This window comes from Pithys albifrons, chromosome Z (assembly GCF_047495875.1).
Source record: "Pithys albifrons albifrons isolate INPA30051 chromosome Z, PitAlb_v1, whole genome shotgun sequence".
In the NCBI taxonomy this organism is placed as follows: domain Eukaryota; kingdom Metazoa; phylum Chordata; class Aves; order Passeriformes; family Thamnophilidae; genus Pithys; species Pithys albifrons.
In genome coordinates this window covers 80,166,149-80,308,047 of record NC_092497.1, presented here as the reverse complement: position 1 = coordinate 80,308,047, position 141,899 = coordinate 80,166,149, and the positions used below count along the sequence as shown (strand labels likewise).

The 141,899-nt window shown below is 39.5% G+C and overlaps 4 protein-coding genes and 1 long non-coding RNA gene across 8 annotated transcripts in view; 3 read left to right on the top strand and 2 right to left on the bottom strand.

The window, feature by feature from the left end:
* The first annotated feature begins 7,514 nt into the window (after window positions 1-7,514).
* Window positions 7,515-12,544, top strand: CTSL (cathepsin L). The gene is made up of 8 exons (XM_071580322.1): window positions 7,515-7,603; window positions 7,854-7,988; window positions 8,342-8,464; window positions 8,547-8,702; window positions 9,051-9,275; window positions 10,870-11,038; window positions 11,242-11,359; window positions 12,136-12,544. The coding sequence occupies exons 2-8, from the start codon at window positions 7,863-7,865 to the stop codon at window positions 12,233-12,235; spliced, it is 1,017 nt and encodes a 338-aa protein (XP_071436423.1). The 5' UTR covers window positions 7,515-7,603; window positions 7,854-7,862; the 3' UTR covers window positions 12,236-12,544.
* Window positions 12,545-26,303: 13,759 nt separating this feature from the next.
* LOC139684496 (fructose-1,6-bisphosphatase isozyme 2) lies at window positions 26,304-48,162 on the bottom strand. The gene is made up of 7 exons (XM_071580501.1): window positions 47,909-48,162; window positions 44,976-45,138; window positions 43,954-44,046; window positions 37,685-37,825; window positions 35,939-36,076; window positions 30,355-30,474; window positions 26,304-27,143 (listed from the first exon to the last, which is right to left on the bottom strand). Exons 1-7 carry the CDS (start codon window positions 48,079-48,081, stop codon window positions 26,952-26,954), a joined length of 1,020 nt encoding a protein of 339 aa, XP_071436602.1. The 5' UTR covers window positions 48,082-48,162; the 3' UTR covers window positions 26,304-26,951.
* Window positions 48,163-52,645: 4,483 nt separating this feature from the next.
* On the bottom strand, window positions 52,646-63,772 carry LOC139684687 (fructose-1,6-bisphosphatase 1). The gene is made up of 7 exons (XM_071580860.1): window positions 63,568-63,772; window positions 60,957-61,119; window positions 59,243-59,335; window positions 58,083-58,226; window positions 56,716-56,853; window positions 54,036-54,155; window positions 52,646-53,068 (listed from the first exon to the last, which is right to left on the bottom strand). Exons 1-7 carry the CDS (start codon window positions 63,735-63,737, stop codon window positions 52,877-52,879), a joined length of 1,020 nt encoding a protein of 339 aa, XP_071436961.1. The 5' UTR covers window positions 63,738-63,772; the 3' UTR covers window positions 52,646-52,876.
* A 5-nt stretch (window positions 63,773-63,777) lies between these two features.
* On the top strand, window positions 63,778-87,337 carry LOC139684688 (uncharacterized). The gene is made up of 3 exons (XR_011699956.1): window positions 63,778-63,948; window positions 68,933-69,031; window positions 87,210-87,337. It is a non-coding gene; the product is annotated as an uncharacterized lncRNA (long non-coding RNA).
* Window positions 87,338-90,428: 3,091 nt separating this feature from the next.
* AOPEP (aminopeptidase O (putative)) overlaps window positions 90,429-141,899 on the top strand; it is a 195,084-nt gene continuing 143,613 nt past the window's right edge. For all 4 annotated transcript variants that reach the window (XM_071579980.1, XM_071579979.1, XM_071579982.1 and 1 more), the window contains exons 1-5: window positions 90,429-90,497; window positions 102,372-103,329; window positions 109,112-109,278; window positions 115,413-115,569; window positions 118,893-119,141. In XM_071579980.1, the coding sequence (XP_071436081.1) occupies window positions 102,524-103,329; window positions 109,112-109,278; window positions 115,413-115,569; window positions 118,893-119,141 (1,379 nt within the window). In that variant the 5' untranslated portion in view covers window positions 90,429-90,497; window positions 102,372-102,523. The remainder of the gene's footprint in view (window positions 90,498-102,371; window positions 103,330-109,111; window positions 109,279-115,412; window positions 115,570-118,892; window positions 119,142-141,899) is intronic.

Below are 141,899 nucleotides of genomic sequence, written 5' to 3'. Positions count from 1 at the left end.
TGTGTTGATTATCTTGTATATTTCTTCCTTTCTTCCTCTCTTTCTTTCTTTCTCTCTTTCTTCATCACAGTGTTTGGAGATTAACCTTTTGCAGCCAGACTGTGAATGTATGTAGCTCCTGATCCCAGTGTCACGACTGAGGGCCTCTGAAAATTTGAACTGAAACACGTATCAAGGAAAGCCTCTGTCAGCAGACACGACAGCTGGAGCAGTCTGTGTTCACCCTGGCAAACTAATTCTCATAATCCATAAGAAGGACACATCTACAAGTGGCTCCTGTGTCCCCTTGCCACCCCAGCAGGGTTGCTCTAGCTTTCACCAAATAAAGAGTGCTGAAAGGAAGCTAAACTGTTCTGCCTTAAACACAGCCTCTGTTTTAAACACTTGTGAGTTTAGTCAAACACAAAATCCTAAAAAAAAAAAAATAACTTGGGGGAGAGGAAACAGCCAATGCTGTATTTGGATTGCAGTGTGTGCTTAATTGTCTGCCTCTCATGCTAATGGCAGGGTCTGGGATGACTATCAGGAGGCAGAAGAGCTGAAGGCAATCTGGGTACACAGCATCAGGACAGCCTCTGAACAAAGTGGTTTTATCACCACAGTTCCAGCCGCGGGCAAAGATCAAATTTTTGCATTAAATCATGGATATTGTAGTAATGAGTTAGTTAGAAGCCAGTGTGTAAAATAGATTACTTGGCTGATATCCAAGTCTGATTTTGAGTTATAGAGTTCAAGGATGGAGGAACCTGCAAGTAAAGGACATAAACATGTGAATAGTGAGGCTTGGCTTCAGCAGGTCCAAATATCAGGCAACTGAGCCACAGTTCAGCACAGCTGTACAGTACTGTAGACACCACAGTGACCACTCCATGCCAGCCCACTTTTCTAGTAATGCGCAACCACACACTTAGTGATGGGCTGCTAAGAACAGAGGAAGAGTCTGGTGACAAGGATGAGAAGTGACTGCGATGAATATTGTGTCAGTCACTCACTGTGCTCTTCTGCAAGCCCAAGAGCAAGGTCTAGGGAAATCCCTATAGATGTTTCCCTACGGAGTAAGAGGAAATTGCAAAAGCTTATGTATAGCTACTCATGAGACAAGTCAGAGAAGCAATGTTCAGCTCTTTGCTCTGCAGCTGCTGCATTATGTATGGCCTTGCCATGGAGTCATCAAAACACTGCTGAGAAGTGAAACAGTTTCCTAAGATATCTTGTTTCATGCTGGCCACTAAGTAAAACAGCTTCATCTCACATCCAGATGAATGTCCTCCTGCACACATTCACTTTCAGTAGCCCATGGAGAACAAGCACAGAAGTCCTTTGCCTTCTGTTGTACTGTCCTGGAGCTTGGGGTGTACATTTAGGATGTCTCACAGGTTGAGAATGATCAAAGGAGGAGAGATCAAAAGAAATTTTGCTCTATTGATGGTGAGAAGATTCAAATCAAGCAGGTCCTATGTGGCCAGAAAGGTCCTATAAATGATCTGGTGTAGTGTGTCTGCCACAGTGATTAAGCAGTTATTAAAATATTTGAAATTATAATGTAAATCTGACAGCAACTGCTGGGGGAAAGGGCGTTCGGGGTGGGGGGTGGTCAATGAGCTGAGAATGCTTCAACTGAATCTCAGAAACAGACAAGACAATACCCTTTTCACTGATTTACATCACATCTATGTTCTTATTCCCCAAACCAGGTAACCCTTGCATCTATCTTGATTAGCAGAAAAGGGGAAAAAGATTCATTATGATTTACCGTGCAAATCTCGGTATGTAAGAGCCTAGAGTTACCTGTCCATAGGTCATTCATTTGATTTCAGTGGCCACAACAGCATGGTAATGCTGCTTTTTTCTCAGTCCTGCTGTTTGTAAAGCAGGAATAACAGCAGTTGCGAGTCACCACTGCTCTTAACCCAAAAGCACATGCACTAGTTTTCCTCTCACCTGGTTTTCAGGAAAACAAACTTCTTAAGACACATATTTGATTGTTTCAATTGCCTCTCTCCTCTTCCCCAAGCACTTTTTGTTTAACTTTCTCTCACATGATCTGTTAATGAAGTACAGCCTGTAACACTAAAGTTTAAAAATAATTCCTCACCTCATTCACAGTCTCTAACCTTATCATAGGAAATGTTTTCCAGTATGTCAGCTTGCCCTTTAGACACTACTGCTCCAAGAACAGGAGACAGACAGATTTGTCTTTCATGCTCTGCAACTGTTTACAATGGCTTGCAAAAGCACAAACATATTACTCAAGCGCTTAAAGGTTTACACTTCTCTAACTTTATTATTGCTTCCGTTTCAAAACAGAAATGTGGGATCATCAAAATATTACTGCAGATATTAAATAGTGTATTAAATCCTCCACAAACCTTTGAAATCTGCTAAAATGTCTTCACTCTGAGCTCTAGAGTACAATTGGGCAGGGAAAAAATGGTCTTGGTCAGAGAAATTTTACAATACAGGCAAGATTTGCAATTTCCAACTTGTTACAATAAAATTTTAAATTAAGAGAGTCAGGAAATGGTAGCTGCTTTGGAGTAAATTTTTTTTAAAAAATATCCTTCTTAGTACAGGAAGGAAAAAAAAACTAGCAATGTCCTTTAAATTGTAGAGAAACATCAATACAGTGTGAATTTTTTTCTATTTGTGAGCTGCTACATCAGCAATTCAAAAAAATACTTCCCCCCATCCTCCCACTGTTTCCCCCACTTAGCTTTCAAAATCACAACTCTCCCAAAACACAGAAATTACTACCTGCCAGAAGGAGACACTGAGTAATGAATGAAGAATCAATCAAATTGAAGCTTAAAATTTTAAGTAAGTGAGTTACACCGTGGTCAAAGCTTCAAAGTTGACTTTATGACTCAGTATTTAACCTCTATTGGAAAAAAAAAGACGAATTAAGGTGAAAGAAAAAAAGAAACCAAAAGAACTCAATTTTTCCCCATGCGTACAAAAATACCTTAATGAGAAAACTTCTCGGGAAAATAATACTGTTTCTGAGAAACCCTAACCCTGGTGGTACTAGGATCCCCACCCGGTCTTTCTTGCAAGGCAAGAAATTCCTTGCATCATTCCCCAACTCCTGTGACCAGGTAAGACATTGAGATGCAAACGAAGTCGTCTTTGCCTTGTGGGCTAGCAAAGAAGCTGGAATGCAGTTTCTTATCTAGCACTTGGGTGAGGAAATGGTTATTGAGGGAGATCACAAGACGGCTGAAAACAAAGAGGTGTTTCAGAAAGATTACATCACTGCTCCCCAGCCATGTCCCAGGTTTTTAGAACACTCACAGAACCCTATCTGTGCTCCCTCGAAGCAAATGTTGCTTCCTCTTCTAACCTAATCATGATGCCACTAACTTCATTACAGGTGTTCCAGCTGAAATACAGTTTGAATCTAATATTTTACTAGGGACAATCCAAAACAAAAATTCTTAAGTGACTAATTATGAACAAACCTTCTTAATGTCAGAGGGGCATTATAAACTCCAGAGCCACCTCAGATCTCTGATGAGGAATGCCTAGGTTGTGGAGGAAGGCTGGTTATTTTCATGGTACTGCAAGGAAGAAGAGAAACCCCTTTGGTTTTTTGGTAGCCTTTTTATCAGACATGTTCACAACGATTTAGGTAAAAAAATGTCTGCAGTTTCTAAAATTTTCTGAATATGCCACTGAAAATAAGTACTAAAGTGAGCAGCATTTCTTCTAGAAATTGAAGTTGGCCAGTGAAAGCCTGCTATGCAGTACAGTAATTTGCATTTGAAGCTAGATAACACTTTAGGATGTATCTTGACTAGACCATGCTGTTGCAGAAGTCCATTCTTAAGCTATACTATAGTAAGGTGAAATTACCAGATTTAAGGCAGATAGCTTTAACCTGGTATAAACAAACATGTTCACAGTCATAGCTTTTTCATAGATCTATTGTTCCACAGAATACTCTGAGTTGGAAGGGACCCACAAGGATCACCAAGTCCAACATGAATGGGCTGTATGGGATCAAACCCATGACCTTGGCATTATAAGCAACATGATTTTCTAGCCAACTGAGCTAATCTCTTGTTATCTCTTGTTTTAAGTAAGGCAGTTCCATGAATAAAGATCCTCAATTTTGTCTTTATGGTAACGCAAAAATCCATGTTTGACTAAATAAAATGTTCTTCCTTTGCTGTTTAGATAAAATCGCATACAAACAAACCACTTGCTTTTACTTCATTAAGGATCATGGCTCATAAGTTACATTGAGATTGCCGGTCTGTGGCAGATGCTTGTGCACACAGACTTGTCACAGTTGAGTGCAACATAGCTTATTCTGTTTACATTGCTCAGACGTTTTTCACATATTGTCAGCCTTCTGTAGCTTTGCCAGTCAACTGCCATTGCAAAGGAGCTTAACTTCTCTGATTTCTGGGTCATTTTCTGGCATACAGATTGGCCTTTTCCTCTGTGAACTTGTACCAGGAGGAAAAAGAAAGACAAGGGTTTAAAAGCACAAAAGTATTTTGAAATACTGGATTCTAACAAGTAGAGTGGTTCCAAATGGGGAGGATTGTGCTGTACACCTCATGTTGACGAGATGTGCCCTGGAGGTCTGAATGCTGAAGTTACTCCTCCAACTGCAGAGGCAACACACGACTATGCAAGTTCTTGGGACTATTTAGAAATGCACAGCCTCTGTTACCTGCTGACTTGTAAGCCTTGATAGCTACACGGCAGTGGGCAAACTTTTGACTGTTACAATGGTGACATGACCAGTTATTAAACGGTGGTGTTCCTATGTTTTAGGAGAGAGTTATGCCTTTGGAAAAATAGCTAGAGATTTGCATATATAGAGTTCCTCAAAAGCTGTTTTTTAAAAAGCAATTCAAAAACCAACCCTCCAAAAGGGAGAGATTTAAAGCAATGGGCAAGTGTTTTCTTGCTTCAAAGTTTTGATCTTTAGATTACTGCAGACAGAACTCTGACTACTGTGATTAGCATGGCTACCTAGGTCTCCGCTGGGCTGAATGGCACAGCTTCAGCTGAGCTTTTAAGCAGACAAACAGAAGGAGCCCTTGATTACAACCCTTCTCTCTGCTAACCTGGAAAGTGTGCATTGCACAGTTCCCACAGAGATATTTTCAATAGAGCAAAGGCCACTATGACTGATGTGACTGCAGCATGCTGTCACAAGGTCGCACAGTTTGACAGAAAATTATTTCTAGCAGCATCTGCCCAGTTACCTGTAACTGCTGCTACTGACCTGTTGACTCCAGCAAACTACCACCACACTGCGATTGCAGTTTGGCTTGTGAACCCATCATGGTGCACAGGCAGGAGCAGTAGGGACAGTGACAGAGTGTTATCTAGTAGCTGTGCAATATGGTGTTTTTACCTTGGCTGAAATAATGAATAGCCGCTGCAAGATGAGTGGCAGTCTTCATGCTGATGACAATATAATAAAATTCTCTGAGAGGAAATGTGCATCCAGGAGCTGGAGATAGTCCTAGGCCAGCTTCTTATCACAGGTTTCTAAATGGTACTCTTGTGATGGCCGAGTTCTCACCATGGTTTCCTTAGCAAAATACATGGGGAATTGATATATCCACATAACAGTTATGACTCAGTACATGCCTAGATGAACATGCTGAAGGTGACAGTATTCCTGCCTCTTTCAAGTATTTCAACAAATTCTCAGCTAAGATTTCCCTACATACAGTTGTTAAATAAAGCTGTAGAGTGAACATACCTTCAGAGTAAAGATGGACTCCTGTGTGTCTCTGTGTGTGTGTGTGTGTGTGTGTGTGTGTGTGTGTGTGTGTGTGTACATGCACTAAGAGCATTCATGAGGAGAGGTAGTACAGTGGTATCACATGCTAGCTGACTGCATGGTAACTTCCCCAAGGAGACAGGACCTCATACAATCCAGAAAAGCATCAGTTTGTCTTGGTGCATCTCAGGCTGGATTACAGAGCAGCGGATATATAGTTTATGATGCACAACTTTCTGTCATTTAGACCTTACCTTCTGTCATACCAGTTAATCATCTTGTCCTATTAGAAAGGTGTTTGTCTATACCGCCTTCATAACTTACTTGTAACTTGTTACTAGTTACCAATGTGCTTGTCCATAGCTCATTCGTAACTTACTTTCAATGCTCGGTTGATACTAGATACAATTGTAGAAACAAAGCAGACCTAAATAGGACTGAGAAATCTGCACAAAAAATGTCAGCCAAAAGCTGTTAAGTAAAAACTTTTCAAATGCCACACATCTCAAGAAACCAAACCAAAACAAGAAACCAAAAACCCAAACCCAAACCTACTAAATATGAGTTAATCAAACTACACGCAGTTCATCTAACTCTCCTGAAGTATTTAAATGCGTGCTGATTATGCAGTAAAAGGTATCATGGTGGAAAGATAAAAACAAATAGGAGACTTGCACAAGTACTTTGAAAAGACAAGACAAGCTCTTCAACATATAATTATGTATTTGGCTCTGTGGGGTTTTCTTGGGTCAAAGACTGTTCCTGAGATAATCTGGGTAAGGAAACATGTATTGCTTGTTTTAGTGGCACACTGTGTGTATTGAGACATCAGAAAAGGGAGAAGTACATATCATATGATTTCTTCCTTTTTGCTATTGTGCAACAGTCTACAAACCCTGTTTTTTACTCTAAATACATGCTCTCAAGTTTGTAAGCTAAAGCCATCAGCAATGCTGGCTTTACAAAACTTTAGGGATGAACCTCGCGTAATTTTGTCAGTCATTCTACTACTACAAACCGTTAAAAAATCTAAGTTTGTCTACTCCTACTTATTGCGATACCGCGTATTGCTACCACAAGTCCACATGTAAGCCTTTTAATATATCATCTGTCCTGTGACTCTTGGTGTCGCAAACAGTGTTTCCAGTAGTCACTACTGGACACTACGCACACAAACACTGGCCACATGGTGGTAAAATACCTCTTGGTGGGCTTGGGTCCAGAGGCAGGGGTAAAAATACAGCAGTTTTCAGATATTAAATCATGGGGGAATAAATGACTTTCCTGGAAATGTTCCTGGCACGAGTATCACCGCCAAGCCGCTGGGACCCTGGCCAGTGGGAGATGCTCCCTCGCACCTGCCTGGAGTGACCTGGGGGGCCCTGCCCTGTGTCCGCAGCCCCGCCCGCCTGCCCCGGGCAGGAGCCGTCCCGGGAGCCCGGACAGGGCCGGGGCTGCCCGCACCCGCCACTCGCGGCTCTTTGCCTACAGACTTTGTTTTTCCTTCGCTCTGACAGGTGCCCGCTTTAAGTTCCCCCGGGTTAAAATTCCAGCAAGCTTAGCGTGCTGCCAATATCTCCGGTCAGCCAGCGCTCGGAGTAAACACACAAACGTTGCCCAACGTAGCGGCCCGGCCGGGCGGTGTGTCCCCGCTGTGCTCCCGGCCGGCCCCGCACCGCCCCCGGCCCGCGGCCATACGGGGACCCCCGCAAACCCCGCCCCGCCCGGCCCTGCGGGAAGCGCGGCCGCCAATGGGCGCGGCGGGGCGGGCAGGGCCCGGCCCGGCCGGGATAAGAAGGGCCGCGGAGGCGCCGGCTTCTCGGTTCGGGAGAGCAACGGGTGCTGTTGGGCGAGGTGAGTGGGGGCTGCGAGGCGGGGAACGCGGAGGGGGCTGGTCTCGGCTGCGCCCTTGCCCCTGTCCTTGTGCCGCAGTGGGCCGCTCCTGCCGGGAAGGGGTCGCCATTCCGGCCGCTGCCTCGGGAGACTCCTGGCTGCCCGCGCCGCATCCCGGCCCCGCCGCCTGCGCTTGTTCACCGCGGCGAGGCGGGCGCTGAGTGCAGCCGTGTCTGTTCCCTGCCTGACCGTGTGCCTCCGTCCCCGGCAGGTCGGCAGCATGAGCGTATTCCTGACCGCGCTCTGCCTCTGCTTGGGCCTGGCGCTCGGTGCGCCGCGACTGGACCCCGATTTGGATGGGCACTGGCAGCTGTGGAAGTCGTGGCACAACAAAGACTACCATGAGGTGAGCCCTGCGGTATGTGCTCGGCTGGGCAGGCAATGGGCGCACTCAGCTGGGCCCCGCCAGCTGAGTCATGTCTGCTTTGTTAGCACGCTGGCTATGGGCTGCGCTTGGGAAGGATAATCCCCCTCTTCCCAAGTCCCCTTCCTGTGCTTGTGCGGCGACTCAGCTGCGCTATGCGCCTTGTTTTTGTTAAAAGGAAGGCAAAAAGACCACCTCTTAAACAGCATTCAGTCTTGGCATTCGAGTAACTCTCCATTTGTCTGAGTTATGCGAGTTTTAACAAATCTCGTTGTTGTAGACGTGAACTTTATTTGAACTGCCTCTTTGAAGTATGCTGGTTTTTTGCCCCTCAGAGAGAAGAAAGCTGGAGGAGAGTGGTGTGGGAGAAGAATCTGAAAATGATTGAACTCCATAATCTGGATCACACCTTAGGAAAACACAGCTACAAGTTGGGAATGAATCAGTTTGGTGACATGGTATGTATAGAGGCTTGAAATATGTGGTTCTAAATAGTGATGTGTAATGGATGGTGACTACATGTACTGAATTGTTTTTCAGACAACTGATGAGTTCAGACAGCTCATGAATGGTTACGTACACAAGAAGTCAGAAAGAAAGTATAGAGGTTCCCAGTTTCTTGAGCCCAGCTTCCTGGAAGTGCCACGATCAGTAGACTGGCGAGAGAAAGGATATGTAACTCCAGTTAAAGACCAGGTACAATATTATGGTGGATTTCTAATCAGTTACAGGTCCAGTTTCCTGAATGCTACATCCAATTCCATAGAAGAAAAATACTGTGTACCTGTTTAATGAAGCCTAGTACAAGCTTACAAAATCAAGCACCATTTTGGTAAAACTGCTGTACCTCTTAACACTTTTTAGGAGTGCTCTGCTAAATGTCTCAGAACTGGAGTCTGTAGTGTCTTCGTTTGTACATGCTAGGACTGTGAAAGCAATGTTGGTCTTGTGACTTTTGTCTTTACGGCTTAGACAAGTCATAAGGGAAATATAAATGCCTAGTTTGTCTAGGTGTGTAACTTGTAATTTCATTTTATGCTTCAGGGTCAATGTGGCTCTTGCTGGGCTTTCAGCACAACAGGAGCTCTTGAAGGACAGCACTTCAGAAAAACTGGCAGGCTTGTTTCGCTGAGTGAACAGAATCTGGTGGACTGTTCTCGCCCTGAAGGGAATCAAGGCTGCAATGGTGGACTCATGGACCAGGCTTTCCAGTATGTGCAGGATAATGGGGGCATTGATTCTGAGGAATCCTACCCATACACTGCAAAGGTAAGTGAAATAGCTGGACTTGTATTGCAGGTGTCATGTCTTTCCTGTGGAAAAATTGTGTTGAGAAACTCATATCTAGAAAAGAATGTCTTTGTAGTGATCAGTACATCTGTTCTTCCTGTTGCATCTTTGCTAAGAGAACTAGCAAGACTGCTAGCCCCAGTAGGAATAACATACTGCACTGGTCTTTGAGGTCAAAATCTAGCCAGACCAGTTAGAAAAACTGGAGCAAATATTTTTATTCCTCCCCCTCCTTGTTGCCCTCCTCTCAGATGTGCCTTATCATGGTTGCCACACCAAACCAGCAACCCAGCCCTAGTCAATGGTGCTACTTAATAGTAGGGAAGCAATTCATCCTCCCATAACTGACCTATTACAGAGTTGCTACCCACAGACCACCTAATTCTTGTTGCTTGTGTCATCTGTTTTTTTAACACCTTTTGTCTATGCCTTAAGGTCTATTTCTGGACTAAATGTGCATAAATGGAGGTAATGGACAGATTTTTAAAATATCTCTAATGATCCATCACATGTTAAACAGACACAAAAGAATGAAAAAGTAGTAAATTGTGATACCACTTGGGAACTCATGGTTTGGGTTTTTCACCTCTTAGGAGTTCTGTTTGCTGTGGAGGATGTTTTCCTGCAGCTTGTTTTGTGCTCTCTGAATGGGCAATGGCATTGCCATTTGTTGTGAACAACATAGAAGCTTTTGGATTGGGGTTCCTGTTCACCTATGTCCCTGAAATCTGTTTTTTCTAATCTTGGCTGTTCTAGAGAATGCAGTTGATTATAGAAAGTGCCTAACTTGCTTAGTACAAAAAGTAAGCAACTGAGCTGTACTGTGTTCCTTCAATTGGGGAAACAATTTTAGTGCTAATTTAAAATGCACATAGGGGAGGGATGGGCTTGCTTGAATCTATTTCAGTTTCACAAGACCTGACTTCCAAACCAGGCCTCGCCTCTCTTGTGAGGCATGTGGACCCAACAGTTCAGGCTTACTGTTAAAAAAAAGGTAATATGAAAAAGCACAAAATATACAAGTATGTAAGGTCGTGTAATAGAAGTTACTAACTTTTGAATCATTCTATACATCTTCAAATTATGGCAGTCCAAAATTCTGGATTTTAGTGCTTGCCCAACAAGCAGTTTCTGGATTACTTTGTAATTATTGAATACTTGGCTCTCCTCCATTGGCCATTAGTACATTCTGGGCTTCTTTCCTCTCTGGAAAGATATGTCCTGCCTCCAAAGAGGGCAGGGTTATGATTCTTTGCATCCAGAAAAGCTGGTTTGTGGGGGGGTTTCGTGTTGGTTTTTTTTATTTTTGTTTTGTTGTTTTTTGGATTTTTTTGTTTGTTTTTTGCTTAAGTCCTTTACTTTCACTGTATTTTTGAGGAGCTCATACCTTTGAGGAACTCAGGAGCACCTTCATGTTCCCCCTCTGTTCTCCTTTCAAAGCAATGCTGAAGCACTGGGATACTTTTCAGTCCCTTGTTTTCAAGGCAGTGAAGTCTCAGAATATCTGGTAGTTCTATGCTCACCTGTGTATTAAATGGAGAACTGAGTAATAACTACAGCTTTTTCTATTTAGGATGATGAAGACTGTCGCTACAAGGCAGAATACAATGCTGCTAATGACACTGGCTTCGTTGACATCCCTCAAGGACATGAAAGAGCTCTCATGAAAGCAGTTGCAGCTGTGGGTCCAGTGTCTGTTGCTATTGATGCAGGCCATACTTCATTCCAATTCTATCAGTCAGGTGGGGATTTGTTAAAAACTTGCATTTCTTTTATCTGTGCGCATACTTGTCCCTCAATGTCTGTCATGATAGACTTTTATGACTCCATCCTCTAACTTTCAAGAGACTATGCAACATTTAATTAGAAATGTACAAAGCTTCTAGTGTGGGAGAAGGTTTTTCTGTGGATAAGCTTGTTCACATGTGAACTTATGCCTTCACAGGTATCTACTATGAACCAGATTGCAGCAGTGAAGACTTGGACCATGGTGTTCTGGTTGTAGGTTATGGCTTTGAAGGGGAAGATGTAGATGGGAAGAAATACTGGATTGTTAAGAACAGGTAAGATCTTTGTCATGTACGCAGGAGAGAAGGGAAGGTAGTTTGTCACTTGGAAGAGAGGGAGGTAGGGAAACTACAGTAATTAAAAATCTGTGTGTGGAAAATCTGGACACTGTATTCTATAACAAAGGCTAAACCCAGCACATGCTGATGGCAGCCTAATAAATTAGGCCCAAAGCAGCAAATGTGAGTCTTCTGCTTTTTCAGTTAATCTAAGGGGGCTTAGTAGTGAAAAAACTTGTGAAGCTAGTAGATGTTAAAGAAGTGAAGCAGAGGGGAGCAGGAGGAAACAGTGTTGTGCAGGCATCATGGATTTTTCTGGAAGCAGTGCTCTTCACTTGTGTGAAATAGGATAACATTTGAACTTAATTATCTCCTAAGCTGGAGAAAACCAATGAAGTAATGTCAAAGGGCACATCACATAAGCTTGTCTCAGTTTCTCAGTATTACTGAGGCACACCGTCAAACTCTGCTTTCAATTTCTGATTTCCCTTAAGGTTTGCTGGGAGCAGTGTCTGAGCTTCAGACACCTGTAATCAAAGTTTGCACATCAATGTGACTACCTAGTGAAAGGATGGCTGCCTCCTTCATTTCTGTGAGCTTGAGGTGCCTCTTCTGTAATGTACATTTAATTGCTGGAAAGCACTTTAGGTTTTGGCTGCATCTATCTTGATTTTTTCTTTAAATGTGGAAGGCAGCAGTTTTCAGTTTAAACACTGGGACAGTAAATAAGTATTTTCTGAATATGTAAACAAACCCTTTGCTTCTGTTTTCAGCTGGGGTGAGAAGTGGGGTGATAAAGGATATATCTACATGGCCAAGGACAGAAAGAACCACTGTGGAATAGCAACAGCTGCTAGCTATCCACTTGTATAATTTTGAAGACTGAACATTTCAGTACAAGAGGGGATTTAAACTGAATGACCAAACCCATGTTTACACATGTGGTATACTTGTGTCTTTCAACACTCAACTTGATTTTTTTCAACCTTTTAAAGTATATTTTACATGTTGGTGACATGCAACTTCTTTTAAATTAATGTAAATGTTAGTATGTAAACAGCTTGTAATATTGCTGGCTTTTAACTGCTTAATCCAATAGATTCTTTGTGTTTTTCCTTTTTGTAAAATTGCAGTGTGCCCCAAGGTTTACTTTTTCAATAAATACTTAAAATTTACTGTGTACAGATGACTTGGTTCTTTGGTCTGTTGCTTTCCCACTTGAGACTTTTATCAGACAGACATCCTAAATCATACTCTGAGTTTAAGCCTATGCACGTGGCTCCATTAATCACTAAAATGCGGTGCTATCTGGGAATGGCTAAGAGGTGTTAGAAAAGGGAGTGTAGTATTTATGACATATTTTTAAATAGGAAGTGGAAAAATAATAGTATCATCTCTGGTTCTTTGTGTCGTATAACAAAGATCTTCGGTCTTGTCATCTTCTGCCGGCAGCATCTGGTCTTCACTTGGCTTTTACTTCTGACAGTGTTTCCTTAGTGGCACCTCGAAGTAGCAGTATATACTGTTACATTAGTACTGTTGCAGTTTCAGCAGCTGTGTCCTTTTGAGCATTATAGGATAGAGCAGACCCAAAGCACACCTGGACTGTTCAAAGAGCTTGGTTCTTGCGATGTGTAGGATGCTAAATACTGACCTTCTCCCTGTATTAGCTTCAACTGGAGAAAGAAGGGATGGGGGGAGAAATGATGTCCCTGTGAAAGTGAAGATGGGCCCCTCTGCTTCATACCTGTGTAAGTGCTGGTTGACTTAACTGGGAAGACTTAACACTGTGACTGCAGAGGAGTACAGGAGTTATCTCTGCTGCTCAAATATGATTACTAGCTGTTATATGTGTTTTGCATACCAGTAGTTTCTGCAAAGGATGGTTTTTGGTAATACCAAAAACAGCAGAGAGGAGAAGACTTGCCTTTGGTTTTGCGTGCTGACATTCCTCCCCTCTTGATTTTGGGCTGCTAAGTGAAGGAGACTAGTTCTGCAATGTAACTAGCACCACTTCTGATTTAGGGCCTGTGGGTTTTTATGCACAGTATCTTTGCAGGCTCTGATAGCTGTGCACACAAGGGAACACTTAGACCACAACTTGTGGTGGAAGAATTTCCTTATTGTAGATAATGTAAGTTGCAAGGCTGCATTTTATAAATTTTTTTTAAAGAGAAAAAATGAGATGAGTTATCCATAATATTTGTGGGGTTTTCATATGCTGCTTACAGATGCATTCTTTCAACCTGAATTTCTCTACAAGTTTGGCTTTTTTTTTTTTGGCTTTTTTTGAGGAACAGAGCCTCACTCCAGCCTATGGCTATTAAACAAGCCACAGAGCAGAAATACTGGTTAGAATGTAGCTATTAAGTTGACTTGCTAAGCCTGTTATGGAAAGCATTCACACTGCTTGGGAAAGCTATGGAGCAAATTCATATGGAGCTCAACAGGTGATCCTGCAAAGGTTGATATTCAGAAGGATATGGCAATGGTCTGTATGGTCAAAATAGGAGGCAGGTGCAAAATGCTTCCAGAGAAGTGACTGCATAAGCTCCCTTCTTGCTCTCCTAGAACTAGAGGTGGACTGAGGCCAATTTCTCTGAACAGTTTTTAATTCTGGAACTTGATGTTTTTGTGACTGTAGTAGCACTTGGTGCTATGAGTTTTCAATGTTGACTGAAACAAGGGTGAGACCAGTACAAATCCTGCATGGACTTGAACTCCTGAAAAATGGGCAGCAGGAAAGGTATTTGGTTACAAAAGCCAAGGTTAAAAAATCTGGTGGGAAAACATGATATTTTTACGAACAGATGACGAGTGAAAAGGAAATAACTCCAAAGCATGTGCACGTGAATGGGCATGTAGCTCATAAAAGAGGCATCAGCCTCTGTCTTTTTTAGGAAAAAAAAGTGATAATGCAGCTATTTGTATGGATCAAAACTTGCTGACTGTTCTGGCAGAATATCCTCTCCTGAGTGGAATAATCAAGAAGCAGAGAGGGTAAGTCAGGTCATGTAGATAACTTAATATTTACACAGTCTGAAGTAACAGCTTCACCCAGAACTGCCTTACATGACACTGTAAACACTAAAATTTTGTATAAGTTGCAGTTAAGCACACTAGTAAAAATTTAAAACCTCTTACATTTCAAGAACCACCTTAAATCTGGTTTTGTCATTCCACTGCAGTGGTCCTATCTTCTGTAATCCTGTTTCAATTACTTCAGAAGAACTGTTATAAAATAGCAAATAATTCCATAGTGGTGTATGTCCTGCTGGGGAAAGTGTCCACTCTTCAAAGTTGTTCCTTTCTGAAGATACAGCAAATGCACGTTATGTGTGGACACAGAGTGTTCCTGAATTGCTCCCAGAAAGCTATGGGTAATTAAAGCTTTTGGTTACAGTTCCAGTGGTTTTTTTCCAATGCATTCTTTGGTTTCATATTCCTACTGGTACATGAAGTTGCATTTATTACAAGATGTATTATTTTTAAAGATACTAGTGCATAGGTATTATCAGTAAGAAGTCCTATCTATAGTGCCCTGTTTAGGCCCTGTGTAAATTAGAGCTACTGTTGTTAATGAGGTCTTAATGCATATCTAAATATGGGAGTTGGGCACTATATTACATTTATGGTAGATGTCAGTTCTGTACAGTGATAACCCTCTGTGGTCATTGCTTGCTTGCATTTTAATTGTGAAAACAGTTTTATTTAAAAGTGGGGGTAAAAAAGGTTTACATTTGGTTTCCATGTGGTGATGCTTCTTAGGTGAACTGTTTTTGTCCTAAAGGTCTCTCAGCAGTTTCTGTGATCTGCCTGTTGAATGTATTTATCAGTCACTGGTCCTGAGTTTTAGAGTGTGCTCTTGAGGCAAGGAAAGCCATGAAATGAAAGGATTTAACTTACACATGAAGTTCTTGTTCTTTGAAGTCAGTGAGAAATTAATTTAACTATCATGTAGGAACATATTTTCCTTTAAAAACAGTTGATTTCTCATCCTTTCTGTGACTGCTAAGTAGAATGGAATTCTAGTGGGGTTTTTTAGTGTGCATTGTTTTTTGTCTGCCAATGTTAAATCAATTTCCAAGAATTAAGAGTGGAACAAATAAGTTTATTATTCTGCTACACAATCATGCAGCAAAGTAATTTTCAAAATACTTCAAAGGACTATAGTGACAAAATATTTGTCATCTCAAGCTGTGGAAACCTTCCAAGGAAGGCAAATGTGATAAATTGTATCAGTGAAGTTTTACTATAGTGAATGATTAACTGGTGATCTGCATAACTGCACCCAGCAGTCCTAGTTCTGAGACAACCAGAGGCATAGGAAAATGGGAATACCCACTTCAAAAAAAACCAAGACAGAAACTAGCTTCTAAACATCAGTTATGGAGTATTTGCTCTTTAATTAACCTCCTTGATGAAATAAATCCTGTCATTTATCTCTTAAGCTTAATGCCAATTAATCAGTTTTTATATATTAGAGATTGACTGGTTTCTGGCTATTAGCCACAGAATTGAGCATATTTTAATTGCTGTCATGATGTAAGCTGATGCTTCTGCTTTCTGTCTCTCTTTGTATTTTATCAAGGTGTGTGGCAGACTGGGAGCCCATTTTTATTTACAGTCTGCCCCAATACCCTTCAGTCTTTTTTTTTAAATTCATAGCAGGAAATGCTGACTTAACTAATACACTGTTTTGAAGAAATAATTGTTTAAATCCCTGATGGGGATGATTTCTCTCATTCCTTATTTACAGCTTTATCGAATCACTAGTGAAATTTCAGGTAAGCGCAGGGGCATCTAAGGTGTTTGGAAGAACACAGACACAAAATTTCATCTACAATTCACAAAACCAAACCTAAGTAATAGTCAGTAAGGCTCATCTGAAAACAAAGAACCCAGTCTGAAACTTAACTTTGAAGAGGAGGAGGTTTGGCCACATGGTGGAGATCTGAACCATGGATTGATAAGTTTAAATAGATTAGAAGCCTCAGAAGAAGCCACCTTCATTTGTATTTCCAGCAAACTTGACTGCTTTATTTTTTTTCCAAGCTGGTTTTCATGAAGATTTATTTTCTAGTGGTCTTAAAATAGGATTTCTGCAAGAGTTTTTGTTTTCATCCTGTCTGTTGTCTATTGAAGAGCTGTTGCCAACCTCTGTGTGTAAAGGAGCGAAGAAACCATGAAGATGGGCATTTGTAAAATATTTACTGGGTTGTTTATTACCATGCTCTTTCCTTGCTTGGTTCACTGACCATCCTCATCATCTCTAGGACATCCAAAACCTATTTCTGAGTGAAGCCTGTTGCCTTACCCAATAAAATTATGCTGGGAAATGTAAAAATAACAATATGTGTTTTCAGGAGTGATGCAGCTCTGATACCTGGTACCTTTTGTAGTCCTGATTTGTGAAGAAGTGGTCAAAGATCAGGCAGGGTCAGAGGGTGAGCTATTCCTTTCCCCATCCACCTTCAGAAGACTGTTCTGGATAAGGATAGCTTTGTGAGGGCCTCCAGGGAAAGCTTGTTGCCTTGAAATCTGAGGAAGGAAGAGATGATTTTCCAGCCTGGTAAGAGTTGGTCATATGCTTAGTGATGCTTTGGACATTCATCTGGAATTAACTTTGTGTTTCAAAGTTCTTTGTCTATGTTAATGTGTGCTCCTCCAGAGTGAGAATGGTTTGGCTGTGCTCTCCTGGAGTGCCATTGAGGGCCCTCTCAAGCTGTTACAGCTACTACTGTATGCCTCTACTAGGGAAAATTGCAATTTCAGGAACCAACATGGAAATATTCCAAGTTCTAATAAGCAAGCTGATTGGTTATTTTAATTACTAGTGAAGGCTTTCTGCACAGCATGCATGCCATGACATAAGGCTGTGGAAAGTAAATTCTGGGTTGTGAGATGCTCAGGTTGGCTTAGGGTGTCTGAGAAGTTCATTCTGAAACAGGATATTGAGAACTTGAGGCTCTAGCACATTTTCGAACACTTTTGCTTCTGCTTAAAATCGAAGGGTCGAATGAGGTGGCTTCAGAGCTGCCAAGTCACAGGTGTTTTTTTCCCCACTTACTCTAAATGTATCTCTGTAATATGTCACTTTATGATCCGGGTGTAACAAGTCACAAAAAATCTTAGAGCTGCCCACAAAAATCTCATTGCTGTGTCTGCAGGTGTCCAGTTTTGCTAGATATATGTATGTTGTAGTTTGGGATTATTATGTAAATTCTCTCCCCTGCCACTTAACTGCCCAGGCCAGCGGTTAACAAAAGAAGCAGTTAACTGTTGATCGCTGGGGTGGGGGCAGGTTTGTCTCTTTTGGGTTTTTTGGATATTCTCCCCAGTCTTGGCTCGGCGGAACGGGGGAGTGGGGGCTCCAAGGAGGCAGCTGCCCTGCTGGTTACTGCTGGGGTTTTCCTGGCTGTCTCGGTGCTGCCTACCCCGGACTACTTTTCGTGCCGCGCTGCTGCTGCTGCTGCCTGCCTTGGATTTGCTGCTGGTTGCTCGTACCTTTCTGCTTCTTGGACGGGGAACACAGGGGGAAGAGACTGAGTCCATCTGAAAGCCCACTGCTCGTCTGTTTCGCTGGAGAGGGACTGAAACTCACTCTGCAGCCAGCTGGGCTGTGACATGGACACTTGAGTATAACCTTTCCTCCCAGAGGAAAACCTGCTGGGTTTTGTTGTTGTTTTGGTTTTTTTCTTTCTCTTGTGGTGTTGGGGAAGTGGGTTGCACTAGTCTGTTTACATATATATATATATATCAGTTATCCTTCTTGTATTAAAATTCCTTTTCTTAAATTTGATAAAGAGTGGTGTGATTATCGTGGAGGAGGCCCCTCCCCTGCTTGTGGGTAAAACATTTTGGTTTTTTTTCCCCTCAAACCGAGACAATGTATGATCAAACATATAGCATAATCTTTTACCATAATAGCACAGCAATGCAAGAACTGTGAATGCAAGTTCTTCTCAATAGCCGTCTTAACATTCTTTCTGCTCAGCCATGTTTAGCATTGCTTTCCTCATTCAAGTATAAAGCACTGGCTGATAGCAGGGTTTTTTGGAACAGGAAATATATACTGAAAAAATCAGCTTCATTGTGAAATTGCATTGGCTTTTGGAGATTTATAATAATACTCTAATAATATTATACGTATTATACATATAACATATTTAACAATACTCTCCTGTTGAAAGAAACCTCTCTCTGTTTATATTAAAATTCTAATGCCTTGTGCAAAGGTTAGGAATAAATCCTACTGTCTTTTTGCTATTTGTTGCTTGCTAGTCACAGGAAGGTTGGGGGGGCGGGGGGCGAATTCTGATTCAATGCTGTTTTGAGGCTTGATCACATTTCTCTTACAATATAATAAAGCATTTCAGAAGCAAACTTGTGGTCACAGGGTGCCAATCAGGAATAGTTATGAAGTGTTAATTTAGTTGCAGTATTTCCAGACATTTCAACAAACTTTATAGCCCCTTTTTTTAGGCACTCTGCAAACCAAGTGCAGAAGCAGTTCCCTCCCCCACTGAGTTTTTAATCTAAACTGACACAGAGCTGAAGAGGGGAGAGGAAGAAGGCCAAAGGCAGTGAGGCCATTGGCCAGAGGCCGTGCAGCTGATTAGCAGCTCTGTGTGTACATCTGAGAGAAGGCTAGCTTCCCTCTTTGGCTTTGTTTTCTCCCAGTGTGGCTTTAACTGAGCTAAAACGTAAACACTCCTGTTCTTGTTCTTCTACTGCCTTTAAATTTCAGATCTACATTTACCTGCATGGCCCTTTCCACTTATCTTCACTGTTTTTATTTGAGCAGTCTCCATTTCCTCTTCCTATGCTGCAATAATAAATCACACTGTGTTGTTAAAGGGGAGAAAATTGTCCATGTAGGAACAAAACAGGAACCTGGCAATCAAAAGGGCAAACCCCAGATGGTGCATCACCTGGTGCAGTGTCTCAGAGCTGTGCTCCTCCCAGCACGTGATGACAAGGCTGGTGCTGCAGCAGCTGGGCATGTAGAGAAGCTGACCTCTTTTGTTTCCGGGCATGTGCCAACAGTGCATTGGAGCATTGTGCTGAATAAGTGAGGCAGATGAGACATGGTGAATGGGCGTGCCCTGGGCTGGGATTAGCCTGGCCTTGCACATTCAGCTCGAGTACAGCTGATCGGGTAATTGAGCGGTGTATTATCTCCCTCATGGAGGTGTCTCTTCAAAAGTGAAAAATATTCACCAAGGAATCTGTTCAGCAGATGACAAGAATTCTTCAGCCAAACTCCTTGTATCAGCTTGGGATTGCATAGCTGTCTTGGCCAGTACTCTCTGCAAGTCTGCTCATCAAACTCCCTTCACTTACTGCAGTGGTCAGAACTACCAAAGCTGCTACCAGAAACCAGGTTGCTTGGCTCCTGATGAAGAGAATCCTGCAAAACCATGATGCAAATCATTGCATCAGGTGAGAGCAACCTCCTCAGGGAAGATCTCAATGGGAAATTGTATCTCCACAAAGTATTAAAATCAGTTAAGTGAAATTAGATCACATGCTTGGTTTGAGGTTTTTATTTTTCTGTTTTCTGGAACCACACCTGTATTTGCAGAAAGCTAGGAACAAAAACTGAAGGTGTTTTCAGTAGCTGTGCATGGTATTGTGTGAGCATTGTTCATGATGACACAAAGGCTGAATAGTAGGGATTGTCTCATCAAAACTTCAGGGGTTCTGTACTTCTGGGTAACTGTCAATCCTCTCTCACAGTGTTCATTTCGTTCCCTGCTGCACCCACTTTTGGGCCTTGGATATCTCTGGAAAATAGATACTTTTACCTTTGCAGGCTGACAGAAGTTAATTATTATATAATCTTTCTTCCTAGAAGCCTCCTCTTCTGCTCCACAGGCACTAACCACCCTTTTCTCACAGAGTCTGTGTAGTATAGTCCATGTAAGCTAAGAGCTCTTTCTTCTTCTGTGTCTAATTACCTTGGTTTTTATAAAGAAAAGTTTTGCCTGACTTTTCCAGAAACATCACTTGCTTTTATTAAAAAACTCGCAAAACTCCATGTGTGTATGTTTTATTGAAAACAGATTTAAGTACTGATTTTTTATACAAATGTTCAGAGACACAATAGATTCTACATTTCAGTGAGCACCTACATTTCAGTGAGCACCTGCATTTCACCTGTCTTGCTTTCTCAGGGAAGGGTGTGCTCCTGCTGCAGAGGGCCTGGGATCAGCTCCTTACAGCTCTGGGCTGGCAGGGCAGCAGCACAGGCAGTCTGGGTGCCACGAGGCTGTCAGGAAGCCTGCCAGCCCCAACCTTCTTCTCTGATCCCCCATCTTGTGATTGCAGTCACAAGGCCACCTCTGTGGCTGGCTGCTCAGTCCAACTTATTTCTCAGTCAAAGTAATTTGTGAACTGTTCATTTAAAGACTGGTGGGGTTTCTGTGTTTTCTTCTGTTATTGGACACCACCAGGTTTAGGTAGTTTGCCTTTGTTTTACTTCTGTAACATATGCAAACATATTCAGTAACTGGAAAGAATTCTGTTTGGCAACAAGTTTGGCAACCAGTGCTTTGACAACAGTCACATATGTTATATACCTAATACAATACAAAATAGTATGCATTCCACATTTTCCTCCAAAAATAATAGGAAATCAAATAGGCATTGTTTTATTTATACATAATTTAATGCCAAGAAGCTATTGAATTCTGATACAAAGGCATACATATGAACTAATATTTAGATGCATGTCTTACTTCATGTACTTGATGTTTGCATGTGTTTTCTATTTTGATCATGCTGATGAGTATCTGAGGAATAATATCAGGTATTGCTGACTTCTGTGTGTGAAGGAAGAGTCAGACTAACTTCATCATGAACATGGCCTGCTTCGCCTGACAGTGTTGATGGCAGCTTGTAGTGTGCTCCCTTTCACACCACTCCAATCACTAAGTAGACTCTGATTCTTTAAAAAGAATAAAAATCTTACGTCTTTGTGTTGTCAGCTGTCTGAATGGCCTCAGATACCCTGACAGCTGACCACAAAAGGAAGTCATGGCCCAATGTCATAAGCCTGGTAGGCATTGTCAGAGAGGTCTGGACAAACAGACTGAACTAGTATTGCCCTGTGAAATGCTCTGTGTAGTGATCTGGTTGTAGGGTTGTGCTACATGTAGCAGAATACGTACCAATACTTGGGCAGGTGATGTAGGTCAAAGCAGGACTCCAGCAAAGAAAATCCATGGTTCACACTGAATAAAACAGCTACTGCATTTGAGGTTTGTATGGGTTATTTATACAGGGAAGATATGAATCTCTTTGTAGATACCAGCCACTCAGCAGCCCACAACCTAGGAGAGTTGTCATTTAAACATCTACCGCCACCGAAAAAGGAACGGTTTGTCACAGCTCTGTTCCTGTGATAGCCCCTCCACTAGCAGTGCTCCTGGTGTAAACTGAGATAAAAAGCCTGTGGGAAGGCTAGCAGCTGGGATTGTATGCAGGTTTTGCTGTGAAGCCATACTAAAATGGAGGCAACTTGGGTACTGTTATGCAGACAGTAGGTGGGGCACTGAATGACTGACACATTGCAGTGTGCAGGTGTGTGTATCCTGTCAGCAGGAACAAAGATCTTAGTCACTAGACTGTGTATACCCAATGCAATACACACTTACTTTCAGCATTTCATAAAAAGTGGTGCATTTTAGAGGCCCTGTGGTTATGCTGAGGAATACTGAGTCTCTGTTCTTGCTATGCCCTTAATCATCTCTCTTGGCCACTTGGGAACAGGACCAAGTTACATGTGATCCTGCTGACATAGTACTGGTATTGTTAGTTTAATTGGACTGGCCTCAAGTGATGCTTGGTTTTATGTACCCAATTTTAAAAATGCAACAGAATTTCTCAATAAATTAGTGACAACATCTGTTTGTGTTCCTATGTAGAGACTCTGGGAGAGAGAATTACTATATATATATAAAATATGTATATAAACAGATGATAGATAGATAGATAGATAGATAGATAGATAGATAGATAGATAGATAGATAGATAGATAGATAGATAGATATACATACAATGTGCATTGTTTTTCAGGAAAACTGATTTAGTTTAGCGGTTTCATAGTCAAGACTGCACAGTTGCATCATACAGTAAAAAGCTTGCTGTTGCCTAAACCCTTGAGTGTTTTTCTGCTTCCTCTTCGATCTCCAGGGTTTATGTGTTGCCTGTGTTCTGCTGTTGATAGCAGAGTTTTGGGAAGCATGTGATGAGAAACAGAATAAACAAGTACATGCTGTACTTGCTGATCCTGGGCAGTTGTCACAGCTTTAAAAAGTGCCACATTAAGGCCTACAGAAAGAGGGCTTTGATACCTGAAGCAGAACTGAAATGACATCCTCACCATGGGATCACAATAACTAAGGGTAAATACTCATCCTGAATAATTTTATATCTGTATTTGTTCAGTCTGTCTTTTCTTTATAAATAATAGAACAGAGTTGTAAGTTAAAAAATAACTGTGGGAGTTTCTCAGCAAAAGTATTTTTAACTCCTCTCAGTGTCCTAATTTAATCAGAGTGTTCTTAATAGTCTTGTACCAGCATGGCTGATGGCATGGAGAAGGGGTAAAAATGAGCAGAGGGCACAAGATTTGCTTACATTAGGAGTGTCCCATAAACAAAGTTCATATAATGAGGCAGAAGGGTTATAAGGATGTCTAATACTTAAAGTGACCTAAAGCCCAATTTTTACACCCTTATCACTTAATGTAATCATGCATTTCTTTTAATTGCTAATTTTTGCTCTCATTGGTCAATGAATGCCTGCTAGTTTCAGAGCTGACTTCTGATTTCCTTAGGCAGTGACAAGTTTGAGACAGTAGCAGCAGAGCACCAAAAGGATGAGTTGCTGTAGGAGCCTAGAGGATGTCAGAATCACAGAATCATTAGGGTTGGAAGTGATATCATCTAGTCCAAGCCCCTTGCCAAGGCAGGATTACCTCGAGCAGGTTACACAAGAATATGTCCAGGTGGGTTTTGAATGTCTTCAGGGAGGGAGACTCCACAACCTCCCTGGGCAGCCTGTTCCAGTGCTCTGCCATCCTCAATATAAAGAAGTGTTTCCTTATGTTGAGGTGAAACTTCTTATTTCAGTTTATTGCCATTGCTCGTCATCCTGTCACAGTGCACCACTGAAAAGAGTCTGGGACCATCCTCTTGGCACCCACCTTTGAGATATTTATGTGCATTAATGAGATCCCATCTCAGACTTTTCTTTTCTAGACTTAACAGTCCCAGCTCTCACACTCTCTCCTCATAAGAGAGATGCTACAGACCCCAAACATCTTTATGCCCGTCTGCTGGACCCCCTGCAATAACTCCTTGTTTTTCTTGTACAGAGTAGGCCAGACCTGGACACAATACATGAGATATGGCCTCACTAGGGCCAAGAAGAGAGGCAGGATCACCTCCCTTAACCTTCTGGCCACACTCCTCCTGATACACCCCAGGATACCATTGGCCCTCTAGGACACAATGACACATTGCCAGCTCATGGACAATTTATCCACCAAGATTGCCAGGTCGTTCTCAGCAGGGCTGTTCTCCAGTAGGTCAGCCCCTAGTCTGTACTGGTACTTGGGGTTATTCTTCCCCAGGTGCAGGACCCTACACTTGTCCTTTTTGAACCTCGTTGGGTTTCTCTCTGCCCAATTCTTCAGACTATCAAGGTTCCACTAAATGGCAGCACAGCCTTCAGGTTTACCAGCCACTCTCCCCAGTTTCCTGTCATCAGTAAACTTGTGCATGGTACATTCCATCCCTTTATCCGCATCATTGACAAACAAGCTGAACAGTGCTGGAACCAGTGTTGATCCCTGGGGAATACCACAGACTGCAGGCCTCCAACTGGATTCTATTCCTCTGATCACAATACCCTGAGCTCTGCCATTCAGGCAGTTCTTGATCCACCTCACTGTGCGTTCATCTGCTCCATGCCCTGAACTTACCTGTGAGGATGTTATGGGAGACAGTGTCAAAAACCTGGCTGAAGTCAAGGTAGACAACATCCCTTCTTCAACCTGTCCTGCAATGCCATCACAGAAGGCTACCAGATTGGTCAAGCAGGATTTCCTCTTGGTGAATGAATCCATGGTGATTACTCCTGATGACCACCATTTCTTTTACATGCTTGATGACGACCTCCAGAATGATCTGTTCCATCACCTTTCCATAGATGGAGGTGAGGCTGACTGGACAATATCTTCCCAGGTCCTCCTTTTCGCCCTTTTTGAAGATGGGAGTAACACTGGCTTTGCTCCAGTCACTGGGCACCTCTCCTGGTCCCCATGATTTTTCAGAGATGCCAGAGGGTGGCTTGGCAACAAGATCTTCCAGCTCCATCACCACCCATGGTGCATCCCATTAGGCCCCATAGATTTATTGCTGTTAAGATTGTTTAACTGATCTCTAACCTAAACCTTTATGACCAAGAGGTAGTCTTCCTTTCTCCAGCCTACTGGTCTTTCCTTCAAGGTCTGGAAACCCTGAGGCTGTACTCAGAAGTAAAGACTGAGGCAGATAAGACATTCTGTAATTTCACCTTCTTTGTGTCTTTCATCATCAGGGCACCCATCTCATTCAGCAGCAGCCCTGCATTTTCCCTAATCTTCCTTTTGCTGTGATGTACATACTGAAGTCCTCATTGTCCTTGATATCCCTTTCCAGATTCAATTCCAAGTGTGCCTTGGCCTTTTTTGTTGCATCTTTGCATACTCCAACAATGTTCCCATAATCCTCTCATGTGGCCTGTCCTTTTTTTAACATCCCATACATTTCTCTGTGAAAGTTCCCTGTTCATCCATGCAGGTCTCCTTACCCCTTTGCTTAATTTCTTGCTTGTGGACATACACTGGTCTTGAGCTTGGAGGAAGTGATACTTTAATGTTTACCATCTTCTAGAGCCCTAACCCGTGGGATTCTTCTAAGTAGGTCTTTGAAGAGTTCTAAGATAGTTCTCAGACAGTTTAGGGTTCTTTTCTTGCTTACTGTTATGTGCCCTTCGTGCAGTATCCTGAGTCCCTAAGATAAGGGGCTAGTGTGTATGTCTCAAATGCTGATAACCAGAGGGCTGTGGAGCCAAACAAGGATTGTTGGTAATAACAGCCAAGGATTTTTTGTAATAGCATGCTGTGGGAAAGAACAGGATGTGACTGTAGAAAGGGGTCATGCAGACATGGAGGAGCACTTTCCCAGGGCAAACATCTTTGTAGCTCCTGGAGATAAGCATGACACAGTGCACTGCAAGCACAGGAGCAAGGCTGAGAAATGGGCATGGACTGTAGGGGGGGAACAAAGATCAACAGAAGCCTCCAAAGCCCTACCAGCCCTTTTCCAAAATGTCTAGATGAGCACATGATAGCCAATTTGCACAAAGGCAAGAAACTTACCTTTAGTGCAAGGAAAGCCTATCCATAAAATGGTATCCCCATAAAGCCCAGGCACATGTGCACCCCCAGGATCCTGGACTTCCCCTTAGCAGGATCGATGGACCAATCCAGGACTCTGTCTCTCTCTCCCTCCCTCTCCCCTTTCACCCTACCACTTTATCCAAAACCCATTGCTCTATGCTTATACTAGGAGATCAGGGACTAACTCGTACCAATTTCCATGCCAAGTGCGTAATTTACTAATAAAACTTTGTAAGCTTTTGTGAATCCTCTGACTTTGTTATTCCTTTTCACCATAAGCACCTACAAATCTTGGGTGCCCTCTTACTCTCAAGGGCAGGACACCGCAGTGGCTGGAAATGGCACTATAACTCCTGTAAAAGGATAAGCTCCAATCAAAACCAAGAACCCTTAAAAGTGAAAGAAAACAGAAATGTTAACAGTGGCTTTGTATCCTCCTCTGTTGCAGACAACAATGCATTAACAAGGAATAGGCATGATTTGAGTGTCACATCCATAGCAATGGTTTATTGTAATTTGTGCCGTTGAAAGTTTCCTCTCTGAAAATAACATGAGATCTTTTTTTGCTCTTATGAGAAATTAAATACCTTGGCAATATTGCAGCCTTTTCATCTCTATTAATTACCCAAGACCTATATAATTTGGAGCTTAAAAATGCTGTTTCAGACAGCATGAGACTTTTGCTCTTCCTATGGCTGTCAAGGTAAAAAACAATTACAAGAAGCCTCTGACCGTAAATCCAGACAACGGCATTGCAAATATTGATATGGAAATTCTGCCTCAAATAATACCATCCATGTAAGCTCAGACATGAAGCTTCAGATCAAATGGGGATACTGACATAATTCACTTCCTTTCATTATTTTATATAATCTAGTTCTGTTTGGAAATCAGGACTGTGTCTCTACATTTGCACTGCATAAATCAGACTTAAAGGGTTTGTACATTTGCCTGCAAGGAGAAATAGATTTTTTTCTTTTCTTCCCATCAGCTATTCTCACTACATTTCTTTTCTCATAAAGTGGGACTTTCCCTGAGAGATGACTGTTAATTGCTAGACTCCACCATCATGAAGTGTACAGCTTTTCCTTTAGACTGAAAACAGATGAGCAAGGTCTGATGTGGAAAAATGCTTAGCTGCTCTTGTGTTTCTGTACACAAGCAAGGTATTCTTGCACATCGTCTGGAGAGCCAAGTATAAGAGGAACTCTCTGGTGAATATTCTCAGGTTTCACATCCAACACTGCTTCAGTCCCTGTAGTTGCCATCCCACCTGCCTGCTCAATGATGAAAGCCATAGGGTTGCATTCATAGAGAAGTCGGAGCTAGAAAGAAAGAGGAAACATATTATTGCATTTGGGGGAAATTATACCAAAGAACTTACCAAAACCTGCCCTTCCTTCTGTGATTTTGGAGAATTTTGTACCAAACTTCAGTTGACCTAACTAGCAGTGGCTCTCAATCAGCCCCTCCTTCCCTCTCCTCTTCTTACCTTCCTTAACACAATTTGAGGATGGCACAGACCCTGTGTCCAAGCATCATCACTATTGTTTTGAAGCTGACATATAGATGTGCAGCACCAGTGAAGCTGTATCTTGCCAAAAATGTCAAAAGTGGCTGTCTGGCTCACAGATATCAGCAAAACCATTGAGCCAACTAAATTAGTAGTAGTGGGAAAAAACCCCAAAATCTCTTCTCATGTGGAGCCTTTATGAGTTACCTCAGAGCTTTGGGTACTCATATTATATTTGGTCAGGATATTTTGGAGTTTGAAACTTGATGCTCCCAGTTTCAAATGTCAGGATTTGATTGACTCTCTTGAGAAATGTGCATAGATCTTAGTGGCCTGAGCTCACACAGATAGTGGCTGTGTTTTCAGAAGCAAGTGCAGTTACTATTACATACAAATTTTCCCTTTTAGTTTGGATTCTGATATAAGTTCAAGTATTTTAAAATGTTACCTCTTGGGGTGACTCTTCTGGTGGAACACAAGCTTATTTTGGACATATACCAAAAGTTTCTGTGTTTAAATGGACATAGATTATAGCTGGTCATTTTTTAACAGACATTATTTCTGTAAGTTTATTTATAAAGTGCTCATGTATGGCAAAATTAGCACCTACTTTGTTTAAAGGGCTCTTCACATATGCAGAAGAGAGAACGTTTTCTGTTGAAAAGGAATCGTGACAGAATGCAATGGTATACAAAGAGAAATGGGTTGAACATAGGACTTCACTGCCCGGCATAGCTTTAGCACACAGTAATAAACCTATGATATATCACAAACTTAAATAGTGTCATATTACCTTCATTCATAACTTTAAAGCCCACTGAAGTACTACTTCTGGTACAAGGATGGAGATCTGACAGGCAAAACAGGACCAATAGCCTTCAGTGTTCTTCTTATAGCTTATTTTTGGAAGATCATTAGCCAGAAAATAGAAGTGGTATCACCATGGAACCACATATTGCATTTCTTGTTGCTTAACTGGGATTATGCAACTTAAAGAAAGCAGTTTTTCTTCAGGTAGCAGTGCAATTGCACTAAGAGATCTTCGGATAGGCTCTGTCTTCAGATAGGTTTAAAATTTCTCACCTAATAGAGAACTATAAGCCTTCAATTCATAAAAAATATTATTCAACACACCTGACTTGAAAAGAGGATCTATTTCTTGGCCAGTTCTGTACTGTTTATTGAGCATTTTGTTATCTTTCTTTAACTTCAAGAAGGAGCTGTGTATGTTAGGGCCTATATGAATGTCATTTACCTGTGCTCTAAAGACCTTTCAATTCCGAAGGCTTCACCAATTCCAGTGACATTTGATTCCTTTCATCTCTCTAACCAAGTGCATAGAATGTCTTTCAGGGGAATGATGATCAGGGCACCTGCCATAAAGGCATTATTTCTCCAACAAGAAAAGATTTATGTGAAAAGAGCTATATACAATTTTACTCAGAGAAGGAAAGAAAAAAGATTATTTCTAATGATAGCACAGTTTTGCTTCTTTCATTACATTCTCTATGATGACCGTGCATGCCAGACCAATCCAATAGAGAATGTAGGCTAACTTATCCAGAAATATTAATTTCTATAACATTATATAGGTCTTTTGTTTCATTGTTCTTTTGTTCTGTTCATCTTTTTTTTTTCTGACTTAAACAATTATTTAATGCAGATTTCAAAATAAAAATTTAATTCGAAGAGGTGAGTCAGGAAACCCACTTTTCTCACACACAGCAGATTCCTTTTCTATCTCTTGCTCTGATGCACAAACAGATCCACATCTTTTAATGAGGGCTTTTTCGGGGTCTGGTTTTTTTTGTTTTGTTTGTTTATTTTCCCCCAGGATGATGGTTCAAATATTTAAATTAATTTTGCCTGGACAAATGTGAAGACATTTTCAGTTGTATGTGCTGAAGAGAATTCTTTTCAAGTTTTTGCTTCAAAGACCATTTGGATCTCCTGGTATTATGTCAAACATAAGCTTACCATGATGGAACCGGTAGTCCTTTGTCCCTAAAGACTGTAGACAACAGGATGTTCTGGTACCAGTGTGGGAGATGGGGCAACTAAAATGATAGGGGCAAATTCCTCGAAATACCAGCCATGCATGCACAAAAACATTTGCATAGAAGGTTTTAAATATGGTAAAGATCAGGAAAAAAAGGTGGTCTTGCAGTCAGAACGTTATGGCCAGTCTGTTATGCACTGAACCAATAATTTTCTAAGGATTGCCTCTAGTTTACTGGTGGTCCACAGATCAGTTGTATGACTGAGGTTCTTCTAAAACATATTTGTTTAGAAATTTGATAATAAGAGTATCTGATGCTGCAGGAGAAAAGTTGAGGTGGACTATGATTCCTGGACCATCAGTTTCAGGGCTTCACTGCATTGCATTGGGCTGCATTAAGTCACAGTGTGTTTTGTACACGTGTCCAAGTGGGAAACCATCTTTTCCCAAAATACTCATCTCAGCATGCATGAAACTCGCCTCTCAATGACACAGTTTTTCTGATTAGATATTGGAAGCCTTCATTTGCAGAGCTCATGATAGGAAGCTCAGTGCCCTTTGGAAACACTAGGTAAGCAAACTTGGTTTTCTACCATTGGGCAACGCCCTCTTTGGAGTTCAGCATATCCCACCTGTTGGAGGGATAACTCTAGTTGCCAGTTTAAAGTGCAGAGTTCTTCCTTAGGTCTGTGTTGTATCTGCCAGCTATGCATAAGTATCTCAGTAAGTTTCTACAGTATTGAAACATTTATCTTTAGAAAAATTAATGATGTCCTAGGTAGCAGTGAAAAGCACTCAAGCAGTTTGTAATATAAAAAGCACACAGGAAGATTTCTGGCCTAAATTGACAATTGCCTTATTTTCTTGCCTAGGTTGGATTGCTGACCATTATATCCATTAATAATTTTTAAAGGGATGGAAAATTATTATCTGTTAATTTATCTAAACTATTCCTTTGCATTTCTGGTAATACCAGAGGTATTATGTTGGCTAAGTTCATTAGAAAGGAAGTGAAATTATATACCTTTCCTTTAGGACTCTTCTTATTAGCAGGATACATGAAGATCCCACCATACATTAGTGTACGGTGAACGTCAGCTACCATGGAGCCCACATACCTGGCACCATATGGGGAACTGCCATCCTGAAAAACATACAGCAAAGCATCACATTTACCAGGCTAGACAGCTAGTACCATGGGAAAAGGTAATTTTTTTATGAAACTGGAATCAAAGCTGCTTAAATCAATGGCTGCTTATGGATACTGTAAGTACCAAAACCAGCCTGAGGCTTGGCCTTTTGTAAGATATAGTGATTCTCTACAGGGTTCTCAGATAGATGCTATGAAGAGCCTCATTCACAGTGTGCAAACCAGGGTACTTGTAATTTGAGTGCACAATTTGGAAACAAACCCCAGCCTATGAAAAAATGAGGGAGTGAAAACTTCTTTACATTGTCAGAACAAGGAACATGTGTGAGTTTTGATTCCTGACTGGTTCCTAAGCCAGGGCATGAGGAGAGATGCCACTTTTTACTACACATCCAGATGACTCCTGGGGGACTCCAACTTTTACCTTCTATTTGTCAAGTGGTGAGATTGGTCACAGCAGCTTGGTTTGAAAGAGAGAAATTTATTCACAAACATAGTTTTTCTTGCTCTCAGCTTAGAAATTGGTGGGAGAAAAAACACCTTGAGGAAAACACACAAGTAGAGAAAAACATAGTTCCATTTTTGCTTTTTCAAACTGTTCAATTCAGTTATGATAATTATTCTATTTTAAAATAAGAAAAGATTCTCATGAAATCACACATTATAAGCAACAGAGCAGTATGAAGTTGAGTTCTAAAATGCTAAACATACGACTTGGATATTTGATATATCTGACAGTAAAACTGTGAGAGACACATCTTCCAGCCCATGTTCAACTGTTCCAGCCCTTGTTTGTTTAACTGCACATGTGTTGGTTTTCATAATTCTTTCTTTTGTACACATTAGGAGCACTATCAAAAATTCAGAAGAAAACAACAGAAACTGTGAAAGACATTATGGATGAGACACAGCCTGGAGCTTTTATATTTAGTTTGTTTAAATCTGGTGCTATTACTTCAAGGTGCAACTGAACAATACTTTCAAATATTTGTGGTCTTGTTTTTCATGTCTTATGCTCAAACAATTGAATATCTAGACTGCAAATGATAGTTTCTCCATCACACATGTGTTTGCACTTCTGACTTTACAATTGAAAATCTGACATCATAAAAAACAATGTCTTAGGAGGTGTCAAAGAAAGACCAAAACAAGTTTCCAGTGAAAGTCTGGGAAAGATGTGATTAACAAATTACTTTTAAAAATACTATCAAAGGAAGAACACTCTTTTACAGTTCCAAAAGGTAATGAATCAAGTCTTAAGAAAAGTTTGTTGAATATTGAGAAAAGTCATAATTTATCAAAAATAAGCAGCTCCTGAAACAGACTGCTGAGGATGGCTTCTATGGCGTTATCAAATAAAGATGCTGCAACCTACAGCTATAAAATTCAGAGAGCATGGGCTGCACAGCTGCTCCACCTGTGTACAAGCCACCAGACATGTTTGGAATGCACTGGATATCCTATTAACCTGCAGATTGGTTTCACAATTTATATGTGAACATGGGTAGTCTTATGTGAAGGATACTTTGTGAGTCCCCTTCCAACTCAGAATATTCTAAGGTAATGACATGCCAATGACAACATTAGTTGCTTCTTACCCTGATAGAAATTCAACTGCTAGAAACACAGTGGTGAGACTGCGCAAAGAAAAATACAGAAGAGAAATTTCTCCATTCTGATAAGGTTATCACTTGATTCATAGACAGAAATATAATTTTTAACTTCATTTATTGTCCAGCTACCTGCACAGGAGGAACAAATAGTTATTTTTTGTTTCTTCAGTTTTATTGCTCATGCATGTTTTTTTCAGATGAGACACTTTATAGGTACTGTTGGCATATTGCCCAGGCTTTGTCTCAAACAAAATAACAGAGCATGAATGCGAGGCAGGTTCTTCCCAAGTTTTCCGTAATGCCAAACTGTGTTTGCTCAATAAGAACTTCGGATTCATTCAGTTGATGCTAATGAAAGAGTTTGAGAACCTTCATGTTCCCTTGGTCAACAGCCATGATGTTTGAATAAACTTGTGGTTACTCTTAATTTTACCCTTTCTGCTTCTTTTTTTTTTCCTTGATGCAGAGGAATGACTCAGAACAGACAAGTTCTGTGATTTTTTTTCTTCACATTGTGATAGAAGTCAATTTCTCACTAATTTATTCTACTCATTTATGACAGCTTTCTTCCTCTACAGCATAACAAGATCAGGTTTTTCTTGTATTGCTACGATGACTAAGAGATGGGGAGCAAGAAATCGTTTCTACAGACTACAGCAGAAACACCCTGCATCCCTCAATGCCTAGACAGATGTGGTGAAAAAAGCACAGCAGTTTTGCTAGCTTTTTTGTATCACTTGGACACAGATGCCTGGCTGGCAGAAGAATGGAATGCTTTACACTGAAATGTGCTGTTGTTGGCACATTTTTAATGCACTGTTGACATATCCTTAACCAGGGAGTCTCCATTGCATAGCTCTCAATCAGCAAGCTGTGATTAGCCCAAACTTCTCTTGTGTCTGACTGCAGGAAGCAAATGATAAAAACAGATGGAATAGCCAACTCTGACAATGCCCACAGCATGTTTCCAAGTGCTACCATGAGTGAACCAATGCCAGATAGGAGCTAGCATTACAGGAGGAAGAACCCACTTTGGGAAGGAATTAATGTGAAATTTGGGTAGAAACAGTTTCTGGCCCAACAGATCCCACTAAACATTGCAGATTAGAGCAAATCTGTTGCATTACAGGCAACCTTGCAAACAGCAGCTTGGATTTCAGCCTGGTTAAGCAGCAGGATTATTATGCCATGCTTAACAAAAAATTAGCTTTAGTCTCATACCACAAGACATGTGGCTAGACAAATATTTCCTGCTAAGACCTGCGTGACAGTGGTAGGAGATGTACAACTGGCCTGCAGAACATTAGCACTTTTCTAGTGCTTTTTATTAAGAATTGATGCCTTAGATGAATGGCGATACACAAGAAACTTTGAGGGCCAGCGTGGCTTTGTAGACCAACTGTCTGATCTGGGACACCGTTCTTAGAATGAAATATCTACTCTCCTCAGAAATAGTTGAGTTATAATATTTGGTTTCCAAGGACAATATTAATATACAGAACACAGAGGATGTTGCGGACAACATTAGACTATTTTTACTTGTTTTATTTTTAACTTTTCAGTTTTCTGTGGCAATATTATAAAGTCACATGAAGTTTTGTTGACCAAAAACCCCAGTAAGGAGTTAATAGAGGAAAGATCAAATGAAAAAATATTAAAAAGTGACAAATAGCTGAAATAAATGCCTAATCTCTTGGCTTCCAGTGGCCAGAAGAACAGAGGGTGAGTGACTTGCCTGAACAAGATGTTGTCCTCCCATGCCCCTTCAAATCACAGGCAGGTGATTTGATTCAGCAGGTGCCCCCACTGGCCTCCGGCGTGGTAAAAAGAGGATTCAAAGACTAAAGCTGTGAAATGCCTCACCTGGCTGCACGGGAGGCAGGAACATCACCAATATAACTGTAGCTGGTTAGGCTTAAAGATGATGCCAGAAAGCAAGTTTCATGCTACATAGGAATGGCAACACTTTTTCTCTTTTGTCCTCCCACAATGGAAATCTCATGTACTTTTTTAATCAAGTCATTGAGTTATGCTGTTTTCAAAACTTAGGTTCATAGCAAGCTTTCAGGTGGGCAGGGCACTTCCTTAACATTGGTGACATAACATTTCACAACATTGGTGCCTCAGCCCTTCTCATGCAAACAACCATACAGCAGATAAACAATGTTCTTCTTCACTACACTTGAGAAGACATCCCCTGACCCAAATAATCCATGAGCCTCTGTGCTATTTGCTTTTAAGGAAGAAAAATACTTTCTGCCAACTTATGTTGCATTAGAGAAACAATTTCAATAATTTTTTCTCAAATGAAACACTGATTTAAGATAAAATAATGTTTGAAAACGAGTTTTTTCTAGCAAGTCCTAACTCAAGCATTTAGTGGGTCATGTGATAGAGCTGTCTTCACTGATCCTGTGATGAAATACCTCTGTCTGGTCTTTCCACTCCGTTTGAAATCTCCTCAGTCTTTTCATAGTTGCCTGGGGTTCATGCATTTGTTTAAGGCTCTATTTTGAACAACACTCAGGTACTTTTTAAAAAGACAAATTAATAAATCCAGTCTTAGTGCATTATACTGAATACATAGCCTAGCATAATGTGAGCAGAATGAGCAGCACAAGTGTCTTCAGTTTCCCAGCTGTATCAGGTTTCAGGAAGTATGAAAGTTGTGTTATGCACTTCTTCTCTCATAGCTGAACTGAATGCAGACTTTGAAGTTTCAAAATAATCAAAAATATTTTAAAATAATATATTTAGAATGCTGTGATGAGGTATTTGCTGTAACTACAATCTAAGTAATATGAAAAAGATGTTTTGTTGTGAGGTCAGCATTGCAGCTACAACCAATGTAATGAATTCAGATGTTCAGCTCAGAGGGAGGAGCTTATCCCAGAAATATAGTTTAAATGCTTACTCATTATGTTTCCCTCATACAGCACTCATGTTTTTTAACATGAATAATACGTAAGTATTATTGACAACCAATCACTTAAAGACTGATACGATGGAGTTTGGTGGGGTTTTTGTGGAATTTTTGAGGGTTCTTTTGTTGGATGGTTTGTTGGGTTTTTTAAACAGAAAAAGCAGTAAAACCACTTTCCTGATCAAATTAAGTCCTGAGTTCATCCACATCACGACAGATTATTATGAATTGCTGGTCACATAGCCACATTTTCTAGAGAGCTTCCAGCTTTCCACATTGAGTGCTTGTGCTCTGTCCTCCTAGCTTTGACCAGGGGCCATACAGAGCTGTGTGTGTCCATGTGTCAGACATTGGATGTATCTCTTTTAACAACTGAATTGTGCCTAACACCATTAGTGGGTTTTTTTCCAACCTATAGGTTGGTTCATGCTCCATGATCCAAGTTGACTGTGTAGGAGTGATACTGCACTTCTCAGCTGCAAGCATGTACAAGAAAGAGAAAGTTATGCCACCCAGACCTCTGCAAGCACCTTCTGGGCAGTATGTGGAATCTGACCCTAAATGCCCAGCTGCACATAGGACTGAGCTGTGTATTCATATAAAGACAGAAAACAAGAGTACCCCCTAATATAGCTGGCACAGTTTCAGGTCTTTGTGGAAAAATCTAGAACTTTTTCCTTCATGCAGTGATAATCAAGCTATGATTTTATTTCCTGAGATCTAAGCCATAAAAGATTTCAGGATACCAGAAAAAAAACCCCAAACATAAGATATATCCTCAAAGTGGACCTGATGGCATGAGAGGGTTAAATGGGTCTGAAGCCAGGGAGGCCTTCAAATCCTTTCCCATCAGACAGGACTGCATGGAATGCAGTGCTTGCCAGTGCAAAGTACCTTAGGTACAGTGCTAATATTTTCTTACCTCAGGAAATTTCTTCTTTTGTAAATATTCTGTCATTGCAGGATCAAAATACTTTGCATAACCTTCATTGAGACTGTATACCTTCCCCTTCTGCTTGATTTTAACATCTCTGTCCACCAAAATAAATTCACCAAGACCCTACAGGATAGAAAAGATGAGATATTAGCAAGCAGCAGAAAATTTTGTTGACTTTCTGTAACAGCTGTCACACTGGACATGGCAGAAATGCTAGCACAGCTTGGTCCTTCCAGCACCAGTCTGGTGTATAACCTCTCAGTATTTCAAAAAGAGCAGAAAACAAAGGAAGCTGAATGAAGTTAATAAAAACTTGGCACATTGGTGCTAAAATGAAAAGCAAATTTGTTGTATTTGTTAGTATGTCAAAGGAACACCAGTCAGCTTTAAAAGTAGATGGATCATGAATCTCTGTCTACAAATAATAAGTCTTCTAATTAAGAAATTAAAGTGTCTTCTGATTTTTTAACTCTTCTTGTATATCTTGTCCAAATATCTTAAAGTGAATGTGGTCAGCTATCTCCAGATATTGCTGCCTGCAGTTTTAGTTCAACTTCCATGTTCCCTTTCTCTAACCAGAGCACTTCAGCTCCCAGTTCTTTCCACTTGGAATGAGACTATTTATAAAGGTTAAAAGAGGTTTTGATAATAATGCATCCTTTTAATAAAAAAACCCCAACCCTCCTATGTTATTGCACACACCTAGTGATGGTTTTACAAATGAGTGGTCTTCCTAAATTCCCACAATAACGCTTGTTTGGCTCCTGAGTGGCACGTGTCCAATTATACAGGCATGGTTGTGCTTTTGCAAATTTTTGGGCATGCAGCTTAGGTGACAGCCATAAAACTAAACTGCCTTCAGGAAATCAAAGATCACTGTGCATGAACCGTATAAAGAAAAGTGGTCCTTGCCTAAATCTAAATAGTGAACATGCTGATGTTCTTCAGACAGAAAAATCAAGAAGAAAACCCAGAGTCCTTTAAGTGGAGGCAAAGACAGTGTTCAAAATAAATTCAATTTTCTTACATGTTCATTTTGAAGCACAAGTCCTATGGGGAGAGGCTGAGGGAGCTGGGGGTGTTCAGCCTGGAGAAGAGGAGGCTCAGAGGTGACCTCATCACTGTCTAGAACTGCCTGAAGGGAAGTTATAGCCAGGTGGGGGTTGGTCTCTTCTCCCAGGCACTCAGCAATAGGACAAGGGGGCACGATGGGCTCAAGCTCTGCCAGGGGAAATTTAAGTTGGATATCAGAAAAAAATTCTTTCCAGAGAGAGTGCTCAGGCATTGGAATGGGCTGCCCAGAGAGGTGGTGGATTCCCCATCCCTAGAGATTTTTAAACACAGATTGGACGTGGTGCTGGGTGCCATGATCTGGTAAAGGGACTGGAGTTGGACCAAGGGTTGGACTTGATGATCTTGGAGGTCTTTTCCAACCCAATCGATTCTATGATTCTATGATTCTATGAATGAAAAGTGTTGCAAATGCTTAACTAAGAATTTAACTTAATTTCTAATCTATTAAATAGAAAAAAACCAAACAGGTATTCCAGCCAACATGGTGATTCATGTACTATTAAATACTTGTAAAGAGGTGGTGGGATGCTCCAGGTCATGAAAACAGTATTGCATAGAGCGCCTAGATTACAGAGGCAAGGGCTAACAAAAATAAGTAAAGCCAAACACAGAAAGCTCTAGAAGATGGTGGCAATGTGATTAGCATCACGACTGTACCGGATCAAGCATGAAGCAGTCCACTCCTTGCCCTGTGGAGAGGGCAACCAGCGTAGCACTGCCATATAGGGCATAGCCGGCAGCAACAATATTGCGTCCGGGCTGTAAAGCATCTTTTTCAGAGGGTTCTTCATCTGTTTCCTGAGGAAAAATTACCATTGGACTGAAGGTTAAATTCTGATGATGAACAATAAAAACAGTACTTCAATAATAGTAAGATGGATTTCCTTTTTGTGTATGTGCAGGCCTATGGAACAACAAAACAGTTCGCACTAGTTCATGCCAAGTTTGGTGTGCATGTGCATGCTGAGACAGGACGCTGAGAGTTTGTTATTTTATAAATGTCACGCAATCAATATGATACCTGCAACAAAGATGACACCTTAGCATCACAGCCCAGGCTATTAATTCAAGATCATCACAAATCTGAGACAGAGCAGAGGTATAAATGTTCTGTAAATAAGTTATCATACTGACACCCTTCAGAGGAAATAACTGAGAGATAAATGTTGTAATTAACATTACAGACAAAATGCTTCAAGGAACACTGAATAAAAGGGTAGATGGTGCAACATGATGGAAACAAGTTTGTGCACTACTCTCTGCTAGTGGAGAGATGGGTAACTGAAAGGATATAAAAGTTCATATTACATATCAAAGAACAAATGCATTTAGTTATGTAAAGTGTGCATGTGTGCAGATATGCATATATAACTCTACACAGAACATTCAGGTGGCATTTTACTTCACACTTCACATTTTATTCAATTTCCAGCACTTATATTTTGATTTGGCACTTTGGTTATCTCTGAACAACAGTAGTCCAAGCAGATCTAGTGCAACTATTTCCAGCCACCCTCAGCTTACAAGAGTTGTCTGGAGGGGTAAGTAAGGAGACCAGCCAAGAGCACTTGGGAAGGCTGGTTCTAGCCTTCTTGTGTCTATAAAATGGGTATAATTTATATTAATGTTTATTTAAAAGCTTGCCAGTTGTGGTGGGTCTTGTGTGGATGTTTTGATGGTGGTCCATGAGGAATTAAAATGAGAGCCCCTCCTTTCTTAAGGACGTGGTTTACTATTTTATTATTCCCAACTCAGAAAGTTTCTTAGTGATTGCATAAGCTTGATTAGGTTGAGTACCAGCTAAATAGAAATGCCAGTCTAGCCCAGAAAATCTGATTGAAAAAAGTCAAAATCAGTTAAGACTGCCTTTTGTAGAAAATAAAATATTTGATGAATACTGAGTAAATTCTTTAAAAAAAATCAAGAGTGCCTTCCATAGATATTTTTCAAAGGAAAACAACTCTCCTTCTACAGAGAACTTCTCTGGTGTGCCCAACGACAAGGGGCTGTCAGGGTGCCCATCAGGGCAAGGTGATCCCATTCATCATTATGTGCCAACATCCAGAGGAAAACTGAGACGTTGAACACTAAAACTACATCTTTCTTGGGATATGAAGATAGTAATCTCATATCAAAATGTTTTAATTTTCAGATGAAAGATTTTGTTACTTTTGTTACTTTGCATATAGTTTTTAACTGGGTTTTGCTCAAATCTTTTTACAATTATTCTTATTATTATTTTGCCAAGTTCTTCCGTGGGAAAACAGAAATATCCTGTTGCCAAACAGTCCTTCATGGGAGCTGAAATACAGCTTGTACAAACACATGTGCACAGTCACTTGAAATTATATCAAGCTGCTTATTCAGACAGGTTGTAATGCATATAGTGAGGGAAGACTGTTAAAATTTTGTTTGTGTATTTCAGAGCTTTGAATATTGACTGATAGCAGCTAGTGTGTTACTAACAATCTTTACCGAACCAACTCGTATGCCCTACATCTCTTTCAAAAATGTATCCTCATGGCACATACATCTCAACATTAAAAGCAATGGCTGTCTCCAGTGGACTAATTATTTGCAACATAAAATGCAAAATGAAACATATATTTACAGAACTAGCTGCAAACATATTATGACTGTCATAGCTTTTGGTGTACTTTTCTCATTAAATAAAAAATAATTCTGTATAAACGCAGCAAAGAGGTTTGTTTTCTAGAACATAGTATATATACAGTATATGTAGCTTCTGTTTAGACATGATATCGATTTAAATTTTTTTTTTCTGAGATAAGCTTTTCCATCCTATTTCTTGTAACCATTTTCTGTATTTATATGGCTGAGAAAAAATATATTTGTTGACTATTCTGAAAAAAACAGAGGAACTCCTCCCTTAGGAGATAGGCAGTTGGTAAGAATTCACTTGTTTTTTTTTATCTTTATTCAGAACTGTGTTTCCAAGAGCTAGCTATCAACAAGAAGGAAAAAAGCTGAGTCTGAAACAAATGTTTTGCAGAGCTTGTCAATGTGAAAAAGCTACAGATCAGCTGATATTTCATTGTTAGGACTGTAGGAGTTTTGTCCTGCCAAGTACCATGTGCTGTGAAACAAACCAGGGGATTAAGCTGGCCAGTACACTCTGAGAGCTGCTGAGTATTTTCACTTCTTTCTGGTGCACAGATGGATTTCCTTTCTATTATATTTTGATTGTGGTGATGGTAGTGACATACCTTTAGAGGTCTTTATGCAAAGCACTGAAGTAGGCAAATGGACTGCAGAGAAGTTCTGACAAGCATTGACACGGTCACTTCCATTCATTATTGGTGTGAAGCAGATGAAACAAGGTCTGCAGAGTTTGCTATAGGGGCACCGTCAGGTGATAGCTAGAAATTTTTGAATGTATGTTTTGTCTAACGTCACGTGAGGGAGTTCTCATCAGCACTGGGAGCAGCTCTATGTCCTAGTTCAACTGGAGGGACCAGCTAACCCTGTGTGGGGGTGATCAAAGCTGTGTATTCTACCCCCTCTATTCATTCCCCAAGGACAATGGGCCATTAGCAGCAGCTGCCCAGGGAGCCATTATCACCTTCACACCCAGCCTGAGGGGGCGGAGCTGCCAATGGGCCATCAACAGTTCAACACCCCCTGGCTCCCAGAGTTAATCACCCACTGTGTGAGTCCCCGCCCAGGGGGAGGGACTGGGTGCTCCCTGAGGGTACATAAGTGGGGGGTAAGAAGACCTCGGGAACTTCTCGTCGGATCCAGAGGAGCAGCAGGACCTTGACAGGAGGAGATCACCGCTCTCTACCAGACCACAGCCCTCGCCTGCACCAACAGGTTTTTCATTTCCTTTTGCTCTGGACTTGGAGGAACCACAGGGGTCTCAGCACAAGGGCAAACAAACCCCCTTGGGTTTGTGCCCCAGGACACTGGGTTATACTGCTGGGTTTTGTGAGTTGAAAGCAATTTCCCTTGTGTGTCAGTGTTGTTATTGTAATGTTATTATTAAATTTTAGGTCTGACTTATAATCTCTCTCGTGGTGGGTTCATTTCCCTTGCCTGGTTCACCTTTAAACCAGCACACTCTAGAAGGACTCAGTTTCCAAGTCTCCATTCGTATCATGTGTTTCACAAGTATCCTTTACATTTGCACTGAATTCTTACATCTTCTCTGTGAGGGACCACATAAAGGGGAGGACATTGTCCTCATGACAATCAAGGGTAGCAAATAAAGTACATTAGAGGCGCTTAGCAAAGTTACAAATTAAAATCAGAATGAAATAAATCAATAGAGTTTCTACAGTATGAATCAGGAGTCAAAGATTCAGTAGCATGAAAAGCTGGGAAGAACCCAAGCCAAAGCTCACTTATTTTTCACCACATCCTGACATTCCAGCAACTAAGAGCCCCTCAGTGGCAATGACTGTCAAGGTCATATCCCTTGCTAATTCAGCAAGGCTCCTCCCTCAGCCCCACTTTTCTGATGTTTCTGGTCTATTTAACAAGACTATCCATGTTTCAGAAATCAAAAGCCAGGTGGAAAACTAAATAAACCTGAGATGGCATTTTTGCATGGTGTCTTTTTTTAAGGCACTGATGCAGTGCTTTTCTGACAGGAGGGAATGGTACCTTCCACCATCATGGAGACTCTGGACTGGGAGCAGTCAGAGACCTGTTTGCAGGTTTGAAATGTATTGGCCACATCTGGCTTTTGTATAAAAGTGCTTATTACCCTTTTTCCTCTTTTCCTTCTTTCTTTTTTTTTTTCCCCTACAATTAGCCCAGTGTTTCAGTTTTGAAGAGTGTGTGTTTGGAAATGAAATTAAGGTGAGACATGGTGAGAAAGTCAGTCATGCACTCATCTGAGAACTGGCAGGTGCCAAATATCAAACAGGAGCTAAGGTTCATCCTTTGGAATTACAATTGTTCTAGCTTTTCCCCTGTGTTGTTCATGAATCTTAAAGAGCCAGAAATTATGTTTTCTTTCTTAAGTGATTCTTATTCACTGGGATGAACACCTTGCTTTTTTATTTTCACACTACTCTTTAGTAACAATCAATAAAGCACTTGCTATTGTTTAATAATTTCAAAGAGTTTGACGTCACTAGTGTTTAAAGGTAAATAATGTTGCTATGACATTGTGTTGTCTGAGATGAAGGCACATTAATTAACAAGTACTTTATAATTAGCATTTTAATGGAAAGTGTTATGCAAGTGAAAGCCTGTAAATTCAAATTTGTTTCTAACTTTCCAGGGAAAAATGAAAATTTTCTTGGAGAGTTGTTCTTTTAATTGACAAACACTGTTTTATCCAAACAGCAGCATTTCGTTTGGATATGAACTATTTGAACAAACCAATGTAATTTCCTTTTTAGACAGCATTGAAAGGTATCCACCCACATGGAAGCCAGTAACTTAGAAACAGTATTTACAACACGTATGTTAATATACAGTACAAACATGAAAAATCAGAAAATTATTCAGAATCTTGAATTTGGCAAATATTCCTATCTGAAGCAGAATCCTAGGGTAAACCTGGCAGTTCATAGTCTTTACACACATTACAGGTGAGTTAAGGATGGCAGAGAAATCTAATCTGGATTTCAACCTTCTAAACCATCGTAATCACTGGGGATTTGCCTTTACAGTTACATAGAGTAAGTTAACACAATATTTCTAAAGAGAAAGATAATTTTTAGTATTTGTAAGATGGTTCTTAACCTCTTTTAAGAATACTGGACAATGCAGCTATTGCCTACTGTAAACACAGGGAGTTGCTGTTGTCATTCAGGCTGTCTTTTGAGAGATAAATGAAAAGGATGGGGGCACCTTTGCTTACCATAAGAGAATGTTTTGTGGATTGTATCCACACAGATAAGGTCATTTCCCCACAAAAAGCAAGATACTGAATGGTATCACAGGTAGTCCCTAGGCTGCTCTTTCCACAAACCTTACCCAGGCATCATCCCAGCTGTGGCAAATCCCATTTGCACTATTAAGTGTGGACAGCCACATGCCAGGACTTGGCCTGTGCCACTACTGTCTTGAGATTGTGCCTATTTGTTTCACTTTTAGATGCATACTCTCAACAGTGATGACTAGTGTATGGCCTACAAGAAATGTAAAATCCAAGGACTAGACAGTTGCAAATTACGAGTTAAAAGATGAAAGAGACTTTAAAAACATATCTTAATTTCTTTGAAGTGTAGCATCGAAGTTTGCAAAGACTTCTTTGAAGTCACAAGTGCTGTAAAATGTTAGTTTACAGCAATGGCTGAAGATCTCTCATAGTCATATGACAATGAGCTCAGGCTTTGAGAAAAACCCCAACTGCTGGGAGATTAGCAAACAAATGACAAGACTTGGCATGACTGTAACTGTTAGCATTTGTAATTGGCTGCACTGTTGATGTTCTGTGCAGCCTCACAGGCGCAGATGTGCTGGCAGGGCCCTGATGAATGTGGATGATTGCTTCCTTCAGCCTCCATCGCCACCGTGCTTATAAACTTATGAACTCCCATCCATAACAGGCACAGCAGTTCATGCTGGGAGGTCACACCCAGCTAACCATGATACAGTCCAGGGCCACCAGCCCTCCCCAGTCTGTGCCCAGGAGGACAAATGCTGTGATTCGTCGGCATCACAGCAGTGAGTCAGGGGCACTGAAGAAACTGACTAGCACCTGTGTGCCTACAGGAGGGAAGTGATGCCACCTAAAAACTTCGTGGGGCTGGGGGTCCCCTTCCTGGGAATTCAGGCAGCATTTTACCACTCCTGAATCTCAAGTGTTACTTCTGCTCCTTTTAAGGCTCTGTTTTTTCTAGAGACACTTAAAAAACCTAGGAAAGAAACTGGGTAAGGTGATAAACCCAAGACATTTTGCCTTCAGCATGTGAACTGTGCCATGTGTGCTTTGTCCATCCTCTTACCTTTTTGTAGATAGCAAATATTGTTCCTATTGGTGCCAAGCAGTCTATATTGGATGAACCATCAAGGGGGTCAAAGCACACGACATATTTACCCTAAAACAGAAGTGGCAAGGGAAGCATTAAATGATACATTGTTTTTCATTGTCATTTCCTTTTATTTGACAAATCCCATGTTTTTATGGCTGCATTTAGTCCTGCTACAGCTCATCAGAGAAGTCTGCACCACCAACCCAGCTGGCCCTGCAGCACAACTCCAACTCCCTGGGGGCCAGGCAGAGAAATAGAAGATGTGTTTCTGCTCAGACAGCACAAAATCAGTTGATAGAAAGGAGCAGTCTGCTGCTGCCAAGCAGTGCAAGAAATAATTTGAAAGCAAAAGGACTCGCTCATTCTGGAAGCAAGTATTTTCCTCAAATAAATGTATTTTGGTTTGTTACTTTTTGTTCCAAATGAAAAGATTTCCCTGTGTTGTGAGGTCTGAGGGTAAGAAGGCAGAACTAAAAAATATTCAGGAAAGGGCAGGTTACATCAGCATAAGCAGTATCCCACTGCAATAGGATCCCTTCCTAGGGAAAGCCTGATGATGCAGTTAGGTGTTTCCTTTGGACGTGTAACATAAAACCCAGTTCTGACAGCCACTCGTCTCATTTTATCTTGCTTGAGTACTAACGTAATCCAAAACCAGATCAGGAAATGTAATAATACACTTACATCTGGAATCTGGAATGTGTTAAAACAAGTTCAAAAATAATTATTCTTCTCCTTCACAAAACTTTTAATAATAATTTTACTCTCCATGTCTCTTTTAGCGGTTGAAACCGTGTGATCCACTAGAGTTATTAATCAAAAAACGCAGAAATGGTGCAAATATTCTGAATTCTCCCCGGGAAGGGTTGGGGAGGGGGTTGGGGTCGGGGTCGGGGAGGGGGAGGTGGGACCAGGCCCCGTTTCATACTTTAAGCAAGAGTGCCACCTGCTGCTGCCTAAGCCCATAACCCGCTGAATCCAGGAGCTGCACAGACCCGCTTGTCTTTTGGGGTGATGATGGCCTCCTTGTTCTCCTCTGTGACCAGGACGCAGGTGCTGTAGGAGGATTGGAGCATATTAATCACCAGGGAGTTGGATAATACATCCAGCTTCTTCACCTCATCACCGGTCACGTTCACAGTGCCAGCTATACCAAACCTACAGAATAGTAAAAATGTCAAAAAACCTGAGGGAGAACAACAGACATTGTAGGTTTTGAGGAAAAAAACTAACAAACAAGTCAGGGTGGCTTCTCCCTCTCATTTTCCCATACATTTTATCTAATCTTTGAATTAAACTGTTACGGTGCCTTATAAGACTATTGTTGCTGCTAGAAAATAAAAGTATGAATGAGAAAGGGCAATGGTATAATCTGGGGGCTTTACCTGGGTCCATTCAGACTATCACAGACTATCACAGACTATTCTGAGTTGGAAGGGACCCACAAGGATCATCAAATCCAACCCTTACGTCAATGGCCCACATCGGGGATTGAACCCATGACCTATTCACTTCTGCTTGGATGTTCTCCAGGCCAGAAGCAGAGACTCCACCCCAACAGGTAGGGGCCAGGCTTCCCCAGCAGCCTCACAGAGCAGCTGGCAGCAGCTTCGAGGAAACAGAAGGGACAGTTTGCATCTACATTACTTTCTGCCACTGGCTGTTCAGAGCTCCATGACAGTCTTTTAACCCACATTCACCCAGTCCCCAGCCAGCCCAAAATCAGAATCTGTAGAGACATCTGCAGGTAATTTGCCACACCGAACTGTATCTCAGAATCAAGGTGTGTTTTATTCAGTGATCCTCAGCTGAGTTAGGATGATGCTTCTTTTCCCTATCCTGATTTTAGCAATATGCTAATGACATAGTATAGTTTCTGAGATTTCCAGTTGGCAAAGCACTGCTTAGACATAATGTGTATAATGTGGGCACCTAAGAAACATAAAAACCATGCAGGAAATAGATAAAGCTTTTTTTTTTTCATTGCGGTGGGGTGGCAGGAAGAAAAAAAAGAAAGGTAAAAAAAAAGGAAGGAGAAAGGGGCAAGTGAATAGTCTCCAGGATGTGGTTGGTAAGTGGCATGCCATAGCTGGGAGCAAGGTAGCTCTTTTGTCTTACTCGAAGCTCAAAGCTGCTTGAGTTTTTCAGAAGTATTCAGTGTTTTGGACATTCTATTTTCAAGTGCTGAGTTTAGGATACTTGAAAGGACCATGATTTTCAAAAAGTGCTAAGTACCTATTCTCCAGTCATTGTGTTTTAAGGCACAATCCCAGCTCAGAACTATGACTTGGAAAAAGGCCTCCTTCACTTTTGAACTGAAAATTCGTTGAAAATCCATGATGAGCTCTTTAACATAAAAGAAGACACATCACAGGATCTTATTTGGAGGGGCTAGAAGAACCAGAGGTCTTTAACTGCACAAATGCAGACTGATGCAAGCCAGTCACCAATGTTGAAAGTTTTCAAAGGGAATTTCTGAAATGTCATATATAGTTTCAATAATTCAAACAGTGCAAGTAACTCATTTGTAGTTTGGATACTTTAGATATTTCTGATTAAACATCTGAAGCTTTTGTTCATAGAAAGAAATATTTGCTCCTCAACATAATGATTTTTTTTCTGAAGGGAAGGAAGCTATGTGGCTGTTCCACTTCTAGTCTATCAAATAGTTTCTCTGCACTTAATAAATACTTTAGAGATTGTATATTGAAAGACAAAAATGACATAAAAGCAACTGTTCTTTTAAGTCAGGGAGGCAAAATAGCACAGTTTCACCTAGTAAGGACAGAGACAAAGCACAGTCTAACAGTAAGGGCATAGGAGCCTGATGCTGCTGTAAACTTTCAGAATGTATCATGTCCTCTCTATATGTTATGATCTATGACTGTAAAGTGAGGGTGATAGTGCTGAGATATTGAATTCATGACTTGAAAATATCATAGAGGACTTGGACCAAAAAAAACCCCAAACAAACCAAACACCAAAATCTAGAGTGTCAGACATTTTGGTGTGTCCACTGGAAGGGAAAAAACTCCAAACCTCTGAAACAAATCACAAACATTGACTTTCTTTCGCAAATGTCTTCCCTGTTTTTTTCGTGTTTGCATGTATATGTCTGTACTCAGGCATGTCCAGAAACATCTCAGCACCTATCAAAAGCTTTCTATTTTGAATGCATAATTTTATTAGAACTTCCCATATGCCTCAACCGCTTCAGATCATCATGAAAAGACTTGGACTGATGTCCTCACCTGCCTGTGTGAGGAACAGCTCAGTACATTCCAGGCTTTTTTAAAGCAACTCTTTATTCCATTTGCTACAGCACTAGATGTTACATTTGCTTTTCAGAGGGCATTTTATGACTCCCCCCTTGTCCCCCCTGATTGAGGGACACTGTGTGAGGAAGGAAGGAGAAAAGCATGGCATTTCTCACAGGGCTGTTGCTTTAGACCATTACAAACACAGCAGAGAGGCAGGAAAACAGCTTCCCAAGATAAGCTGAGCTCTGATTTACTCAGTTATGCAGAGGGCTTGAATATTAGCAGAAAATACCACAGTGAGATACTCTGAATTAAAAATATCATGGTGAGATTTTCAGCAAATTCACAGTAGATTTAAAAATAGATAACTATCAGCAAGTACAAGAGATAACAAGGTGAGCAGAGCATTGAAGTTCTGACTTACATTCTTACAGTGAAATACTACAGATCAGCAGTTAGTTTAAATGTCTATCTTGTGCCCAATATTAAAATGCTCCAGAAAAAGAGATCTCCTTCTTTCCACTCTTGATAATCCAGTCTTGGACCTCACCCAGCTTAAAAAGCACATTTCCAAACTATTTAGGAATCCCTGCCCACTCCCCAGCCTTCCTGTGCAAGCAGCTGTCTCTCTACCTCTTCTCCTCCCTCTATCGCGAGGTAGGACTCACATGTGGGCAAGGCCTGCCTTTCTGACAGCAGAGGAAATGGCCTTTATGGCAGTCAGCATGGAGTTGAGCAGCTGTGTCAGCTCTCCTGTTGCTCCTTTGACGCGGCGTCCCTTCTCCATAACAAATCGCGTAAGAGTCAGCATATCCGTTTCAAAGGGGGTTTTGTCGGTCATTTTTGCCAGGTACCGGGGTTTCCTTCTGCCCAGTTGAACAAGATGCTCTCTTGCTGTGTTGAGATCCTGGGGAGCTGTTTTATTTTGAGGCAAAGCTGTTGGCTGCGTTGCTGGTCAGAATTTATTAAGATGTTTCTGAGGCCATGTGATTGAGTGCTCAAAATAACTGCACTCCAGGCTGGCTCCACAGCTCCACTGGGATGCAGGAAAGGAGCCTGAGATGGGACAACAGCTGAGCAACCACAGCTTGTGAGTCTCTGCATACACTGAAATTAGCTATATGTGCAGATCTAGTTACATATTCTGATGGTATGTTCGACTGATTATAATGCAAAACTCTTGCTGGCTGCCTAACTGGAAACAGCTTTCCTGAAAATGCTGCAGAGCAATGGGCCTGGCAAAGCCAAGGCAATGTGCACAATTTAAAAAGCACCAGAAACAAAGGCAGTGAAGTTCCCTTCACAAATTCCTGCTTGTTCACCCTATTTTTTGGCCTCCACTATAGAGGAGAGCTTAGAAGGGGTTTTGCACAGCCCAGGGGCATCAATGAGAAGTTCAGGGTGCATCTAGAATGCATTTATTAAAGATGTTTTATGTTGCTAGCTGGCCTGATGCAGTCCCAGTTGAATGATTTCATTCCGAGTCTGGGCTGCTTGTAAGATCAAAGGGCTTGAGTGAATGAGAATTACTGGTGAGCTGTGGCTTGATTAGTTACAAAGTAATTATGTCATCAGTAACATAAATTAAGCTTCTCTGATAAAAGTGTGTCAGTGTCATAAATCACAAAATGACATTTTATGTCAGCTTTTGTATTGCAGTTCACCGTGTAAATATAGATATGTCCAAATTTGCAATTATGCTGCCAGTAACTCCTTACAAGCAAAATACTTGGAGCACGTGAAGCTAATGTGAAATTAGACAGCAAGCCAGTGAACTAGATACGTGCTATCTGGAACACTGGAATTATGGGTTTTAATGACAGCACTGTCTTTGCACTCATATAAGGCAGTAAGAGTAACTGTATGCTGTAGCCTTCATTTTACCTGCTAGTAGCACTATTATTTTTTTGTGGGAGACCCGAAAAGCCCACAGGCAAACCAAGAAAATCTGGAATTACAGATGAAAAGTTCGAGTTTCATTGTTATCATTCCTTTAACCCAAATTATTGCACTAAAATCATGCCAGATAGATACAAAATTCAGTAGCAAAACATATACCAAGATTTGGTTTTGCTAATAGGAACTGCAGCTGAAGGCAAAGAGTATTGATTTCTCTTTGCATTCCTTTTTAAATCTTTAACATATCTTTGGATTTTCTCAGTGTCTGTTCACCTATGAACACTGCATTACTTGTACAGTTTTAAAGGGATTTGAAGGCTAAGGCTTTCTACTTTGAAATCAGCCTCAAACAAAGGTTTTAGAAACTGACAGCATCGAACACTAGCCACAAGGAGAAAGAAGCTGTTCAGTGCTGCTTCCTGTATGCTTAGTTTTGGGGATGTTTTTCCAATATCCTGTTTTAAGGTGGAGGAAGGACGGGTAAGTAGATCTGCTCAGGTGGAGCAACAGGCAGGTTTTGTCCTACATCCTCTAAGGCAATACTGGAAGAAGAAAATAGCAATGTTGAAGATTTCTCTCTTCTACCACCAAGATCTGGTTAAAAGTATATGACACCATTCACATTACAGGACAAATACTCCAGAGCACTTTTTGCCTGGTTGGGAGACTTTTTTTGAACCAGTTTTATAGAAAATCAAAAAATATCATATTTGGGGAGCTCTGGGATAGCATACGGTGCATTTAATAAAATAAAGGGACAGGCTTCATATTATATATGCAAAGAGATCTGCTGGCTTAAAATATCACCATTACGTTCTACGTATTATTTCATCATTGTGGCAGCTGTCAGCCTGACTAGTATTCCTGACTAGCAATAAAATGCTTTTAATGCAAAATCTCTCTGTAGTTAGAATGTCATAAGCATACTGAAACAGATTAGTAAATAAGAAATGGGGTGGGAGTTGGCTTGTGACTTCTCACATGTATCAAAACATCACATGCAGATCTTCTCTTGATTCCAAGTGATCTTTTACACTGGTCAAAAAGACAAAGTTCAGATCATCTTCTAACACGAGGTTTGTTTTGGAGTTAGTGGTTCAAAGGGTGTTTTCAGAGCTAATCAGTCCACTATTTGCTGATTTCTTTTTTTTTTCCTATTTTTAATTTTAACTGAAAAATCTCCAAATGCTTTTTACAGGTACTGGGTTTTATTTAGCATGTATAAAGAACAATGCTTTGAGTTGCTGCTCAAATAACATTCATGCAATAAGAAATTAACTTACTTACACTAATAAACAAAGAACACAGAGTTTACAACCCAGCTTTCTATAAATATTGCAGTAAACAGTGTAGCCAAATGAGAAATAAAAGAATAAAAATGTGGATAAAAGCACATGATTGGATTGCATGAAAACTTCACCCTGTTTTGATAAATACTGTGATCCCACTCATTGATAAAAACCCGAATTACTAGACTGAATGTTTAAGTTATATAATTGCCATTTGGGTGAGTGGGGAGAAAACAGTTTGTTTTAAAAATGTGTGATGATTCTCTATAAGCCTGAGAACCCCTTAGTATGATGGACTGAAACAGCATAGAGATGTTAAAAAAATAAACACCTCAATTCGACAGATCCATGGAAGATTTGCCCTCCAATATATATATATATATATTACACAAGAGATCTTGGGGATGATTCACACTTCCACTTGTGTATAGGCTAGTCCTGTTCCTTAAAGCTGATACCTTTCCTAACTGGTATGAAATGATAGTTGCTTGGGTGGCGCCAGCTGAAATTGGAGCCTGTGACCTTTCACCAAAGGCCACAGTGCAGCTCTCAAGCAGGGCCATAGGAAGTACTGCCATGGGGGCTGAGAGCAGACACTGTGACAAACCAACCCTCCTGCCTTGCGCTGATGGGCAGGGAGAGCTCTGGGGAGGGGGATGTGGAAGGAGACTAGCCTCCCCACTGTTGGCTAGGCAGGGATGTTCAAATGTGGGCTTACATATTACTGATTGACAGAAAAACCCATCTCACAATGTGAAAAATGCTAACTATAAAATGCCAGCCTCTGGGCAAAACCAAAACACTGGGAACTGACCTAGCAAACATGGGCAGTATTAACTTTCCTCCTATAACCTTTACCTTCTTGCAGTATGGTGTATTAAAAATAAATATATGCAGTCTAGGGATCGTTGTCAAGCTTGAGGGCAGAATACAGACAAGGAATTACTGTAACTAGACAAAAATGGTTGCTGCGGATACTGTCTGCCAGGACATGCTAAGAGACTATTGAGGTTCTGTAGTCCAAACTATTGCTAACACTGTCACAGTCCTTCAAGGGCTCAGGTTCCTGAAAGCTCTGTCTTCACTAGCAAAGCCTCATCACAAACAACATTTTCAGCAGAAACTCGGCCATTCAGTCCCTGTCAGAAACATATTGTCCCCCATCAATCTGGAGAACAGATGCATTTATTCAGCTGTCTAAGGTTTGCCAGTATGCCTCCAAATGCCCAACATGACCTGTCAGGACAAAGCTCTGCAGGTTTTTTACTGTGTGAGCCCTCATGGAGCATGCCTTTGCACCATGAACTCCAGGTTCCCCTATACTCCTTTCTTGTTTTACAAGCAGAACCACACTCAATCAGTCTATTTGCTCTGATGTATGCAATCCTCAGGCAGGCAGGCAGGTTTATAGCTCATGGCACCCATAGAGGTCTCACAGACCATGGATTGAGTCAATGTTTGGTGCCAGTCTATCCAAAGCACCATCCATATGTCCTTTAGTTTGAGTTTGGCAAAGGTAAATGGGCAGTGAGAAATGTCAAAGATTTGCAGATTTCAATTGATTTATAAAGCTTGTGAGTCACAGACATAAACTGTATCCAGACAGGTGACAGGCACCTGGCCCCTGAGCACTAGGGTTCTGTTCCCAGCTGCATGCTCTGAATCAGTGTATTAAATGTCAGTATGCTTTGTGGGGATTTTGCACCTTCCTTCTGCTTGCACAGCAGAATCCTTTCCCATGGTAATCCACAATCCCAAAATAACACAAAGAACACCTGGTGGGGGGTGCTAGCAACACACAGCCAAGTAAGCATGTTCATTGCTGACAAAGATAGCCAGCTCATCACAGCAAAATCTATGTACAAGCTGTCTACACATGCTCCTTAACCAATTAAAAACCCCCGACTCCAACCTGTCATTTTTCATCCTTGTGTAACTGGATTTGATAGAGTGACAACCATCAATATATTAATAGTATGTGTCAGCATTAGCATACACTAATGCATGTTTCACAAATCTTAATTCTTGGTCAGAGTAAACCCAGATTTAAGTACACTGAGCAACTTCTGGGGTCTGGAAAGGTCACTGACTGTCAAACATACAGTCTGTAACTTGTCTGAGAAAGCTGAGTCTTTCCCCCCTGGTTATTGAATGCAACACAGTATTTCCTTGCAAAAGAGTGGCTCTTGTGTAATCACAAATGATAAAGAAAACACGTTTTTCCATTGCTTTAACTTTTAATGCTTCATTTAATGCAATCATTTAATGCCTGTTATTGCACAATGCAATTATACAAGATTTCACTTTAAAAAATCTTATGAAAATAAGGGTCATTTGCTCTTTTACTATAGAGGTCAGACAGTTCAATCTCGCAGTATTGCAGTGTGTTCTTTGGTTCAGCTGTAAGACATTTCTTCCCCTCTGCACGGTGACTTCAGCAAGCTTTCTTTACTTGTTTGAATGCTTCTTGACTATCTCAAGGTACTCCTTCACATCATCAGGAGATCCCAAGACAATAGGCACTCTTTGGTGGATATCCTCAGGCACTATATCTAATATTGCTTGATGCCCAGTTGTTGCTATTCCCCCAGCCTTCTCAATAACAAAAGCCATAGGATTGCATTCATAGAGCAGTCTCAGCTGGAAGACAAAAGTCAAAATGGCAGTAGTCAGCTTAGGCAATGTTGAAAATAAGGAACTGTAAATGTATTTGGCATTTGATTTTAAACCAATTATTGTTACAAGTATTCTTTAATTCATATAAACTTTGATTCAAGAATGAAATTGTGTGGATTTTTATTTTAAACAAAAACCAGTGAATGCTGGATCTGCCCAGTCTGAGTGCTTTCTTCCTAGCTCATGTTTGCATTGTGCTATTTACACAGAGATAAAGCTTGCGTGTTAGACACAGCCATTAACAAGGCAGGAGACCACATAGGACTGTGTGAAAAGAAAGGAAAACTCTGACCCTGAGTGTGCCACTAGGCTTCTCTAATGAATAACTGCATCTTATCTGCAACCTGAAGCAATAATTTACGGACAATTACAAAACAGATGAAAGGTCTTTGCTGAATAAACAGTCCCCCTGTCAGCCTGTAAGCCTGTGATCTTCCCTGACTGACCGTCCTGGCAGAGGCAGCCAGGCACAGTTCCACACTGTTACCAAGTACAAGATGCAGATGGCTTTCTCTTTGGCAGAGCTTCTCCTAACAGGCCAACAACATTTAGGCTTCTTACAAACTATCTTGCAATAGGAATCTCAGGGTAATACAGATTGTTTGCTTTGTAATGTTTTTCTTGATTTGGGCCAGCACAGTTTCAGCTGAGATGGTACAGAAAAGCCTGTTTGAACAGCACATCTCCTGGTATGTTCCATAATCCAGATACATTTGCAGATAAAGAGAAGTTAGTGCAGTGGCCATAAAAAAGTTGTCTGACAATAGGTTGCTGTCACTTGTGACTGCATTCAAAGGGTGGCCATACCCACATGTGAGAAATGCAAGATACCAAGTGACAAAACACAGGTGCTGCAATAAAAATATTCATCTTGATGGTGAAATGTCTACATAATGTAACATTTTCTATAGCTGAGTTTACTCAGGTTTACCTTTCCTTTGGGACTCTTGGAGTTAGCAGGATACAGAAAGATTCCTCCATACACCAGTGTGCGATGCACATCAGCCACCATAGATCCTATGTACCTCCCACCATATGGTGAACTGCCATCCTACAGAAACACATTCAAAGAAAAGAAATTGAGCACACCATGTTAACTTCCTCCACACTCCCTTTATCAGTCCTAACACCTAAAATCTCCATACTGTGCCTCATGGATAATATCCAAAGTAGTTTTGGAGAATATGTCAGTATTGTCATGTTCTAACTAGAAAAATCCAAGGAAAAGGACTGACAGAAGAATTCAGCATAGGTGAGCCATAGTGCCAACAACAGAAAATGCATCTCAGCTCTCCATCAGATCCAACCCTTGGAAAACACTGTATTTATTTCTAGTAGCAAAAAAATCAAGTGCTAGGAATTTATGTTAATATTTTTGTCTTTTGTAGAGGAAAAAATCAAGGAGCAAACGATGTGATTTTTCCTACTTCTTCCACTAATTTTTACCAACTTCTACAACTCTTTGTTAAGAAAAAGTTGATAGCTGACTACTGATACTATTTCCTTGTTATATGCCAGAGAGTACATTTTAATTTCTAAATAAACAGAACTTAAGCCTGGAAAGATATCAGCTGAAAACACAAGTCTTTTTTCAAAGTAAGATCAGGAAGTCAGGAAGGGACACCAACACTCAACAATAGTAAGTGTCAAGGTAATAACTGCAGTGAGGACATGTGTTAGGCATGAGAGCAGACATGATTTTTACAAGCACACCTTGGAGCTTTGGGCCTCCTCACACCACGAAGCTGCACAGCCACAAAGCAGGCCTTGAAGACACACCAGATTTCCAAGTGAGAGGCACCCTTAGAACCCAGCTTGTGTCACCACTGAGCAATGATCCACTGCTGTCTCCACTTGGCTCTCTGTCTACTCGGATGTTGCAGTGAGGAAGCAGCGATCTAACACATGTCAACTAAATTTCTTCATCACCAGATGATACTTCCTCTCTACTTGATTACCAAATGCCCAATTTTGCCTCCAGTACCATTAACTGGGCCCCTTCCAGAAAGAAAGAGACAAAGGAAAAAGAAAAAAAAGAAAAAAGAAAAGAAAGAAGAGAAAAGAAAAGAAGAGAAAAGAAAAGAAAAGAAAAGAAAAGAAAAGAAAAGAAAAGAAAAGAAAAGAAAAGAAAAGAAAAGAAAAGAAAAGAAAAGAAAAGAAAAGAGGAAAAGAAAAGAAAAGAAAAGAAAAGAAAAGAAAAGAAAAGAAAAGAAAAGAAAAGAAAAGAAAAGAAAAGAAAAGAAAAGAAAAGAAAAGAGGAAAAGAAAAGAAAAGAAAAGAAAAGAAAAGAAAAGAAAAGAAAAGAAAAGAAAAGAAAAGAAAAGAAAAGAAAAGAAAAGAAAAGAAAAGAAAAGAAAAGAAAAGAAAAGAAAAGAAAAAAAAAGAAAAGAAAAGAAAAGAAAAGAAAAGAAAAGAAAAGAAAAGAAAAGAAAAGAAAAGAAAAGAAAAGAAAAGAAAAGAAAAGAAAAGAAAAGAAAAGAAAAGAAAAGAAAAGGGAAGGTAAGGTTTGGGAAGGTTTGGGAAGGGAAGGTTTGGGAAGGTTTGGGAAGGGAAGGTTTTGGGAAGGTTTGGGAAGGGAAGTTTTGGGAAGGGAAGGTTTTGGGAAGGTTTGGGAAGGTTTGGGGAGGTTTGGGAAGGAAGGTTTGGGAAAGTTTGGGAAGGTTTGGGAAGGGAAGGTTTGGGAAGGGAAGTTTTGGGAAGGGAGGAAGGGAGGGAGGAAGGAAGGAAAGGAAGGAAGGAAGGGAAGGAAGGAAGGGAAGGAAGGAAGGGAAGGAAGGAAGGAAGGGAAGGAAGGGAAGGAAGGGAAGGAAGGGGAGGAAGGGAGGGAAGGGAGGAAGGAAGGAGAAGGGAGGAAGGGAGGGAGGGAGGGAGGGAGGGAGGGAGGGAGGGAGGGAGGGAGGGAGGGAGGGAGGGAGGGAGGGAGGGAGGGGGAGGAGGAAGGGAGGAAGGGAGGAAGGAGGAAGGAAGGAAGGAAGGAAGGAAGGAAGGAAGGAAGGAAGGAAGGAAGGAAGGAAGGAAGGAAGGAAGGAAGGAAGGAAGGAAGGAAGGAAGGAAGGAAGGAAGGAAGGAAGGAAGGAAGGAAGGAAGGAAGGAAGGAAGGAAGGAAGGAAGGAAGGAAGGAAGGAAGGAAGGAAGGAAGGAAGGAAGGAAGGAAGGAAGGAAGGAAGGAAGGAAGGAAGGAAGGAAGGAAGGAAGGAAGGAAGGAAGGAAGGAAGGAAGGAAGGAAGGAAGAAGAAGGAAGAAAAGAAAGAAAGAAAGAAAGAAAGAAAGAAAGAAAGAAAGAAAGAAAGAAAGAAAGAAAGAAAGAAAGAAAGAAAGAAAGAAAGAAAGAAGAAGAAAGAAAGAAAGAAAGAAAGAAAGAAAGAAAGAAAGAAAGAAAGAAAGAAAGAAAGAAAGAAAGAAAGAAAATGTTAAAAATGTGCAGTGCAGTACTGAAAAATGGTGAAACATCTGGCCATATCAACTGCAGCTATCGTTATCAGGTTGTACTCTAAACAGACAGAAAAGGAAAACAAGCTCTCAACAGTGCATGAGAGAGTGACTGATCACAAAGTTGGAACCCATGAGAATTGCTTGTTATTAGAAAGTTTCTCTGAAACAGAATCTTTTACCTCAGGGAATTTTTTCTTTTTGAGATACTCTGTGACTGCAGGATCAAAATATTTAGCATAGCCTTCATTGAGGCTGTAGATGTTTCCCTTCTTTTTTATTTTCACATCCCTTTCCACCAAAATGAATTCTCCAATCGCCTAACAATAGGAAAGAAAAATTTTCTGTTAACATTAATTGCTCATTTATTTACAAACCAAGGCAAAACCCAATAAAGCACACAATTTAATAAAAATTTACTTAATAAAAATTTACTATCACTGACAATTTTTTAAAAATAATTTACTACCTACAAAAAAGTGGTTTTTACAAGTCTACATGCATAAAACAAAGACAGAGCACAAATCCTGGGATCATGCAAGCTGCTTCATTCTACCATTCCAAGCTCTCTTCTTTTTCTATGTCAAAAAACCCCTGTGGTCTGTAAATTTGCGAGTCTTTATTATAATAAATTCTGAGTAATATAACAAAGTTCTGAGGAGTTTGCAAACTGAGAGTGCTTGTTGAACCAAGGCACAACCATCTTCAAATAGTTGTGGATATTAATAAACTCCAGTTCATTTTAGCTTGGAAGCCTGTGGTCAAGAGAGCCAATCTCTGTCATTGAGAGCTGGTCTGTTTAGTTTTCACTAAAGTAAATTTCTAAGTCAGTGCTAAGAGTAAACAAAATAACATGCATGCATGCTCAAAGTTAAATCAGTTACCTGAATATAGACATAAATACATGCATCTAATTAAGCTGCTACTAAACAGAGATCACAAAGTTGTATTTCTTGTAGTTTGATCACTGCAGGTTATAAAAAATTAAGTCTGAGAGATGGCACAGCCTGACTGATTACAAAAAAACCCAGGTCACTAAAGCAAACTACTTTCTGCTACAGTCATCATGACTTTTATTTTAAAACTCATACGGCAAATGCATGCTAGAATGTCAAACCCACCTACACATGTCACTTACTCTTTTACACATCATGGTGGGATCTGAAAACACAGAAAAAGATTAAATATTTCTGCTCTGGTTTACTAATGTACTAGCATTAAGGAAAAGACAAATAAGACTTAAAAGGCATTCTGCACTGCAGAAAACAACTCATTTCCAGGATCACATGATGACACATATTTGCTTGGCAGACTTGGCTGTCTTCCTGGTGTTGAGTCACCCTTGCAGCAGCCCAGCAGAATGTAAGTCTCTTGACATTACTGCTGATGGGTTATAAATACAAGTGTAAGTCCAAGTACACTTATATTTCATTCCTTCACGTTAGCTTAAAAATTGCTCCTTTGTTTGATTTTGTTGGGGGCAAAAGGTTCTTATAGACAATATTTGCTATCCCTAATACATAAACAGAGAAACAGAATACATTCTCACCGGATCCAACATGAAACAGTTGACACCTCCAGCAGAAGTGGCCAGTACCAGCATTGTGGCACTCCCATAGAGAGCATAACCAGCTGCCACAAGATTACGCCCAGGCTGTAAAGCATCTTTCCCAGAAGGTTCATCAGGAGACACCTAGAATAAGAAGTAACATTCTCAATTTTACCTGATTTCTATTGCTGGTACATAACTGGACTCTCTGGGATAGGGATGGTCTTCTATTTCACATCCACACATGAGGTAGCACAAATGCTTCTATGATCTACACATGAGATTCCTACTGGATGGACTAATACAAACTATACAGAGGATACAAACACATTGATAGAGAAATGCTCTTGTATAAGCCAAGCTGGAATGCAGGAAGCAGGAAAGGATTAAGGAGATAATAAAGAGCTGCTTACCTTCTTGCAGGTGATGATGAACACAGCTCAGAGGAAAACTCTGAGGCACAGTTGACAAGCAAGAAATGAAACATGACTCACCGAGTTCAAAAGTACTCGGGATTTTTTGTTTTGTTTTGTTTTGCTTCATACAAATAGGAAGTTGAAAACAGCTACTTTGGGATGTATGACAATATACAAAGAAATGATTGAAATGGACAGTTGGGTGTGTTTTACCTGCCTTAATTTTTCTTCCATGTTGTGACCTGTAAATCTGGTATTTCAAGCTCCTTTAGACAGGGTTCTGCCTTTCAGACTGAATTAGACACTTCAAATGCACAAGACATGTTTCAGCTCTGGTTTGTGTTTGAAGCCCGTCCTCAGGCTAACAGGACTATTAGTACAGAGAAAAAGAAAACCTGAAAACACATTCCTCAAGTAGATGATAACTATGTGGTATTTTGTCTTAAGATGAACACTCATGAAACCTAAGATGTGATTTGTTTGCAAGGGACAATTGCTTTAGCTGGCTAATTAAATATCAGCTAGGCTTCCATGTACATATAGGTACTTCATCTTCTAAGAGACTAATGCTAATCCTTCACAAATGTTTTATTCAAGTGTCTGTGAAATAGCACATTTAACTTAAACCTGGCCCTGAAAGTCTCTTCCACAAACAAGTTTAGTTAGATTTTATTGTCTTCCCACACAATTTTATTTCACCAAAAGCTGTAGTAGTTTTTCCAATCTTATATAAAAGCATTTTACCTTTCTATAGACTGCAAAGATGGTCCCAATGGAAACAAGACAGTCAATGTTTGAAGAACCATCTAGAGGGTCTATGCAGACTATGTATTTACCCTAGAAAATACAAAAAAGGGAACGATATTAGTGACATTATTTACTCACTTCCCCCAGATAAAAACATTCCAGTAGGTAAATTTTCTCAGATACTTACAAAGCAATATAAGATAAAAGGCTTTTATAGATTAGGAAGGAACTGAATTCAACTGTTAGGAATTCTTTGGCCCAGATTCCATTCTTGATTACTACTGTGATTTGTGCCAAAGGAGAAGGTGAGACATTTATAAAGTACACACCAGATGATGACACAGGAGAAGTGAAGTCCTGCTCAATTTTTAATATAAAATTAAAAAAATGGGAATAGTTTTTAATTATTAGTTTAGCTTCATCTACACAATTAAAGCCGATCCATTTTGATAGACATTCTGCAATATCTACCATCTAAGCAAGGCAGCATTGCTCCTCGGTAACAACATGGCTCTATGAATTATAAGGAAAAAGACAAATGAAGAAGATCAGCCTTTTACAAGTACAGCTAAAAATTACAGATGTTAAAAAGGCCTTTAACAGCTGACTTGCCTAAACCATACACTGCACTTTATCTGTGTTCTGAAAGGACATGTGGTCAGAAATTACTTAGCCAGGCTGGTCTCATCCTGGGTTTTGGGGAGGAAAAAAAAAATGGTTCCTGCCTATTGTTGGACTAAGGATTCCTGTAGGAACTGCCAGTACAGGGGGAAAAGTTGAAGTAACTTTACCTTTCAAATATCTTGTTCCCCTCTTTATTTGATTCATAGTCATTTTACTAATAATGAGTAACTTTTCATTTGATTTTATCCTGCATGCCAGAAACTTAATTAAGTCCAGCAATGCTATACTCTCCAAGTAGGAATTCTAGGTAGGAATTGATAAAAACCATACTAGCTCACATTTAGTTTAGAAAAGCAATAATAATGAGACTCCTTCAATGATCTTTGGCAATCTTTGAGAATATTTGTTCAGATCTAAGGCATTCTGGGTTCATCCAATGCCTATAAAATCAACTTTGAAGACTTCTCATCAGGGACACAAAGAAAGAACTACTTCCTAAATTATGTTTGAAATTTTTAACTAAATTTTTACTCAGATTTTTACATTATCACACCAAAATATTAGCTAGGAAAGGGAACAATCCTTCAAGAAGTGCATGCAGACTTGTTAATATAAATAATAAATAAATATGTAAAAATCACTTTTGTTTCATTGCTGCTAAGTCTTTTGTGGGCCTCAAGGAGAATTTGCAAGAATTAAAGACCTTGAGATCTGACCTGCATAGAACGTCTTCTCAGCATCCTGCTGATAAAGCAACTTTACAAAAGGGTTTGACTGACTCAGATTATAATTCCAGAGATCAGATGGGGTAAAAAGAAATGTTTCCTCCACAATAAGTAAGGTGGGGAAAAAAGAAGGTGTGGAGGAACAACAGAGAAAAAAAAAGGAAGACCAACAAGCAGAAACGACAGAAAGGTCAAATGTAGACTGACACTTTCTCCACCCACCCACTCCACCTTCTTTTGCCTGTATGGCAAAGTACTCGTTTTTCAAAACTTTTACTTGGTTTTAATTTCTCAGATCTAAAGCAATACAGCTGAAAAGGCTGATCTGAAATCTAGCAGGGAGAACTTTTAAAGCTACTAACCTGTTTTTCAGTTTCCACTATCACAGCATCTTTGTTTTCTTCTGACACAATAACACATGTGCTGAAGGATGACTTGAGCATGTTAATCACCAGGTCATTGGAAAGAATATCCAACTTTTTTACTTGATCTCCTGTCACATTGGTAGACCCCGCGATTCCATAACTAGAGCAACAGTGAGAGAGAACATTAATGAGAACAGAGCACTGTGTGTTCCAAAGTGCTTTATTTCTGGCAAACATATGCTTGTAAAATCTCTTGTGAAACATACAGCATGGATGATATTTCAGCTCTCTAAGCCTTTTTTTCATTTACTGTCCAGTGAACTCTTAACATCAGCTGTTAACATCAGCTGTAGTGGCAAATCTTGAAGTTGCTGAACACGATGAATACAAAACAAAGAATTGCCTTTCAGTAGTTTGTAAACTACAGGCAAAAAAAAAAACAAAACAGAGCAGGCTGTGAAGGATGAATTACAACTGTGCTTTTTAATGAGCTCTTAAGACCTAAATACTGTGTTTTGAACCCTAGGCTCTGATATTATAGCTGCAAAAATTAAAAGCTAAGATTTCATTAGGAAACTTTAGAAGTACAAGAAAATATACTTTAAACATACATATATATATGAATATATATATGAATATATATGAATATATATATGTGACCCTGATGACAGAAGCTACACTATAACTTCTGTATGCAGTATACACAGACTCCTGATTAGCAATATAATTTCCAAACTGCAGGATAAAAATTTTATTCGCATAAAATCAACTTTTTTATAGTTCAATGTTTTCAGTTTTGATTTTAAGTAGTAAACATAACCTTGGGAAAAGAACTGAGAAATGCAAATAAAAAACCACAAATAAAATGCCATGAACTAATCACAATCAAACCATTTGGCATATGGAAATACCCAGAGTCTAAACGATAGATCATTTTGGAAGCATGTAAAACCAAGAAAGGGTAAGTTCAGTTCCTAGAAGAGATAAACAGCCAGCTCAGCACACATTCAGATGACTCTTAAGCACTTCAGCTGTGGTTCATTGATTAGGCTGTACACAAATATTTCAGGGTTTTTGTAGAAACACTGAAAACATTACTTAAGGAATGCATTGCATTTCTTCCATTTAATACATGAGACAAAGAAAAAGATCTGGCATAATTCTGCCTTTTTCCCTCTTTGCTACAGTGGCTTGAACATTTTCCTGCAACTATGAAAGTGCTTTTAGGAAAAAAGCGTACTTTGAACACCATGCTTTAGGAGCATGCAGCAGCTACAGCTCTCACATCTCATGTTAGGGACTCCTAGGTGGGTAGGGCAGAAGTCTGTCACAAAGTCTGAAGCTGGAAGTGTCTGTACATCTTTCCCAGCTGCTCTGCACCTTCCCTGCTGGGGAGCACTGAGCATATAGCTAAGTCTGAGGATGATCCAAAGGAATGGATTCCAGTGACTCCTACTTGTTCACATTCCCTGACAGCAAAGCAATATCCCACTACTGGCAATATCCCACAGTGCTGCTCAAGGAGGCTTACAAGTCTGAAGTCTGCTACCCCAGCACAGCTGGAGAGTCAAACACACTGGATCAGGGACTATAAGGCATGTCTTTCAGCATAGGTATCAAACCTGTGGGCAGCTGTCAACAGACACACATACAGGACACAAAAGGAATGGGACCTTAGACTTAGGAATCTCATTACATCTGGGAAACACTGGTCTTTACTGATAGACATTAGGAGGCACATGAAAGGGCTAGCACATGATGATTAAAAATTATCACAGTTACATGTAATCTGAAGTCAAAACAGAAAAATATTGCAAACACACGGTGAAGGAGTTTTGCCTTTTTCTCTTATTATAATTTCCACTGCACAGTTTGTAGAGGCAGAATCATTTTCTCTTTACATTTTCCATTAAATGATGAAGCAGCCCATGTCTAAAGCCCTGACAAGCATACACCTGGGCTTATGAACAATAGATAAAATACTTAGGAGGATTACTTACCTACAACCCAATTCAGTTATTTCACAGTTCTAATTCCTTAATGATGCATGTCCAGAGCAACTTCCCTCTGACTGGCTGACTATAGACTCTATTACTGTTCCTAACCACTGCACTTTTTGAAAGCCTTAGACACCCAAAGTTTCACTGAGAAACTCCGGTTGCTATGATGCAATATGAATAAAAACACACTGAATTTAACAGCTCAAAGCGTAAAATGGGGCTTTGATATTAAGCAATATGCAAGGAACAATACTTAGGCTGTATTTTCACAAGCTTTGTCTTTCAGTCTGTTAGGTCTTATGGTTTAAAGCACAGAAACCTGCTGAAGGTTTGCATGAAGTTCTATTGTAAGCAGTCATTACTCAAAGACTGCATGCCTGATACCACAAAAAAGTATCCTATAAAAAGGATCCGTGTTACTTCAGAAAATCAAGAAACCAAGATGCTAAAGGAGTTACAGCACTGTGCAAGGGGGTGAATGATGCAACCCTACTCACAGGCCTTTCTGGTGACACTCATCCCCATGCCCATCCTCAACCCCATCCCACCGGAGGCATTCCTGGACCCGCGGGGATGCGGGCAGGTGCGGCGTGCATCCCGGGACTCACAGGTTGGCAATGCCCGCTTTGCGGACGGCGGTGGAGATGGCTTTGATGGCCGTGCAGAGCGAGTTGAGTAGCTGCGTGAACTCCCCGGTGCCTTTCGCCCGCCTGCCCTCCTCCATCACGAAGCGGGTCATGGTGATGACATTGGTATCGAAGGCGGAGCGGTCCGTCATGGTGGCGGCTGGCGACACTGGGGACCCGGCTGCCGCCGCCGCCACTTGCCCCAGCGGGGCAGGGACATGGGCGGGGACATGGGAGGGAACATGGGCGGGGACAGGGCCCCGCACCACCACCCCTCACTCCGACGGGCTGGAGGAGGGCGCGGACGGGGCTCAGAATAAGGATAGCGCCTCACCATCGGCCCGGCACCCTAAAATACCTGCGGTGAGGAAAACACAAAGCCCGCAAGCAAAACTTTTCTTTTCTTTTCTTTTTTCTTTTCTTTTCTTTTCTTTTCTTTTCTTTTTTTCTTTTCTTTTCTTTTCTTTTCTTTTCTCTTCTTTTCTTTTCTTTTCTTTTCTTTTCTTTTCTTTTCTTTTCTTTTCTTTTCTTTTCTTTTCTTTTCTTTTCTTTCCTTTCCTTTTTTTCTTTTCTCTTTTCTTTTTTCTTTTTTCTTTTTTATCTTTTCTTTTCTTTTCTTTTCTTTTCTTTTCTTTTCTTTTCTTTTCTTTTCTTTTCTTTTTTTCTTTTCTTTTCTTTCTTTTTTTTTCTTTTCTTTTTTCTTTTTTTTTTTAACCACGTCTTGTCTTATTCTCATCCATTGTTGGGGGAGAGGCAGAAGAAGGATGCTTTGGGCATGTGTTACATGAATGGCAAAAAAAGTCAATCGAGACACAGGTTCTGGTAGCTCTTAGTGTTTGCACTGCTCACAGGTCAATGCTAACGCTCTTGAAAGTGTGCACAGAAATTCAGAAGTCTGCTTCATTTCACCACTGGATTGCAAAACCAAGTGCAGCATGTGGGTTATGGTGAACTGCACACAACCTAGAGAGTGAGGTTAGGTCTTCTGCTACACAGGAATGTTCTTATCCTGACCCATCAGTACAGGAAAAACACACATTTAGTAACTGATTCCATCAAGCATTAACTTATTCTGTGTACAGAGATTATGCTAACCCCATCTGCCCCAACATATCCAACACAATAAAAAAGCTACCAGGAAACAGCCATTGGCAGCTGGACCCAAAAAGATTTTTATAATAAGCTCTCTAAACTTGTTCAATAGAAAGATGTAGGTCAAGTCCCACTCTATAAGCTAGAAATTAATGCACCTCATACAAATACTGCTGCAAGTGATTCTAGGCCCTTCTGAATCTCTTTTGATTCCAGCCTTCCTGGTTTTGAAGCAAAATCAAGTAATATGTTTTGCTGCTAATGTTTGATCAGAAAAAGCCAAGCACTAGTGAGGGAAACAAAGTTCTCCCAACATCTGACCCTAGATACATCCTTTCACACAATAATTTGACAAATGCAAATCTGAACACAGGTGATTTACTCTATACAGTGCAGATTTGTTGTACTAGCCATTACTTTATATTTACATTATCTAAGGACAACAATTAAAAACCTCTACTACTTCTCAGTAGAATACATCCAGGAGTTGAACAAACACTGTCTTAATTCTGCACTGAAACTGCTGTCTGAAATCATTCCAGGCAGTGTCAAACACATGGCAAAAATCTTAAAAGGAGCACCTCTTTCCATATAGATACATTCTGTCTTCATGCAAAGCACATGACATATCTACACATTACATGTTTCAAAGGTATGCATAAATGTCTTCTCCTGAACTCATACACAACTTTGGCCTAATTTGGCCATGCCCAGAATCACAGAGAGTCCTAAAGATATTAGATACAAGTAGTTGTAATGCTCTTCTGAATGGGATATTTCAATCTTTGGCAAGGGGTTACCTGCCCAGCATGATAAAATTGTTCTTGGAGTGACAGGTGGATTTTGGAAAATTTACAAAACATCGATGTTAGCTCTTTCTTTAAAGGTAAACAATCCCTTACAACCATCTATACTAGCTACTTTGGTCTTAATAGCTGAGAACAACTAATAGCAGAGATGCCACTAAATTTTGGATGAGTGCCCTTAAACTGGGTAGAAGCAAGTAAACAGAACAGCCTGGGAATATATGGGTCATGGTAAAAAACCCCAGAATTTCTGATTAGGAACAATTTACCTTAAATGTAAAAAGTCTAACAAATACATCAGTAATCTGCAGGAATTGCTGTACTTCAGTATCAAATAGTTAAGATTGGTTCAAAATGGACGTAACCTAAGGTTTTGATACCCATGCCTGAGGATACCCTCTTTCATTTTACTCACAGGGCTATGCATACTCTTCTCGAGTTCTGAGATGAAGCCTCAGGTCAGAACTTTTTGAGTTTGTGAGATCAGTGGGGCAAGGGTTTTTACTCCTCTATTCTTACCATGGAAGCCAGGCAGAAACAAGAAAACTGAACAGAAATAGAAATAATTCAAAAGGAAGCTGGTTTTTTACAAGTCCATCCAGATGGGAATTTTCTACTGAGGAAGCAGAATAATTATTTTTAGCATATATAGCATGTTCTTAATCTTCTGTACTAGAGGCAACTCAATGTGCTATAAATAAACCCACTTCCACACCCCTCTCCTTAGAATATATGCATACACTGGTAATTTCTGGGATTCCACTATAATGTAGAAAGTTGACTTGCCATTAAGTAACTAATATCTTATGGTTGAGGGTAGACACGTTACGTAGCCTACAGCAACCACGCTGCCTAGTAACTATAAAATCAGTGTAAGATTAAAAGTAGGTTCTACATGTCCCCTTAGAGAACAATAGTTAAACATTTATTTAAAACGAATGTGTGGATTTGAGAAGGTCAGTACTGGTTGACTAAACATTGCTGAAACAGCTCAGTTCTGTATAGAAGAAATCACAGGCTTGTTTGCGCACTGATGACGTCAACCAGACAACACAGTTCACAGCAGTTTTAGAACTGTAAGCTTCCAAACCCATGTAGCTACTTTGGAACAAACTTTTCTGCCAGCTCACAAAATCCCAAATGTGTAATCACTTTGAAACTAAGAAAAATGCTGATGAGAAATCACCAGGTGTTTTATTATTAATGTTGCCCCCTGTAGGTTCAAATGACAGCCAAAAAGACAATGGGAGTGAAACTTCTTCACAGAGTTCTTTTTTTTTCCCCCTGAAGTAAAATGGCCTATGTGGTGGGAAAGGCAGCTTTAGATAACACTTTTTCTGAAGAAGAATTTTCTTTGTGCAAAAGTCTCACAACTGCTGAAGTTCTGTGCTGTCTGAGTGGACAGAGGGTAAGATCCAGCAAGTCGCACTGAGGTCATTTTCAAGGTCATGTCACTCCATCTGTCCAGATCCTCTCTGCCTTGCAAAGCCATGATGACTGGGGCTGGAGCAGTGTGAAGCAGATGGCTGAGCCTGATCCTGCCTGCTGTAGTAGCTGTATGAGGAGGAACTGCGGACAGAAAATTATCAGGCTGATTTCTAGATGGACAATCAATAGTCTTCTTTACTTCAGAAAGTGCTTAACTTCATCTCTGTGAATTTCTCTGACAGTATCTACACATAGGGAATAGAACCCAATATTTATTTATGATATGATGGTGAAACAGTTCACATCTCTGGACACAGATGAAAGATACCAGATGGCATAAATTGATATTTAAATTTTTGTAATTATCAGTACAAATTGGCTAAAAAAATGATTTATCCATGTAACATGGGCTTCATTTGATATTAAGCACTATATGACTCTGACTAAATAATAAATAGAATTTAACTATAAGGTTGATTTTTATTAACGTGAAGGGATGGTGTTTTCTTGCAGGAGGGGAAATACTGGCAGCATTTCAATGTGAGACCAGCTCTTGTGAGAGTACCCTTGCAGCTTTCTGAAGGGTAACAAAGCACTTAATGTGTAGCCAGTAGGTCCTGGAAAAGAAGTCATGCCTCTGAAATACAAATATGAGTATCAAACCATTTTTAAAAAAATCTTTCCATTTTTTATTTATCCACAAGATTCTACCAGGCAAGCAGAGCAAAGAATATTCTACCTTAATACTGTATTTGCTACCACTTCTCATTTGTAAAGTGCATAAACTATAAGTTTTTAAAGTAATCACCCCAGGTCTATGACAAAAAATTAAAAAAATAAACCAACAAACAGAAACAAAACCCCAAATCACTGTTAAAAACATATAGAGATTTCAGTGCACTCAATATTAAGTTAAGAAGGTAATCAAAGAGCAGCTATAACTTTTAAGAATTCACTTTGCAGAAATAATTGGCTTCTGCCAATACTGAGTGATGTGATGCCATGATTACATGAGACAACCAAATTGGGTGGGTGTAGGGTGGAAGGGAAAGATTCCTTTTGCATTTAAACTAAACTGACAACCTGCAAAATTCAAGTTTGACGTGGGAAGAATACTTGGTACAAACAGTCAAACTTCAATCTCAAACCCTGATGGTGGGTTAGATTGCCAGGACAGGCCTTCCATTAATGTCCTTGAGATTTATTTGCTGGCTCAAATACCGATTTATATTTCTGTATTTCCAAGTACAATCTGTACAGGCTTTTCAGATCCTGTTCTTCAGGATGAGTTACATGGACAGTGCCACAGAGGTTCTGCTGTGAAGGTACAAGTCAGCATTTTTCAGATATAGTAATTTTGACTGTACATGATCCAAATCAGAATTTCTAGATAATCTCAAGTGTTTATCAGTACAATTAAAAGCATTTTCTTCCATAAAATTACAGAAGAAAGAGTGGTTGGATTTTCCAGGTTTACTGACAGTGTGAAGAAGGTCTGATCTGAACTCTCTTGGTGGTGAGATACATAGTATAGATTATGAGGAAGAAATGCAACATAATATCCACAAAATACGCCATTTGTGTAAGTCTCTGAAAAATAAGACCAATAAATTAGTCGGAGTGACTGTTTATATGGTCATTCACTGTTGATCTTTAGCATAGGTATTCTGTTGCATGACAGAGGTACAGGCAATAAACGTATTTAAAATTACTGATAACTGTCACATTTTAAAAATTAATTTTATCCAGTTTGTATAGTTTGCCATGGTTTCTGGTTTCTGAATAAGCATTAGCAAACCATTATAATTGCTTTATGATGTAGGCAGGAAAGTACAGAAAATCAAAGTAAAAACTTCATCCTGGGCCACAGAGGAAATTTGTGCCAGCCTGAAAATGTGACTTGATTACTTGAGAAAGAAAATAGGAAAATGAAGCATTTCACTCAAATATACAACAATTGCATTTCTGTGTATTTTCTTTTCCTATACTGATTTGATATTTTGGTGGTGATACAATTGCAGACAGTAAAGAAGAAAGTGGAGAAGCAGAGTGCATACTGAGTCAACTGTGGAGAACTGAAAAGAGAGTTCAACACACAGCCAAGACAACACTACAAGATGGTATGATTTTAAAAACAGGAAGGCGAGGTGAATAGAAAGAAACCTGTGTTTTATATAGCTATAAGTCCATTTGATTGTGATATGATTAATAATAGTCACTCAAAATTCCCTTCCATTAACTAGTTATTAATATAACTATAAAATCCAGTTCTAAAGTCAGATTTTGTCTTAAATTTTCCCATCATTGCTGCAAGTAGACTGTCCTTACTGATGGCAGTAGTAGCAAAAACATTTCCTTTGATAATGACAGTATTGCACATGCATGGCCATTTAGTGCCATGTGGTGTCCAGTGAGGTATGCAGTCCACAAATGAGTCTTGTAGGCCACAGTGCAACACAGAAAAAGCAGTCATCAGTCTTGTTTGAGATGCATGGTGAGTAACTTTTTTTTGACATCATCTGTTTCTTTTCTGAGCAAACAATCTGTTGTAAAAATAAATTCACCCGAGCATGAGTACATATGAAAAAAAATAATTTCTAAGACTGCTTGATAATTTAATTTCATGACTCACACAGGAGTGAAAGGGTTGTGTAGACTAAAGCCCAGCCTCACCTTCATCACTCAACACAAGGCTGGTACCCAAAACACAGTATGTGTCAAGACAGAGAGGAACCAGTTTAGATAGCAATGCCAGAATCAGGCTTTTGATTACTGGGAAAAATATTCCATTTGCTCAGCCTCCAGTATCCAGGAGTACTGGTTCCCAGTTGGTTTCAGAACTGAGGGGCTTATCTAACTCAGGGTCCACCTCCTGCAGTAGCAGTTAAAAAGTGCTGCTTAGAAGAGTGTGTGAACCTGGCCTGCACCCATTACACTCCTACTCCCTCCACACTCCTACTCTCTTCACACGTAACTGGACTCGAACTGGTAGAAAGTACATCCCTGTCTATTGCTTTAGTGTTCACTGTCCAGGTATTTCCTAATAACCATAACCCAAACACTAGTGCATTGCAAGATATGGTCTTGCCACCCTAGGAGCCTGATGCTATTATTAGGCAGGGGTTTCTGAGGAAAGCAGCATGAACACACAGAGAAATTGGCAAGGATACCAATGGCTGGTGAAGCACTTTTTTAGTGTGACTCTGAGGAGATCACAGAATCACAGAATAGGTAAGGCTGGAAGGGACCACAGTGGATCATCCGGGCCAACTTACCTGCTCAAGAAGGGTCATCCCAGAGCACATTGCACAGGATTGTGTCCAGGCAGTTCTTGAATATCCCCAGTGAAGAAGACTCCACAACATCTCTGGGCAATCTGCCCAGTGCTCAGTCACCCACACAGTAAAGAAGTTCTTCCTCATGTTCAGGTGGAATTCCTGGGCATCAGTTTCTGCCCATTGCCTCTAGTCCTATTGCTTGGCACTACTGAGAAGAGCCTGGTTCATCCTCTTGACACCCTCCCTTTAGATACTTATACACATTGATGAGATCTCCTCTGCTGCATTTTCTTGAGACTGAACAGGCCCAGCTTTCTCAGCTTTTCCTTGTAGAAGAGATGGTTGAGCCCCTAATCATGTTTGTTGCTCTCTGATGTACTCTCTCCAGGAGCAAGATGTCTCTCTTGTACAGAGGAGTCCAGAACTGGACACAGTACCCCAGATGAGGCCTTCTTCCAGTTCTTCTGTCCCTGGAAACAACTTACAAAAATTAGTAAAATGTTCAAGCTAGGATCTGAAGTAATGATGGGACAAGGCTTCTAGAGTTCATAGCACTAAACAGAAATTTTGTGGTGAAAGTGGTATTCAAGATTCTTCAGTGCTGCCTGTGGGCTTCTCAGCATTCACTGCAGAGACCAAAAAGACTTGCCAGCCCATTACCTCAGAACAGAGACATGTTTTTATTGTGGAGTTAAGGTTTTTAATGTAGCAAGCATTAAAGTAATCTTTCACGTTGCTTAAATCCTGCTTAGTTCAGGAAAATAGAACTCTCATCATGAGCAAATCATCATACAATGGTTTCAGAAAAAAACTAAAATCAGATGTTCAGTCATAGACACTTCATTTGTGAAAAAGTCACTTGCTTTAATGTCAGCTCTCCCCAGGCAGTGTCGCTGTGCAGTACCAGGACTCTGTCACCAGATGGCAATGGTTATTTATGCTACTGCAGAACTAGAGCCTGGCAGCTCTCCGGAGGCGGAGGCTGATCTGGGCAGCCTAATGTGTCTCTCTCTTGGAAAGAAGTGGTGAAGCTCTTAGCACTGATGGGGACTACGTAAACGGAGGGGAACTGAAAGGTTTGGTCTCTTCTATACCCGTGGAGAAGAGACTGCCACTGTATTTTGAACTTACTGCTAATACAAAATCATAATTTAAATTCTGCTGGAAATGGTGTATTCCTTACCCCAAGGTCTCTGCTCACCCTCACCAAATACTTACTTTACTCACACCTCTGCATCGGTCCTCAGTGTGGTTGCTTCCAAACAGTTTCCCGTGGTTTAGCAGTGTAGAATTAGACCTTCTACATTTGACATCCCTAAGTACTGCTCTTGCAATAGCTGTGATTATTTTTAGTGAGAGTTGTTTAGTAATTATTGACAGTGGACAGACAGAGAAGAAAAATACAGTCCTTTATCTACACAGTCCACAGTCTGAGAATAAGAGAAAACAAACTAAAACAAGCATATAACAATGCCCCTAGTTTCATGAGTGAGCTGATACAATACTCACGTGGACAAAACTTCTAATGACATTCAAAACTTTACTGTCAGTTATTAGCCTTTTCCTCTTTGCATGCTGCAGTCGCCTGCAAATGGCATTCTGCTAGTGTGTGCTGAATATACCACCTTCAGAAGAAGAAAAAAAACCCCAAACAAACATGTATTGAAAAAAAAGAAAAATAACCTCCAAGAATAACATATACTGAGTTGGAAAAAAATAATTTTCAATGCCCAGATCGGTTGAGGTTGCCAAGTAACACATCCCTAACTCTTCCAGCTTACACAGAGAAAGAATGGCAGTCTGTCCTTGTATATTCAGTGCTTTCTTCTGTTTGTAAGCCCAGATCACAGGTTCAGCCATTTATTTTACAGGCTGAATACTAAAGCAAATTAAATAGGCCCCATGTGTTTTGTGACATGACATTCTTTTGAGACAGCCGGAGCCAAAACATCGTGCCCTCAGCTTCCTCTGTGTCTTAATTGCAAAGGTTGAGCAAGTACTGCAAAACCAGGCACAGTTGAAAGTTGACTCAATTTCTTTTTATAAGGCAAAGAAGATACTTGTTTTTATCACAGCTAATAGGATTTATCTTTCAGGCCACAGATACAGGCCTAAGTAGAGTATTATACATGTATTTTATTCATTACAAGATATAATAGCTACATAGTGCTCAAGGTAAACTAGATGGTCTAGAGCAGAGGTCTCTAAACCTTTTTTCATCATGCACTCATAAATAAAAAGTTTTGAGTATGCACTCCAATACATGTATGCTTATTTACAAATTACATACATGTAATACTATACTAGTGTCAGATACACCAATAAAATATACACAAAATATAAATTTTTAAAAGTATGACATCAACAAGATTTTTAAATTTTGTTTTATTTAATTAGTTATTGGTAGAAATATACTTTCTTCCTGCACCCAAGTGGACTGTCGTGGGTACCCCCTGGGGAGGAGGAACCTGAATTTCACCTCATATCCAGCCAAAAGGATAGTTCTATTCTGACTTACACAGGATATGAAGTGTATCTCCATACCCATTTAACCTTCTTTATGTATGTGGATATCTGCAAGAAAAAGATGTTCATAGGTGAACAGGACTCAGAGCTATTCCAGGACTGGCACTTTAATAAGATTCCAGGATTTCACACAGTAGACAGTACAGATTTTGAGGGATTAAAATTATGTATATGGCTGCTTGTTTATGATGTATTTGCTTATTAAGCCAGTTTGATGCAATTGTTTTCTAATGGCATTTCAGGGAATGGTTTCAATTTGAAATTTAATGGAGAAGTGCTTTTAGGAAAAGAAATGAATTAAGTTAAATAAAAAATTAGATATTGAGAAGGGAAAAAGTGAAAAGGGAATGATTGAGGACAAACAAACAGGATAGCAAGAAAAGGAGAAAAATATTATTGTAGCAATATAGAACAGGAACCAGTGACATATACAAATAGTTTCTCCAGTGCTAATACTGTCTTTTAGAATATTTCTTTTACAATCCTGCATGAAAGCTTAAATTTTCCTGATTTTTATATAGTAATTTTATGTAATTTGATCTTAAGCTCCTAAACTTGAAAACATTAATATTTAACCATAATTTATCAAGTTATTCCGTAATATTTGACCCTTCCAATTTTTTCTCATGCAGAAACAACTTTCCATAGAAAATGTCTCCCTGGGATCAAATTTTAATAGACCTACAAAAATCGTTAAATGGATCTTTTAGTCAGGAAGTTTCATCATCCAAGGCAAAAGATGGTGAGTTCCCAGTCCTACTTCAGCTCAGCCAGACCTCGTGTTAACATTTATGCACTGACTTCTGAGAGCCACACATCAAAAAGTAGCTGTGAGATACCTGCTATCATCTGTCACAGCATCACACAGGAACCTTTCTGTTCTACTCACATAAACACAGGTGCTGTGTCAGAACTGCTAAGAGACGTAACAGTACTCAGTGTCAGATTTTAACAGTTTGAAAGCTTTTCAACTACAAACTTAGTTCTACTCAGGCTTTTGAGGAATAACTCCAGTTTATCAGCATTTACCTCAAGCCTTTTGGATCACAGTTTTGCAAGTTGTATGAAAACTTAAGTGAGCACCAAATTAACCCAAATCTTAGCTTAGCCAATAGCCTCTGCATTGCCTAGATCATACTGTGGTTGGTTGGCTTATAACCCAGTTATGACATTTATACACTGTTATTTTATCCTTTCATGCAGAATCACAAATTGGATGAATCACACTTGAACTTAAACATGAAAACAGAGTTAAGTGACAGATAGAATTTGTGACCTCGTGCAATCTTTTTAAAGAGTTACAAATGAGCCATAGACTGCAGTGGCAATGGATAACTCCACAGATTGCTTTTTGGGCAACTTTCTGGTGTTTATGATGTTTGATGACATATTTAAAGCAAAATAAACCCTGTTCTCATATTTAGGCTACTTTTTTCTTTCACTAATTTAGCCTTCTCTTGTCTACAATCCAAAATAAGCAGCTTTGGGCCTGAAGAAGGCCTGTGCTGCTCTTTTTTTTTCCTTACACAGTAATCTTCTCATTTCCAACTAACAACCTATCTTTAATTCACTTCAATATATTAACATTAGTGCCAGGGATGCAAGTTTGGTACACAAAGGCTTGTCTGAATAAGTACGAAATTTGTGACTGGGCATTAGCTATGTTATTTTGGTTAATATAAATGGATTTTGCTGCAGGTATGCCCTGTTGGTTGAGACAATATCTTTTACTGAAAGTTAAATCATTTTGTCAGCAAATATGTGTCCTGATTTCACACTAATTACACAAATATTTAGCAAGTGTATTCTTGCTTCCCACTGAACTCCTTTTGTTTGAATGCTTTTTATAAAAGCATTGGTATCTAAAAATGGTTTGGGGAATGTATGGCCATTACTTTCGAAAGAAAAGCTGGATTGGGGATTCTAAAGGAAGAACCAAAACTCTGGTGTGCCACCTCTGTTGCTGGTGTCCTGGAGAGTTTTACATAGTTGACAGGTATTTAATGAAAAAACTGGCAGGAGAATGCAGGGTTGCTCCACAACATCATGCACACTTCTTTATCCTGTGTTCCCCGAGCTACTTATCTTCAGAGCCTGGTCACAACTGCCCTTTCCTTCTTGAAACCAAGTGGAAATGGATCACAGAGGCACACAAAATTTGAATAACAAAGTACTGGAATGTTGGCAGAGCATCACAACAGGGAAAAGTCAGAGGGTTTGGTTCCTGACAGTCTGGAGAAAAAAGAGCTCTGAAGTGATGAGAAATAAGAAAGAGGGATTAACAAAGAAAAATGGCACATTTCTCTAAAATAAGGAAATAAGGACAGTGTTTGAATGCAGAATTCAGTGAAATGTTGGCAATCTCACTCTCACTGAATGCCAGGCCATCTCTGTACTAGAATGAATTTAAAGATCTGATGTTGAACACTTGTTTTGGAAATGTAACTCTGTTTTCTAGATCTGAGCTTTGACAGCAGAAATCCACTGGGACAACCTCTATTAGTCTTTTGACTGAGTGTATTGCTTCTGTGTATTGCTGGGTGAACAGAAGTTGTGGGATGTATAGTCTCTCCTCCTTTGCCAAGAAAATGTAGGAAGTTACTGTCTTCGCTTTCGATATGCTGTAATTTTGTTCAGTCACTGAAGAGCTTGCTGCTACATTTGAGGAGACAAGTGTCTTAAAACTCACTGCCATTCAGTTTTTCCTTTGGTTTCTGTTTCAGATGTTTGTTTCTTTGCTTGCTTGTGGTTTTGTGGGGTTTTTTCTTACACTGCCAGCCTTGTAAGCTCAGTCTGCTGCCTAAGCTGTGTTCTTACAGGGTCAGCATCACTATTGTTAAGGAAGACTCCACAGTTCAGAGTCTAACATCTCTGCAAACTGGGGAAAAAGATAGGATGCTTGGTCTTCCTCTTAGGTCTCAATCTGCTCTGTAAGTCTAAGAGTAAAAAGCTGGGAAAAGTAATTTTACCTACAAAAGGAAGCAGGTTTACTCTTATAGAAAAAAAAGGAATGCAAAACCTTGGACAAATGAGTAGTTATTACTTTGGCATTTTTCTTTTTTAGGAACTTGTAGAGTTCTGCTTTCAGTCAGTTAATTTCAGTCTCACAACAAAAGAAAGGCAAAAGATTGTTGGAAACACTGATTGCTTTCAACAAACAGAGTAGAGTTATGGCCAAGGTAAATATACTTTATTGAAGAAGCAGTGTTAAGTTTTCTGGTGGCTATAATCAACACATGAACTAAGGGAAATAGTGGCACTTTTTGAGTTCTACCACCCTACAGGGACTTTAGGATTTGTTGTGTATGAACATGAAATAAAAAATTATCTTTGTAATGTAAAGCTGGGGGCTTGGAAATGAGAAATTGTAATGCCTCATAGATCAGGGACTCATGGTTACCATGAATAGTAATGGTGTAAGATATTTGAATGAATTAGTGGTCAGGTATCCACAAATGTTGTTCTGTTTCTCTGTATTCAGCAAATCATCGGTGGAAAGCTCCACACTCTATAGTAACCAAAAAGCCAAAGGCTGCTAGGTTGACTGCTAGGAATATCCCCTGAGAAGTCAGTTCCACATTTAATCTTTAACTGGAATTAAAAATAAAGAAAAATGGAAGCAACTCTTAAGCAAAACATGCCAATCTGCTATGTCATTACAATTTTTCTTTATTCTTACACAACTATTGCAGTCAAAAGGTCAGGCTACAAAATGCCAAGAACATCCCCATGGCTGATTTATTAATCCTGGGAATGCTTAACAATGACTGCATGGGCAGTCTGAAAATTTTAAAGAGCTATGGTAAATTGCTCTGTAACTACTGCCTTCATTTTTACAATAAACTAGTTAAGTGAAACAGAAACAGGTCACTCATCTCCAGTGAGGAACCCATTTAGGCCGTAATAGTACATCTTTATTTTAGTTTTAGTTTCCCTCTTCCAATGCCTTTTGCATTCTCAGTGGTATCTCTGAAAGCACAGCTGCCTAACATGCCAGTTCAGAGGTCTCTTACTAAAACTCAGCTGCAACACCTCTTTGGTTGACCAAAACTATGTACTAAGCAAGAAGTGTAGTTCATATATGGAGTGAAATTGGGAAAGGAAAACTAGGAGAAATAATATCATCATATTCTCCCTCACTTATAACTAACAGAGATTTCACATGCAAACTAACAAGTACATTTACAAGAAGAGACAAAATATTGAGTGATGCTTTTCCACTGAAAACAGTGCTCTTAAGCACCACGGTATTTATGGTTAAACTTTTGAGAATAACTACTTGTGAATGAAATTGCACTAAATTGCTGTTGGCTTTTACCTTTTGTTTAGAAAGATACAAATGCGTAACAAAAAGTTTCTTCTTGGACTTTCCCTGCTTCTCAGTTTATTTGGGAGTTTCAGCTCCCTTCCAACACTAGTGATTTGGATTTATATAGGTACATGACAGAACTGAGAAAAGGTAGCTCCCTTTTCCTTAGTATTTATAGTCTCTGCCACTTTTCCTGCAGTCAGATCCACAGGAATTGATTTTTATACAGAAGTGTAATTCAAAATCTGTCATCATGGCTGTACACTGAACCCAAAAGGCAAACATCATATTATGTATCAGTTGTACTTGATTATGGGCCCTGGGTGGAAAAGAAAACCCAAGGTAAAATACTTGCCAGATAGAATTTAATACTGAAAAGGGCTCTGTCCAAGTGATCAAATTCAGTCTGCTCACAGCTACCCATCATAGATAACAATTATCAAATGCAGAACCATCCACAAATACCTGCCCAGACATCAGCCTTCACCATGTGCTTTCTACAGAAAGATGATGTTGGCAATTGGCACAGATGTTGGGCACAGATGCAGCTGCAGAAGTCTGGGTAGGCAGAAGTGCTCTCCTGGCCTCACAATGCAGACCACTCCTTGTGCTGTGAAGGGGTATGAGGCAGCCCATCTGACTCCCACTGAGACATGTTGTTATGGGTACAGCAGTTAAAGGAGTGTATGAGAGAAAGATAAAAAATCCAAACAATGTCACATGACTCAACACAGAAAATTCAGGAGCATAAATATAACAGAGATGTCAGTTTCCTTAATTCCCTCATACATTGAAGTATGTATCTCATGAAGTATAGTAAGTAGTGGAAAAACAGAGGGGTAGGAAGTGTCATGAGCTTCCAAGGTTGTGTATGAATCCAACCCATCATTAACTTCAGCATTTGCAATGAGTCTCTACTGACAGTGGTGTACAGTCAGAGGGTTGCAGGATAAGGAATCTTGTAATTCTGTTCCAGTACTGCTTGGAAAACATCAGCTCCATTCTTTACTCAAATTCCTATCCTGTTGAAACAAACAGAAAGTCATCAGAGGAAACACATAAGGAAAAGCTCTTTATACCTTTTCCAGTGTCTTCTTAGTTCTTTGCGTAGGAGAGAAAAGACCAGGGCTCCAAAAGTCCAGAGTGTTGCCCAGTGCTAGAGGATACAGATCTTTTTTTTGTGCTAGAGAAATATGGGGGTGCTTATCAAAGAAATGTGAACTCAAACAGAGAAAGAAATCTGTTAAATGTTATGGGGGACTTAATAAATTTCAGTTTTGAATTTTGTCTGCAGATGGAAAGTCTTGAAATGTTCTTTTGTAAAATAATTTGTTTAAGTCACTTCCATTAATGAAAGAATTAACCCATAGGAATCTGTGGTGTTTATTTTATATTAAAAAAATCCATTGTAAAGGAAAGATAAAGGAAAGGAGGCAATAAAGAGATTATCAGTGTCTTTGTTCATGGAAAGAGAACAGATGAAAAAATAAATATATGTGATGGCAATAAAGAACAGGCAAACACATAAATTTTGAGTTATTATGACAAGCCCTTATTTTGTGGATGGTTCTCTGTTATGGCATATGTGGGTGATCCCATGAAGAACTAATGGTAAAATGCCAAGTTCTCAGCATTTGACAGCTGTCATGTGCTAATGCAGGTACAACAGAACAAACTCACCTCAGATGTAAGCACACATTCAAAGCTATAAATGTGAGTTTTCCAAAGTTGTGCTTTATTGTATCAGGCTTAATTTGGACACAACTAAGTGATTATAATTCTTTCTGGAATAAATATGTAGAAAATTTGCATAAGCTAAACCTGATTTTGCAACTTCAATCTCTTTTTTTCTTACAATACCTGCAGTAGAGTAACACTGTGTTAGTGGAAAGTACATATTATTTTTATCTATTTGTTTATAACTTCACTCTTACAGCAATAAAAAACCAGTTCAATACTGGCATTATAGTCACACAGCATTTGTGAGTCTTCTGTCCCCTTGAAAGGTAAACATCTAGAGACAGCTGGAAAGGCAACATCTGTCTGTAGTTTGAGTCTCTGTATTACACTGCATTACAAACATTTAATAATAAATAATTCTTATTTAATAATAAACAATTATACATTTAATTATAAACATTTGGTAATAAATTACAAGTTCCAGAATTCCCGTGATGGCTATTGCCTATTTTCAACAGGTAGTACAGGCTCTGTAGCTATTAATGTGTCCCTAGAACACAGTATTGCCTGTAGCTTTATGCAGATTTTATTCAAGTTAACACTTAACTAAAGCATTTCAGATGAAGGTAATTTGGTCTCCCAATATTAGTTTTTAGAGTACATCCGTTACCTCATGATTAGATAACATGTTTTTCAATGTATAGTTGCAATAGTTTAAAGCAATATTGTAAAACAGCTTGAGTTATTTTAGGATTTGTAGGTCTTAAGCTGTACTTAATTATATTTGCTAGAAATATATATACTTATATGCATATTTTCAAGTGCTATTAATTTTGTGTGTGTCTATGTGATATAAACATGGTCTCTATAGATAGAGAATTAACTTTTAAATAGAGAAGGATGGGAAATAAATTTAGCAGGTATTATGGTATAATAACAAGAGACACAGAGGCAATGCCAGTGAATTTATGATTAGTATGGGCAAATCAAACCATGAGTGACCCACACTATGGCCCTCAATAAATTACATTACCAGCATTGCTTTGCTTAATTGTGTATTTTATTTATCTCAAATAAAATATTACCTTTTGTGCCTTTTTCCATTTTTTAGCTTTTTTTGTTTCCTAGATTTTTGGGCAATTTAGTTTATTAAACTCCTTGATTATTCTGCCATCTTCAAATCAAAATGTTGATGCCTTCTTTTACATTGAGGTATATTTTCCTAAAATATTTATTGAATTTTACTTGCATTTTCTGAACAGCAAAAGCTCAAGGACTTACCAAGATTCATTTCCTCAAAGATTTAACATTCCCACAAATAATATACATGCAAAAATAGTCTGCTTCCCCACTGGAGGTTTTTCAAAAGTTGCTATTAATCATGCTCACAAACCTGAACATATTGAACCCCATATTTGCCTGTTATGTCATGTCCTAGTGCTAGCCTTGAAAATCAAACAGTCACTGCCACACAGTGAGCTAAGTCACTTCTTTGTTCCAGCACAAACTGGCAGCAACCAACCACTACTCGGAGAAAACGAGTCTGCTTAGCTAACAGCTCCTCACTCATGACATTCCCACAAGCAGCATGTTCTTTTATGAACTCTGACTAAACATGTCTCTTTAGTAAAGTGCCTAGGAAAAATATGAACATCTCCAGGACAATTTTCACATGTATTCAGATCATAAAAAAGCTTACAAACCTCTTCTTATATGCAGCTGCATCTACTGCATGCCAGTAAAATACATCAGTTTGTTTGTTACAGAGCTTGTTTTAGTGTTACAGAGATACCTCAAAGCAAAATTCCCTGCAAAATATGCTTGCATAACCTACTTTCTTGACCCAATGCCTAAAATGGATCTTGTAGGAGTAACAAAAAACTTCCCCAAGATAAAATTATATCACTGGGACTGCTCACTGATTCAAAAGGGGGCACAGAGTTTTATCTACTGCCTAAAAAGCTGAACTCCACCCTATGCAAGCAGTGAAGTCCAGTGGTAAATATCAACTGTCCTTGAGAAGTGATGTAACCATGTCCTCTATCAAAAAGGCAAATTGCCACAAATTGAGGATAGAATATTACAGACTGAAAAAAGCCTGTACATCAAGATTTACCATATTAGATCCACTTTCCAGTTTTCTTCCTTTTGGTAAGACTGGAAAGTTTGAAGTCTTGCAATATAACCATAGTCATGCAGGTCTCCCGGTCATGCTTTTCATGCACCCAGATAGTCTCAGGAACACTACCAGAAGTCCCATGACTCCCATGAAAAATAAACAGGCTTCTTTGGTGATACTTTCAGACATCCCTGCAGCCATTATTGTATGGTATGGGTGGCAATTATATACTTGACCTAGAGAGTAAACAACACACAGAATTCTTTCATTGTTAACACACAGGTTTCAGAGAGTCATTATGGTCACTTTTTCCCTGCAAAAATTTTCATTTTCCAAGTTATCAGCATTCTATATTTACGCATGATTGACAGTGTCTTCTCAACCATGAACACCAGAGAAGAGGCTGTGAATTGCAAATTAGCTCTCAGAGACCCATGTCTTTTGTCTTCCTCATCAAACAGAAACTTAGTATCAAAGAAACACAAGGGATAATTCCAGTGACACTGTTCTCTAATATAAAACAAAGAATTTGATAAATCATTGCCATTGATTAACCAGTCAAACCCATCACATTCATAAACAATTAATAATTTATTAGCAAGGGTTGACTAACTTCAGTTAGCCTTAATACTATGCTGTGCTGGTTTTAAAGGTGAACCAGCAGGGGAAATGAACCCACCATGAGAGAGATTATAAGTCAGAGCTAAAATTTAATAATAATATTACAATAATAACACTGACACACAAGGGAAACTGCTTTCAACTCACAAAACCCCAGCAGTATAACCCAGTGTCCTGGGGCACAAACCCAAGGGGGTTGGTTTGCCCTTGTGCTGAGACCCCTGTGGTTCCCCCAAGTCCAGAGCAAAAGGAAATGAAAAACCTGTTGGTGCAGGCGAGGGCTGTGGTCTGGTCAAGAGTGGTGGTCTCCTCCTGTCAAGGTCCTGCTGCTCCTCTGGATCCGACGAGAAGTTCCTGAGGTCTTCTTACCCACCACTTATGTACCCTCAGGAAGCACCCAGTCCCTCCCCCTGGTCGGGGACTCACACAATGGGTGATTAACTCTGGGAGCCAGGGGGTGTTGAACTGTTGATGGCCCATTAGCAGCTCCGCCCCCCTCAGGCTGGGTGTGAAGGTGATAATGGCTCCCTGGGCAGCTGCTGCTAATGGCCCATTGACCTTGGGGAATGAATAGAGGGGGTAGAATACACAGCTTGGATCACCCCCACACAGGGTTAGCTGGTCCCTCCTGCTGAACTAGGACATATGCCTAGAGCATGTTTACTGTGGATATCGTAATTGCCTTTATTTCAAATATTAAAAAACTTGATATTGTCACCGCAGATGGTGAATGATGGTTAGAATTCAAACAGTTCCTCTTAACTGATGTTCTTCTTAGAATTTCAGTATAACTTTAGAAAATCTCTCCAAATTTGCAACATTTATAAATTAAATGCTATATGACTTATAGCTATATATACATGTAATATGCATGTTACAACATTATAAACAAATGTGTTTGTTTTGTGTGTGTTGCCTCTCTGTGGATTATGAATACATCATAGGCGTCTAACTCACAAGAATAAAACCTCTAATTCATTGCTAACTTGAGGAAAGGTGTCTTTCTACTATTTCACCTGTTAGTTGTAAAAGCTAGAAACAGTTAAGTCATTTATGTCATGCAATGTGCATATTAAGGAATTGTGTGTTGAGTAGTATGTTGTTTTCTGGAAGCTGCAATGCACAGGTTTTTTTTTAAAAAGTATCATATTGTTGCTTTTGTGAAAACAGTGATTAGTACATGATCTGAACACCATTTCAGGAAATTGGTTTTTCAGATCACTCACTTCCACACGATATAATATTTTGTTTATAAATTCTTTGGCCTGTGTCCTGAAGACTGACATAAAATGTTAAATTTTCCTTGTATTCAAGTGCATAATTTACTAGGGACATATCATATTGGGACAAAAGTTACTGCTGAATCCTGTGAAAGCAATGCTGAATTTTGCTCTTTAATTAAGGTAATTCAGGGTTTCTCCATCAATACCCTGGTGATGACATGATATAATGATTATCTGGGACAGGCACAGGGTGTACCAGAGATCCAGCACACACTCCATAAGCCTCCCCAAACAGAGTCCTACAAGTGCTATTGAAAGGATTTTCACAAACAGTAGATCGAAAATGCGACTTTGAGTTCAAAGAGGCAACACCTTAATTTGACAGAAAACATATATATATTTCCCTCATTAAAGCTGGCACAGTGGTTTTTATATGTTGCCCATCACCCTAATATCTCAACACTTCTAAAATGTTTTGAAATAGAAATTCCATCTCTACTACATCTAATCTCTTCCCTGCCAAAAGTAAGAAGCTCAGCTGGTAAGAGTAAATAACTTGACTGGTTCATAGCTCAGTTCTTATGGTGGAAAATGTGATGAATATGCTGAAGAAAGCTGAGACAAAGAATTCCAAATACAATCACCTTAATTTTGAAATTAAATTACTTATAATGATTTTTTCAGTCCAGTTCTGAGATCTTGGTTCCCTGATTCAGTAACGGAAGGGCAGTTCAGAAAGGGGAAGCTGACTTTGTCACATTTCTTTGCTAAGTTACTTTACATTCTGTTTTAATCTGTGCCTCCTCAGACGCTACTTTTTTACTGAGATAGTGCTTACTGGCCTACAAGAGACAGAGAGATTTGCACAAATCTTTCTGTCAGGCTCTGTCACCATCTCTGCATAATGTTTCTTGTGGGTTTTGAATCAAATTACATAGGGTGCTGAATGTCATACACCTGCAGATGTGAGCTTTCTATCATATTCCTTTTTTTGTTATTGTCTGAAAAAAGTGCAGCAAAATATTTCAATGTATTCCTGTAGCTTCTTATGTGTGTGATGGACACAGCTGGTGATACGCAGGGGCAGAGCTAGCAGAAGGGTGAAGGCTGCCAGCAGAGCCTAAGGGCAGCAGCTGAATCTCAGATACCCTCAGGTGGCCCCAGAGGCTGACAACTGGCAGCTGGCTTGGAAAAGTGGACTTGGTCAGTTTTCTACACCTTCTTGCTTAGAAAAAGAACGATACATACTGCATGGTCAAGACATCTCCAGATAATGAGTGAAACTTACTTTGGCCCTGAGCAACTCACATTCTTCAGGAATTTCCTTTTGACACATATGGAGCTGAAGGAGTTATAGCATCATAGGCCATTCCCTGCAGCCGTTCTCCTCCAATTATGTGTCAGAAGTTTTTCAGCCTATCAGATTATAAAATCTTCTCTTGACCCTCATTTTCTTATATTTAGTTCTGCCCTGTAGCATTTCTTGTGTTCCTAAACCTTTTCTTTCAGTTTGCTAGTGGCAAGTCACTTCATATTATTAAGTCATAGGCCTACAGCTAAGTATTAAATTATGCATATGTTTACTTACATTCTTTGTTTACATTACATTTGGAGATCAGAATAGGAGTTTGTAATGATTCCATTCAGCTTCCCTTTGGGTACTAGCTGGAAGGGTTCACAATCAGCTGATGTCTCCAGTGAGCATAATGAAAGCCACAGTCTCAGGGGCAACAAGTAATTTTCTCGTGTCAGTTGAGAAAGGTTTCCTGAAAGGAAGAGTTTTCAGTATCTTTATCCAATATTTCAATGACTGTATTAAGATTTGACCAGGTCACACTGGTGTCAAAGCATGAGGCCAAATTAAGACAACCATTGGTGTTTCTGTGGGGGGTGGTATTTTTCTTCACTGGATGATAAGAATCACTGCAGCTGAAGTAATAGACTGGATAAAAGAAATTACTATTTTAGGAAAACAGACGTTAAATTAGATCACAACACTCTTGATGCAATAATAAAGACAGAGAAAAACATTAATATTCAGCAGATATATAAATAACTAATTCTTGAAGTTATGAGCTGGTAGCAATAGGCACTGAATCCATATAAAATTTTATCTTAAGATCAGGATTTCATTTTTATCTCTATATTTTCTTCCAAAAAGGGAACTTCATGTGATAGATATCTTTGGGAATCCAAGACTGCAAATGTTGTATGTGTCCAGCTATGATAAAACACAGCATGTGGGGTTTACTTTTATCCTTTGTGATGTCTTCAAGTTCCTTTGTACTGCTTTAAAATGTGCAGTCAGCGAAGGCATAATTTTTTCCTTATGTCTTCTAGAGCTTCAGGATGTCTCCACAGCCAATTGCTGTACAGTCTTTGGACATATGGTATATTTAACACATTGATTTCCATTATTTCAGAAACCACTTACAGATAAGTTTATATACTGACAAAGTGGGAGAGTAACTCCAAACTTTAGCTGCAGAAACAACTAAAGCAGAAAGGGCTTCCTTAGAAGCAGATAAAGCTTAGCTGCAGTAGGGCCACCTGGCCACTGAACTGTGCAGAAAAATGCATCAGTTTTAGTGTTAAGTAGCATACCTGACAACTTAATTTGGAGAAACAGCCAGAGAAGAACCTTCTGAAATTCAACAAAGGCAAATGCAGGGTTCAGCACCTAGGAAGGAACAACCACAGGCACCAGCATGGCTGGGGACTGACCTGCTGTAAAGTAGCTCTGTGGAGAAGGAGCTGGGGGGCCTGGTGGACAACAAGCTGTCTATGAGCCAGCAGTGTGTCCTTGTGGGCAACAAGGCCAGTGGTATCCTGGGGGGCATTAGGAAGAGCATTGCTAGCAGGTTGAGGTGATCCTGGCCCTCTTGACTCAGCCCTGGTGCAGCCCCATCTTGAGTCCTGTGTCCAGTTCTGGACTCCTCACTAGGACAGAGACATGGAGCTCCTGGAACGTGTCCAGCAGAGAGCTACAAAGTTGCTCAAGGGTCTGGAGAATCTTACAAAAAAGGCCTGAGGTAGATAGGCCTGTTCAGCCTTGAGAAGAGACAAGTGACAGGGGACCTCATCAATGTCCAGAAGTATCTGAAGGGAGGGTGCCAAGAGAATGGAGCCAGGTTCTTCTCAGTGGTGCCCTGCAATAGGACAAGAAGAAACAGGCAGAAACTGATGCACAGAAAGTTCTACCTTGACATAAGGAAGAACTTCTTTACTAAGCAGGTGACCAAGCACTGGAACAAGTTGCTCAGGGCGGTTGTGGAGTCTCCTTCACTGGGGATATTGAAGAACCATCTGGATGCAATCCTGTGCACCGTGCTCTGGGATGACCCTTCTTTGGCACAGAGGTTGGAGTAGTTGCCAGCAAAATGCCATACTCACATGTAGTGTTTCTTTTTGTGGATCTAAAGAAGAGTTTTTTAACATGGCCTTATACTGTTCTTGAGCAGCACAACCTTGTAGTGTATTTGAAAAAGGATTTATGCACAAGATCTAATCTGCTTAGACTTCACAGGACAGAGAAAATACTAGTCATGAGATCATACTAATTGCTAGATAATTGGCATAGCAATTAGTATATCAGCTATGCTAGTTAATGGCAATACTACTCACCTCAGAATCCAATCTTCATGTCTTTTATTTTTTCTGTTGACACCTTGTGATCAATTAAAAGATGATTTGTAAATAGAGTTTGTTCATAGTGAGCAATCTAGACTCCACTTGATAGACTGAGTTTTGTCCTCAGTGTTTCAAGTACTCCTTATACAGAGCAACTACTCCAACCAAATAATTGTCCCTACTGTATGGTTTGGTGCCACAATACAGCTGATGTGGTACTAGTGACAAATTTTTTGAAAGCAGTCAGCAATTACTTTCAGCATTTTTTACTTTTAGAACTTAAATCTGATTGTTAAAGGTTTTAAATATTAATACTCCTGAAATACTGTCTAAATAAGCTGTTATACAAATACACCTTTTTGTAATCTTCGGTTTGGTAAAAGACATAGCTGTATTTTTAAACTAAACTTTTCTTTTTAATGGCAAATAAAGTTCATTACTGACTCACAAGAAGATATCTAATTTGCTTGTTTTTAATGTCAAATAAAGCAAGCCTCCAGTATTGGTGTATATCAGGCTATCTTGCTCACTGTTCTCTTGACAAGAGCAATTCAGAGTGATTTACTGTAAATTGGAAGAGTGATGAGAGTGTGCTATGTTCTATGCATTTGGACAGCCACAGGAAATGTTATTTGCCAGAGAACATGTCTTCTTTCAAGAAATAAGTAGATTTCAGGTAAATATGGAGAAAGAGGTTGATTTATGCTCATGATGAGATGCTGGTGATGCCGAAAGGGTTTTTTTTAATTTTTCAATTATCATATTTTGTAGATTTTAAGAACACAGTAGATGTAATGCTGTAGATTTTAGTGAATTAATATTTAGCAGCTTGTAGCATAAAATCCTTCTATCTCTAACCCTGCTCCAGAACAGGCAGCTGAGATCTGCCAGCTATTTAGTCTCTCTCTCAAGGTACCTGATTAAAGCATATCAGAAGAGAACATAAACATGGAGCAGTGTGACCCGAAGCCCTGGAGAGCGTCCAAGAGACCTTTGTGTGCTGAAGAAGAGGAGGTGGATGAAGACAGAGGGTCCCAACGATCCCAGCCCCAATTCAACAGGGGTGGGAACTGGGAGGGGACAGAGGTGGAACTGGACATGTGGACAGTAGTGATTGGATAGGTTATATTACAAAAGCTATAGAACTTAGAGCTTGCACGCACACGCGTCGATGTGTTCCTGGATGAGCGGGGTTGCTCATTAAAGTGTCTGCCCTTTATCTTATCTCCTACAAAACTTGGCTCGGAGTCTTTTTTTACAGACTTTTATGGCAACACTGGTTTATTTACTTTAGTCTAGAATGATGCATTCTCTCTGTCACTGGAAAAGGCTGTCATGTGTGCAAGTAAAAGCAAGAACAGACAATGGTGTTGACAATCCCCAGATCTTTAACAAAATACAGTTAAATTAAAGAGCCCCGTACATCACTACTGCATCAGTAGGAAACTTGAACCATACTGTGCACTGAAAACACAAGATAAAATACTAAGGCTGCTGTAGTGCAGCTTTTGCTTAAGCCTTCACCTTTTCTGATCTGAAAGAAATATATTCCTTTTCTAGTATTTGCAAAGTAATATGCATTTTCATTGTTTATATATATATATATATATCTCAGATGTTCTCAAAAAGAACTTTTACAAATTGTGGTTTTATTTGGATTCAGGACACATACTTAAGCCTAATCAAAGTGGTACACTGATTTCGGACTCCCTTGATTACTGCAGACAGACCTAGTCAGAAAGTCATTAATGAGTATGGGTAGTTCAGATGTAATCCTTAAACAGAGGACTCTGTACTGGATGTGGCTGTGTCAGAGATATTTTCCATTATCTTCCTAGCAGTCTGTTCCAATTATTTTGGAAAGATTGAGATTAACAGACATTTTTGACACTCTAAAAACCATCTCAATCAGACCTGCTCTGAATAAGTTTGCATTTCACAAGGGCAAATAAGCATCCATATGTCAGATAGCCCCCAAGTCCAGTATTTGTGACCCTGCATTTTCTGCTAATAGGCATTCACAAAACTAAACCAAATCCTTCTAAGGATGATTTTCAAACTACAACTACATTCCCAAATTTCCTGCCTAGCACACCTTATCCAGTGGGGAGAGGAGGTCTCTATAATCTAAGGATAACAGCAACTGCCGGGGAAGAGGGAAATTTGTTTGCAACTTTCCCTGGTTAGCAAGGATCTGAATCCAGATTTATGACCACCACTGAAAATGACCTAGATAGTGCAATTAGATGTTCTGAGGGAAACTTTCCTCTCAGTGTTTTTCCACTTTGCATAAATAATTAAATGTTCATCGGGTTTAGGTGAAGGAGAAAGTGAATTTGCTAAGCTGTGGTTAAAGCACTTGATTGAAAAGCCAGGTTTGAATCCCTGTTCTAATGAATACATTCTGATACCAGACAAGCTGTAAGGTAATTTCACTCCTTCCTCCCCAGCTCATTAGACAGATACATGACACCCTGACGCCCAATCCCATCAGATCTCAGAAGCTAAGCAGGGTCAGCCCTCGGTAGCACTTGGATGGGAGACCTCCTGGTAATACTGGGGGCTGTAGGTTCTAGTCCTAAGGACTTCACTGTCACCATCCAAGCTCGCTTGGCTGTGGCAGATGAACCTGAGGAGTTAAAGGGTGGGGCCAGTTCTGCACATGCTGTGCGTCACCTAAAATCCACTGCACAGGCCGGAAGGGCACACCCACGTGGGGAGAGCCCTGCCCAAATCTTTGTTTGTGAAGCCGAGCCATCTACCCCTACTCAGTATAAGAGCCCTATCAAGGAGCCTGGGCACCCGCAGACCAAGAAAATAACAAGTGTCAAGGCTCATGAAACTAAACAGTATGAAGCTAAATTAAGCATTTCAAGACCTTCCATGGCCCTGACTTTAACAGTCAGTGGTCTGCTGGCCACATCCTAGAGAGCTTCAGTGCTCACCACTGGAGATGTTTCATGGCTACTCTTTTTGCTAGCAGAAGTGACAGAACAATTTCCAAGTGAGGTGCATCTTTGGCTTGCCTGTAAGGCTCCGCCCGGCCACCCCTGGGACACAGAATCAGCTAATCAGTCACCAAGAGCTTAACCATTTGCATCCAGTCTAAACAACCAAATGAAGTATTTCATCACACCTGTGATGTAAAAATATATTTATTTATACCCTAAGCGGAGGCCAGTGAGATTTTGGCTGCCTTGCAGATCAGTGGCAGGGCTTCACCTCAGTGTGCAAACAAAAAATGTGTTTCTCTATGCTGCAACCTCCATGTGCCCACCAGGGCTGGTACGAAGGGGATGGGCTATCCCGATGCAGGAGACCACCACTGGTGACTGACACAGGACATTACCTGCTCTGCCCCTTATCCCCCACACACTGGGAGAGGGAAATTCACAGACTTACAGACTAGTTAGGGTTAGAAGGGACGTTGAGAGATTATCTGGTCCAACCCCTTGCCAAGGCAGGGTCATGCAGAGCAGGTTACACAGGACTGCATCCACGTGGTGTTTCTGTCCCAGACAGGGAGAATCCACAACCTCCCTGGTCAGCTGTTCCAGTTCTCAGCTGCCCTCAATGCAAAAAAGTTTTTCCTCATGCTGAGGTGGGACTTCTTGTGTCTTAAGTTTACGGCCATAGCTCTTGGTCCTGTCACTGGACACCTCTGGAAAGAGTCCTGACAGCATCATCTTGACACCTGCTTTTGAGATATGTGTGTGCCTGAGATCCCCTCTCAGTTTTGTCTTCTCCAGACAGGCCCAGCAGGTTCACTCTCTCAAGAGAGATGCTCCAGACCCCTGATCATCTTCGTGACCCTCTGCTGGACCCTCTCTGGGATCTCCTTGTCTTTCCTGTACTGAAGAGCCCAGAACTGGACATAGCACTCCAGATACGATCTCTCTAAGGCCAAGTAGAAGGACCACCTCCCTCGACCTGCTGGCCACACTCCTCCCGATACACCGCAGCACACCACTGGCGCTCCTGGCCGCAAGGGTACGCTGCCGGCTCACGGACAACCTGCCATCCACCAGACCCCGCTCTCGCTGGCGAAGTGAGGCCATGCTGCTGGCAGCTGCCGAGCCTGGATGCCCCGAGACTGCCCCGGGCTGCGGGGCGGGGCGGGCGGGCCGGGGGCGGAGCGCGGCGGGCGGGCCGGTGAGCTCATCCGTGGGCGCCGCGGCCGGGCCGGAGGGCGGCGTGCAGGTAACACCGGCGCGGGGCCGGCGGGGGCGGGCGGAGACAGCGGCAGGTCGGGCACCTGACGGGGCCGGGTAGGGGCTACCCCGTGTGCCCCTGTCCCCGTGTCCCCCTCTCCCCTCACACGCCCCGGGGGCCGGCACGCAGGCAGGGCAGTGGCTGCCGCTCCAGGCGTTCCCTCCTTGCCGCGCCCCCTCCCCGCGCTACATCCCCGCGCTCCCGGCCCGGCCCCGCTCCGGCCGCAACAGGGGGCGGGCCGAGCTGGCATCCCTTCCCGCAGCGCTTCCCGCCGAGCCCCGTGCTGGGGAGGCGCTTCGGGAAGTGACAGGAATTTCTATCCCACCCTTTTCCCACTGAACTCCGCGGTGCACCCGGAGCGTCAGCGGCAGTGGAGGGATTGGAGCGCAAAGCTGTAGGGGATGTGCAGACAGCAGTACCTGCAGTTTCTTCTCGCACAGCTTGAGTCACTGCCCTTGTGGGCCTCTGGTTTCCTGAAACAGCTTTAAACGTGGACCCTCTCAAAGCTGATTGATGAGCTATTCCACTCGTTATCCCTTTTAGCACTGAAAAAGTGTAGGTGAAACACGTGTGTTAATAAATGATGTTGCATAAATTCATCTTAGGATTTTGACTTAGTTCTGTGTTAGGTCCTTTATTTAGTTTAATGCTTGGTTTTGCAAAGGTCAACTTGCGTGACTGTGGCAGCTTGCCAATGTCGACATTGGGAAGAGAAGGCTCTTTTTCATTCCAGCCTTAAGGAAACAGTTCTTAGATATGGTAGGTGGTATTCCTTACTGACTGCTGCATGGAGTTAAAACAGATATTGTTCAGATGCTTCCTGTCGATGAATATCATCTGACAGGCATGTTCCATCTCCTGAAACTCAGTTGCACATGTGGCTTCCTTGTGTATTCTGAGTGCAAATAAAATCCAAGGTAATGCTGTGCTTCTTCAGTGCTGTTCAGCATGTCCACCGAATGTGGTAAGCTGGACAGAACTGCTAGGTCAAGCAGAGCTAGGTATAGCAGATTACCACAGCCACCTTGAAATAATTTCATAAAATAAAAAATGGAAAATTCCATCCTTACATAAATGTTTGGGGTTTTTTTTATAAACATAGTAATGGTAGCTTTGGGGGCAGGGACTTGTAAAACATGTATTTGGTCACTAACACAAATAATTGCCATTGGACTAAAGAGACCTGAAGGGGAATATCAGGATGCTCTTATTTGCTTTTTTACCAGTAGGAAGTTGCGGTTCTCTTTCAGTCTTTCATTCATTGTTTTTCTTAAGGAATTAGTATTTTGGGAGCAGAAAGGAATTTTGATTTCTTTGTGTTTCCCCCCCTTATTTCTGCTGAAAGAAGGAGTTTTCTATCTTGACTCGTAATTTCAGCTCATCAGAGTTAACTTCCTGCTATAAATTGTAGTTGGTAAGGGTCTTCTATTAGGCTCATTATTTCTGTAGTTTTCATACTTAAAAGGCCTTTTCTGGAATGTCATCAGATGTTTTATCAAGGGATAGTAGCAATTGAATTAATTTCCAAACCAAAGCCTCATTACAAAATGTGCCAGTTTTCTTGTGATGCACAGTGAGGTCTGCAAGGTCTCTTCTATGGATTCTTTTATAGTAGTTTTACAGTAGCAAATGTTTCTTTTAGCTTGTTTAAACCTTACTTCCATCTATAGAAGAAATCATTCTTGTCTTAAAAAGGCTTAAGATGTCTTAGCTGTTTGTGTTATGTGTGTGTGGGCAAAAGAGTTTGTAATTACAAAAAATAATGTGTATAAATTACTTGATTTAAAGAGCAAAATTATTGTTGATGCTGATGTTCAAAACTGACTTCTTGGTAAGATCTTAGTGTCTTACACTGTGTGAAAAATTTATAAACCTGGATTTGAAAGAGGCTGCATTGAAAGCAGTTTAAAGTGAATTAGTTACAAATGGCTTATAATTATTTAAAAGACTGTTTATCCAAAGGCTTTTTTATTTTAATTTCTTTAAATGCTAAGTGGAGATTATGGAATTATAGGTTATAATTCTAACACCTGCATGTTGAAAGGAATTGAATTAGCTTTTATATACAGATGAAGCAAATGCTTAGCTGAAGGTGAAGAGAGGCCAAACATGGCTTTATTTTGCTGGTGTAAAAAGCTGGTGTTTAAATGTGTGTCATCTGGGTATTGACCAGTGGCATGTCTGTAATGCTGAAGTTCTACAGCTTTTGAGGAATACAGTGAGTCCATAGTACAAACAAGTTGGTCTGTGTGCTTCAGAGATCCCTGTTTACAGATCAGGATGTTAGCTTAAGTTACCATTTCAGGTGCATGTGCCAGGCTGTGTGGTGGAGTGACAGCACATGGAAATAGCTGTCTCTGTTGGCTGTTGTTCAAAGCGGATGATTCTGGCAGAATCAGCTGCTGGGAGGAATATCTTAAGACTTAGCATAAATTGGTGGACTTCTTCTGACGATCCTTAGCTTGTGTGTGATCCTTAGATCGATGTGCATGTGTTTCTATTGAGTTGCTTTAATTGGCTATTATTTCAGGGAATGAATTTTTGTACTGTGTGAAAAAGAGAAAAGCTGAGATAGAAATAGAAATATTGGGGATTATGCCTCCTACTTGTGCCAGCATTTGTGTGTGAGTAAGTTTGTGGAACTCTGCTTTTGCATGATAAAAAGTAGCAGTATGGTTTTTAAGGCATTAACCAGTTAATGGATTTAAATATTTGGAACAACTTTAAGCTGAGAATTTTTCAGAGCTTGGCAGATACCAATACAGAGTTGGAATTGCTTGGTGATTGTAAATCAGTTGTCCTGGTCTTCTCTCATACAGCCCTCACTTTCATTAATTTCTATTGTGTTAGATTTTGGAAGTGTGTGAAAAGAAACAGCTGCAATTGTGCTCTGAAATAAGAGGAGTTTTGTGTATGCTTTATGTTTGGCATATGTTTTCATGACAAGATGTAGAACTGTCTTAGGCTACTGCATTTTGTGCCTGCCTTTCACAGTTGTGTAAGACATGACAGGGCCATATGTAAGACTGGCTGATCTAGCAGGAGTGCAATGAAATTAGGTATGTGCTTGAAAATGAAGCAGATGATTCAGGGCATTCTGCATAGTACCTTCTAGCTTGTGCCACAATGTTATGAGGTCATCTTTAGCAACCAAGTGCCTTCTCTGTTTTTCAAGGTTTGTTTTTAGGGGTTTTTTTTGTCGGTTTTGTTTTTTGTTTGGTTATTTTTTTTTAAGTTTGTAAGCCTTTCATTTGCTTCCATTTAATAATGACGCTGCTGAACCTTCCGAGAAGGTCAGATGGTTTTTGAATTTTCTCATCTGGATTATTACTATAGATTTAAGTTGGACTGGAGTACTTAGCTGTTAGCAATCAAAAATAACAGCTTCTGGACTTGCATTGAAAATGTAAGGAACACTGTTTCCTGGGAGTGTGTTTTGATAAATTTATTCTTAAAATGATCTGTTTCTGTTTTTATTCTTTATTTCCTGCTTACTTTTTCATTTACTGTTTCAGTTCAGTAACAACAAAAATGCAGCTGCACAGAATACAAAAAATAATAAATTTTTTTTCAGTTGTAAATAATTGGCTCAAGGTAATGTATTGTAATACCTGGAATGTGTTTGTATTTGCAAGACAGCTTAATAATTTTTTGCTTATCTTTTCTCCATGTCCCTCTAGGAGGAGACTGTTTACATTCCAGTGCTGGCCAGACCCAGTGCCATTAGCCTCCTCCCTACACTTGTGTGCCTCAGTCCTCTAGCTGTGTTAGTGGCTCTCTCCTAGCCCGATGCTGTTAATGAAACTGCTGCTTTTCAATACATTTTTATTAAAAGCTTTTTTTCTTTCCAGAGGAGTAAGTTAAACTAAATGAACTATTAGGCAATCAGCTTATGAATATTTGTGGAAAAAACTATGCTGTGCAGGCTAAAATAGCTAATAATGATGCCGTGAATGACCCTTACCCCAAAAACAGGACTCTGAGCCACGTTAGTGTAGGGTAAGATAAAAAGTAAAGGTCCTTTAATATCACAGGGCCTACAGCCCACAGGAATACAGGATGACATGCATGTGCCCCAGTTCTTGTTTCCATGGCTTTTATAATAAGATCCCTCCAATCATTGCTTTACACATTTCTCAGTCCAGCCCCAGTCCCACCCCTGGACCAAGCCCTGGAATTGGGTCTGGGATCGTCAAGACCCTCTGTCTTCATCAGCTCTTCTTCCTCAGGCACACAAAGGTCTCTTGGAGCTCATCCAATTCTGGCTTTTGGGTCACTCTGACCTGTGTTTATGTTTCATTCTGTAGGCCTTCTGATATCCTTCAGCTCTACCTTGGAAAGGAGTCTAAACAAGATTAATTAACTAAAGGAATTTGAGCTCCCTGTTCTGGGACAGGGGTAGTGATAGAAAGGCATTAAACTTAAACTGTTAGAAATATTAACCCTCTAAAAATCTACAACTACTGTGTTCCTAAAATCTACAAAATGTGAAAATCAGAACAAAAACCCTTTGGCATCAATAAAATAAAATTGATTGCTTTCTCTTACTAAACAAATGAATTATTAGCTAATGAAGAAATACTAGATGTTTTGCTTTGTCTTTGGAGGAACTGTTACATCCTCTATTAACTTCCTTTAATTTACCTTTGAATTTAATTTTTAATTTTCATTTACTTGTTTGTAATTTGAAAAGCAAACAAGACTCTCAAAACCATCTTTAGCATTATCCAGTGCTTAGATTTTTTTATTTAAAGCATTTAAAATTTGTTTCAACATACTTAAATGTAGTTGAATCTGTCCTGTGTTTTGGTTAGCTTTTGTTAAATTTGGATATTGCCTCGTCCCGGGCTTAAGTCTGCCCCAGTGTGAACTGTCTCCCAAGGGGAAATCATAATCTGTCCTCAGCTGCACATTCCCCCTCTTCCCTTGAGTTATCTTCTGCACTTGTGTAGCTTCACAGAATGGAAGGCTGTGCAGAAATTTGAGGAAGAAAGACGCATTTCCTCTTGTGGCAACTCAGACTGTGATCAGCTTAGGTTTTTAATGAATACATACCCTCACATCTTTTATGCTTGCATTAGTCAAATGGTTGGATAAGGTCAGTCTGGAGAGGTTACAAGCACTTTGGAGTTCATTGGTGTGATTTTTAAAAATGAATTGGTATGAAATTGAAATTCAAAGTGCACATTAAAAATTAGGAAAAGCACAAAGAATTATAGTGATACTGGCTCAGTTTTAATAGATTAAACACTGAGATTCAAAGGCCAAGGTTATGAAGAAACATTGCTTCTAGTTTTACCAGTACAAATACTTACTATCTTTTTTTCAGGGGCTTTGCTGCCCCTGTGATTCTGTTGAATGACCAGGCTGTGTAAGTGTTCTTAATTTATCAGAGGCAAAATAAACTACTTTGACTCAAAGTACAATTTAAAATTATAATCTGCCTATTCTGAATGGGGGACTTTAGTGATTGAAAGATGAGGAGTGACATCCAAGTGGGGGGAGGGTAGAAGTGAGAAACAAAAAAGTACTTCCACCATATAACTAGGTCCTCTTTATCCAAAACTTTAGGAAACATGAACTTAGTGAAGCTTAGAGGGAAGAAAAATGTTTATGTTAAAGAATATTTTATTAAATGCTATTAAAAAAATGGATTGTGCTAATTAGTGAAACTGTTCCCTTCTGCAGAGGTATTTAAAAAGAATAGAGGAGTGTTTCACATAGTTCTGTCTCTTCCCAGGGGAAAGAACTAGATTATTCCACTGAGGACTCTTCCAGACAGTATAATTCATTTATCAGATCATAAAATCATCACAGAATCATAGAATATGGTGAGTTAGAAGGGACCTGTAAGGATGATTGAGTCCAGCTCCTGGTCCTGCAGAGGACAACCCAAGAGTCACACCATGTACCTGAGAGTATTGTCAAAATGCTTCTTGAACTCTGCCAGTCTTGGTGCTGTAAACACTTCCCTGGGGAACCTGCTCCAGTGCCCTGCCACCCTCTGGGTGAGGAACCTTTTTTCTAATATCCAATCTAAACCTCCCCTGGCACAACTTCAGGCCATTCCCTTGAGTTCTACCACAGAGAAGAATGTGAAGAAGAATGTGACGAGTGTGAATAAGAATCAGTGCCTGCCCCTCCTCTTCCCCTCAGCAGGAAGTTGGAGACTACACTGAGGTCTCTCCTCAGTCTCCTCTTCTCCAGGCTGAACATGGCTTCCCCTCAAGGCCCTTCACCATCTTTGTTGCCCTCCTTTGGTCATTCTCTAGTACCTTAATGTCTTTTTTATATTGTGTTTGGTATGTATGTGACCATGGAGGCACAAAAAAGCCCCCCAAAAAACAAAATACAAAACAACAGCAACAACAAAAGAAAAAGAAAAAAGAAAAAGGAAAGAAAAGAACCAAAAAAGATACACTTTGAGGGTATCTGTGATAAATCTGTAGTTTGGACAGCATGGGTGTGAAAGGCCAGCTGTTGTAGAAGTAACACAGCTGGCTGATGAAAATACATTTTGATGTAAATGAAGGATAACCTGCCAAACTTCCAGTTCACATGTGGAGGGCACACTTTTAAGTAGCTCCCTGCATGTATTTAAAAAGTACTTCATATAATGCGTACTTGAAGTGTATTTCACACAATGCAAATATTTGAAGTCAGGTTATGAACTTTCTCAAGACTTTAAATGAAGCAAACTAGTAAATTTGCTCATGGTTAATTTGGGCAAATATGAACGAGAGTGGGCAAGAGCTGAGAGTCCCCTACCTGATCAGTGGAGAGTGATGTAGCACTTCGACTAATTATCTAACATTATTTTGTACAGCTAAATATTACCATATAAAGAGCTCTGCCTTTAGTATCTGTTTTTCTTTAGAAATGAAACAAAAGTATGTTTTCAAATGTGTCATTGCTTGCCCAAAAATCATAGACTGCTGCAGTAGTGAGAGTGTGATAACCACATACTACTTTGGAAGTGCATCATGATAGTTTCTAATGAAATGATTATACCATTCCTCAAAAATACCTGATTTTCAGGTTTCACAGCCTGGGATGCATGTGTATATTCACTGAAATTTTTAATGTGATCTATTTTATTGAAGTGCCTTATGATGGGAAGTGTCAGCAATTGTAAAAGCTAATGGGGAGGTAGAAAACACTTTGTTAGTATAATAAAGCTAGCATTATATGGGGCTGTTCCTTTCCAAGATTATAGTGCTAGTTTAAGTTGCAAGTAACCATTTTTTGGACTTTTCTTCTAAATCCTCAACTTGTATGTGGTCTGAAGAATTTTTTTTTTTAATTTTGTCTTATTTTTCTATTTTATAAAGTTTTGTAACGTTGCAGAGTTAGTGTTCTTTTCAGGAGGTGGAAGAAAGTGTCTGGTTCTGTTAACAATCTGCTACTGAATTATTATATACTCTTGGAAAAGGGCTTTACCTCTACAGTTCACTTCACATATTCCTAGTCAGTTTTTGAATTTCTAGAAGATTTTTTCCTTATCCAAGTGGCAAGGAAGTCGTGGCAATAGTGGCTGTGGAGTTCTGCCTCCAGAGAATGGTTGTGTATGGTGGAGATACAGAATCAAGGAGAGTGCCTATATAAAGAATGGTCAAAGCAATTACACTAATAGCAGCTTCTTTCCAGTTTATCTTAAATGTAGTGTTTCTCTATGTACTATGTATGGGCTATTACTTCTGGCAGAAAGGTGCTGAACTGCATTCAAGCAAAACTTTTATGATGAGTTCCTCACCAAGTTAATAAATAACTGCATTCTGCAAGGATGTTTGTGGACAATTTCTTTACAGCAGAAGTAACAGACAGCATGTGCAGCATCTCTTGTGTCATTTAGAGTTCTGAGGTTGGACTTCAAGATTCTTTAGCTCCTTTTCGGCATTTATGCTTGTCCACTTATATAAACAGATTTGTCTAAGTTACTGAAAGTATACAGATGTGACTGAAAATAGTTTTAAGCTAACCCTCTAGAATGGAATTTTTAAAATAGTTGAATGTTTCTGATCTTTCTTAATCTGTACTACAAAACTGCCTGAACCAAACATTGCTACTGTCCATGGCTGTGAACCACTGGACTACAAGAAACAAAGCAATTTTGTTTGTAATTTTTACTAATAGTGGGGTTTTGGCATGGTACTTGGTGAGCAATAACTCTTTGGAAGCACCTTTGACAACTCCAGGCATAGACAGATAGTACAGAATTTATCTACTGCACCTTCATAATGTAACTCATAAGAAGCGAAAATTGGTGAAATTATTATAAAATTAACATTTAAGTTACAAGCATGCTTGATTATCCTGTCTTAAAGGTGCAGTGCATAAATTCAGTTTCTTTCTCACTTAAAAGAGCTGTAAATAGGATTATAGAATCATAGGATCAGAATCATAGAATCGATTGGGTTGGAAAAGACCTCCAAGATCATCGAGTCCAACCCTTGGTCCAACTCCAGTCCCTTTACCAGATCATGGCACTCAGTGCCACGTCCAATCTGTGTTTAAAAATCTCTAGGGATGGTGAATCCACCCCCTCTCTGGGCAGCCCATTCCAATGCCTGATTACTCTCTCTGGAAAGAATTTTTTTCTGATCTCCAACTTAAATTTCCCCTGGCAGAGCTTAAGCCCATCGTGCCCCCTTGTCCTATTGCTGAGTGCCTGGGAGAAGAGACCAGACCCCACCTGGCCAGAACTTCCCTTCAGGTAGTTACAGACAGTGCTGAGGTCACCTCTGAGCCTCCTCTTCTCCAGGCTGAACACCCCCAGCTCCCTCAGCCTCTCCCCATAGGGCTTGTGCTCCAGTCCCTTCACCAGCCTTGTTGCTCTTCTCTGGACTCGCTCCAGCACCTCAATATCCTTTCTGAACTGAGGGGCCCAGAACTGAACATAACACTCAAGGTGTGGCCTCACCAACGCAGAGTCCAGGGGAAGGGTCACTGCCCTGGTCCTGCTGGCCACGCTATTTTTGATACAGGACAGGATCCCATTGGCCTTCTTGGCCACCTGGGCACACTGTTGGCTCATGTTGAGCTTCCTGTCAATTAGTACTCCAAGGTCCCTTTCTGCCTGGCTGCTCTCCAGCCACTCTGTGCCCAGCCTGGAGCGCTGCAGGGGGTTGTTGTGGCCAAAGGGCAGGACCTGCACTTGGCCTTGTTGAACTTCATCCCATTGGAATCAGCCCATCTCTCAAGTCTATCCAGATCCCTCTGCAGAGCCCTCCTGCCTTCCAGCAGGTCGACACTCCCCCCCAACTTGGTGTCATCAGCAAATTTGCTGATGATGGACTCAATCCCCTCATCTAAATCATAGGATTATCTCACTTTACTTCAGACACCCCTTGGCTTCTTAGGATGAGAGGTCTAGTGTGAGGCTTTGGAAGAGAAGTAAAATTTTTATTTTTAGTAGGAGCATGCTTTCCACAGAAGACAGAGCTTTTTGCTAATTCAATATCAGTATGAATCAATATGAAATTATCAATACACGGTACAAAACTGCGAAGATATTAAAATGAGTGAGTCCCCAACACCATGAGCATAGAATAGCATATCAGCTTCTTTAATGAACACTTCCATTTCTGTAGACTCCTTAAAAATACTTCATTAAAAAATTTGCAGGTGGTCACAAACTGAAACACGTGAAAACAGCCATTTAAATTCACTTACTAGTGCTTTGAAGATAGAGAGGCTACATACAATTCTTAAAAGCTGAGATATCTAAAGGTAGGGTGATTGGAGATAGAATTAAACAGCCACAGTGTTACATCTGAATTAAAATTCAATGTCAGAGTGTATGCACTAGTAGGTGCTACTTGTCTACAAGTGTATTCCTCTACACTTCTGTTGCTCTCCTTGTAAACATGATTAGATGTGTCATCTCCATGAAACAGAAGTGTTAATCTGAAACTTTCAACTGTAGAAATCGAGTGTCCATTTTGCGTGTTTTTTTTTCCTTCACTGACCTTTGTTCCCAATTGTCTTTTGAATGTCAGGGGTTTCATATTTTGATATTAGTAACTTTGAAGAGAATTTATAGATTTATTTTTCATAATACTTTAATTTTTATTTTTAGATTATTTTATTTTTAAAAAAATTTTGATAGAATTTACTTGTGTGACACTATTTGTCACCTTTTAATCTGCCCTGTTAATTAACATTAAATAAATCTGATAAGCCTCTAAGAAGTGCTTCTTACCATGGTAGCAGAGAACTTGGTGTCAGTGTAATTATCTTAATACTTTGAGGTAAGAAATTGATCACATCTTCCAAATGCAAAACACGAAAACAAGAATATAAACACTTATAAATAGTATAGCACAAATATGTATTGTTATATAGTACTCACATTTTATAAAATGTTGTCAGTATTATATTGCACCTAGTTTTCAAATTAAAAATGCTAGTATTTGTGCAAAACAAGGATTCTTGAATGTCAGTTCAGTGTTGGGCTTTCCCCCCACAAAGGCACTTTCAGCAATAATTAGCTAACCTGCCAGAAGCCGTGAGGTTTTGGTAGCCAGAAAAAAATCTAGATAACATCAAGTTCCAATCCACAGCATTACGGACATCATAGGTGCATTGCTAATGGTGGCTGAGTTTACTGAGCTATTTCTGTGAAAGAGAGCCTTCTGATGTGAGCCCGTTGCCCTGCTATGTTTGCAAAAGTACAGGAGGATTGATGAAAAAAGTGAAAGGAAGATTTTATTGTCCTTTCACTGACTGATCGCTGCTTGACAGCTTGCCCAGGATGCCTTCAACAGAAATAGCAGTTCTTGGGGGAGTCTGGGTTCTCCTCTGTGCTGATTTTGAGAGTCAATGGATTGGGGACACAGAAGTCCTTGACGAGCTGTGAAACTGGAACAGTGTCACAAGGGGGTATCTGTTCACTTGAGGCACTTAGGAACAGGCTTCGTTGCCTACCAACAAGTGTCGCTGAAATGCCAACAAGAGAACGGCACATCTCAACAGCTCCTTCGTCCTCTGATTTCTATTTCTGGTTTAGAAGAGACTAAAGGGACTTCTGTGAGCTAAGAAACGTGTGATAGTTTAACTTCTGTGATGAACTTCTGCCTGTTGTTGCAACAAGTGTTGATGCATTTTGTTATTTACATGCCTTCATAGGTATTTACATATTTTCCAGTGAGAAAACCTTTTGTTTCTAAAAGGCGCTATTATCCAGAGTGTTGTGAGTTTCCAGCTTTAAGATGTAATTGCATACCTTAAGTTATTTACTTATAGATTTAACAAATCTTCATGAGCAATCTCAAAGGAATACTTGAAATGAACTCTAGTAAATTCACTCATTTTCTTGTCATTTACTACAAGTGTTGATATGAGAGTGGCTGTACAGTGGAAGGTATATTAATCTGTGGAGATGCATAATATATGTGAAATTATTACTCTAAAACTTTAAAACATATGAGGTGATTTATAGTTACTGTCATTAGTTAGAATCACAGGAGAAATATGGAACTATCTTTTGATACAGTTGAAATAAATACAACTTCAAAAACAAACACTGAAGTAATAAATGTTACATAATAATGTTTTTTTTCTAAAGGATTATTGCAAGTGAAGAGAGTCAACAGAAGTTAATTATAGTAAAGGTTGTTGCTGTCAGTTTGTAAAAGCTGTCTAGAAATATTTTCACTTGAATTCTAGAGTTCTTACCGGAAACATACAGTCAGTGGTTCTTGACAGCAAATCCTGATGCCATTCTAGACTGATGCCATTCTATGGTATTAGAATCACCCTTCTGACTGTAGTGTTTTTAATAAAGACAACTGGACTTTAAATGGCTTTTAGAATTAATGCATTTCAGAAATGGTTATGGTTTCCCTTTTTTTTTTATTTTAGAATCTGAGAAGTGGAGAAACTACAATTAATTTCAATACTCTGATATGCAAAATTATTTTTGGCACTGGGAAGCTGAATACTTCTCCTTTTGGAGTCATCATATGCAAGAGTTGTCTAAGGCTTTGTAAAACTGTTGCCCAGTGGACTGGAACATGGATACACAGCTAGACCCCATGAAGGATGACTTGCCCTTAATGGCAAACACTAGCTACATGCTTGTAAAGCACTATGTATTGGACTTGGATGTGGATTTTAAAAGAAAAGTTATTGAAGGCAGCATAGTTTTATTCTTTGAGCCTGGGACCCGGTACAGGAAGACCAGCAGCACTGGCAAAGAATGCTGCCAGTCACAAATTGATGAATCCTGTAAAATAAGGGCACCTGAACCCTGCCACCTTCCTATGACAAACGTGAGTGCCTCTTCATCTAAAATGGAATATAATGATCTTGCTGTCAGTGACAAAGGTGAAGAAGATACTTCTGATAAAAATGGTAGCCATAGCAACAGTGAACAGGCTTCTGGGATTTCTAGTTCAAAGGACTGCTGTGACATAGAGAATCATGGGAACAAGGATTTTCTGCTGGTATTAGACTGTTGTGATTTATCTGTGCTAAAGGTTGAAGAAGTGGATGTTACTGCTGTGTCAGGCACTGAAAAATTTACAAGGTCTGCCAAGCTAACTGATGTTTTAAAGGAGCCAAAAAATCTTGGGAATTGGATTGTACACGAACTTGTTACTTTACCTGCAGATCGCTGGAAGGAGCAGCTATACTATTTTAGTCTCTGCAGCCAGGCACCTGCCTGTGGAGAGCTTCTGTTTACTACTGGCCCTTGGAGCTTGGAGATAAGGAAATCAGGAACTGACACTCCAACAGACTTTCCTCATGCAATAAGAATATGGTACAAAACCAAACCAGATGGAAGATCCATTACATGGACTACAGACCAGAGTGGCAGGTACGTAACTGTTTGCTGAAGGCTTTTTATGCAATAATTTTAAATAGGTCCAAGAATGTAGTAGAATCATGTAATTGCCGAACAGCTGTGAAGGTGAGGACTACACTCTTTCACAGTTTTCATTTCATCCTTGGTTTGAATCCTTTTGTTGTTCTGTAGGAGAACAAAGTCTCTGCTCGTGAAACTCGATGAACTTGAAGACCTCAGGCCTGTCTAAGTGATTGTGTTTTTTCATTGTGAACACGAATAAATAGTTTGTGTGTATTTCAATAAGTGTGTGTAGGGAATGGGGAATTATCATTTAAGAGAAGAAAAGCTATGAATGACAGGTTATTTGTACTGTAATACTTTGTGCTCTTTTTCCCTCCTGGCTTACTCAGCTGATCATACAGCATAAAGATCAAATACATAATATTTAATAAACTTTTTTCACAGCTAGTCCAATTTTGTCCTCATCTTAGAAATGCAGTCCTTTCCTGTTTAGTCTCTCATAATCAACTTTCAAAATCTCCTTCATCTCTTATGTTGAGGACATTGATGACAGCAAATGAAGTCCAAAAATAACTGGCATTATGGGTAGTGTTTGTGAAAATAATATGGTACCGTACAGAAATCTTTAATATAAGCTCTTTATAGGAGGGAATAACAAATAGTCTTAAGTTGATTTATTTTCAGGCTTTTGTAGGATATTCCAAAAAATAATGCCTGTCAGAAAATCAATTTTCACACCAGACTTTCTTGCTATATTTTTGAAATTAGATTTTATGTCATGACTCCATAAATACAGTGATAAACCTCATTGTACAAAATGCTGTCAGTTTCTTCCCTGCCCTTTCTAAAATTAAAGCCCATTTATAATGTATAAAGTGCTATTATATTCTCTTGGAAGAATTCTTTAAATTGTTCCAAATTAGGCATATGGTGCCTTTTTAGGCAGATGTCAAATCCTTTGCCAGAGGGGTCTGTACTGTGGTTCCAACCCTGAAGAAAAGTAAATAACAAAGTACAGGCATTGTGTGACCACTCCAATATGTTTCCTCAGTACTACTACAATGTTTTGAAATTTAGCCTATGCAAAATTTTATTAAGACTTGCATTTTATTTGAGATATGTGTGTAGGAACATGTCACGGCAGGGCACACTTCTGTTTTCAGTAGAGGAGCTGAACACATGGAACTTCAGCATTTCCCTATTTGGACTCTTGGGGCCAAACTAAAAAGTCAACCATAAAGATGACTTGTATTAATGCAAAGAGGGAAGGAGGGAAAGCTTTTATAAAGTAATGACCAGGAAGCCTACCAAAATACACCTGATGAAAGGGAGACTCTTGACCTCTGTAAATTTGGATGCCAGTTCCTTCTACCACTGGCATGATGACTCAGGTGTGTGTACAGCTGGGTGATCATGCATACTAGTCAGTTAATCTAACTGAAAATAAGGAGTGGGGGAGGAGAATAGAAGAGAGTAAGTTTTGTTTGGAAGATACTACTAAGGTTGGTTTGGAAGTTAGGATTATCTACTACAGATTAGAAAATGTGTCAAGAAAATAAATACTTATTTTTCAGTGGCATGAATTAGCATCACTCTGTGCTTTTGAGTGCTGTAAGTGCAGGAAGAAAATAAAGAGCTTGTTTTAATTCATGGGCAAGGTTTGGTAGAATAAGATACTCCAGAACCCTGGCAAGTCACAGACCAAATCCTAAGGGTCTACCCTCAGCTGTGGGGAATTCTGTACTGTTATTTTGTAATATTGTTGCCAGAGATGAATGTTTATATTTGAGTAATTAATGAAGCAGTCTGAAGTTTGTTGGATTACTCATGACATGTGCAGTGATTTCTAAAGAACAACAAATAGCATTGTGAATAGAATGGAGTAGTAAAATAATAATAATAATAATAATAATAATAATAATAATAATAATAATAATAATAATAATAATAATAAAGAGTAGGCAGACCTTGAGTACAAAATGAACAGATCTGATATTCCTGAAAATGTGGATAGCACCAAACAAATATGTCTAAAAAATTTAAATTAGCTTCTCTGAATTAGTTGTCCTAACTAAAAGGAAGACCATGAGAAACATGGGTAATTACTGACTGGGGTTTTTTTCAAAAGAAAAATGAAAACAAGAATACCTGCTCTGTTGGAATCTGATGACAATCACTGGCACCTGGCAGATATGTAAATTGATTAGGCAAAATAAAAAAGTTGGTGTGATTTAGATGCCAGGAAATCCCGCTCCTTCATGGAAATGACAGTGTAATGTAGAGTTAGAAACAGCTGCAAACTGCAGTGGTTTTACAGAGAATGGCCTTGTAGATGCAGGAGGTTGCAACCTTGCATCCTTAAATGAAGATAACGCTTGAAGAAATGGGAAATGTTTTTTTTTTCAAATATAGGAAAGGGGTAAAGTAGCTGAGTTAAGTGTTTTTCTTGAGAAAGTCTCAAACAGGCAGTAACCAAAGCAGTTGGACATGGCTGAGCCTTAGGATGTACTTCAGGTATTTGATGACAGGTATCTCAAGGCCTGCAGATTCCTGTTCAGAGAACCGAATATTAACATCTATTATTAGCTTTAATGCAATAGCTTAATTTGTTATTATAATTGATAGGCTTACGTGGGAGAAGGAGATCTGCCAAGAGCTGGTTTGAACTGGTTTTGTTATGTTATGAAAATACACGGACTACTGATGAGTTAGGATTGGATGAATCCAAATTTCCTCAGAGAGATGACTGAACAAGACAGTCCTAAGTCTCCTCTTAGAGCAAAACCAAATAATACCACAATTAGTTCCTGATTCTCCAATAGTTTGGATGGCTCTTCACTGGGAATTACTAGTCATAAAGTTGTCCTGATGAGTGACCAGAGATATGTGGTGGGGGCAGTTGTTTTTCCAATGTAACAAGTAATTAGACAAGCAGTCTGAGTTCTCTGCTTGTCTTTCTTTTGCTGAATGCAATTTCCTTATCTCTTCCAACCTGTCTTGGCAAAGATTAGTGCATAAATATTACATAAGCAGATGATCTGAATGTTACAAGACCATTAATAGTGAAAGACAAGAGACGGAGAGGGTAGATAGAAAGAGGAAAGGAACTGTCAATTTTCTTGCTAGCAGGGGTAAAAGATAAATCAGGGGAAAAAAGGCAAATATTGTATCAATTGACAAAAGCAGTCTGAACCTGATTACTTGTCATTCTTTGATGTACCTAGATTAGCTAGTAATTTTTCTGGATCAAGTGATGAATCTGATCCATATCAGGATAAGAGTTACATTTCTGGTCCTTCTGCATGCTGGAATTGTGCTACCTGGTCCAGAACAAAGGAAATTGTCAGTTGCAGTGGATGTGTTAAAGTAACACTACACTATTACCAATGCTGCAAAAAGAAATCACTACTGTAAATGAAATATAACAAATATCTAATTGAAAGCTGATGTAATTATTGTTCTGATAGTTTCCTCTTGATAGGTAGAACTTGTCTGTTTCATTATTATTTCTTTAGTGGACTGACTAATATGGTCTGCAGGTAAAGAGTGCTCTTCGAGAGCCAGGTAGTATTATTGGTCTTGGTAGTGTCTGTTTATATAATGTTTATACTGTATTTGACATGACATTATAAGATTTAGTTTAGGACTGTTCTGCCAGCCAGTTTTTTTAGTCATTGTGTAATTTGCCTGTAAAATTTCTTCAGAGTATGAAGATCCCCTATATTGCTCTTAAAACTGGGTTGTACCAATGGCACCCAGCAAAACAGCCTTCACAATGGATTGCAAATCACTGGTAAAATATGTATGGCAGTAGTCATCAAACCCACCTTTCCTCTCATTCCTATAAACTCTCCTAGGATCTTCTTTGTATTGTGATAAAATTTCCATGAATGATGAACCATCTTTTCTTCCTCATCCACCACACATCTTTTAGGGTAAATAAGAAGTCTAGCATCTCTTGGTTAGCCCTACTGGGAGGAAGCAGATCCTCCTGGGAGGTGAAAAAACAAACTCTTCCTTTTTCTTGTGAACTCACTTCTATACACTGTTTATTCTTACGGGAGAAAACACAATTTTTTTATGTATATCAAAATTGGTTACAGATTCGGTTTTAGGAATTTAATTACAAAAAAGTTAATTAAAATTTTAAACGGATGAGTAGTCTTTTACATTTAACTGTGTATTGTGTTTTTCTGGTTAAAAGATAAGCTGTTAACTTTCTCTCCACTGCAGTTATCTAAACATCACTCAGTGTCTGTGTCCTACTCTATTCACTCTGATACATGACAGGAGGAGTCAGATTAGTTTCTTTTTCTGTTTGTGTGTATTGATAATGGGCCTACTTAAACTCCAGTTTCCATCCCTGTTTTACTGGAAAATCAGCTGGCCTGTGTTAGTTAAGCCACTTCAACTTGGTTGTGCTAAGGAGAGCTCTGGGTCCAAAATCACAGATAGCACGTGCGGCAAAGGGGCAAAAATATCTTCAGAATATTTTTCATCTGTGACTGCCAATTCTCTCCCTCTGTACAGTTTAGTGTTAGCTTTAGGGAAGGAATGGTTTGAATGGAGGAGCAATTTGGAGGGGAGTAAATGAGATGCTCAGATCTTAGCCAGTGTAAAATAGTTTTTACCTTAACAACTTGTCTCCTATTTCCTTAAATGTTTTGTTGATTTTTAAACTCAAGTAATGAAGCATACTGATCATAATATTTTTAGCCTCAAGCATTCACAAAATAATGTATTGTGGTCCCAGAATATTAGCTTGAAATGTCATAGGTTTTAAAAAACTCAGTGTAGTGAAGTGATGCTTTCAAGATTTTCTTTCCTTTACTGGAGGAACCTATTATTTTTTTAATATAATTTATATTTGAAAAGTTAGCTTTTCTTCTTTAAGCTTAGGGGTGGTGTTATGCAAGTAATAGGAATTAAGATAAAACTGCAATAAAGTAAGTAAACCAAGAATCATTATGTTCATCCACTAGCAATAGCAAGCTAGAAGAAGTTAAATGAAAGGCCTTGTTACTTTGCCAGCTGTGGCTATTAAAAAAATTGGCTGGCATGAAATATTGCAGCTGAAATTGGAAAGGACCAGTAGATGAAGGGGCTGCTGCCTAGTAGAGGGCAAGAGAAACTGCAAAAAACAATACTACAAGGAAGCTTGGTATATGAAAAGTGAGAAGGAGGTTGAAGCTGATAGGGAAGAAATTCTTTCTTCCTTTGTCCTGTGGTTGAAATTCTGAAAGATGGGTGAGCATTACCTTTTTCTAAGAATAAATGTAAAAATATCAGGATGTATTGAGGCTTGGACTAAGGAAAACTCAAAACTAGATCTACTGCTGAGTTGCCATGAGCCTCTAGGGTGTTAACCCAGAAGATAAGATTAATGATGATGAAAGCACTACTGGTGATGACAACAGAGAGGTATCACAGGTGGTGTTGGAAGCCCTGCAATAGCATCTTCAGAAGATACTCAGAAGCTTTCTTTGGCCTTATGGGTTCAGATGAAAGCTGCTGTACAAGGCTGGAAGACTCATGCAAAAGTGGAAGAGGGGAAAGACTGCGGTTAGTCTTTTCTAGCTTATGTAAAATTTGTTGCAGTGATCTTGCTTTTCTTGTCTTAAATTATTTAGATTGTAATTTGATTGGTTCATGTCATGCAGGTTTGAAATCTACAAAGCTGAGATTAAAATAAAGAACACCTCAGTACATCAGTAGTTTTGATTTTTGATAGGGAAGTTGATTCAGTCTTTCTTATTGTAACTGAACTCCCATCTCTTTTTTTTCTACCTAGGCCATGTGTTTATACAATGGGATCACCAATAAACAACAGAGCCCTTTTCCCATGCCAAGAACCACCCATTGCCTTGTCAACATGGCAAGCCTCTGTGCGAACAGCTGCAGGCTTTGTTGTGTTAATGAGTGGTGAAAACTCAGCAGAACCAGTCCAGCTTCAAGAAGGTGAAATGTATTTTTTACATTGAATTATTTTTGGTATTTTATAATTGGGAATAAAGCTTAGTAAATATATGATTTTTGAAAGAATGACATTCCTAACCTTAAAAGTACTTCCATGTCTATATATAATCTCTGTGTCTACCTATGGAAAAGCTGCCTCCTCAGGGCCTCAGGATAACTCAGTAAGAATTCAAAGCATCAACGTTTCACTGTGTTGCTTTTTCTTTTCTGTGTTTCCAAACCTGATTTCACTTTTCATAAATTGACTTTGTTCTAATCACTCTGTAGTTGAATGTTTCAGAGATGAAGTACCTTATCAGCTCTCAGCAACTTCAGGTCTGGTAGATAATTATCTTTCAGCTTTAGTTCTCCAATCCAAGTGTAGTTCAGCATGCCAGCGATTAGAAGCAGTCATTGTGTCATATCTGTTTCCTGAAATAAATGAAAGAGGTGAAGAATATCAGGTCTCAGTCCCCTGAAAATATGATCTCTGAGGTTTTGGGATTTTTTTTGCATTTATAGAACATATCTTTTGTAACAGTAAGCAAACAAGCATTTCCTCTGTGCTAGTTAAACTTTCTCTAAACTGTCTGCACAGAAAAGGAAGTTTTTAAGGCAGTTCTACACCTAATAAAGTATGTCTTGTTCCCACTAGTTTTGAGAAATCCTGTCCAACTGTGTCAGTAGTTCTGATGAAAAGTAGCATATAGAAAAGAGTTAGAAATAAGTGTTTCTGGGGAAAAGAGTTTCCTGCTCCCCTTTAAATAGGCAAGTTTATTCTTGAGGGTAAAAAAAAGAGTCTCCCTGATTTGAGAAGCATCAGTTAATCTATTTGCATGGAATTGTCTGGTTCTATTTGGCCTTATGTTAAGCCTCTTTCAAGGCTTGCCTCTGCTGTTGAAATATGGAAAACTGCCATGATGAGCTCTCTCACTTGGACACTAATAATTTCCTGTCTCAGCATCAAGAAAGCAAAAAGACTCGTGACTTCAGACAAGGATAACAGCTTTGCCATCAGTATTTAATTAGAGACACTCATTATCTTGGTGCTTATATACAGTTGGAAATGACAGACCAGAGAGCTACTTGGAATTGTAAAAATTTAAAAACCACTTACATGGAAAAGAAGGCAAAGAAGTAATATTGTGAGGAAGTTTTTAAAACCCAAACATTCTTAATAGGAATACAAATTCATTAGTTTAATTAATAGAATTTTTAAGATTTGAAAAGTTCAAAATGGTCTGTTGTCTTAAATAACCTGTGCCACATAGATCTTGTAAGGCAATTGTGGAAGGCATATGAAATGTATCCAACCTAAAATTTTGTCTTTCAAGATGACTTCAATTAAAATCACTTTGGCAAATTATTTATATACAATATGCTGTTGCTGTGCTGCATATTTATAAAATGATACATAACAGGAAGAATAATAAAATAAATTTTTAAAGTGCGATTTATTGGAAAGATTTAGCAGTTTGGAAAGCAGTTGTGAATTAATTTATTCTGAATAGAATTACAAGTTAGCTGAATATTTTTTCCTTCAAAAGTCATATTTATAACCAGTGTGCAGGCAGACAATTAAAGAACAGCAAGCAAGGTTGATTCCTTCATGCTTTTAGAGATTTACATTCTGTTTCACAGACATACATCTTTGTGGTTGATCCTGTTATTTGAAATGGAGTGGGGCCATTTTTGCTTCATACTTAGGCAAGTAGAAATAGTAACTATTTGAGTGTGACCTGAAAGCATTTAAAAATACCACGCATGCTTTATGGAGTAGCTAGATAAATGAGTCAGAAAAATGCAATTGACAATACCCTTTAGGAGAAAGCTTCATGAGGAGTGCTATGTGTGTAATGTGAGCCATTTAATCACAGAATTTATTTTTCAACACTTTTCATTTGGACTTTTCTTCAACATACTACTATAACACATAGAAAGTGCAAATGTATTTAGTCACAAACACATTTTCATTTGTTTGATTCATATTCAAGATGTAGATACTCAGCCATTTAGTGTGAAATTGACTGGCTTGGGATTTGTGTGCTTATGCTACCATTATGTCATCCCTTGATCTTGTTTTAGTATCTACACTTAAAGTGAGAAGGTGCATACTGTTATGGACAAGAAACAGGGCCCACAGAAAACCACTGCTGCTGCTCTGTACTTAGCATCAACAACAGTTGCTTTTGTTTTGCTCCTCTCACTTTTCAAATGGCAAGACAAAAGAGTCCAGTAGTTGTGTTGATTGATCTCCAACATATATCAGGGACTACAGCATGGGAGTTGACAGCTCATCACATGCCACTCATCCCTCTGAGCCAGGGTTGAACAAATGCTCTGGCATGAATGTGAGCGTGCTCTGTGGGAAATTCTGGATTTCAGATGCGATCTAAGATCTCTTCAAGTTACAAAGAGTTTCAGAAAGCTGGAGGGTTCTTAATCCTGGTACTCCAGCCAAAGAGTAGTTTTTACATAACTACTTATTTAGCTGCAGTTTTATATGTTAGCTCTGGCTCTTTGTATATCAAATGCTGTGTGAGGCTCTCTCTCCTGTGCCCCAGGGCTAGCTGAGTTTTGTGGGTTTAGTAAATTGCAAGCATCGTCTGTATTTTATGGTGTTTGTGTAAGTGCAAGCTATTTGAGGGAAAATATACTGGTAAGTAAAATTATTCACCATGTTCTTGCATCTGGCATTAACAGATACTAACTCAGACATTTTTTTCAGTTATAACAAACTCTACAGACTCAAACCATTTTAATGATTTCAAAGATAGCTGAATGCATTAAAAATTCTGGGAAGCAATTACATCATTCATCATTATTATTTCAAGTAAAATAAATAAACGACCTTTAAGCTGTTCTTTGCACAATTATAAATATATTAAAATTTTCTGCTCATATTAAATGATTGCATGGAAAGTTTTCAAGTTATAACTCACAGAATAGGTGATTGTTGATGTTTACAGTTAGGACAAGATAGATTTGCTTTGCAAACCTGAAAAAGAAATTATTTTCAGAATTACCTGCAGAGAAAATAGCAAAATATTTTTAAAGTATTATAATTGCCTAAAATAATTATGTGTAGGATTCAAGATTTAAAATAACATTACAAATAGAAGGACCAGGATGATCTTCCTTTATTTTTACCATGGATTAACCCCAACCAAATCGCTTGTTCTTCCCAAGGTGTTCTTGTTTAGTCTGAAGATGTTTTTATGGTACAAAATGCTGTGTGTGCTAGAGAAAGCCGCCTCCCCGTTTCAGCTGCGCTCTCTTCCATCATCCTAGAGGTGGTGCTGTCTCCAAGGTAGACACTGGAAACACAGGGCAGCCGGGGGAAGGGGAGGGAAAAGGACTTCAGTGGAGCGTGTGATCCCGGTCTGTGTCCTGGGATAAATCTCACGGTCTAGATGAAGGAAAACAAAACAAAGCCCACTGACATGAGGAAAGTGTAAGGAAGGAAGTGAAGTTATGGGAGAGAAGGTCAGTCTGCGAGCCAGTCTTACCAGTAGTGGGAGAAGACAGAATGTGAATGAATTAGTTAGGCTCCCTTTGAAACAGTGCTTCGTGATGCTGTCTGTGGGGACGTATTGCCAGCATGAAGACCATTCCAGTCACTGGTCAGCAAATGCACCACTTTCCAACCTGAATGATTCTAGGATTCTATAGAGAGAACTCACCTGTCATGCTTGTCATGCTTGATTTCTGATGTTCAAGACAAAACAACTGTAGGAGGAGTATACAGTTCTACAACATGAAAGCAGAAGGCATCTAAAATCCCTGCAGGAAATGGACTGAGCTCTGGTTAGGTATGTAGAGACAGTGGAAATCTTGGATCTTATTTTGGGAGAATCCATAATCCACATGATTTGTATAATACTTGCAAAGTAGAAGGGGCTCTGGTACCTTTACTCTTTTCCGTGGTTTGCTTTAAATAGCATATGTTTATTGCTAATATGTGTAACTTTCTGAATGTTGTACAAGCTGTTCTTCTCTCTGGACTGCTAAACCAATCGCCATTCATTTTGACATTCTGTTCAAATTACTTGGGTGTTTTAAAAAAAGCCTCCATGGCCTTGCTTGCTCAACCCTGTCTTACTAAGCTTGTTTCTCACTGTAACTGTCTCATCTCTGTTTGCCTAGCACAGGATGTCATCCTTTCCTTTTAGACAATCTCCTTACAGTTGTGTGAGAGCCTTCTTCTTTACAGCTCATGCTGTTTGGAACAGTTTTCTGTGACTGCTTTTTGATTTTCAGGCTTTTTTCAGAACATAGTTGAAAACACTTGACAGTTTTTCCATTACAATTCCTCAAATTTTCTCTCTTCCCCTGCTATTACCTAATTCTTGAAGTTTACAATTAACATAACTGCATGGAGGACTTTGTAAAATGTTGTATGTAACAGGTGCAACACTACATGCAGTACCTCTAAGCCTTACCTTGTAAGTCAATGGTAAGGCTGGTACTAACTACAGTGTGTGCAGGCTTGGGCCTCTGGCACAATGTCTATCACTGAAACTCTGTACATCAAGAGTTTGGTATTTTGAAATAATATATTGGTGCAGTCATGGACGACCTTTTTCTCTCAAGGTGGCATTTGCTTCTCTTGGCTCCTTTGTAGCTTTCTTAAGTTATTAAAAAAACAAAGGTGTGGTGAAATTTGACAAACAGTTATGCCTCTTTGTTCTTAATCTGTTTGAAACAAATAAGTTCATTCTGCTTACAGGAGACTAGGAAAATTACAGGAGTAATATACAGTCATCTCACAATACAGACAAAAGGGTTTTGATGGCAGATGTTGCCAAAAGTTGAATGGGGCGAGGGAGTTCCTAGTGCATATGAGAGACAGAGGCTTTATCTGCAGAAGGCTTCACAAACAGTATTGTTTTTCGTGCTAAATAGCAGGTGGAAAGTTTGTTGAGGCCAAACAAAAAGATTTTTTTACTTGTCCTTCCTTTGGACAGCTTGACCTTCTGTGGTCATTAAGATAGAAAATCAAGACGTGCTTTGCAGCAGTTGCTTTTTAAGCCCTGTGGTCTCCACTCAGTTGTGGTTTTTTTCCTTTTTTTGAATTTTGGTAGTGTTCCATAGTGCTAGTCAGAATACTGGTGCAAAAGAACAATTCTCTTAAAATAACTGAAGTTTGTATGTTTCCACAGTTGCCCCAGCTACAGTTACTTGCACATGATTCATCAGGTTGTAACTCATGTTAGGCTCTTTCCAAGAGAATTAATCTATTACTATAGTGTAGTAACTGTATTATGACCATAAATGAATATGTGGGTGTGACTTTTAAGCTATATCCTTTTTGGAGGAACAAATAGAAAATCTAAGCAACATTTATATTAATTAAAAATATGCTGTTCTAAAATGTCCCCCAGTTTATCAAAATGTGTTTGTACATGCAATATCCTATACCATACTCCTTACCTTCCCACACTGTGTTCCCATAATGATAAGACTCAGCATCTTTTTGCCTTCTAATAGACTCATCTTGTTTTAGCACCTTCTGGGTATCATGACCAAATCTGTGATAATATCTCATCTGAATCTAGGTTTCGATTTCTTACTGCCTGGTTGTCAAATTACATGTCTCAGATTGCCAGGTGTAATTCACAAACATTAGTATTATTTGTTATAATTTTTCTATTGGTTTGGTATTGTCCAGAACACAAATAAAAGCTTTTGTTTTGTGTGAGGTAATGCAAACATAACAAAACCAACAGGTCTCAGAATCTGAGGCTGAAATACTCAAATTTTAATATTTTGTGTGTGTGTGTATTTAAAGGTGTTATTAGATTTCATGCCTGATGTAATTCTTGGACAGTAGTGGTACACTCATGTTAAGTTGCTCTAATAACATCCCACTTATGGATTATTTATTTACAGATATATATATATATATATCAGCAGATAGAGCAAAGTTACAGGTTTAAGTCAACAGTACTAAATCCATGGTGATTATTTAAGTCTGTTCTTGTATGTCTCAGTAAAATTATTTTTCTTTCCTCAACAAAAATATCAGGATTAAAGGTGGGAGGTTTGGCCCAAACTCTCAAGTACATAATAATGTCAAGTATCTATTGTGTTCTGTGAGACTGATGAGTCCATACAAATGTTCTTTTTATTTACAGGTATCTTGAGCTGGTACTACTATGTGTCTATGCCAATGCCAGCATCCACCTTCACTATTGCTGTTGGCTGCTGGCAGGAAGTGAAACAGCAGTCCTTCTCAGCTGCTATTCAAACAAACACTGAGTATTCCTTGCCATCTTCACAAGCTGATTCCAGGTTGGTGTTTATAATATTCTTAAAAAATGAGATATAGGGTAGCATTTCCAGTTGTTCTCAGAAATATGAAAATTAATCATATTACTACAAGAATCAAAAGAGAACTTGTTTAATCTGAACAGAAAAATCTTGACAGGAAGATAACTCCAAAGCTGTTATTCTCATGGGTTTAGGTGTGGTTCTTTTTATGTGAAAGCAAGTTGCTAAGTGAGCAATAGGGTTCATAAATCCCACTGTCCTCTTGATTTGTGTCCTACATCCTGTGTTACTTAATGCTGTGCTGCTGCACTGGCAGTTCCTGTCTTGTTTTTCACAATGTCTGACTCTGAAATCCTCCATGTTACTAGACTCAGTCCATTCTGGACATCTAATGCCCCTTACTAGAAGAGTGCCTACTCACCTTTTCCCTCCCCTACAGGGATCTCCTTTAGACCCTGTTGGGTCTTCCTTAAATTCCGAGGACAGGACACACAGGTCACAGCCTGTGCTGGGCTCTTTGGTTATGTGATCCCAGGTGCAGGACTTTGCACTTGTCTTTACTGCACCTCACTCTGTTCTTTCCAGCCCCATTCTTCCAGCCTGTCCAGGTCTCTCTGTAAGATGGCTCTCCCTTCTGATGTGTCCACCTCACCACTCAGCTTGGTGTCATCAGCAAACCTAGTGAGGGTGCTTTCAATCCCACAGTTCACAATATTTGTGAAGATGCTGAACAGTGTGAGGCCCACCATCATTTCCTGGGGAACTCCACTTGTGACAGGCTAACCAGCCTGAGTGAAAACCAGTGATTGCCTCTCTTGGAGTGCCGCATTTGAATCAGCTTTGTACCCAGCTTGCAGAACACCCATCCAGTCTGTATGTTGCCAGTTTGTGCAGGAGAAGGCAATGGGGAAACTGTGACCAATATTTTGCAGAAATTCAGGCAAACAAGGTCCGCTGTCAACAGCCACAGCTCTCCCCACATCAACAGAAATGTCATTTTGTTTTAGAAGTTGATTAGCTTAGTTGTGTCATAAGTATTTGAATCTTTGTCAAAAAAATCCTTGCCCTTTTTAGATAGCTGTTTTGAGCTAATACTGTGTTAACATTAAGACAGTGAAAGTCCTTATGGTTTTGGTAAAGCCAGTGAGACTTTGGAACTTGAGGACCTAATAGGAATATTTGGTTAGAAGTTAAAATTAAGGGATTCTGATGGCTTCCAACTTGGCTAATTTTGGTTAGGAAAATTCTAATTAATCTTGAGAACAGAAATTTATAATTTACCTAGGATCAGTAAGAAATGTCTCTTCAAATTTTAAAATAGTTTAAAGGTTTGATAAGCTTCTAGATTTTTTTTTCTGTATGCTTTTGCAATTTATATGTTTGTAATATGAGTGCTTCTACAGAAGTAAGCTGTAGATGCTCACTATATATTCCTATCTAATGTATACAGCACATTTGGTAATAGGAATTTTTATTGTTTTAGTGCAAAGGATTATTTTTGATAGAATAAATGAAGTTTTCTAATTTTTGTAAAATTTCTGAAACATGGGAAACATTTTTGTAACCTTTTATTAGTCCAAGTTTTAATCAGTGTGATGGTCATTGTTATGAGTTGATCTGTGTGATGATGACTGGATGAGTTCAGTGACACAGATAGTGTGAGGTATCTGCAGCAGGTGAGTTAGTGACAGAGGAAGAAACAGAGCTAATATGTCTTGGGGAAAAAAAATTACAGACTAAATAAATTCAAAAAATCCTCTGCAAATGTGCTGTCTCTTGTGCATAGACAAAAAAAGGAGAGCCTAAGTGTACAAGGCTGTTTTGTGGCTCATTAGGACATAAAAATCTATGTCCTAAATATATGCTTTTACAGTTATACGCAATTAATCTTTATTTGAAGGTTAACACCACAGAGATTTTTACTTATTTCAGTCACTGAGACCAGGTTACCAAACTAACATTATTCACAGTAGCAGACATTTGTAGAAAGGCTGTGAAATGGATAAACAAGCAAATGTTAAGCCTATGTCTCAGATAAGATAATGCAGATAAACTCTGGACAACAGGAAAAGAAAGGAATTCTGAAAGCTGTTGAAATGCATAATGTAATTTCTATCCAGTTGCCACTGAGCTTGGCATAAGGAGAGTGTATCAAAGTAAATGTTAAATGGAGCATGGTGTTCATGACTTTCTTATCTTCTTGTGGTCATCAGGGACTTAGCAATTTTATCAAGAGTCAGGGTGCTAGCTTTCATATTCCTGCCTCGTTTCAACTCCAATAATAAAATACAAAGTGACATTGTTTTAGAGCAGAAATATACTGAATTAGACCACCCTTAGAAGAAAACAAAGTGTAGTAATGGATGTGGTTTCTTTACGTACATAATCAATGAAAGGACTTAGTGTCCACATCTTTGAGAGACATACGTAAAGTGCTGAAGTGTTGACCCTTTGGCAAAATCTTGTCCTTTTCTAGATGTTATCATTTTGTTTTCTGTGTGAGCACTCACCTGGAGCACGATCTTCCAGGTATAAATGCTTTGGGTAATGCTGGGCACTTTGCCCATCCAGGCATAGTAGAACCAGATTCTTTAAATTGAAATTTCAAACCAAGGAGAGGCTTTGCACTGTACAGAAGATAGGCTAACAGGTGAAAACATGAAGCTGATTTCTGTTTAGATATGAGTCTATTTGGACAGATAACTTACTGTGGAGGTATGTGACTCAGTGTTTAGGAAGCATTTTATTTACCCCTCCTTTCTTCCAGCTACATCTCTGAATAGCCTGCAGAAGGAATATAAAGTAAGCTTGAGTCTAGTGTGACATTAATGAATGTCTACCATGATAAGCCTGGATTGACATCCACTGTTGTTCTTTACTTACAAAGGAAAAAGAACAGTAAAAATTTCTGGAGAATTTTAGTAACAACAACAGAAAAATGTCTCCCTTGAAATATCATTCTGATTGCACCTCATATGTTTGTGTTAATGTATGTTAATATGTATGGAATTTTATCGTCATGGTCAAACTTGACTAGGAATTTTCCGAATAAGTATTTTTTATTGTTATTAGTTCTCTACATATATTTAGAGCACTTTCTGTTTTGATGCATATCTCTTATACAAACCAGGTGTGGCCATTCTGTCTTTTTAGTTATGACTAACAGTGTTGGTTCTACTGAGACATGTAGCAATGAGTGTTTTCATGGTGCTGCATATATGTGAACAGTGTGAGAAGACAAGTAGGTTGGTTTTATGGAAATTAATTCTGTCATTCTGATATCTGAAAAATATCAGTTGTGCACATTTGTGATATCACATTTGTTTTGTTATTGTCATTGTCAGATGGCATGAAGAAGTCTGTGGTCATGTGGAGTATCCCTGCCGGTTCCAAAATCCTGCTGCGAGGTTGCAGGCAGTCATTCCTTATAGAGTCTTTTCTCCCTGGTGCCTTATGGAGCTCTGTGAAGAATGTTTGCTTCAGCTGGTTCCTCAGTGCCTCTCAGCTGCGTATGCCACACTGGGTACCCACCCCTTTTCCAGGCTTGATGTTTTGATAGTTCCTTCCAACTTCTCCAGCCTGGGAATGGCTAGGTAAAGAAACTTCTTAGTATCTTATCTCCTGTGTTTTGTTTGTCTTGGTTTTATCAGCTATTTAACTGTGCCAAGTTGCTGTCAATATAAAGTTGCTGTGCTGTTTTTTTTAAACCAAACTTAAAACTCTTGTTCTGACTTTGTGTGAGTAGGTTTGTTTGGATCCTTTGTGGTCTTTAATTTTAGTTTTAACATGACTTAGAAAGGGAAAATATAAGCTTATTAGACACATGAGTCTGAATGTCCTCATTTGCCAAACTAAACTTCTTTTATTGGTACTTGAAGGTGCAGCCATTTTGTCTTGTTTTCTTTTGGCATTCATTTTACCATTATATTTTGACAGAACAAGGACATGTTAAAATACAGTTCTAGAGTTTCTTCATAAGCATTTTGTGATTTATGAGTTTCTAGTCAAACACTGGTCTTCAGAAACTGAGAAAGGCAAATTGTAAGGATTATATTATCAAGTTTTCATGGAATTTTAAAGAATAAAAGGCTTATTTAAGTATTTTTGGTTTTACAGTATGATTTTCAGTTATGCTAGGACAATAGAATTTTAGCTGTATTAGTTGAAGGCAATGCCTAGCAATTGAAATTCCTCACTCACTTTTTATTTTTATAAAAAATATTTAAGTTGATAATGAGAAACTGTTTGTTAATAACAGAACAAAACACTTGTTTTTATTAATTGTTTGCCTAATGCCAACAACAGAGTGGATTCATTTAGGCAGATGGACAAAACATCCAAGGGAAGAATTAAAGGTCAAGCTCTGTTAGAAAAATGGTAACTGAAAGAAAAGCTGTATTCCCTGACTGTATGGTTTATATTTTGGAGCTCTTGGGACAGTTGTGGTTTAATATCCAACTCAACTTTAATAAAATGCATAAATTGTGACTTTAAGTATGTAGATGAACTAGAATCATAGAACCATAGAGTGGTTTAGGTTGAAAGAGACCTGAAAGGTTATTCAGTTCCAACCCCCTCAGCATGAGCACAGACACTTAGACTGAGGTTGCTCAGAGCCCCATCCAAACTGGCCTTGAACTCTTGAAGGGATGAGACATCCACAGCTTCTCTGGACAACCTGTTCCAGTGCCTCACAACCCTTCTAGTGAAGAATTTCTTCCTAATAACTAATGTAAAATTACCTTCTTTCAGTTTGAAGTCCTGTCATTACATGCCCTCAAGAAAAGTCCTTCTCCAGCTTTCTTGTGGGCTCCCTTCAGGTACTGAAAGGCTGGCCTAAGACATCCCTGAAGCCTACCCTTCTCAGCCTGTGTTTATAGGAGAGGTGCTTCTTCCCTCTAATCATTCTTGTGGCCCTTCTCTGGACTTGCTCCAATATGTCCATGCTGGGTGCAGCATTCCAGCTGGGGTTACCACTAGAGCACACTAGAGGTGGGGAATCACCTTCCTCAACCTGCTGGTCACACTTGTTTTGATGCAGTCCAAGGTGCTCTTGGCTTTGTAGGCTGCATGCAACCATTGATGTCTCATGTTGAGCTTCTTATCACTGTTCTCAATCTATTCCCTGCCCAGCCTGTATCCATGTTTGGAATTGCCCTGACCCAGGCGCAGGAAGTTGCACTTGGCCTTGTTGAGCATCATGATTTTCACACTGGCCTACCTCTCAAGCCTGTCAAGGTCCCTCTGGATGGCAACCCTTCCCTTCAACATGTCAACTGCATTACACAGCTTGATGTTGTTGCCAAATTTGCTGGAGGTGCACTTGATCCCACTGACCCTGTCCCAAACAAAGATGTTACCCAATGCCAGTACCGATATCTATCCCTGAGGAGGCCACTTGTCACTGATCCCCACTTGGACATTAAGTTGCTGACCATAACCCTTTGAATGTGCCTGTCCGGCCAATTCCTTATCCATCCAGTGATCCCTCTGTCAAATCCTTGTCTCCAGTTTGGAGAAGAGGATATTGTGTGGAACAGTGTGCAATGCTTTGCACATGTCCAGGTAGATGGCATCAGTTTCTCTTCTCTCATCTGCTGCTGCTTTAACCCCATTGTGGAAAGCCACAAAATTTGTCAGGCAAGATTTGCCATTAGTGCAGCCATGTTGGCTGTCACTAATCACCTCCTTATTTTTTATGTGCTCTCACATAGTTTCCAGGAGGATCTCCTTCATGATCCAGCTGGACCCTTAGGTGGGACTGACTTGTCTGTAGTTCCCTGAGTCTTCCTTCTATACCTTTTTAAAAATAGGGGTTATGCTTCATCTTTTTCAGTCAGTGGCAGCTTCACTGATATCAGCAAGATCATGGCCCTGCAGGTATGCACACATCTCTAACCTGTTGTTTATTCCCTATGCTGCATGCATTGCTTGGAGGGTTTAAAGTTGGGCCCTTTATGCAGCTGACTTAGTTGCTGGAATTCCAGTGTATTGCCCTTCAGGTGCTCTGGTGCTGACTTGTGACCTCTTTCCAGGCTCTGGCAATCAAACTGCTATAAGTGTGATGGATTAAGGTTCCCCTTCCCTGGCAACTTCATTTTAAATCCTCTTCACCAGTTTGGCAAGCCTATGACTGAAGATGGTCTTCTCTGACAGATGGGCCCCATCAGCCCCAAGCAGACCATGTTTCTCAGAGTGAGTCCTGTGGTTTTAGTAGCTGACTTCTTGGCTGTGTCTCCAGTCCTGGAATCTTCTCTTGATCTGCTAGATTTGACTGGTCTTTTCCCTGTCCTCCCTCTCCCTACAGCTTTTCTCTTGCAATCCTCATTTGGGTCAAAAGTAGAAAATTCTGCTGCCACATAACAGTATTGTATAGTTTTTAGTGTAAGTTTACTTTGTTATTTTATGAAGATCTAGAAAATTTAAAACTGAAGCAGTTATCCTTCTCTGTCATATAAGCCTCATTGCTTTGCAGATACTTTTTACTGATAACTGAGTTTTCAATGATAGTTCTTCACTCAATGAAAGCATCAAGTTGCCTTTGACACCTACCACAGGTTACATTCTCTGGTGTTTTGCATAGTGGTTTGATTTGGAGTGAAGTGTGATATTGTACCATGTTCTTGAAGCTATATTAAATTTGTAGAGCTCCTTAGCAATTTTCTCTGACTTCAAAGGCATGTTACTAAAAGGCCCCTCAGTTCAGAAAGGATATTGAGGTGCTGGAGCGAGTCCAGAGAAGAGCAACAAGGCTGGTGAAGGGACTGGAGCACAAGTCCTATGGGGAGAGGCTGAGGGAGCTGGGGGTGTTTAACCTGGAGAAGAGGAGGCTCAGAGGTGACCTCATCACTGTCTGTAACTACCTGAAGGGAAGTTCCAACCAGGTGGTCTCTTCTCCCAGGCACTCAGCAATAGGACAAGGGGGCACCGGCTCAAGCTCTGCCAGGGGAAATTTAAGTTGGATATCAGAAAAAAATTCTTTCCAGAGAGAGTAATCAGGCATTGGAATGGGCTGCCCAGAGAGGTGGTGGATTCCCCATCCCTAGAGGTTTTTAAACACAGATTGGACGTGGCGCTGAGTGCCATGATCTGGTAAATGGACTGGAGTTGGACCAAGGGTTGGACTCGATGATCTTGGAGGTCTTTTCCAACCCAATAGATTCTATGATTCTATGATTCTAAGTCCTTATGGGTCATTACTATAATTTAGAAACTGGCCATTTTACTTAGCTTATGATAAAAGTAGTAATCTGTGGAACAATGAAGGAGAAGATACACAAATACTACAAAATGAAAGAGAAAGCAGAGAGCAATGTCTGGGCCAAGATCACAACACACTGGAGAAATCTTCAAGACTCAGTTGTTGAAACGCTACTGCTCTTAGCAAAATTGTCAGTGCTTTCCCTGAATGTAACTTTCCCACCACTTATAGGGACAAGATGCCTGCAGGTTTCTGTTGCAAAACCATCTGAGTCCAGACTGTATGTTCAAAATGCTACAATTGTACCTTCTTTGTGAAGAAGATAAGAAAACCCCATGCTTTTATGCCTCTGTACTTCTAACCACTGTCAGTGCCAAGTGATCCATACCACTGAATATAAGTAAAGGATGAAAGAATGGGTGTGCGTACTTCCTGATGCTTTTCATTCAACAGTTCCTCAAGCCAAACACATTGAAAATTTTAATAATTTAAATAATTTGAGCTGTTTAAATATCAAGCTGTATTTGGGCAGGAGATTATTAAGTGACTCATAATAGCTTGTTTGTTCTGGATTTTTTGTAATTTTTCAAATAGAGGCTTCCACGTATATAGCAAGCTACTTAAATGATTAGTTCCTGTACATGCAGTGAAAATTGCCTAAATTATTTCAGTTAAGAATAAGCTATGTGCAAACCTGTATCCAAACCCACATAAAGAAAAAAGTTAGTTATTATTACCCTGGGTTGAAAAAGGGTGCTATGTATTTATTTTTTTAATCTTCTAGTCTATCTGTAGCAGTATAAACATATCATAGCATGCCAGCACATGGGAGCTACTGTTACGAGAATTCTAGTTGCACTTCTGCCTACCAGGGAGGGAAGTAATAAATTTTAGCCATTATCTGAAGTGTCAGGGCTTGACAGCATTTGGCATTTTTCTTTGTCTGTTCATCATTAGATGATACTTACTGTGCTTTTCATATCCCAGAATTGTTCTGTTTGGGAGGGATGTTCACCAACATTTTAGATTGGTGTGAGATTTATGATAATTCCTGCATAGAGTGACATAATTAGGCATTCTAAGTTGTTTGTTTTAGTGGCAGCTGCTATGGGTCAGATGCATTTCTCTTGAAGTCTGACAGACATTTTGTGAGAAAAACTGTAGTTGAAAGCATATTCTTTTTATTAGTATTTTCTGTACACATTTTCCTGTGTTTTTTAATTGGCTATGAACTTCTGCATGGAAATGTGATCTTGCCTGCATATAATTGCAGTCATCCCCTCTTGCTTTCTACAGATCTTTGAAGCTTGAGGATTTAGTTTTGTACTCTTTCTTGGTTTTATACTGTTTCACTTCAAGTTATTCAGTGTACAAGGCAGTTAAATGCCTCCCTGACATCCCATCCCGTCAGAACTCGGAAGCTCAGCAGGGTCAGCCCCGGATTAGTACTTGGATGGGAGACCTCCTGGGAAATGCTGGGTGCTGTAGGTTCTAGTCCTGAGGACTTCACTGTCACTGTCCAAGCTCGCTCGGCCGTGGCAGATGAACCTCAGGACTGAAACGGTGGGGCCAGTTCTGCGCACGCTGAGCCTCACCTGAAATCCACTGCGCAGGCTGGAAGGGCACGTGGGGACAGCCCTGCCCAAATCTGCGTTCGTGAAGCCGAGCCACACACACACATTCAGTGTACATTCTTCTAAGTTCATGCTCGTAAAAGAAGGATGTGGCCTACATGTCTTCGTTGGTGATATTATGTTGAACTGTATATACGTTAATAAAACATTGTGGTCCAGATTTAAATAGTTTAAAAGCCAGAGATGCAATACTTTTGTAGAGTGTTGAGAATCTCATGAACACCTAACGGTACTTAATTATCTAATTTTTAAATTCTTTAACGAGCAGAAGGGAGTGAAGTTGAGGAAAATGAGTAGGAAAGTGTGTTAGACTGCAAGGCTCAAGAGGTCCTAAGTAGATTCTTCATGGAAGAGATCCCTGACCTCACGCTACACTGAAAGGTGTATATCATTTATGTACTTGGAGAACTAGGAGGTTAAAATCAGGAGTTTTGATGACCCTTAGGAATTGTCAACCCATCTGGCATTTAAATATGAGGTATTTCACTGTTGCAAATGCTCTCATGTGAGCCAGCATTGCTGTGAACAAAGCTAAATGAAAGATTTCAGTTGAAAAATAGGGTCTCTGCATTCCCTCGTTATTTGTGCTCTTGAAATCAGTTCATTTCCAGTCCAGTTTTATTGACCACATTTGAAAACCCAGTGTTGCAAAGTCACTTCCCACCAACCTATAACTCAATTTCCTTTCCTTTTCTTTTCTCAAAACCTGAAGAGACTCTGAATTTCTTCTTCCTTTTCATTCCCTGAGGAAAAACACTCTTTCAAATACATAAGCTCTTAACTTTTGGTGCCCCCTGAGCTTGTGTTTGAGACCTTGACTTCCCTGGCAGTGTTTATAACATAAGTCCTTTCACAGTCACACCAATCTCTTGTGTTTCTGTGGTGTTAGAAACTCCTTAACAGCTTTCTACTTCTTCAGAGCAAATATGCTGATGTTTATTTTACTCCTCTGGGGATTATAAGCCTTTGTTTGAATTCAGTTGAAATGTTCTTTTTGAAACAATGGTCTTCAAAGTTTTGTTTCCTTCACACATTGTTTAAATAATGTAAGATTACTGCTTTTTCTTTTTGAATCAATGTATTTCAGATGTACTAGTTTTGTAGTAAGTTCTAGGACAGGGAAAAATTCTTAGTCAAGTACTATGTATAAATAACCTGACTAGTCACACACGTTTCTGGGATCTAGAAGAATGTGATGTTCAGAAAAGTATCTCTTGGTGTGTACCACGCTCTTAGTTTTCCCTTAAACACTTAGTGTGTGTGTGTGGCTTGGCTTCAGGAATGAAGATTTGGGCAGGGCTGTCCCCACGTGGGTGCCCTTCCAGCCTGCACAGTGGATTTTAGGTGAGGCTCAGCGTGTGCAGAACTGGCCCCACCGTTTCAGTCCTGAGGTTCATCTGCCACGGCCGAGCGAGCTTGGACAGTGCCAGTGAAGTCCTCAGGACTAGAACCTACAGCACCCGGCATTTCCCAGGAGGTCTCCCATCCAAGTACTAATCCGGGGCTGAGCTTCCTAGATTGGACGGGGTGGGATGTCAGGAAGGCATTTAACTGCCTTAAACACCTAGTAACGACTGTGGAATAGGTGGACTTCAGGTCTTACCTAGTTTATCTGTTCTTGCAGACAATTTCGCCCAGCATAGCTAGTAAGTTAAATGGAACCAAATCACTGGTTTCATTTTCAACTCTGCAGGACGTCTTTGAAACTCAAGTGATGTTTGTTGACAGGAAGACAGAGGATGCCTGGAATATTTGTAAATCAGGTCAACTAGCTGGCTAAATACAGATGTAACAACTCAGCTTTCAATTTGTATTTGTGTTCAGGCTTCTCCTCAGTCATGTAAAAAAATGGTCTTTGGTATTTTAAGAGGAAAGAATATATCTTTCTTCAAAATGTGATATAGCAGCAGAATTCTTGAGTTGATCCAGTCCATGTCACTAAGGTTGTTAACTTTTTAAATTGATAAGGGAGAAGGCTTAAGCAGCCTCTTTGATCTCTGTCTCTAATCACGATTTGTTCATTCTGTGTCTGCAGTGTTGCAATGACTACTGATAGGTGCATAGAAAGTCAGTATTGGAAAACATTCAAGTATCAGACCTAAATGTAAAACCTTTAGTACTGCTTAGTCTTGCAGAACTATGTTGACTATTTGACTCAAGTGTAGAAGTCTTTTGTGAGTCTATACATTAGTGGACACTTTTTGCACAACATTTTCAGTTGTGTTAGTTTGACAAATGACTCACAAGAGTAATCCTTAAACATTTAGTTTGTTATCTAAGTATCACTAGTTGGTTATCCATACAGAAATAACCATGTACAAAATTTGAAGCAAAAAGTAAAAGTACGATGTCCTGGGTTACACAAAAATGCTGGTATCTACCTTTTCCTTTCTTTTTTTTTTTTCTAAGTATACCTTTTTAGCTGTTTGGTGTTTTGCCTTCTTTAAAGAGAATTACTGCTGGTGATCAATGAGTCAAATATTTGAGCACCTGTAGTGACCACCTCAGTGCTGTAGGAGACTGGACTATTGGTGCTTCTTACTCAATGTTCTTTGCTAAAGTCTGCAGAGTGGCCACCCAGGCCAGGGGCTGAAGATGTACACATCCAGCATGTCAGGCTACAAGCTGAGTGTTAATCAAAGAAGCAAACCCTGCAAGGTTGGGTAGTGTTTCTATTTCCTTGCATAGATAACTCAGCTGTCATAACTCCCTGGAACATTCACACCTCTTGTTGATGAGCCACAATGGGCTATAGTGGAGCTGCACTTACAGGAGACAGCTGGAACATCTTAGAAGGTGTCAAAGACTCCCAAAGTACCTCCTGACTCACAGTGTTACATCATCCAGTGTAACACTCCCTGCCCAAGGAGAGGTACCAGGGGCCTTCCCACCTGAACCTGAGCATTTATAACTGAGTTTCAGGGCTTCCCTCAACCATGTAGGGCTTCCACCACCACCTCAACAGACCTGGACTGCAGCCAGTGCTTTGACAGGACTACAACCACCACTTTGAACCACAAACATTCAAATTACAACAACCAAGTCTTGTCACTGGGTGCAGTGGGTGTTTTGTGGGTCCAGAAACCTGCCTCAGGGGCTGGGAATACTGTCCAACAGCCTGCTCCAGATGTGAAATATCCTGTTTGGGTGAGAATGTGGGGGAAATAGGCCGAGTGTTGAAGGAATACTCTGCCCCAATAGTTAGAAAGTTTCCCCCTGACCAAACATAGATCCCTAGGAAGACAGGAGAGTGCTTGAGGGAAAATCTCTCTGTCAATTCCAGAGAGAGCCAACTCATTGCAGTGTGGTAGATCCTGGCCAAAGCTTGTTGTACAATAGTCTAAACTGTCCAGCACCACCTACTGTCACAGGGGAAGGGAAATAGTGCAGCAGAAAACAAACCACCCAGACTACAGCTAATCTAGAAAGGGCAGCCACAGCCAGCAGCAGTTGCCCCCATGCAAAAGAGAAAGCATAAGACTACATTGATTCACCTGATTGCTGAGGATGGGGAGCCAGGGGCTTCACAGTCAGTGGAGAAATCAGAGCTCAGAATCATCACTGAGTCCCTGTCCTTAGACATGCTGCATAATCTGTGGAAAGACCTCATTTGATGACCAGATGAGCCCATATTGACTTGGCTTCTCTGAATTTGGGACAGCTCTGGCTGTGGGTAGTGCAGGAAGGTAGAAAAACGTACTGCAAAGGGACCTAATTTTTGTGTAAATCAGGATCTGGACTGAGACCACCACTTGGTGTAACTGGAGAGTTAGTCAGGCTCTTTTGTTGCTGTTGTAGAATAGTAATTGCGTGTTTTTAAATTCTAGGGTTGGAATTATGGAAGGGCCTGCTAGCATTATTATAGTGCCTAAGCATTTCCAATATAAACTTGTATTTCAGTGGTTTATAACTGTCTATAAGGACTTTTTCCCAGCTTACAGCTGACATAAAGTGGTTTGGCTTAGAAAAAGCATGTGTTTGTATTGTATACACATATGTGAGAGGCCAGCATGTTTCCATGCATGTTATATTTGTTATATATTACACAGATTATATATATATATGTGTGGGTATGCCTAATATTATATATCCCTGCCTGCACTTTTATGTATGTGCATATATATGTGTGTAGGTAATACTAATGAATTTTTTTGTTATATGAGTTTCATGGCATTTATAAATATATTCTTTTCCCTTAAAAAGAAAGGGCACTGTGTATGGAGAGCTAGAATATGGAAAATTAAAATATTAATTGTCACTTGTCAATTCATATTAATTAACTGAACACTGGTTTTGAGATTTTGAAACTGTTTTTCAGAATTCCACCTCTATGTCCTACTTTATGTCTAACCCTCAACTTTTTTCTCCTACTAATAGAGATGTATTAGATGATTGAAAAGGACTTTTTTTTGCAGATCAGTAGTAAAATAGTCTGTTTAGTGTTTAATATTCACAGTCAGCAGTGTTAAACTGTTTCCCTTAAATTTCTGAGTCTTATAAATGCAGAGTAGAGTGCTTATAAATGCAGACATTTTGCATTGTATATGCTTAAGTGATAAGAAAGAAGATACTTGATATTGCTGCTCATTCTTTTGAAGCCCAAAGCTTTATTTTTAAGGGGCCAAAAGAAAGACAGTGTTCAAAGCAGTCACGCCTTTCTGTCATGTAAATCTTTCTGATCACCACACTGAGTATGTGAAGCTTTCTTTTTTTATGATAGTCACTGATAGTCTGCAATTTACCATCCCACCTGGAAAGAGCTGAACCAGGTAATTTTAGGTTTTAAATATAGACTGCAAGACCAATGATACTCAAAACACAAGGATGCTCAGAGAAAGCATTAAATCCATGTAGAATATTTAGTCTCTGCCACCAGTTTCCTGGTGCTAATGCCAGTCTCTTTCACTGCAGCTTGGTTTCAAATTTAAACAAAACCCCACCAAAACTATGCCAACAAAGTGCTGGCTTTATTTTCCTTTTCTGCTTTTCTTTGTTTGTTTGTTTTGTTGCTAAAGAGACAGAAAAAATGAGATAGTGTTAAAGATAGGGTTTGAGATAGAAAGCAGTGTGTCATAAAAGTTGTAGATCAGCAAAGAATTAACATAACGCAGCAGTCACTGTGATGTTGTGCTACTTCATGTTCCTCTATTTTCATAGGAGTCTGCTTTAAGGATACCCAATCATTTTCTTGTATGAGTAGTACTTTGAGTACTTGATGGTAACTCAGAGAAGGCTAAGAGAATTCATGTGCCTAAAAACCATGGTGTTGCTGAGCAAAATCTGTACACAATCTAGTCCTTACAAGTAAAGCCATCTAGTCCTAAGTTCCATCTTTTGGCTCCAGCCAGGAAACTTTTTGGATTAGTCAGAGAAAGGTGGGTAGACAGTTTTGGTTTGCCTCTGCTCCACTCAGCCACTCCTGGCCTAGAGCAATAATTTTGTCTACACTTGGAAGACTACACTGTGTCCAGTTTTGGGCTGCCTGTTTATTACAGACACGCTGACAAACTGGATAGAGTCCATCAGTAATCTGCTAACATTGTTGGCAGGTAGGACAATATGTTGTATGAGAAGAGACTGATAGAACAGAATTTGCTTAGCTTGGGAAAAGGGAATACTGAGACTAATCATTATCTCTTGCTACCTGAAGGATTGGTTGCAGAAAAGGTAAAGCCATCATCCTCTGACAAGAAAAATATATAAAGCAACATTCACAAGTAGTGGTGTTGAATTTCAGACCAGTTGTAAGGAAAAGAGTTTTTACAATTACTGTGGGTAAGCACTGGAACAGGTAGTCCATGAGGCTTGTGGAACCTCCATCTCACAAGGTGATGTAAAGATGTCCCTTCAAACTTAACTTGTTCTTGGAATTCCAAGCCTTCAATGCTTTCACCTGTTTTTTATGTTCAGTTGCAAATGACACCCTGCCCTCAATATTACCTGTAAGAAGCAATCATGTTGCCATGGTACTTTGACAGCCTTTCAACCATTAAAGTATTTTGTTTTCAGAAAATCTTGGGAAGTAGTAGGAATGTATCCTTCTTTTACAAATAATTAATTGATGTCTGTAGATGTTACAGGTCTTTTGAAGAAACACGCATTTGCTAATTCCCTTTTCCTCTCTCATCCCAGGCCAAGGTTAAGTAACAAACTGAGACCATGTTTTTGGGCCCAAACACAGTGTTCTAACGTTGCAGCAGCCTTTCTAAACTTCTCTTGTTTGTAGCAGTAGGTGCTGGCTATCAGCAAGCATGAAAGGCATGCTCCAGACTTCCAGGCTGCTAGTATTAAAAAAAAAATAAAAAAAATCTGTCATTGAAATAATGTACCTGTTTTCTATTTTTTTTTACTAATTGTTTTTAAAAACAATACAAGCATTTCCATTATTACCTTTAATCCTGGAAAATGTGAATGTAGGAGTTTTGGTACATTGAAAATAATGACACTGAGGGTAAGCAATGGGATTTTTAGTGACAGAGGCTTCTAATATTAGTCTATTGCCTCTGGTATCATCTCACATGGAATGTTTTTGCAGTATGGCAATAAACTGATTTTATTCACTGGTTTAGAAGTTGTTTCAGAATGTGGTGAAGCCTTTGGAAATGCTTTATTTAGTGCCCACAAGGTCCTCCTGCAGCAAGTTTAGTTCAAGAAAGCATTATGTATGTACACCATTGTGAACGGCAGTGGTGATTGTTTTGGTTTTTTCCCCAAGAAAGGATTAGTGATGCTAATTTTTCTCGTCTAATCTGAATTTTTCTGGTTGAATGAAGAGATGTATTTCTTATGTTCTTTTTTATTTCATTTTTCACTGAGAAATCATTTTAGGTGCAGTAGAATTACAATATGAGACATTTCATTAGTGGTTAGGTGTAAACGTGACTATCATGACTATTTTTCTAAGATTTTTTCTGATGTAATCTGAGCTCAGACTGGACCAAATGGTTTTAATTTCTTTCCTCGTGCAACTCCCAGTCTTTTAAAAACACCCACACACAACAAGAAGGCAAACAAACACCTCCTCCCTGCTTGCCCTCTTTCAGTTCTACAATGAGCATTCATGTGTAGCTCTAGGAAAAAAAAAACATGAAACCATGAGCCAAAGGTATCTATTTTAGAACATGTAGTACAATATTCAGCAGTAATGTAAAAGTAATCTAAATTACTTACATTTTACAGCTATTTGCTGCTAAATAAGTGCAAATTCTGTTCCTTCCCCGTAGCTATGACACATGGTTTACAGTTTAGTCTGTTTTACACTTGTGCCTATATTTTTGCTTCAGTTTTCTAAATAATGTATTCAAAGAAACAATTTGCTTTTGCCTGTACAATTACAACTTCAACAACCAGGTAATATTGTTATGTAATATGTTATAGTCCCTGTGATGCTGGTGTAAATCATGAGTAATTCCATTAAGTTCTAGGTAGAGCTGTCTGATGTGCATGAGATCATAATTTGTCCTTGAAACTCAGAATTTTACAGCTAAATCCTAAAAAATAACAGAGGTAAGTACTCTTGGAAATATTTGGGCTTTTTAGCTGTTAATTAAGATGAGGTGTTAAAGCTGTTCCTAATTTTTATCAGTTATACTGTGATATTGTTGAAAATAGGAATTCCTGTGCAAATCATTATTAATGATGGTTTAAAGCTCAATACACAAAAAGCAGGTTCTGATGATGGGTTTCTCATCTAATCTATTTAAAACTTCTAGGCTGTTAGAATATTAATTCACTCTGTTATCTGTGACTTAGACAGATGTCTTTGTTGGGTGACTGGCCAACTGTGCTCCAAGTCACTTTCTGTCAACACAACAATTAGACATCTTTTCCTTGAGCCCTTTTTGCCTATCAAATAAAATCAGGGAGCAGAGATGAAATTTTCTTCTCCATGTATCAGTTACAGGCATCTTTGGAGGGGAGAGTGAAAGTCTGTGTTTGAGACATTTCTACTGCAAGACTAGTAATTTGTAGCACTTCTTACACATGGAAGAGAAAGATGGGGAAAAAGGAAAGAGTGGAGTTTATTTTTTCACTGCTTCTCCTTATCTTGATTCCTGCGAGTGTTATGCTGTGTTCTATGTGTGTTTTGCTTAATGATTTGACAGAGGATAAATTGCCAACTCTCTCTTACTTTCAGTTACAGCCCTATATAAACTACAGGGAGAAAGACATAGCCATAGTTGTGAAGTAGATAGATAACGTTGTGAAGGTCAGATAGAGGTTTAGCTGGAGTGATGACACAGAATTGTTGAGGTTGGAAAAGCCCCTTAAGGTAATTGAGTCCAGTCATAAACCTTACACTGCCAAGTCCACCACTAAACCATGTCACTCACTGCCACAATTTTTAAGTAACTCCATGAATCACAACTCAACCACTTCCCTGGGCAGCCTGTTCCACTGTTTAATAACCCTTCCAGTGAGGAAATTTTTCCTAATATCCAATCTAGACCTCCCCTGAAACAACTGGGCTGTTTTCTATTGTCTTATTGCTGTTAGTTGTAAAAGGAGACTGATAGAAATGAGTAATGACATATGAACCTGTGAGGGAACAAGCTAGAATATTTAGCTAGTGAACTCATTTTGGGTACAACCAAAATAGCAGGTGTGTGTTGTCCGTGGCTTAGTGAAAACCAACAAATTTCTTTCTATGCTCTGAAACTGTATTTGACACCACTGAGGGATAAACTTTATGAATTATATCAGTTGCTCCAGTACCACTTTGTAAATATTATTACTGTCTGTTATTATTTTAATTTTGTGTAGTGACCAAAACCCACAGTAAAGGAATAGGTCTTCCAAAAGTGCTGAATTTGGGCAAGGACCACAAAGTCCAATCAAATAATTCCCATGGAGTGCTTTTCCGTTTGGTCTTGCAAAGTGAAGACCACAGCAATGCTTGTTTTCTGAAACTTGATAAACTTCAGACATGTTTTTTCCTTGTGTAAGTCCATAGTTTCTGAAGATTTCAAGGGGGATTATTACTGTGTTGAAGGCTTCTATTGGCCTTCATTGGAAGATGTGTGCATGTGAGGATTGCTCTTCAGAGATCTGAGAGTCCTTGATGGCATTCTGAAGTGACAGAAGTAAATGGTGGAGATGAACTTGCCCAGAGCCCATGACAGTGATCCCAGTACTGTGTTGATTGCTTCTGCAACTTGTTGGAATATTTTGTAATTAATATTAGTTGTGTCCCATTTTGTGGTTCTTTTTAAACAAATTGAGCCAAAAGTTCTTTTAATTAAGAACAAAACCAAAAACCTGCCCCAAACTGTGAAACAAGGCTATCAAAGGCCTTATATGTATTTTTGCACTGATTGAAACTTTTTTTTTACTTCTGATAGAAGGGCTTGTTTGAGATTCCTATGAATTGGTGCTAAAATAGCCTGCTTTTCATATTGGTTTTTTTTTCTTCTGTAAGAAGCTTCAAAATAGAAGCTGCAATATGAAAAAATCAAGTCTAACTTGATTGTGAAACAGATGGAAGGACTGTTTGCAATGTTTACAAACAGAAAGAAAAGTCCATTTAAGGTTTATGTTTCTCCTAGTCTGTGAGTCAAGATTTTTCTGCTGTTTTTGGTATTTTTCCAGAAGTGTGATTGTAATGTAATTGAAAGTAAGCAACACACAGGAGCTTTCAGATCATCTCAAATACACAAATACTATTTACTCTGGGACAGAGGTTTCAGAGGCTTTTTTCCTTCCAGAAAACTTGAAAAGAAAATTAAATAATAGTGTAAACTCAAGAGAATCTAGACAGAACATTTAGAAGTGTTGAAGATTAGGTGTTTCTATGCAATTAATAATTTTTCTTGTAAACATGTATTTCTTCCACATTTCTCCACAAGCCTTTCCAGATACATACTTTGACTTTCTAGTACCATGTTATATTCATGTTGAGACAGTCTTTCAGAGGAAATAAAACCAACAACTTACCACAGTCATCTTCTATAATTAGTAGAATCATATATTGGTCAGTAATTCGTCTTCCATGGCCATCAGCAGAATTTGTAAGATCATTGTTTCAATCTTACTGATTTTTTCTCATAGAGTGCCAAGTGATTGGATAGGAGTTGAATGAGGCCTTCACCACTACACTCCTTTGCAGTGGGAATTTGGATCTTGTGGTTTTCCAGTGGTTTAGGGCTAGTTTGTGTTCCCCCAAAATATCCAATTTCTCCAGGAAATTCTTACAGAAACAAAATCTGCTGGTAAAAGCTCTGACTTCATATAAGTCAAGAGGCAAGAATGCCTCTCTCATGGCAGGTGGAATTCTGTTTATGTTTGGGAGTTTTTTTAACTTTGAGACTTTCTTCAAGCACTTTATTATGTGCCCATTTTCTCTGATCAAAGTAACTTTATCTTCCTAGGCCTCAGTTTAGCTTCAGGTCTTATTTATCCTTGTCCTCTTTGAAAACTTACCCCAAGGTGTCTTTTTTAATAGCATTAGTGCCTGGTATTTTTCACCCACTTTTTTCAGCTGCTGCAAGTCTGTTTTTTCACTTTCTATGCTTTTTTATAGTTGTCTCTTTTCCTCATATATGTTGTGTTTTAGTGCTGGCTTTGATCATGACCATTCAGTTGAGCCTTCTGCTTAATGACTTGGATCCTATACTTCCTGTATTTACTGTTCTTCCTATTTCTTTGCTGTCATAACATTCTGCCATTTAAGAGACTTCATTCCTGAAGCACAGTTTTATTGATTTTGTAGTCTTCAGCAGCTTATTTGACCTTAGAGTGATCCTTTTCAGTTTAATGTTTTACTAATCCCTTTCCCCCTATTCTCAGTCCCACCATCTGCTAGCATGGGGCTTCACAAACTCCTAGGTCAAATTTCAATTACTTTTGATGAAGTTAATAACCAAGACTTTTATTGCCTCTTGATTAATTGCTAGTTTTCTAAGCGAAATTCTGCTATTCTTCTGCCTTACAAGGTCTGAGATTTTTCTCTAATTTCAGCAGCAATGGGCTTCAAGCTGTTCTAGTGGCCTTCACAGTTCTGAGTTTGTGAACTGACATCTTTGGGAGACTCCAGCATGTGTCAAAAGGCATGATTTTCATCTGTCACATGTTCTGTGCTTCTAGAGAAGTTAATCCAGTCCGTTTGGCTAGTGTTCCTGTTCTGACATTTCAATGCTGAGTAGTTAAATTTGCTGCTGAACTCACTGCTGACTTGTGATTATGACCTTCAATAAGCTGCTGCTGCTGTTTGGCTAAAGAATACAGAACTCCATTTTCAACACTGCCACCATCAGATGCTGGCAGCTTTGGGCCTATTTTGCCAAGGGACATAATTTACTTTTTCTTTCTGGCTGCTTTCCTCTGTGTGTTGCTTCCAGCTGCTTTACACACCACTGTAATACCATGTAGTGTTTATTTCTCTTCTTGGCAGCTCTGGGTGAAAAGGCACAGTGGAATGTCTCCTTAGGCGATATTCTTTCTGTGTTGTCTTTTCTCCTCAAGACTGACTCTGTGTGCATTCCTGTTTAGCCACCAGCTCTCTTGCAAGTGTGGCAGTGCCCTTCCCAAATCTTCGTTTGTGAAGCCTAGCCATGATGATTGATAGGTTTCTCTAGAATTCAATAGCCTTCTACTTTTTTGGTTTGGGCAATAATGCTTGGATGTGAGCATTTAGGTGGTTTCCACACCTTCCCCAAGAAAGCTTTTGATTTTTAGATGAAATATTCTGTTTGTTTACAAGGTATAGTGGATGGCAGAACTGCAAAGAACAGCTTGGGCAGTGTTAACATTTTCTGCACATTTTGGTAATGTAATGTAGGAAACACTTGGTCTAGCAAGTGTGGAAATATCTTACAATTTTTCTCTGTTATTTTTTGAATGTATGTGTTGACAGGATTGGCTGGTCTTCTCTTGATTTTTTGCCTGTAGATAAGACACAAAGGGTTGTAGTCAGTAGTGCCTTGGACCTTTTCCTTGAAATAAACTCCATGGATGCTGACTTAAGTCACATGGATGGCTGTAAACCTGAGAAATTCAGCAGAGCTAAATGATTTCTGATGGTAGGTTTCTTGAAGTCAGTTCAGTTAGTAAGTACATTACTGTTTTGCATTGAAATCAGAGTCAGAAGCTTGATGCCGAAAGGGCTTTTGTTCTGATTTTCACATTTTGTAGATTTTAGGAACACAGTAGTTGTAGATTTTTAGAGGGTTAATATTTCTAACAGTTTAAGTTTAATGCCTTTCTATCACTACCCCTGTCCCAGAACAGGGAGCTCAAATTCCTTTAGTTAATTAATCTTGTTCAGACTCCTTTCCAAGGTAGAGCTGAAGGATATCAGAAGGCCCACAGAATGAATCATAAACACAGGTCAGAGTGACCCAAAAGCCAGAATTGGATGAGCTCCAAGAGACCTTTGTGTGCCTGAGGAAGAAGAGCTGATGAAGACAGAGGGTCTTGACGACCCCAGACCCAATTCCAGGGGGTTGGACCAGGGGTGGGACTGGGGCTGGACTGAGAAATGTGTAAAGCAATGATTGGAGGGATCTTATTATAAAAGCCATGGAAACAAGAACTGAGACACATGCCTGTCATCCTGTATTCCTGTGGGCTGTAGGCCCTGTGTTACTAAAGGACCTTTACTTTTTATCTTACCCTACACTAACGTGGCTCAGAGTCCTGTTTTTGGGGGGAAGGGTCATTCACGGCATCAAGCTTAATGTTCACAATGACAGTGCTGAGCTAATTTCTAGTTTAGAGATCATCATGCTGAGAGTCAATAAGTTTACAAATGCTTCTGAACGTGTCTTTGGGAATGAACAACAAATCAAGAACAGAAAAAATTAGGCATGAAATAGGAAACAGAATGTACTATACCAGCTTGCTGTCAGGAGCAAGGCAAATGTTGTTGCCTATACATGCTTAGCATAAATATTCAATGTTGTATATATTAAAAGATGGAGATATATAGGTGTTGATATAGATATATAAAACCCCCAAACCCTATCAAAACAGGAAATGTCTTTGCTTCTGCTTTTTCCCTGGAAGAAGGATCAAAGAAGAAACAATGAGCAACAGATGTTAGTCACAGTGTGATGTATAAAACATCATACAGAATACAAATTTGGTTCCAGTTTCATGGTTATTAGTAGATTAGCTCAACTGAAATCTGGTCAAAATAATCCCAAATTGCACAGGTGTAAGAGAACAGAATTAGCCCTGCTCACACATATGGCTTATTTAGATGGTAAGGCCTGAAGAATTTCCAAGACTTTGTGTTTATGTTACTTAAACCAGTGCTGCTCACATATGAGATTTTGTTTATATACTGTGTATTTTCACGAATAATTTTCTCAAACATGTAAAGACTGCTAAAATATTACGAGATGACAAGTCCTATAGCAATCTGTTTTTATTTTATGATTGATTTATAGTTATTTTTTAGCATTGCTTTAAAGCTTAATGAAAGTGAGTTTTTATATTCAATAGTCAGCACAAACATTTCTTAAAGTAGTAAATCTAGTGAAAAAAGTGTGTTTTATCAAATCTTTGCAATCGGTCTTAATTGCTATTCCAGCAATAGTCAGTTGAAACTTACATGTATTTTAGTAGTTTTTCCTGTCACGTATTTTCATTATGGTAACCTTGTCTTTTTAGTGCTTAATTAATTTTCACACGGGAAGTGCTGCAAAAGCTGATCAAAGCTCTTACGGCACATGGATACAAATCTTGCTCCTTGTGTAACAAAGCATAAAACTGCCACCAATAACCTCATATGTCACGTAGTAGTATAACAGCAACCCCTCTAGAAAATGACTTCAATGGTAAACTTGTTTGCTGTAGTGTTTAATTGTGCTACATAGGTTAAACCTAAATCAAAAAGGGATGTCCTAAGGTAACCCTGCATTGTAGTTTTGCTTTTATGCACATGCCTAACAGGCATTATGTGTGCAGTAAATTAGTAATAGGTATAAACTATTGAATACGTTGCACATTTGGTGTACCGTGCAAGGTTGGGTAGTACATTCCAGACACCCTGAAATTATTCCCTTAATGAAAAGTAGTTGTGTCTCCAATTAAAACTTGAGAAGGTAGGTGGGAACTTTTTGTAGAAATGTGCATAGAAATGTACAGGTGTTCTGTAGCAGTGATAGCAGTTTACTTAACACAAAACACAGATTTCCCTTTTCTGAGATATTTTTCAGTTGTTTAACACTAGGAGCACAGCATAGGTGCTATTTTTAAATAGAATTCAATAAATTTATCTTTGTAAGTATCTGACATCCCCTAACTTAAGGATTTCTAATTAATGTCTGCATAATAACACTGAAATGCACTAAGTTTGTTATCTTTGCGTTTGTTGGGGACCCAACACAGAGAGTCAGAGTTCCCCCCCCAAGGGAAAGGGAGGGAGGGAGGGAGGGAGGGAGGGAGGGAGGGAGGGAGGGAGGGAGGGAGGGAAAAAACTCTAGAAGTAAAACTTAAAACGGCAAGGTTTTAATATTTACACAGAAGAGGAAAAAACTAAAACTGGATACAATATAACACATACATATACAAATGTGAAAAGAAATAACAACTCTACTGAGTCACCCACCCAAATAATACAGATTCCAGCCACTCAAACCCACAAAAACACCCCAAAAGACTCTTCCTGAGAAAACTCCCAGCAAGAGAGGAGAAAAAACAATAACGAGATATTCACCTCCCTAGATAACACAGCAGTGGGGTGGCAGCGAGACCTAATCTCACTGTATGTCCTCCCGGGGCTGGGGTGAAGACCAAAGGAGACAGAAGCTCCACATCCCTCTTTTTATACCTGAGGTGAAGTCAGAATGTGATACGGAATACCACTGGCCAGTAGCAGTCACTGTCAGCTGGCCTGACCCAGCTCCAGTCAGCTGATAATCCAAGCCCTACTCTAAAGCCTAAATTCAGGCCTACACCTACTTAAACCCAGGACACTATTGTAAGTTGGTTATTCAAGGAGTGTAAAGCAGGAGTTACTAATATTTTTCTGCATCTCAAAGCAAATCTTTCACTTTTGTCTTTCTCTTTAGTCTTATATTGTCTTAAATATGATCCTTGTGAAGATAAAGAAGGGAGTTTGTTCTTACTTTGTGCCAGCTTCATTTGTTTATGAGCTTTTATTTGACGGCTGTTGTAATAATTTGACCTAAAATGAACATGTTTGAACTCCTATATAAAATGATACTCTAAGAAGTGTGGTTTACTGCTCAACAAGAATGCTGAGTGTGTCAAAAGAGAAATACCTTTCCAATAATAACCACCTTGAAAGCAGAAAATAACACAGCTGTCAATTTTGTGACTTGATCCAGATTAAAGTATCAAACTTCCATTGTTACATTTTCTCTCCACTTACAATTAATGTCACACATAAATCACATTATTGAGATAGCAGACCATTAAAAACTGTGCAGCCCCCAAAATCAGGAGAATTTTGCTTCTTTTTTTTTCTTTGTAATTTACTGCTACTTGGAATGAATTTTAACATGGATTAATTTTAAGTTAAATGGACATAGCCCACACTGAAAATGGCATGAAAATCTAATAGCTATAATGCCATGAAGGGAGCTCCTGGCATTGCTCGATGAGCTTTTGTATGGTGCACTGCCTCGTCTCTGTTCACATTTAGTCATCATTAGTCCCACAGGTTTTCTCAGAATTGCCCTAACTTCTCAGTCTCATTAAAAAGTCAACATTCTCCATGGTTTTCATTCTTCACATATTAAGTAATACACAGCTGGTAGTTTTGGAAACTATTGCTACCTGAATGCTTGGCAGAGGCATGACCACTCTTCTGTTCCATGCCATTTGTAACAAAATATGTTTCCTGTTCTTCAGAAAATGCTCAGCCCTCCTCAGGTCACTATACTTGCTTTGTGGCCAGCTAGGAAATTTTTTGAAATGTAACTGGCCTAAAAAACTTTGATTTGGTAAAATGTATCCTGATCTTTTGAAACACCTGAATAAATTGTATTCATGCTAACGGACCTTGCATGCTCACAAAGAGGGGAAAGGATACCCGTTTGTCTGAGATTTACATGGTCTTTGTGATATTATTTGTTGTTTTGTTCAGGCATAAATTTTTCTTCCTAGGATTCATATTTGCATCAGCAGAAGGCATGCTTTCATAACTAGAGAGCATTATTGTTTGTTTTTAAGTACACAGCGTACGGATCAGTGCTTAGAACCTGAAATTATAGGAGCCAGAGAAATAGCTAAATGGAGAGACATGGGTGGAATTGCTAAAAATACACACATACTTTTAGATAATTTAATATGATATGTCTAAAAATGCAAGGCATTCTTAACATGTTGATCTTGGCATTTTAAAAGACATTATTCTCTAATCATTCCCAATAAGTTTATAAATTTAACTTTCCTTTGGATAAAAACAAACCAAAATAAAACTGCTATGAGTTTATGGGCAGATGTGCAAGAAAGCTTGCCCTCTACGTTACATCTTTTACACAGCCAGATATAGTCAAGCACAAATCATCCAGATCTGAATGTAATATTATTGTGCTGTAATCTTGTTGTGAATTTAATGATACAATATCAGATTTTTAGAAGGCTGTTATTACATTAAAGTTTTTTAGTGTACCAGCTTGTTCCTTTTCATTCTGATTAGATTTGGCCATTACTATTCCATATTAATACAAGAATAAATCCTTCATGTTTATAAACTGTTTTCACTCTGATCTTCTGTTTTTCTGTTCTTGACTGAAATTGTGAGACATACTATAAATCATAATTAACCACTTTCTCACATCATTTTAGCATTCTGTGTTCCATATGTGTATGGTACTTTTCCCTGTGATTTTTTGAATAGTCAGTTTTTTGCCTTTTTCTGTTGATTGAAAATTAATATTTGAAATGTGCAATGTGTTTACTTGTGCATATATTTTTGCCTGTACTACCAGCATAGTTACCACTAATATTGCATAACCAGTGAAAAAGATTACATTATATGTGTAGTGTGTTCTTAAGTTGGAGCTAAAGCAGTTGATCACTTTCTTCTTCCAAAGGTCTCAGTGGCTTCTGGTAGCTGGACTTTTGGAATAAGTTAAACCTCTGAAAGAAAGAGATTTTTCACTGTTTGTTTTGATGGAATTTTTTAAAGTATTTTTCTACATATGACCATTGTGGTCCAAATTACCTGCTTCTGTTTGTATTACTGATGACCGAGCTCTCTAAATCAGGTGGTTAAATTCAAATCTGACATGTTTACCTATAGCAATTCTCTTTTCTAGAGAAAAGTGTGGATGAGAGAATTTAGTTGTGTTCTTTGTATTGGGTATCAAGTGTAGAACCAAGATTTGTTATCTTCCATGCAAGTTCCTGTCATGAGACTAAATGAGCAAATTTGGTTTTTTCAATCTTCCTTGAACCCCAGGCTTTACACCTGACTTGCTCGAATACTAGTCTGATATTATAGGAGTTATTTCAGGCATCTGCTCTGGATCACTATGGTATGGTGCTGTCATCTGTATGTTGCAGCCCGATTCAGGTGGGCCTGAGTGACCACCTTACAAGTT

Coding starts and splice junctions, on each gene's coding strand:
- CTSL (XM_071580322.1), top strand. CDS start 7,863: ATGAGCGTATTCCTGACCGCGCTCTGCCTCTGCTTGGGCCTGGCGCTC. Junction 7,989..8,341: donor ACAACAAAGACTACCATGAG/GTGAGCCCTGCG, acceptor TTTGCCCCTCAG/AGAGAAGAAAGCTGGAGGAG. Junction 8,703..9,050: donor TAACTCCAGTTAAAGACCAG/GTACAATATTAT, acceptor TTTATGCTTCAG/GGTCAATGTGGCTCTTGCTG.
- LOC139684496 (XM_071580501.1), bottom strand. CDS start 48,081: ATGACCGACAAAACCCCCTTTGAAACGGATATGCTGACTCTTACGCGA. Junction 45,139..47,908: donor AAGGCAGGCCTTGCCCACAT/GTGAGTCCTACC, acceptor ACTATTCTGTAG/GTTTGGTATAGCTGGCACTG. Junction 37,826..43,953: donor TATTTGCTATCTACAAAAAG/GTAAGAGGATGG, acceptor ATTTTTCCTCAG/GAAACAGATGAAGAACCCTC.
- LOC139684687 (XM_071580860.1), bottom strand. CDS start 63,737: ATGACGGACCGCTCCGCCTTCGATACCAATGTCATCACCATGACCCGC. Junction 61,120..63,567: donor AAAGCGGGCATTGCCAACCT/GTGAGTCCCGGG, acceptor CTGTTGCTCTAG/TTATGGAATCGCGGGGTCTA. Junction 59,336..60,956: donor TAGTGGAAACTGAAAAACAG/GTTAGTAGCTTT, acceptor TGTATTTTCTAG/GGTAAATACATAGTCTGCAT.